Source organism: Lissotriton vulgaris, chromosome 11 (genome assembly GCF_964263255.1).
Source record: "Lissotriton vulgaris chromosome 11, aLisVul1.2, whole genome shotgun sequence".
In the NCBI taxonomy this organism is placed as follows: Eukaryota; Metazoa; Chordata; class Amphibia; order Caudata; family Salamandridae; genus Lissotriton; species Lissotriton vulgaris.
The window spans coordinates 220,312,783-220,456,961 of NC_141699.1; positions in this window are offsets into that span (position 1 = coordinate 220,312,783).

Sequence of the window (144,179 nt, forward strand, 5' to 3'; positions counted from 1 at the left end):
AATGGATTAGATCTGCACTTGCAACCCTCAGGCTCTCTAAGATGTTCGCGATAGAAAGAGACCACCGCACCCTCAGTCCCCCACCTAAACCAGGAGCCCCATTGAGAGTGATGATTGTATGTATGTATAGGCATTTATATAGCGCACTACTTACCCGGAGGGTCCCAAGGCGCTTCGACCGCTGCGAAACCCTTCCTGGCTTCCCTGAGAGATGGTCCCTTAATGGGTATCTCCAGGGTGAGATCAGGCATCCCCGGTGGTCTGGTGGGGCCGTTAGTGAAGATGAGGCAAGCTAATGCCCAGAGTTGCCGAGTGTGATCGCTGATCAGAGTGGGCACCGAGGCGAGAGAATTATCGAGTCCGCTGACCCTGGTCCAGAAACCTGCCGCGCCGGGAATCGAACCCTGGTCCCGGGCCGTCCTCTGCTCTCGGGTCTGCCGCCTCTAACCAGTGAGCCACACTACCTCACTGATTGCATGTTTGTTTAACTTCAGAGACCGGGACACGATCTTCCAATTTATGCGCACTAATGTTCCACCCAAGCTTTTGAGAATCAGGCCATCCACATCTACCCTGACTATACCAAAAAGGTACAAGACCTCAGAAATGACTTTCTAGGTGCCAAGTGACGACTGCGGGAGCCCCATATTAAATACAGCCTAATGTTTCCGGCCCGGCTTTGCGTACAATATGAGACTGGGTCCACTTCTTTGGTACTCCCCAAGAGGTGGCAGAATGGATGGACTCATTGGGCCTGGCTGGGCAGGACCGCAACCATGGCTGGCAGGAACAGAGGCGGAGGAGTGAACAGCAACGGAACCAGCAGTGTGTTATACTGGGGCACCGCGACTCAGACAACGGGACCTACTGGACAGAGGTGGCATCATGGTAGGGCCGGATGGCACCCTCTTAATGGAGAGGGAGGCAACCCTGACACAGAATCAGTTCTCTCCACTATGTCTACTGCAGGAGACACAGTAGGAGCAAGGGGCGGCACCGGCCCAGCTGACGAGGAGTCCGGAGACCTTTGCAGGCCAGCCAACAAACTGAATTATGGAGGAATCTGGTCACTGAAACTGTAAGTAGAAGACTAGGCCCGGATGGGTCGGAACTTCACCAAGGTGCTCCTACTTGAGGGGTCCCAAGCCCCAGAGACACTGGATTGATGCGGGGGAGTTTTGGGATGGATGGGAACCATTCTGCCACTCTACAGTTTTAGACATTCCAATTGTGGTGCGCTGGTGCGGCCTTGCTAGACCAGTGGTCGGGTGGGGACGCACGGTGCCTGGCAGTTTGGCTATATATCTGTGAGTGGGAGGGTTACTTTTCTTGTGCAAGTTTTCTTTTCCTTTACTGGAACGTGATAGTTAATCTGGGCTGTGGGGCGTGAGGTAAGGAGAGGGTGGCAGCGATGGGGCAGAGTCCTGAGTCCTCAGACCACGGTTGGGTTGTGAGAATGCAGTGCTACTGCCTGAGGGAGGGGGATGGGTTGGTTGGGAGTTTACACGTTTATGTTTCACAGTTTATTGTCGGGACTATGCTCTGTTGAAACATTGCTTGGTTTATGGGGTTCCAATGCACAGGGTCACACTTTATCACTGGTGGGATCCTCCCCACAAAAGACGTGGGCCATCGTAACATCAGATACCACACTCATGGTAGGTGATAATCAAAAATATAAATTCATAACGTGGAATGTTAGGGGCCTGGCTTAATAACATGGTCAAGCAGGTGAGGGTAGCGAGCTATCTCAGAAGATTCGGGATAAGTATAGCCTTTCTGCAAGAGACACACCTGTGGGGAGACTGCCTTAAGTATGTCCAGCGCAGATAGAGGGCCAGTTTATTGCAACTTCCTATTCAGGGTTTGGTAGAGGAGCACTTCTATGGATAGCACCTGGAGTCCCTTTCAAGGTGGCAAACACTAGACTAGATCCCGATGGGAGCTTTGTGGTGCTGACGGGGACACTAGATGGACGACACATAAGCCTGGTAAAATTATATGCCCCAACTAGTGATGATGGGGAGTTTCTGGGACGGGTCCTGGGTCAGTTAGATCTAGATCCTGAGGTAGAGCTGATTATAGCAGGAAACTTTAATTGTGCCCTGGAAGGAGAGCTGGACAGACACCCCCCCAGACCAGATGCCAAGCCAAAAGCGAGGGAGGCCATTCACCAGATGCTTCACAGCTACCGCCTATTAGACTTTTGGCACCACCGCAATCCCCGAGGGCGCGTGTACACATGATACACACCTGCTGCCAACACGTACAGTAGACTTGATTATGTTTTTTTCCAGGTGACATTGGCTCCCCATGTGGAGAACACACAATATCTGGCCCGCTATTTGTCCGATCATTCTCCCCTGATGATATTGTACAATTTAGGCCAGCCACGATCTAAAGTAATGCTGTGGAGACTGAATATCGAAGCCCTGACAGACCCAACATACAAAGATGTGATAACGAAGGGGTTAGACGACTATTTCGATCTGAATTGGGGTACGACTGCCACTAGGGCGCTTGAATGGGATGCGATAAAGGTGTAGTTGCGGAGGTGTGTATGTCCAAGGAGGAGGGGGTATGGAGAGTGCTGGAACAGGACCTGCGCCAGCAAGAGGAGAGCTTGGAGGTTCTAGAAAGAGAGCTTCCCACTGAGGATGAGGGGCCGGCCAGGTGGTCAGATCAGCGCCGAGGATTGGGGAAATCTGGGACTCTGGGCAAATACAACAGAACCGCGAGTAGGCATCGCTGGTACACAGAGGGGGATAAAGCAGGTCGCCTTTTGGCACCATTAGAATGGAGATGCAGCCTCTCCCGATTCTATTGATCAAAACGGAACAGGGGAAATTAGTCTATACACAGCATGAGAGTATTTGCCACTCATTTACAAAAGATATACTCAGAGCCCAGGCCCCCCACACCGCTCTGGGTGGTGGAGACCTATCCTGCGGAGCTGGAGCTACCGTGCCTGGACTCAGGGAGTCAGGAATCTCTGGGGGCCCCCTTTAGAGGTGAGGAGATCAGGGTGGCAATCATCCACTTCAAAACCGCGAAGTCCCCTGGGATGGATGGTCTGGCGGCTGAGCTCTATAAGGAGTATTGGATGGTTCTTTTGCCCTAAGCTCCTGGAAATCTTGGTGGAAGCAGGCGAGATTGGCTTGCCCCCAGACTCCATGCGCGAGGCGCCGATCTTTATGATCACCAAACCAGGGAAGGATCCCATGCTCCCCAGTTCGTATCGGCCAATCTCGATGTTGAACGTGGATCTTAAAATTATTAGTCATGTGCTGGCGGGCAGGCTCCTTCTGTATCTTAGGCAGCTGGTTCATGATGAGCAGTCCGGTTTTATACCTGGCTGGAATGTGTTGAGGAATATCCGTCGACTAGCTCACGTTATGCAATCGATGGAGGGTGCGGCCCATCAGAATATCCTAGTATTCCTTGATATCGAACAAGCGTTCGACTCGATCCATGGGAATACTTGTGGCAGGTGCTTCTAAAGATGGGGTTGGGGGAGGGCTTTGTGAATTGGGTGAAATTACTATATGCTCATCCGTTGGCAAGGGTCTGTACGGGTAGATAAGTGTCATATGTAATCACAATAGAAAGGAGTGCCTGCTCTCCCCTTGTTGTTTGCCCTGGCAATGGAGCCACTGGCTTGTCATCTCCGTGGGGTACTTCAGGGGCATGGCATCCGAGTGGGGGAACGGAACATATTGTATCATTGTACGTCGATGATGCACTAGTGTACCTGCGTCGACCGACCCGATCTAAGTGGATGCTATTTGTAGCATTGGATCAATTTGTGGGGGCCTCCGGACTTCACATTAATAAATTGAAATCACAACTATACGCGATAGGGGCCGCCAGACGACCGGGAGAGTGCCCAACCCACTGAGTTGGGGCTCCCCTGGATCCCGGATACACTCCGATGCCTCAGGATATGGATAGCCTGGGACAGAGACGTCTATTATCACCATAACATGGATTATTAGAGGTCTTCAGGGCTGTATAACCTTCCGGAACACACTCAAGCTTTCGCTGATGGGGAAGATTGCCTTGATAAAAATGGTGGTTATGCCTAGATGCCGCTTTACGATGCAGGGATCCTTCATTGAAATCCCCCACCGGGTATTCAAGGAAATAGACGCACTGCTTATACGGCTGCTATGGAACGGGAAACGGTGCCGGGTCAGTCTGGAGGTCATGAAACGCAAGTGGGGCAAAGGAGGGTTACAAATTCCGGACTTAGAACTTTACTATTTTGCCTCGCAATTGCAGCACGCTATAATGTGGCTGGACACCGACCCTTCATGGTAGAGGGCCCTACTAGCGGGCACGTATGGAGGATGACGATCTGGAACCGTGTGATCAAGAGGCTTGTCCGAGAATGGCCGTTCGCCCTGGAGGCTGATATCTGGCTGAAGCCGCCCTTCGCTCGAATTGATCGGGTTATGTTGAATGACAAATGGAAAGACGGGGGCTGCCTAATGTTGTCCGATCTATACTAGGAAAATAGGTTCATTACGTATCAGGAATAGGTGGCTACCTTTGACTTGGGACACGGGCAATTTCTGCAGTTTGGCAAGATTGCGGCCACAGCACAGCAGCTATGGCCCTCATTCCCTGATACCCCGACCCCACCCATGTTCTGGTTACGATGATAACAATGGCGGGTTATGATGTAACCTTATTTATAATTGTAATCTGTTTATCTGATTATCTTTATTGATCATTTATTTGGGCTTTCTTTTCTGCACATAGCTATAATCCCCTTTTTTTACCTTTTCCTTCCCCCCCTCGCTCTTTTTCAAAACTCCAATATGGCGGATTATTTTTCAATGATGATTTAGTCCCCTTTCCATGTCCATGACTCTTGTTTTGAACACCAGCGTAAACTTTATCAACAGAGTGTCTACACTCGTCCTCTCACCAGCACTGAATGCCGGCACATAATTTGGGAAGATTCGTCCTTCGGCACTTCCATTTAGTAAGTACCTCTTTCACGGGGACATGTTAAGTAGTACACACGCTACTCACGTATTCTTTATGCTGATCTTATATCATTTTTTCACAGATACTTTGACCAACGGCAACGGGAGAAATTTACACAGACTTCTTCCGTACGTTTTTTGAACCAGCATGCTCTCACCCTATTAACGGCTACTACATGCTCTTACTAACTATTGCTAGCGTTTTGTTTTACCCGCAGTAACCCCACAAATCTCGTGCACACCTTATCACATACCGCCAGCACTTGTTTTTTTTTCTCGTAGTTATTTCACGGCATTTGCTTTCAATTTCACCTGGATACTTAGTAACATTTCACTCAATAACTTTAATGTTTCTTCTTTGCTGTTTCACGGCAACCATTCACACACATTCACTTATCACCTTTCATTTCTACCTTCATCATATTCTCTACTTAAAGCTGTCATGCATGTTGACCTTGATCATTGTAAATATAGCTAGGTGTATTATTGTTAGAAGACTATAAGGGATACTTCCTTCTCAGACCGTACATCCTTTTCATTATTTGTTACAGAATGTACCCCTGACGAAGGGCAGAAGTCATGCCCGAAATTCATTGGGACTGATTTAAGAATCATGTATATACTGCTTGGGATTCCTGGATCATCACAATCATGATGTTTCAAAACAAAGAGAATCTTAAAGAATGACAGATCAGTCATTAAAACGTTCAACGAAGTTGACCTTGGTTTGAAGACTTTTGTTTTGGAAACAACTTTATTATACCAGTTCCTTTTGGTATTCCTTACGCTGTGCGCATGGGGACAACCCCTAACAGGAGTTGCATGTGGAGTATTTAGTAAACACTTTTTGGTACAGAAAGCGAAGCCCCAGCAGCACGCAACACTCTCTCACGGATTCATCTTACAACCACAAGTAGTGCGTGTCTCTCTCTATTTCTTCAATTCTTGTCTGTCCTGGGACACAGCACACCTACCTACCTAAACATGAATTACGACGCCATCACAAACCTCACCGATTCAAAAGCTGAAACCTTTGCTTTTTCAAATGAGGACGTCACTAAAATATACTGTTTGATTCAAGAAGATATCTCGCCTTTGTCCAACACTAAAAGCAAGGAAAGCAACATCAAACAATTATTATACCTACTCAAAAAAGAATCTAATCAAAGATTACACGCCAGCATGCTCGTTAGATATCATCGTGCCCAACGTATCCCCAGGGGCCTGCGAGTCCCTTTGAAACCTTTACTTTGCAAAAACAATGCCCGCTTTGTTGAGAAATGGTATGCCATTCTCAACAAATGCTCACTAGATCTTATTTTGTTAATTATAGAGGAGCTCTCTAAAGCCCTGGAAGAACTCGCAACTGAAATTAATCTCATAAAAATTGAATTAACCAGTACCATGGAATCGACTGACTTCACCAAAACTCTTGAGGAAATCCCCATACAACTAACCAAATACACCCAAGAAATTCAAGAATGCAAGATTCACAAGTTTTAAAGAGATACTATTGACTATAAACTTGGGGAGGTATACACTTGGGCAGAAGTGTATGCCCGCCGTCGTCAATTGAAACCATATAACCCATACTCTGCAACAGAAACCTCCTCGTCTGATAGTGAAACACGTCCGCAAGCACCACAGGCACAAAAACAAGGACCTGTGGAGAAACCTACAACATCAGGCACTGCAGTTAATTTTTAAGAAGAAGGCCCAGACGGGCAGGACGACCCAGGAGGGGCAAAAACAGTAGAAAAAGCTAAAGAACCAACAGAAACCAAGAACAAGAGAGGCAAGAAGAGATAATGAATTTCAATAACTTTGTTATTAACATTTCCTCGCAAATGTTTTCAAATCATGAATTACACACATTACAGGAAGGACACCCAATCAATCGCATTGTATGCCATTTTAAAAGTGTTGCATCATACATGTTGTGTATTGTTCCTTTTTTTCGCAGGTTTTTTCTTGCAGTTGTCTAGTGTCTGTGAGTATACAGACACTCATTTTACTTTTCACCTTTTTCAACACACCTTAGCGCGTGTGCGGGACAAAAATCACCCGTGGTACCTAATTTTGCCACTCACTTCACCTTCCTTTTGGTCCTGAAGAAAGTCCCGCCTATTTTTTCCAGAAGGGACTGAAACATGTAGACCACATAAGCCAACTCTTAGTAACAATTTTTCTAATTGTAGTTGCATCACATATTTTTAAACAATATCCTGGGCCGCCAAGAATAAAAAGGTAAGTAAGGATTCCCAGAGGTATCTTTTAAAATTCACCTTCATCCACATCACACGTTTGCACGACACCTGCTCCGCTGTAGTCAGGCATGGAAGCACAACCAGGTGGCATTCGGCTGCCTGGTTGGACCCCGATGATAAAACATGACACCAACCAGGTTGGTGTGTGAGGAGTTTATTACCAAGACCCATCGGGTCCAGTCAGAAGGCCATCGTTACAAGCGACCTAGAATATCAGTGAATATTCCTACACATAGTGGGTTGGTCCACATTGATTGAACATAAGATTACGCCACTATTTTGAAAACATAATACCCACATCCACTGAACAAGAAGATACATTGTTGGGATTACGTCCACGTTGTACCTTTCTTGCTCCCGTGAGCCACAAGATCATAGACACCTTTGAAAATCTTGTCAAACAAGACATCTTATCCTTGAAATTTCAACAAGATTCGAAACATTCCAACTTGACAATCAAAGACAGAAGCATCATCAAGAAATTTGCTGACAATCAGTCTATCGTTTGTCAAAACGCTGACAAAGGTGGAGCACTAGTAATTATGGACAGCTCATTTTATCAAGAACAAGTTTCTATTCATGTCTCCGACACAAGTATGTATGCCAAATTGGATCACAACCCTACTAACGAATACCAGGCACTACTGTTGACCATACTACAGAAAGCATTGGACCAGTTTTAAATCACAGAGAAAGTCAAAAAATATTTGACACAAGAATACCCTCGGTCACCATCATTGTGTATGCTACCAAAAATTCATAAGAACTTACTAAAACCTCCTTTCAGACCAATAGTCGTGACGAAGCGTAGCATCATGAACCCATAGGGGAAATTTATTGGCAAACATTTATAACCTCTTGTAGTTAGAACTCCTACTTACATTCGAGACACAACTGATTTTTTGACCAAAATTGATATCATTCAGACCACTCCGGATGAAGAATTATGGCTCTGTACAGTAGATGTCAAATTGTTATATACTTCAATTCCCCACAACCTAGGCATAGAAGCTATCGAACATGCACTGTTGAATTTTGACATCAAACCCAATCTACAAATATTCCTTATGGAACTACTCATGTTCACACTCTGCCAGAGTTATTTCAAATGGAAAGACACATGGTACCTACAGTTAAGCGGGACCTCTATGGGCAACTGTGCTGCTCCTGTATATGCTAATGTTTTCATGCACCATTTTGAGCAACAATACATCTTGAACCAACAACTATGGCTGCAGCAAGGTAAATCTTTTCTTCGTTACATAGACGACATTTTTATATTATGGTCAGGAACAGTGGATACTCTCCTCCAATTTATAGAACAACTCAACGGAACTGATGACCGTATACAATTCACATGGGCATACATTCAAGGTTCAATTAACTTTCTGGATGTGAAAGTTTTGTTGGAACATGGAAAATTTGCCACAACCCTCTATCGCAAAGAAACAGATCGAAACAGTATCACACTATACAAGTTTTCACAGATCAAGCCTCAAAAATAATTTGCTACTCTCCCAATTACTGAGAGTTAAACGGATGGTTTCAGAGCCCTCAGAGTGTGCTGAACAAATGCAAGATATGTGTAACAGGTTCACAAACCGCAGATACCCTATAAAAATGTTTGAAGCCGCCAAGAATAAATGTGATACAATCAATAGACAAGAGCTCTTGTCCACCAAACCTAAACAAGACATGAAATGCATGGTAATAGTCTCTAAACATTATACCAGCAGTAACAGATATCGCAATATCATTTCTGAAACACTGGCCTCTACTAAGCAGGGAACCAGATTTTAGAGGACTTTTTGAACAAAACCCCATGTTTTCATATACCAGAGGACCCAACCTTAAAGATCTGCTAACACGACCAATTACAGACTCCAACACCATTCAATACAAGGGCTTTATACCATGCTACAACTGTAGTAACAGCAACAACTCAATACAAGGCAACAGCATTCATCATCCTATGAAAGGCACCACCATCAAATTGAAAGTAAATGCCACGTGCAATACATCCAATGTCATATATTTACTTAACTGTCCCTGTGGCCGTTGTTATGTTGGCCATACAGAACGGAAAATACGAACCGGTATTCTTGAACACAAGAGTAACATCAGAATTCACAATATCAAATCCACTGTAGCTGCACATTTTTTGGAGAAAAGACACAACGTCTCCCAATTTCAATTTTTAGTGCTTGAAAATGTGCTACATGTTGAAGGCACCAATAACAAGAACAGACTGCTCCAAAGAGAGAATTTTTGGATACAGTACCTGTGCATGATGCAACCTACAGGGCTGAATGACAGAATGGAGTTTCTTTGTTATCTATGATGTAACCTTATTTATAATTGTCATCTGTTTATCTGATTATCTTTATTAATCATCTATTTGGGCTTTCTTTTCTGCACATAGCTATAATGCCCTTTTTTTAACCTTTTCCTTTCCCCCCTCGCTCTTTTTCACCACTCCAATATGGCGGATTATTTTTCGATGATCTAGTCCCCTTTCCATGTCCATGTCTCTCGTGTTGAAAGCCATCGTAAACTTTATCAACAGAGTGTCTACACTTGTCCTCTCACCAGCACTGAATGTCAGCACATACTTTGGGAAGATTCGTCCTTCGGCACTTCCGTTTAGTAAATACCTCTTTCACGGGGAGATGTTAAGTTGTACACACGCTACTCGCCTATTCTTTATGCTGATCTTATATCATTTTTTCACAGATACTTTGACTAACAGCAACAGGAGAAATTTACACAGACTTCTTCCGTACGTTTTGTGAACCAGCATGCTCTTACCCTATTAACGGCTACTACCTGCTCTTACTAACTATTGCTAGCGTTTTGTTTTACCCGCAGTAACCCCACGGATCTCGTGCACACCTTATCACATACCGCCAGCATTTGTTTTTTTTTCTCGTAGTTATTTCACGGCATTTGCTTTCAATTTCACCCGGATACTTAGTAACATTTCACTCCATGACTTTAATGTTTCTTCTTTCCTCTTTCACGGCAACCATTCACACACATTCACTATCACCTTTCATTTCTACCTTCAGCATATTCTCTACTTAAAGCTGTCATGCATGTTGACCTTGATTATTGTAAATACAGCTAGGTGTATTATTGTTAGAAGACTATGAGGGATACTTCCTTCTCAGACCGTACATCTTTTTCATTATTTGTTACAGAATGTTTCCCTGACGAAGGGCAGAAGTCATGCCCGAAATGCATTGGGACTGATTTAAGAATCATGTATATACTGTTTGGGATTCCTGGATCATCATAATAATGATGTTTTGAAACAAAGAACATCTTAAAGCAAGACAGCTCAGTCATTAAAACGTTCAACGAAGTTGACCTTGGTTTGAATACTTTTGTTTTGGAAAAAAACGTTATTATACCAATTCCTTTTGGTATTCCTTACGCTGTGCACAGGGTGACAACCCCTATCAGGAGTTGCATGTGGAGTATTTAGTAAACGCTTTTTGGTACAGAAAGCGAAGCCCCAGCATCATGCAACACTCTCTCACGGGTTCATCTTACAACCACAAGTAGTGCGGGTCTCTCTCTTTTTCAACAATGGGGGGAGGGCAGAAATTCATCACCCATCTATAGAGGAAAAATGGTAGCAGGTGTGTCCGCAGGAACTTACACCCCGGGACTGGGAGAGAATTCATGAGAGCATACGTAAGGTATTGGTCTCTGACAGATTCAAACAAATACAGTATAATATAGTACATATGGCCTACCTCTCACCCAGGTGGCTTCATGACACCGATAGCCTAGGGATCTGGGGTGCCCCAGGTGTCGACATGTTCGGGCTGACTTTCCACATATGGTATGGACCTGCCCAATAATTCAGATGTACTGGGTGGAGGTCCTAGAGGACCTAGGTAGGATAACTGGATGGGCGATCACCATGGAGGCGAGTTCATGTCTCCTCAGATTAATTCCCCGGAACCCTAAACGGAAGAGAAGTAAAAGGTTCATGATGCTGGGGCTTATAATAGCTAGGCGGTGGATAGCACTACACTGGCTGGTGCAGCAGCGGCCACAGATAACAAGCTGGAGATCGGATCTGCGAGAATGGGCACAGGCGGAGGAGGGGCATATACTTGCCACCAGACAAGATGCCAAACTGCCGAAGGTACTGATGGCGTTGGGAATGATGGTACAAGAGATAGAGGGGCAGGCCCCACAGTCCACACAGGTATCGCATGATGAGACACACCCCACTGGAACGGAGACCCACTGTCAGGAGGGGAGCTAGATGGAGACCCCAGACAGCGCTTCCAATAACCTGACCTAAGGTGCATAGAATCAGCAGGAGGGAGGGGGGATTGGGGTGGAAAGGGGGGCGGGGTTCAGGGGGGGTTGGTTAAAGTTTGTTTACTGTGCACCAAATCCTTGTCTAGAGGGGTACACAACTCTTGAGGAGCGTACGAGGAGCGTACACGGATATAATCCTGGGTTCACTATCAGAATGTTCATGGTATCAGTTGTCATGTGGGAAAAATGTATTGTATATGAACATGGTCTGTACCTTCCATAGAATAAAATCAATAAAGAAATTTAAAAAAAAGTATGTTTCTTGTTTTGTCTTATGTTTTTGGCTTTGTCTTACAGTTCTTCCTTTATTGTTATTATGGGGACCTTTGTTTTCTTACCCATTGTAATTTTCCTCTTTTACGGGCTTCTTCTTTGCTTTGTTTTTTGCTCTGTATATTGCTTTACATTCTTATGCTAATTTCTTATTTTAGTTCTTCTTTTGTAATTGTTTTCCCGTTTTAGTCATGTTTTTGTTTAAACTTTGTCTGTGCTTCCACTGTCATTGATATGGTAGTCATTCTACTCTTTGTTCTATGTCTTGTTTTTTGTATTCATATTTTTTCTCATGATAGTATCACCAATTTTTTCAATCCCCTCTATTTGTTCATATTTAGAGGTATGTCGTTACAACCATAAACAGTCTCAATGCATTTCTTGTTCTGTCTAAACTTTTATATTCTGTTCTTTTACCATCTATTCTTTTCACGCATTTTTCTTCATTTGATCACTCTCTTTTTTATCTTTACACTTACTTCTCTATTGTCTCTCTTTCTCTACGTTATGAACTTGTTTAACTTTTTTCTCTCTTTAGCATCTCTCATAATATTAACCGATATCTTAGCAACTAACTGGATTTTGGTGTTTTAAGCCTGTATTTTTACGTATTTGCTTATTTCAATCTTTCTTATCTCTGTTTACTCACTTTCTCAGTTTTTTACTGGCCTAACGTTCTTTTACTTTTTCTCCTTTTTTCCATTTTTTTCATAACTATACAAATTTTTCTGTAATGGATTGGGCATTTGTGCTGTACGTTTGGATACTTTTTTTGCTGTATTTTTTTATCTTATTGAATTGGACTGTTACATTTTAATGTCTTTATCATACCACTTTTATGCCTCATGTCACTTAAGTTAGTCTCATGGAACATTAGGGGTCTAAATCCTCCTATCAAGAGACAAAGAGTTTTAACACACTTGGCTAAATTGAATGCTGACATTGTTTTTTACAGGATACCCACCTTACAGATATTGAATCTCTAAAATTGAAAAGGGGCTGGGTAGGTGAGACTTATTTCTCTCCAGGTGATGGCAAACGAAATGGAATGGTGATACTATGTCATAAATCTTTACCAATCACATTTCTATCGCAAGAATTAGATGATGAGGGGAGATGGCTCATTGTTAAATTATCACTAAAAGGCATTATAATTTCTCTCCTTAATGTTTATGCACCCACAGGAGGAGATGCTTTCTTTTGGTCTGCTTTGGCAAAACGTATTTCTCATTGTATTGAAGATAATTTTATTTTAGCTGGAGATTGTAACCAGGTGTTTGATCCCTTTTTAGATAGAAATTGCAAAGTGTCCTTTGTCCCCAACAAATCACACAAATCCTTTACTCACACTATACAGTAGCATAAATTGCTTGACGCTTGATGCCTATTTAACCCAACTACTAGAGAATATTCCTTTTATTCCTCCGCCCACCAAACCCAATCAAGAATTGTCTACGTTTTTTTATCTCATAACATCTCACAGTCCCTTACTCACGCAGAAATTGGCCCTATTCTTTTGTCAGATCATGCACCAGTTTCCATTGGATTTGATATTCTCCCCAAGAATATTGCTCCTAAAAGATGGCGCTTCAATAATGCACTCCTCTTAGACCACAAATTCACCACAGCTTTTGCTTCATTCTCCATGGAATATTTTGAAAAGAATAATTCAGACTCCTTCTCACCTGCAATCATTTGGGATGCCTTTAATGCATCAGCAAGGGGTCTTATTTTAGATTATGTAGCAAAGAAACTAAAGGCTGCACGCAAGATAACTAAAGATCTACTTCAAGTTATTAAGGCATTAGAACATTCATATTACACATCACACTCAGAAGGTTATTTAAAGGCCCTCATTAATGCTAAGTTGGAGTTTAACAATCGACAGAAGATGCTTCACTTTATATATTAAAATCTAGCACGAAATTTTATGGCGGTAAAAACAAAGCAGGTAAAATTGTAGCCAATTACTTAAAAAGTTGCCAAAACAGACTGAACATTGAATCGATCTTTGATGAGCCCTCTGTTTAAAAATTCAAGAATGCCAACATTTTACATGAATTTTCTCTCTGTTACAAATCTTTATACTCTTCAGAAACCCAACCCACTGATCATCTACTTTTACAATTCTTTTCCAACATACCAAAACCTTCACAAACTCTTTTAGATCTTTCCCCCTTAGAATCGGACCTTTCCCAATATGAACTCTTAAAAGCCCTTCAGATTCTCAAAAAAGACAAAGCTCCTGGCCCAGATAGCTTTACTGTTGAATTTTACGCCCACTTTTCTTCGCTTCTAATACCCAAACTACATTCACTCATAACTTTCTTTTGTACCTCAAAAAACTCTTCTGGATCATTTTCTGAAGCCCACATTTGTCTTATCCCTAAAGAAGGTAAATACTACAAATACTGCAAAAATTATAGGCCGATTTCGCTGGTCAATATTGATTATAAGGTTTTTTCCAAAGACTTAGTCATACATCTTGACTCATACCTCCGCGGGTTATTCGGTAAGGAACAATCTGGATTTGTCAAGGGGCGAGTCATTACCGACAACACACGGCTCTTTTTTGATGTCCTATCAAATCTTCTCGTCTTAATCATCCTTTGGCGGCAATTGCACTAGATGCTGAAAAGGCCTTTGACAGCGTTGAGTGGAAATATCTGTTTTATACCCTTAAATGGTATGGATTTGGGCCCAACTTCATAAATCTATTGTCTCTTGTCTATTCTAATTCCCGTGCAGAAATTTGTGCTAATGGCTTGATCTCCTCATTCTTTGACTTAAGCAGAGGGGTACGCCAAGGTTGCCCTCTTTCTCCTTTTCTTTTTAACCTGGCTTTAGAACCATTCTTATCCAAATTATGTAAAAATCCGAACATTTATGGTTGCCAAGCATCAAATGTCCACGTAAAATTTGCAGCATATGCTGACAATTTTCTCCTATTTTTATCCAAACCAGAAGAATCAATATCAGCTTTTTTAGCAGAAGTGAAATCTTATTCACTTATTTCCAGATACAAATAAACCAATGATAAGTGCGAAATATTACCATTAACAAAACATACTTTAAGTTTGCAATTTCACGCTTCTCAATTTAAATGGAGTCCAAATCATATTAAATATTTAGTTTTACATTTTACTCCCTCAATCTCAGAAACGGTTACTTTATGTATGAATAAATGCCTTCAAAAGATTTCAGATCTGACCTCTAAGTGTGATCCCCTTTATTTGTCTTGATGGGGCCGCTTGGATACCATAAAGATGATGTCACCCATAGTATTATATACTATTTCAAATATCCCAATTCCCATCTTTTCCAAATGTATTAAAAAAATTAACTCCATTTTATCTTCTTTCTCATGGAATAATAAGAAATCCTGTATTTCTTTATTAAAAGTGATACATCCTAAAACAGAGGGTGGAGTTAATTTCCCAAATTTCCAGGCTTATCATAGGGCTTTCTTATTGCGTCAGGCCTCTTTGTGGTTGCTTGATTCCTCAGATGAATGTCCTCTCCAGACTTCAATTTAGCCTCTATTTATGTCCCATTACTCATTTTGTGAATACCTTTCTTTCTCACGTAAGCCACAATCCATTTTCACTCCTGTTTTGAAACATACTTCCAAACTACTCGACCTACCTACCTGTTCTCCTCTTGCTTCTAAAGATTCCTTTTTTGAACTCCACAATTTGGCATAGTAAAGATTTATTGATTCATAATAAACCCTTTTACTGGAGGACTTGGAGGGACAGAGGTTTGACGTGGATTCATCAATTATTCTTAAATTCAGAATGTATGCCTTCTCCATGCTTATGCAGGCATTCAACTTACCGGCTTCCTTTATCCATAAATACAATGCACTTAAACAAGCTGTATCAGAAGCCTATTCCCATCTCCCTGTCACACCAACTATCTCTAACAACTCAGAATCCTCTTCACGGCTCCATACCTTGTTAATGACCAAACCTACAGCTTCTACTATTTACAAACACTTACTAAGCATTGCCACTGATAGACAGAAAACAAAAATTGAAGAGTCATGGGAAAAAGATTTAGCTGTATGTTGGCCAATCTTACCATGGAAAGGCATATGGTCCAAAATATGCAAGACTTCTAGAGCAGCAAACACCACAAAAACATTATTTTCTGTCTATAATAGACTTTTATTTACGCCAACCATTTTATGTAAACGTTTTTCAACCACTCCGAACACTTGTTGGACCCGCTCTTCCCCCAATGCTGACTTTGTTCATATGTTGTTCTTATGCCCACTAGTACATACTTTTTGGAAGCAAGTATGGTCACAAGTTAATTTGATATACAATACTACATTCCCTTTTTCTGTTACTCACATGTTTATGGGTAGTCTTTCATCTATCTGGAACAGGGTATCTTTAAATGTTAAAATTATCGATTTGTTATTAGCGATTGCATTTCAACAAATTACCGCCAACTGGAAAGACTTTTCAAAGATTTCATACAGAGCTTGGTGGTACACTGTTTGCCACAATCATAGGTTAGACACTGCCTTTTTATGCCTACCTCAAATGGCTAAAGAATGTGTTGACTTGTGGTCCCCAGTTGCAACATTTATTGATGGTAGTGCCAAGAAATATTCTTTACCAAAACCGTCTCAACAGGAGGTTCCCAAACCACCCTGACCTCCCGAGTAGTTCCATTATTTCTTTATTTTCTTTCATATTTCCTATATTGCATATATGTTTCATTCAATGTACACTGTTCCCTTCCATGATTTGCCTATGTATTATTAGTCCAATTCCTTTCCTTCTCAAAAACAAGATTGGAATGTGATGCTACATTAATTTTCATCATATGCTCTGTATGGTCACCTTGTTTTCTTTTCAATAAAAATTATTTGAACATTAAAATGATTGTTTGTTGGGGGGGTCCGGGCGGGACTAAATATCTGATGCCATCTGCTCACCTTATGCCTCTCTGATGTTGTTTTTGAGGCTGCAAGGATGAGGGAGGTAAATGAGAAATGTCTGTGATTGTTCCTGTTGTTTACATATCTCTGGCACCTGAAATCTGAACAAAAGTGGGGTTTTCGCTATTGTCATTTTCTTCACTTCAATGAACCCTGTGTTCTGAAGCTTTTGCTCAGAAGCTGCACAGTATCAAGATTCCAACAAGCATGAACGTTTTTTCACAATTTTCTTGCGGCAAGGATGGCTTGAATGCCTTCAGTATATTGTTGTGAAAGGCAAATCCAGGCTCCAGTCCCTTTAAAACAGTCTATCAGTGGAAGCTTGTAGTGTCATACAACATAAAAGAGATTACTACAATGCCACCTTCGCTGTGCTTTGCTGGAAGATGTACAGGAGTGACAATACGTTCGTGTCAGGCATTTGAGCAAGAGCATAGCTGCGACTGATGCAGTAGGTGCAGTGGTACCGGGCCCCGGAGCCCTTAGGTGCCCATTGAACCCTGATAATTGCAGTATTATGCTAACCCAAAAGTATTCAAAGGGACCGTTTTCTTTGCTTGCACCAAGGCCCATAGCATCCTTGGTAGACTTCTGAGTTTGTGTACATGTTGTTGTTCAGTCATATATATTTGCATAGGATGAGCGAATCCGCATATGTCAGTTTAGATGGCGAAGGCTGGTGTTTACAAACTATGCTGACCATTTTTCTTCCTTGCAGGTGAGGGTTCTAATTGCTTGCCAAATTGCTATTCTTTTATTTCAACGTGTTAAAGCAAAGCATTTGATATACATTTTTCAGTCTTTTTTTCTATTTCCTTGTGTAAGGTATAGCGGCAGCCGGAGCTCACTTGTCTAATTTATCAATCTGCATAGTCTCTGTCTGTTTTCACCGAGCCAGAACTGTTTTCAGGGACAAGGGGCAAAAGTTGTTACTAGGATTCAGAAGAGAAACTTTGCCATTAACTAAAAAATTATTGAGGAAAATATAGATCTATGATCCAAAGTACAAACAGATATGTTGCTCGCAAATCCTCAAGGGGCATATTATCAAGAACGGCATTAAAATTATCGCCGCTTTAGCATCAGAAACCTTCAGTTAAAGCGGCGAAAATGGGCTTGATAATATGCTGTAGAGAATTCCAATAGAAGCCTGGTTCTAATGTGAACATGGTTTCTATGGGAATTCACAAGGTCATATTATCAAGCCCATTATGGATGCTTTAGCGGCAGTTACCTGCCGCTAAAGCAGCGATTATTTTAACGCCGTTCTTGATAATATGCCCCGAGTTTCGCTAAATAATAGGCTCTGAGAATGCAAAATCAGGAGTAACAAGATGGAAAATGTACTTTGGCGATATGGAACAGCCTTAATTACCTATGTCGTACAAAAGAGGGTGGTGATGGACGGAGCATCTGAATCAATCAAACACTCACACCCAGTCAAGAGTTCTGGGTTTAATCTATCACCGTTCTTTAACCCACTCTGCCACCCCAGTTCAGACACGGCTATATGCAAATCAGTCTGTCCTGTGCCTCATGGGAACAGCCCAGCCCGAACTGCCAAGTCATGTCTTCCCTGGACCGGAAACAAGCTTCCGAGGACCGGTTTCTGGCATTCCAGCCGTCTTCAGCCCGGCTTGCTTGAATCCAGTGGCAAAGTGAGCAAGGGACTCACGTCTGAGCATACCCTGCCACACTTATGGCAGCCAAAAGCTGTACAAAAGAGGGTGGTGATGGACGGAGCATCTGAATCAATCAAACACTCACACCCAGTCAAGAGATCTGGGTTTAATCTATCACCGTTCTTTAGCCCACCCTGCCAACCCAGTTCAGACATGGCTATATGCAAATCAGTCTGACCCTGTGCCTCATGGGAACAGCCCAGCCCGAACTGCCAAGTCATGTCTTCCCTGGACCGGAAACAAGCTTCCGAGGACCGGTTTCTGGCATTCCAGCCATCTTCAGCCCGGCTTGCTTGAATCCAGTGGCAAAGCGAGCAAGGGACTCACGTCTGAGCATACCCTGACACACTTATAGTGGCCTAAAGCGGTACAAAAGAGGGTGGTGATGGACGGAGCATCTGAATCAATCAAACACTTACACCCAGTCAAGAGATCTGGGTTTAATCTATCACCGTTCTTTAGCCCACTCTGCCACCCCAGTTCAGACATGGCTATATGCAAATCAGTCTGACCCTGTGCCTCATGGGAACAGCCCAGCCCGAACTGCCAAGTCATGTCTTCCCTGGACCGGAAACAAGCTTCCGAGGACCGGTTTCTGGCATTCCAGCCGTCTTCAGCCCGGCTTGCTTGAATCCAGTGGCAAAGTGAGCAAGGGACTCACGTCTGAGCATACCCTGCCACACTTATGGCGGCCAAAAGCGGTACAAAAGGGTATGCTCAGACGTGAGTCCCTTGCTCACTTTGCCACAAAGATTAATGAAGTGTTCAGAGCACACATGAGGCAGAGGTGGATTCAATATACTTGAAGTCAAATCTTGTAAAACTAGCGCGTGCCTCGCTCCTCACTTAATGAAAATTGTGACTTGTAGAAACGGTTCACAACAACTCTCCTTCTATCATTTAGTTGCTTCCCTGTGAAATGGTTAAAAAAAAACAATGCGCTCTTCGCGCTGAAAGTTAAATAAAACCAAAAAATCTAAATGGGAGATGAGGAGGCAGCAGGGGGAGGGGAGAGAGGAGGGGGCCTGCAGCTGTTTCCCTTGCGCGAGCGAGCAGGAACCATAGGTTAAAGCTCTCTCCCGCAAGGGAATCGCCAAACATGCACTCGTTGCATTCAAAGCAATGCAATTCGTGCACGTTTTGGACAGAAAAACAGAATCCATTGCTAAAGGTCTTTTTCCTATGCAGCGCATGCGCACTGCGTAGGCAAGACCTAAAAAGAACCAAATGTTTTCCAAAAACATTTGGGAGGCTAAGTACTGGGACGATTTGCAAGAAGCTTTCATGTCAAATGATGAAAAGACTTTCTGGCATGTCATTGCTCAAGGGGAACAGGGTCCCTCTACGAAACACAACATTTATATTCAATCTTATGAATGAGATTCCCATTTCTCCAACTCATATAATGATTTCCCTATTGAAAATTTAGCAGTTTCTTACCTTTCTTTATCTAAACTCGACTTGGATGCATCTGCACAAGAGCATTCTGGGAAGTCAAATCACTTGAAGAATACTTTGAATGCTGTAAAAGACCAAACAATTGGCAAGGCTTCGGTCAAGATAAATTTCCCAGTCATTTATGTTGCTCAAAGCTCTTCGTTTGTAACTTTTTTTAAATATACTTTTAAATGCAATAGCATCCGAAGATGGAATACCAGATTCACAGTGATGGGCAGAGAACACACCTGTTCATAAAAAATGCTTCTATACTAGTCCAGAGAACGACTGGCCAATAACTTTATTTGATAATCTGCAGAAGATATTCTGCAAGCAGGTATTGGCCAAATGAAACCTTTGGATGGACGAAAATCAAATACTTTCCCATTTGCAAGTGATTTTAGGTCGAAGGTTAGCACTTTTGATCAGGTACTGTTTTCTCATGGTCAAATGGAAGACTGTTGACCTGACTCTCCGAAATCTTTACATGATCGTCATTGATCTGAAGTACAAAATCAACACTGTGCCACAGAAAAAAACTTTGGGAGGTATTTGAGAAAAAGGGAATCTCTCCTGGCTTGCTTTCTGTATTAATGCGACTAAACACACAAAATGGTGCACAGGCTCACTGGGATATGTATGGCAAAGTAACCAAGAAAATATCCATCATAAGAGTAACTAGACAAGGGTGCATTATCACACCTACATTTTTCCTGCTGTATATAAATGATTGCATTCCCTTTCTGTTGGACTGTATTAATCAATCAATCAATCAGGTTTCTCGTAAAGTGCAACTACTCACCCCTTAGGGTCTCAAGGTGCTGAACAAGGGGGTGGATCTGCAGTTCAATAGAAGAGCCAGGTCTTGAATTGAGGTAGTGACAGTGATTGCCTGAGTTGAAGAGGCAGTTCCATGCCTTCGCAGTGAGGTAGGAGAAGGATCATCCTCCAACCATGGTTTTGGGGATCTGTGGATGGTGGCCAGGGCCAGTTGGGCGGAGCAGGGATGTCTGGTGGGAGTGTAGAAGTAGAGGGGGTGGTTAAGGTCTGCAAGTCCGGCGCTGTGGAGGGCTTTGTAGGTAAGTGTCAGGAGCTTGAAGATGATTCTTATTTTGGTAGGTAGCCAGTGAAGGTCTCTCAGGTGGCTGGTTATGTGACTGCGGTGGGGGATGTCCAGGATCAGTCTAGCCGAGGCATTCTGGATGTTTTATAGTTTCTTTAGGAGTTTTTGAGTGGTGCTGGCATAGAATGCATTGCCGTAGTTGAGCTGCTGACAAGCTCATGGGTGACGTTTTTCCTGGACTTTGTGAAGATCCAATTGAAGAACTTCCGAAGCAGGTGGAGCGTGAGGAAGCATGAGGGCAATACAGTTTTGATTTGGTGGTTCATTGAGAGTGAGGAGTCCAGGATTGTGCTGAGGTTTCCTGTGTGGTCCGTGGGTGTCGGGAGGTTTCGAGTGCTGAGAGCACCATGAGTCATCCCTGGCAGAGGGGGCAGAGCCCTAGATGAAGACTTCGGTCTCGTCTGAGTTGAGCTTGAGGCAGCTGTCCTTCACCCAGGTGGCGACGGCCTTCAACCCGTTGTGAAAGTTGCTCTTTGCGGTTGTGGGTTTGTCTGTGAGGGAGAGAATTAGCTGAGTGGCGTTGGAATAGGAGATGATGTTGAGTCTGCGGCATCTGACAATGACTGTATGTGGGGCCATGTAGATGTTGAAGAGGGTGGGGCTCAGGGATTATCCTTTGAGGCGCTCCACAGCTGATCTCTGTGGGTTCTGAGTACAACAGTGGAAGTCTGACTCTGTGTTCGACCGGTGAAGAAGGAGCAGATCAATTCTAGGATTTTGTCACAGATGCCTGATGTTGTTTGTAGCAGCAAGGAGAGCAATCACAGTGCAGTGGTTGCTTCTACAGCCTGACTAGGAGAAGTCCAGGATATGGTTTGTTTCGATGAACTCAGAGAGTTGGGCGTTGATGGCCCTCTCTATGAATTTGGCTGGGAAGTGAAGCGGAGAGATAGGTCTGTAGTTCTTGAGGACGGTCAGCAGAGGGTTTCTTCAGCAGGGGGTTGTTGATCTCGGTGTCTTCCTAGTCTTCAGGGAATGTGGCGGACTTTATGGAGCAGTTGATGGTGCAGCAGAGTTCGGGTGCAATGGAGGTGCCCGCTCTGTTGAAGATGTGAGGGCAGGGATCCGAGGGGGCTCCGGAGTGGATGCTCTTCATGATCCTTAGGGTGTGGTCAGAGGAGAGGGTGGTCCAGTTGTGCAGGGTCTGTTGGGGTCTGGAGCCATTGGGGGCAGTGGTTATGGGTGGGGTGGGTGGGTCTTGAGTTGTGAAGATGTCTTAGATCTCCTTGATCCTGCAGTGGAAGAAAGTTGTCACAGTGGTTTTGAGAGAAGGGAATGCCTGCTGTCTCTGTACCCAGTTTGGCAAATTCTTTGACCATGGTGAAGAGTTTTTTGCTGTTGTGTGCATTGGCATTCATGTATTCCTGTATGGTTGCTATTTAGTTGTTCTGATGAGGTGGTGGTGTGCGGTGATGACAATTTTGAAGGCTGCGTGGTCTGCCACGATCTTGCTGCTCCTAGACATTTTTTTGACCCGTCTGTAGAGGGCAGGAGAGATGGCTTTCTCAGAGGGCTGCTTGCCCCTGCCCCGGCTTGCTTGTATACATGATTCTGCAAGTATCTCTGTTGAAAAAGGACCTACCTTTCTAATTGCAGATGATACCTCGCTGCTGTCTAAAACTCTCATGGGTTTGTGAACATTATTGCAAAGATTCAGCTTATTCTCTTCTGACTATGGGCTTGAAATTAAGTCAGTTAAGTTAACATTTATGTTATTCATTCCTCACAATTCATTCAAATGAACTATGATTTGAAATGATACTGTACTAAAGAGAGTGCATGAATTCAACTATCTAGTCATCCACTTGTTGGATTCCGATAATTGTTCTCTACAAATCTTCTAAATCCAACATATTATTGAATAAAGAACTGTTACCCTTCTGAAGAATTTTACCCACTATCCTATTTCGCTAGAAATGTATAGGACTAAAGTAGTGAGTGCGGCACTTTATGAGACTGAACTAAGTGGCCATTGCTGAGAGTTCAAGTTCAAGTTCAAGTTCAGAAATTTGTATAGCGCACTACTCACCCAGAGGGTCTCAAGGCGCTTGGGAGAGGGGGTGCATTATTTATCGAATAGCCAGGTTTTAGAGAAGGTAGATATAGGAGAAAACAAGTTCATAAACTCCTTATTAAAGGTTCCCCACAGCTCCCCAACATCCCTGTATGGTTTTTCTGAAACATAAAGCCATTCGTCTACTAAACGCCCATCTGGATTAGAGAGGAATTACTTCCATATACAGAGGCGCTGCAAGATATAATCCATAGACAAAGTGTCTCGGAATTGTCCTGTATTTCTTATGCCTGATCTTGGTTTTCACTTTTCGAACTTAGGGGTTTTTGGGATAATCACACAACGTTACCCATACAATCTAGCATTGTCTCATGCTAGTGATCACTTCTAATACATGGGCTAATATTGGTGTAAATTGTATACCAATTGATTGGTTCGAGTGGTGCCACCAAGGGATCTCTTCATTTTTTACTGTTTACTAGTACTCTAATCCCCTGGTGTGCTAAGGGGTCTCTCTCAAACTATTACTCATTATCCGATATGTAGCCTAATGGGGTAGCTGGTAGCCTACAAAACACTTTTTTGAATACAAAATGTGATCTGCAATTGAGGATTTCTTGGACACCATCGATGCCTATTGCACAAAAGCAACTTTCGTTTGTTTTTTGTTTTACGGAGGATTGTTAAAACCAAGGTGCAAGTGAATTATACCACTATATACAGGCTCTTGGAAAGTAGACAATGCGGGGCAAGGTAGGATATCTAAATTAGACATGAGCCACCGGATAGAATTTGTGGTTTTTACGTTTTTGGAATCAGCTTGGTGCATTAGAGGTAAATTATTAAATTAACCTTAATTTATGTTCTGTACTATTGGAATAATGTTGTCGTGTGAATATGTGTTTTGGAAATGTATTAAAAATATTGCATTTTATGATAGTTTTTATTGTTGATGAGTTTGTGATCCGATCGAACAAAGAAATAAATACATTTGGTCTCACTGTATATAGATTGGATGACATGTTCTTTCACTGCTGACAAAAGACCTGCATTGCAGAGCATGTGGGACTACTCACCAGGAAGACATTTTCCATTAGCATTCGACAAATTCCACCAAGCCATACTGTTTCTATTGCTACGCCTAGCAGATTCACACTCTGGCCATGCAGGGTCCTAGTCCCCGGGTCCCCCCAACCCCCAAAGAATGAGAGTTTAATGATCAGGGAATACAGACTCCTGAGAAAAGTACACTCTGAAACATCGAGAAGCCAAGGGAATGTACAATAAAGTCTGACACTGATGTAGTATCATAGCATTGCAACAATTATGATTCAAATGTAATCAATAAAGGTCATTGATGGAATAAAGGATGACCACGTTTAGTGAACTAGCATTATGTGTAATAGCAAATATTGAGAATCCATCATTTGCAAGATGTCCAGGCAAGAGCTATCACTTGTTCTACTGCGAGAATCATTTGAAAGGGCCGCTGCGAATGAGCATTTACAATTAGCCATTTAACTATAAGGACATATCCTTAAGGTAATGGCTTCTACTGTTTAACACCTTGGCTGCTAGGCGTTTTCCCCCCCTGTGCTGGAAATTGCTCTTACTATGTATTCATGACGAGCTCAGCTCGTCATCAGCACAGCTCAACTGTGCATCATGACGAGCTGAGCTCGTCATCAGCATCGAAAGGGTTAATGAAAAAGCTTGATACATTTTGTTTATATCCACTGGGAATATTCAGGTTTCACTCTTCTTGTTTCAAGGCTCATACCCTAGGTTACACCCACATCCTTCCTCCTGAACCTTTATAATCCTATGTGTGGAGGTAGTGCTTCTGGAAGATGGACTTCTGGAGGAATGCTGTTTTTGAGGATCACAGGTCTGACATTGCCCCCGGCACTCTCAAGCTACACCAGTTACCTATGCTTCCTGTGGTAATGGGCACATTTCTTTAGTTTTGAAGCCATTCCAACATGCACCCCCCCAACCCCATGAATTTATACATTCATGCACAGCTGCCAAAAAGTTTTCTTATGCTAAGCAAACACAATTCAAAATAGCTCTTGACCTCTTGCACACATGCACAAAGGTCGTTTTGAAAGGTTTTTATTAAAGTAAAAGCAAAAACCTACCAAGGTGGCCATTGCACATTTAAAAACATGCATAATGGGCTTTTGGGAATCAATTTTCTCTTGCATTAAGAAGAAGAATTCTAAAAATGGCTTTAGTTGTGAAAGGATTTTTCTGAAAGCAAATGAAAAGTAATTTCAAGATGGCTGCCAATAGTGCACATGCTTGAACAGAGGCCGTCTTTGAATTATTTTTTATAAAAGAAAAAGCAGTCCAAGATCAAATCCTAGTATGTTTGCACACACATGGTAGCCATGTTGGTAACAGTTTCTTTTGCCTTCAGAAAAATAACTCCATAATCGTCTCGGAGGCCATGGAGCAAGACATTTCTCACAGATTTGTGAACTGTCTACCTAATAAAGAGAGATCCTACTTTAAAATGCATTTGTACAGAAATCTGTGCATTGCCTTTCTGACAAATTTAGATCCACCTTTAAAATGCAGTGTGTTGTATATACATCTGCTCAGAGACATGTTCCAGGGTACCTGTCTAAACTTTTTCAGCTCTATCAACTTCTTTGATGCTCTAGGTGGCTCATCATTGTAACCTAAACCTATTTGAGGACCGGTCTAGGGGACCTCCCTCTGGAGCTCCCTTTCTTATTTACAGAGATCAGAAAAAAGCTACCTTAAGTTTGGAAGATGCCTAAAGATTGACCTATTCCACTCTTCACATCGGTCTGGCTTTAGCATTGGTGGCGCCCGGTGCGACACGGTTTGTTGGCTTCCCCAGAACCTCCTCCAGAGATTCTCTCACTCCAACCCAACAACAGTGGCCCTCATCTTACACTAGCCCAACTTTCACATTTATTTCATATATTTTATAGCACGGCTCTCGCCGCAATTTAGCAGGTCAGAGTGCTTAACATTACACAAATATTATGCAGAGACAGTGAAAATTAATGTGTAGGAAATGTTACATTAGACAGTGAGGGCTACAAGGTGTAGAACCTATGTCCCATCCCTACTGGTAGGCAGTTGATTTTAAGCGTGCATGTCTGCTGGAGTTACACAATGTAAATCAGTTGCTGGGTCTATCTTTACTAATATGAATGTATCACTACCCAAAGGTATTCTTTTTAGCAACCTTGAATTCTAAACCTATGCCTTGTAGTTTGCTCGCAGCTCTTAGAAGAATTGTGTTCAAATCGTTTTTATTGAGAACAAGCCAGGACAGACAATACAAAAACCAAAAGAATACAAGGTGATGCATATTATGTTTCTGACTCCTTATATCCGTGATATACCTTGCGTCTGCTAAACTTGCTTGTCAGCAGTCTCTGACCTACTGACATTATTAAACTCTCGTTTGATGCAGCTACGTTTTCTGTCACAGGTGCAATATTTCCCATAAGGCTATAATAATTGTTGTCATCATTTATTTATTGTCCTCTTATTCTTTCTTCCTTTCTTTAATTTGTTACTGTCGCTGTCGTTATTATTGTGACTATAGTGCTAACTGGGTTTAATCTCAATTCTCACCGATCCTGAATAGTTTGTGCTCTCTTGACGCAGAATCTGGGGCTCTACCTGTTGTTTGCTGTGCCCGCTGTTCCTCCCCTCACGGCCGGGCTTGGCTCCGCCCCCCCTGCACTGTGAACTACTGGCCGGGCTTTGCTCCACCGGTCCACCACTCACCTCCTGCCTACATCCCCCAGGATCCCTTGGGGCACCGCTGACCTGACGAGTGACCGCGCCAGGAGGCGCATAAAGCCGCGTCAGGGGCCGAGTCCCCTGGTGCTCTCTTGACGCAGAATCTGGGGCTCTACCTGTTGTTGGCTGTGCCGGCTGTTCCTCTCCTCACGGCCGGGCTTGGCTCCGCCCCCCCCTGCACTGTGAACGACCGGCCAGGCTTCGCTCCGCCGGTCCACCACTCATCTCCTGCCTACAACCCCCAGGATCCCTTGGTGCAATGCTGACCTGACGAGTGACCGCGCCAGGAGGCGCATAAAGCCGCGTCAGGTCCCTTGTCCCGCGAGGACGCACGCGGGACGCGCCGGGAGAAGCCCGGGCAAAGGGCGGGCCGTCTGTGGCCGTCGTTGCCGGGCTGGGCCACCCCTCCTGGCCTTGGACTAAGAAATAATGAAGTAAGTACTTGATACATGGATATAGTACTGTACTCTATAGACTTGGCTAAAGGGCTCTCTAATTTCCTGTTGGTGTTTCTCTGTACCTGTTGCTAACCTGTTAAACGTATTCATACTGTATATAAGATGATTGCAAAACCGGTCCCTAAAACGATTATTTCGCAAGGAGGATCCCTTAAGGGGACTTTGGATCATTTCTTAATGCGGGCAACAACAGCCATAGAACGCGAAATTGTGAGGGCTGAGCGACGCTTAACCTTAGAAACAATATATAATAAACGCTCTTCCCTGGGACTAACTGATTCATCTCAAACCCCACCAACATCAAAGGTTGTAAATGACCAAAGCAACATTACTGGTACCCCGGTAGAGTTGGACTGCGGGTCTATTAGGGCCGCAAGCTGCGACTCGATCATGGGAAATATAAGTATTGAGCCCTGTATGCAAATTATATCGGATGACAGTCCTTTAGGCTCTCCACCTATTCCAATAGTTAAAGATAATTTGCAATCTATTGCACTTGGACAGGGCCCATCCTCTAAAAGGAAGCGGGAGGAGTTAAGCATAGGGGGAGATTAGCGAAATCAGCAAAACTGCATATAATTCCCCCGAAGGCTAGTAGCTGTGCCCCCAGAAATATGAAGGATTACTTAGGACCACAAATGCCCGCACAAACCCTACCCTCAGATCTACTGGTACAATTCGAACTATTAGTGAAATCCCTGATCTTACCGCTAGTCGAAAGAGTCAAGAGAATAGAGGAGAAGGTGGGGACTATAGGTAAGGAGGTAATAAAGTCAAATGCTGTACTTATCAAGAAATTGGTGGATAACCCGCAAACCCAGAACAACACTCAAACTAACCTGGGTAAAACAAACGGGGCGGTGAAAACTATTATTCCAAGTCAACCGGCCCCGCTGACAGCACCATTTCCTAATGCGCAGGATTTAACACTGACCCCTAGACCTACCCTACCAAATACTGCTGCAATTAAAGCAGATAACCATTAAAGTAATGGGGTAACCCGTAAGGTACTGGACCTGGGTATCAGTCAATATTAAACAACAATGGTCCGAGACCTCTATATTTCCAAGTAAATTGAATTAATCAATCACAAGTCCCACAAGTTAGGAGCATATACATATTGATCAGCTCCACCCAATTTATGCATGTATTTATGAAAAACACATAAAAAAGGCAACAGCATCCATTTCCAGAAACAGTACAATATTTTAATCTATTGTCTCAATCTCAAACCAAGAGTATAAAATTCAAAATTCAATTTGCAAGTCAGTACAAAATATAAATTGCCCCGAATAGAGCGTACAGCATAGCAAAGGGTGCCAAGAAAATGTGAAGTTATTGAAGAAGAAAAAGGGGGAGAAAAAAATCAAAGAGGTGACATAAAATTCAAATACTTTTTAAAGAGCTGTATCGGACCCACAAGTAACCGATCTGCATAACCTAGCCACTTAATTAATGAAAAACACTCTCTCCTTCTTAACTTAAGACAAAATTATATGTCATTAATATCTGCACACAATTGTAGAGAGATAAATAGGTGGTCCAGGTATTTTAATAAGGTGTCGACGTTTCGACTCGCCTTACGGCCTTGCGGTTAGTTATGCCCGGGCCAATGCGAGTCTTCTTCAGGACATTAGATACGGGGCAAACAGGGATCTTTATGATGACCCCTTCTAGGAGTCAAGGTAGTGATAATTCCCACATTGGATGGATCAATCAATTAAATCCTTAAAAAATTCTCTGCTGAGTGTGCTGGTACGATAGTTAACCAGGACTCTATTCAGTAGTCCAATCTGTGTGGATTCCTCTCCCTCTATTTTTCAATGGTCCAACAGACGGTGGTGCACACCGCACCAATTATTAGTGCAACCAGGAGGCGTGTAATCAGTCGGCACATTGACTCTCTAAGAAAAGCGACTTCCTGAGTAAAAATAAAGATCCCTGTTTGCCCCGTATCTAATATTCTGAAGAAGACTCGCATGGCCCAGGCATAACTAACAAAGGGCCTAAGGCGAGTCGAAACGTCGACACCTTATTAAAAAACCTGGACCACCTATTTATCTCTCTACAATTGTGTGCAGATATTAATGACATATAATTTTGTCTTAAGTTAAGAAGGAGAGAGTGTTTTTCATTAATTAAGTGGCTAGGTTATGCAGATCGGTTACTTGTGGGTCCGGTACTGCTCTTTAAAAAGTATTTGAATTGTATGTCACCTCTTTGATTTTTTTCTCCCCCTTTTTCTTCTTCAATCACTTCACATTTTCTTGGCACCCTTTGCTATGCTGCACGCTCTATTCGGGGCAATTTATATTTTGTACTGACTTGCAAATTGAATTTTGAATTTTATACTCTTGGTTTGAGATTGAGACAATAGATTAAAATATTGTACTGTTTCTGGAAATGGATGATGTTGCCTTTTTTATGTGTATTTCATAAATATATGCATAAATTGGGTGGAGCTGATCAATGTGTATATGTTGCTAACTTGTGGGACTTGTGATTGATTAATTCAATTTACTTGGAAATATAGAGGTCTCGGACCATTGTTGTTTAATATTGCAATTAAAGAAGGGCAGATTAATAAACAGATAATCTTAGACAGGCAAGGCACCAACCTGGGCAGATTAAATAGAACTACCACTCGTATTGATTAACCACCAGAGGCGGCACCCTTCGTGAGCGTCCTGTCAGGGGTGCCTGAGCTTGCAATTGGGAAAACTGAAGGGTTTCAGGAAATAAAAAACAAAGTAGCCTTTTGGCTAAGTAAAAATAGACTGCTTCCATTTAATATTGACGGGAAAATTCTACACGTTAGAAGGGTGGGGTGGTTAGGACATATGACTAAGGATATAGAGGGAGATCTGGTTATATTGAATTTCAGGGACAAACGTGTGATTCCCTACCTCCAAAGTTGGCAACCTCAAAAAGGAGATGGAGGAATAGTCATGTGGGAACTAGGCCATTTCTATCCCAGACCATCACACATGACCTTTGAAAGACGCCAAATGGGAAATACCTATTTTGGGAGTACTGTAGGTCCTGGTTTAAATGGTTATAATATTCCAACATTTAACCGGTTTGATCTACTTTCAAGCCTAGAAGCGGTCGATTGACTTACTAGCGATACCCCCAGCCTCAATGTAAAACCCATTCCACAAGATAGTGGGATAGACAAGGTGAATATGGAAGTATTTATGCCCTGCAAGGGGATGGCTGTTCCAAACTACTTAGACCTTGTCTCCCCAGAGAGAGGAACCTCCCAAGAGGGGGAACTAACCAAGTACATCTTTGAAACCGAAATAGCTAAGTTAGGAGACTGTGGAACATCTAGAGGTCTAGTTGTAATGGGCGATATGGCGAGGGTTGGGTCCCCAGTTGTGGGTACTGTGTCCAGGAATTCTATTAGTACCATTGCAAAGAAGGAAACATGTTGCCTCATTTTCTGGAACGTGGCAGGACTAAAATCCAAAATCAATAATACTATATGGGGAAGCATTGTAAATAGGTATGATATCATGGGTCTACAGGAAACATGGTCAATAGAGCCCATACATATTTGTGGATATAAACCTTGTTTACACCAGCAGTGGGGGATCACATGGCAGGGCTAAGGGTGGTCTGTCTATGAGCCTGTCCAACTAGCTCAAATATGAGAAAGTACAATTAATATCCCATAATAGCTACTATCAGCTGGTGAAGATAGATATTAACAAGGCTGCCAGTGTTATTATCATCAATTTTTACAACAACATCCCGATTATTGATATTGTTTCAATTATAAAAATGTTGGGTGTTGATTTAAAACATGAAATGGACACAAACATAAAAGAAGTAACGGTTATTTGTGGGGGGAATTTTAATTGTGCTCTTTGTAAACGGGGCCGACAAGGCATTTTTGGTCTTATGCTGGACCAGGACACTAGCCTTACTCATTTTGAGCATACCACATGTGGGGACTTGCTAAATGAAATATTGTTCTCTTGTGATCTGGGGTATGTGAATGAAATTGGTCAAACAGGAACCCCCTTTGTCCCGACCTATATTGGTAGGGGAGCGTCCACCACAATTGATTTTATTTTATTCCCCACTAGGTATGGACACCAGATTACAATATCTAAGACCCTTGATGTTGTGCTGAGCGATCACCGACCGTTAACTATGGAGATCGAAAACCCATTTCGGGACTTGGATAGGGAACATTCAATTAGGCAGTTAGTTCCAGACGTGATACTCGGAAGGCAAAACGGTTACTCACTTAAATGGCGTAAACTGGCCCCAGAGAAATGTTTGCATAAATTAGTGACTAAATGTTCAGAAAGTTTTATGATTTGTCTGGATGAGCACGCAGACAGTCAGTGTATAATTAAACATTTTAATTCTATTGCATCCTCTATCAAGGATAGTTTGTGGGTTGAATCAAAGAATCGGGGGAAAACTAATAGGAGATGGTTTGATTCAACATGCACAAAGGCACTTTCTGATCTTAAAAATGCCCTACATGGGAATCCTCGCGACCTTTAATTGGTTAGAGGGTTGAGGAAAACCTATAATGAGGCATTCAAAAAACGGAAAGTTGCAAAAAAAAGGGATGCCTGGGAATCCCTTTGTGAGGCTTCGCTTTCTAGAGACCCAACCGCCTTCTGGAAAGCGGTAAATACCCCCTTTCTCTATGATGATACAAAAGCATGCATAGATATAGCAATCCCTGAGGACGAATGGGTAACTCATTTCACCAAGTTGTATAGCCCCATACAAGGGGCATATCAATTGTTACCTGCCATATCTGGGGAAGAAAGGGTTAAGGACACGAAATTGGTTGTAACCCTGAAAGAAGTTATGGCGACCCTTAAAACAACCAAGGGCGGAAAAGCTGCAGGCCCGGATGGCATCCCAGCGGATTTGTTTAAACACAATATTGAGCTTTGGGGGCCTATGTTAGTACAACATTTAAATGCTGCCTTTGCGAGGGGTCTAAATGCCTCATGGTTCACTTCGGTAATTGTGCCAATATTTAAGAAGGGAGATAGGCAAAATTGCGCATGCTACCGACCCATTTCCCTTTTAGATTCATCGATAAAGATCCTTGGGAGAGTCATTTTAGGGAGACTTCAAAGCTGGGCAGAGGATAATGGGATAATCAGTGACCTGCAATACTGCTTCCAGAAGGTAGTTGGAACAGTAGAGCAGGGCCTAAACCTATTTATTATGCACCAAAAATACAACAGGGCAAAGGGGGAATGTATATATTTGACATTTGTTGACCTAACGTCAGCATTCGATTGCGTCTCCCACAGCAAACTTTGGGCAATATTAGAAAGTTTAGGGGTAGAAGAAACTATCATTTGTTTCCTAAGGGAACTTTATTCAGGTGCCACAGCAGTTGTCCGTTACCGGAAGGATGGAGAATGCACTAGATCCTTTGGGATAGGCCGCGGGGTACGCCAGGGGTGCGTTCTGGCCCCCATTTTATTTTTAGTCTACATTAATGGGCTTGAAAGAATTTTGCTTCAAGAGTGGAGGGATATGCCGATTGGTAGGTAAAAGATCAATCCCTGCACTCTTGTACGCAGACGACGCGGTCATAATGGCAGGGACGCCCCTTGCCCTACAGGGCATGATAACATCCTTTAATAACTTTATGCTAAATTTGGATCTAAAAATTAACTGTACAAAAACGTTCTCCATGAACTGTGGCAAAGGTAGTAGTAGACAGAGAAAAATCATGTATATAAATGATAGTCCTTTGGATTCCACCCCCACATTCCCTTATTTAGGTATCCTGTTCCACGAGTCTGGTACATGGGCAAGTGCTGTAAAAGTAAGAAGCCTTTTGTTTTCCAAATAAATAATGGCCTTAAAAAACTTTATTAAAAAAATGGGGGAAAAAACGATCAGGAAAATGTTAACCATTTTTTATGCGACCTGTATATCAGTTGCTCTTTACGGCTCAGGACTCTGGGGATATGCCAACACAAAATCCATCCAAATAGTGGAAAATATGTTTCTAAGGCACATCTTAGCTGTATCTGAGAGTGTCTCGACTTATATTTGCCACACGGAACTTGGCCAGCCACACATTAAAGATGCAATTAAAACCCAGCCTATACTTCTCTGGCATATGGTTTGGACAACCAATGAGTGTGTATTGAATCGCGCTATTTTGAAGGACGTTCTAAACCTAGAACATGTGAGTACGGTCAAATGGCTTGTCTATGTTAAACGTTTCCTTGTTGAAATTGACTGCCGAAATTTTTATGATGATCCTCTCACAATGGCTAATATCCCGAGGAAGATATTGAAAAAACAATGTTATGTTATGTTATGTTATGTTATGTTATTTATTCTTTTATATAGCGCTCGGCTACTCAAAAAGAGTGTCCTGGCGCTTTATTGGAGAAAGAAAAAAACTGCGACAGACTAACATAACACCAGATAAAAGAATAAAAGAAGTGTCAGACAAAAACTCACAATAGACAGGCTACTGAGTGAACAGCCAAGTTTTAAGGCCTTTTCTAAAAGCCAGCAGGCTAGTGGCTCCCCGTAGAGCAAGCGGCAAAGAGTTCCACAGCTGTGGTGCCAGCAATCCAAAAGAGCGGCCTCCGAGGCACGCTTTCTTTACCCGTGGGACAACTGCCAGGTACAGGGATTCCGACCTCAGAGACCTGGTCGGTTGATAAAAGACCAGTCTCTTTTGGAGGTACTTAGCTCCCCCCTTGTGAAGAGCTTTATAGGCCAGAGCCAGAGCCTTAAAGGCGATCCGCTTGCGGATGGGAAGCCAGTGCAAAGTTATCAACAGGCCCGAGGCACTGGAACGCCTATTTAGACCGAAAATTGCCCTAGCAGCGGCGTTCTGCACCACTTGAAGCCGCTGCAGCAAGTACTCTGGAAGGCCCAGGAAAAGAATGTTGGAATAATCCAACCTGGACCCAATCAGAGCCTGGACTGTCAGCGTCCTGTGTTCCTCGGAAAGCAGGGGAAGAAACCTCCGCAGCATCCTAAGGATGCCGAAGCAAGTGCCCGACACCCCCAGGATCAGGGATTTCAAGGTTAGCCTATTATCCATCTTGACCCCCAGATTCTTGGCAACCTGAGAGGAACAGGACGGAGGGAACATATTTATTGGCCACCAGGTCTGCCAGTCTGGCTCTGTGTCACACCCAAAGAAAAGTACCTCGGACTTGTCGGAATTGCACTTGAGGCTGTTCAGATGGAACCATTGAAAAACAGCCCCAAGGCAATCCCGAATACTCTCCCCATCAAAGTCACCTCCTCTCTTACAAGAGAAGAGGAGCTGGGTGTCATCCGCGTAGGATACGATCTGGGCGCCATGCGACTCCACCAACGCCGCCAACGGGGTCATAATGATGTTGAAGAGGGTCGGGCTCAAGATAGAGCCCTGTGGTACCCCGACTCCCAGAGGCGGCATCACGGCGGAATCAGGCGGAGCCCAGATCGTTTGCCGGCGGCCGGCTAGAAAGGAGGAAAACCAGTCGAACACCGTCCCCCGTAGACCTATCTCAGAGAGTCTAGCGAGAAGACCATCATGGGGAACGGTGTCGAACGCCGCCGACAAGTCTAACATCACCAGCATGACTTTGCCCCCAGAGTCCAGAACCCCTTTAATGGTTTCTGAGACCTCAAGGAGCGCAGTCTCTGTGCTGAGATGGGGACGAAAGCCCGATTGGGTGGCATGCAGGAACTCATTGGTTTCAAGAAAATTGGAAAGCACACCTTGAACGTGTTTTTCCAAAATCTTCGTGAGAGCCGGCAACAGAGAGATGGGCCTATAATTAACTGGGGCCTTCGGACCTAGGCCTGGCTTTTTGAGCAAGGGAATCACCATCGCCTGTTTCCAGGCTTGTGGGACCACACCATGCCTCAGCGAAAGATTTAACAGCGGGTTAGCCAGCGGGTTAATCACCTCCGCAACTTTCGCTAAAAATTTAGCAGGGCATGGGTCAAGGGGTGAACCCGATTTTAAATTGCCCATTAGAGCCAAGGAGTCAGGAGCAGAAATCGGTGGAAACACACTCAGCGTCGCCCCTGGCCCGGCCTGTGGCGATATGATGATGTCAGGTTCAGTCTGGCCCGCAGACACTGGTACCGGGAATAACTCCTGAATGCGTTGGATCTTGCTCGTAAAGAAATCAGCAAGGTCCGTAGCCCAGGTACCTAATGGCTTTTCGTCCGAGGTGTTAGACCATGGGGAAGTGAATTCTCTCACAATGGAGAAAATCTCCTTGCAGGAGTTGGAAGCAGCATCTATTCTCCTGGCTAGATATGCTTTTTTTTCCAGGCGAATGTCCCGGTGATAAGCCTTAACCACCGTTTTGTAGGTCAGCTTGGCAACAGTATCATATTGTGCCCGCCAGGCTCTTTCGGCTACCTTGCACTGCTGCTGCGTAGCCGACAGTGCAGCGGTAAACCAAGGCGCAGAGACCCGTTTCGGTGTCGGGCGAGATGTCAATTCCGGGGCAAGATCATTTAGCCTATCAAAAAGCCAGTCCTGCATGGTCTGCAGATCCCTGTCGAGATCGCCGGAAAGGAGGCAAGGGTGGACCACTGCTGCCTGAGCCAGCATCTCTGGGGTTACTCGGTGGTATGCCCTATGGACACGACCCTGTTGATGTGCCAGGATAGGCACTGGTTTGACTATGCCCTTGATCACAAATTTGGCAAGAAAGTGGTCTGACCATAAGACAGGAGTAATCTCTATGTCCTCGAGAAAGGAGGACGAGAGTACCTGGTCAAGAGTGTGCCCCTTCTTGTGCGTAGGCTCCTGAAGGTAAGGGATCAGCCCCAGCGGGGTCAGCGCCTCAGAGAGTTTAATGTAAACAGAACAGAATGGCTGGATAGGAGAAGTTTGTATCATGAATATAGGTCACGCAGTCGATATGTACCACGTAGCCAGGTCTTACGTACCAAAATGAATTTATTTAATTTTTATCTTTTTTCAGATTGTTCAAAAACACATGGGCAAACCAAAGACTGTCACGTCAGTGAATACAAGAATACAATATTTACATTTATACACAAGGACCAATATACATTATTTACAAAGTGAGAGAAACACAATTGAATAGAGACAGTTGTAGATGACACACCAAAAAAGCAATAACGTGATTCAATATTGGGACATTAGTTACATTTATGTACAATTAGAAAGTTTCTACGAAAAACAGGGGTACAACCAGTCCATGGAGATGTGAAACCAAGGGACAGGCGGGGACAAATGGATTAGTATTAGTCCATTAGTCCATTCGTCCCCGCCTGTCCCTTGGTTTCACATCTCCATGGACTGGTTGTACCCCTGTTTTTCGTAGAAACTTTCTAATTGTACATAAATGTAACTAATGTCCCAATATTGAATCACGTTATTGCTTTTTTGGTGTGTCATCTACAACTGTCTCTATTCAATTGTGTTTCTCTCACTTTGTAAATAATGTATATTGGTCCTTGTGTATAAATGTAAATATTGTATTCTTGTATTCACTGACGTGACAGTCTTTGGTTTGCCCATGTGTTTTTGAACAATCTGAAAAAAGATAAAAATTAAATAAATTCATTTTGGTACGTAAGACCTGGCTACGTGGTACATATCGACTGCGTGACCTATATTCATGATACAAACTTCTCCTATCCAGCCATTCTGTTCTGTTTACTTTGTTGTTGAGATCCGGGCTGGGTAGACGTAGGATCCAAAACCTTTCTTGTTTCACAGTCAGAGAGTTTAATGGCAGCAGGGTCGGACGGATCATCCATCCGAAAGTTGAAGTCCCCTGCCACGATACAATGTTCAGCTTTCAGGACCAACCCCACCAGCACCGAATCCAGATCTTCAAAGAAAGTGCTGGGTGCACCAGGTGGCCTATACACGAGCAGTCCCTTGAAGGATTGGTGTGGCGATAGAGTAATAGAAAAGGCTAGGGTCTCCGAGCCTCGGATGTCCATTGCTGGCAGGATCGCACACGGGGTACCTTTCCTGACCACCAGCGCCACTCCACCGCCCCTTCCCTTGGCTCTATCCTTCCTGAAGATGTTGTAGTCAGGCGGGATTGCCATAGCGACATCAGGGTTAGAAGAATCACCCCACCACGTCTCAGTAAGCATGAGACATAGTGGCTTCTCTATATCTAGAAGCTCAAAGATGTCTTGCGCATGTTTACATGCTGACCTGGTGTTTAATAGCATGCAACCGAAGCCCACACTAAGGGTGTTATTGCTCGGCCGTGAAAAGAGCGAGCGGATCGGGCGCCAGCCACAACCCGGGCAACAGGATTTCCCATGATGACGTCCGGGAAAAACAGTGCGACAGCCAGAGCCCTGAAGATTGAAAGAGCGAAGTTCAAGAGGGGAATAATGCAGAACAGGGGTCCCGGGGGGACACATCCCTGGTGGTAGAGTCCCACCCGCCGCTCCGCCCGCCTCCGGGACGCTGACGGGCGCAGACGGGCAGGACTCTGGCTTGACTCCGGCGAGAGTCCGGCGCTACCGCTGCGCGTCACCGCTGCGCGCAGGAGGCGAGCATTAAGTAGGGCTCACCTGTGTTCCAAGTGAGCGCTAGAGCGCTCAAACAAGTGGCACACTCGCTCCACACCACCCCCAAGATGGCGCCCGGCGCCAAACACGAAGGCAGAAGAGAAAATGAGATAGATCCGCGAAAAGCGCGGTGGGGGGCCCAATTTAAGGTGCAAGTGAGAGGGCACACAAAGATTGCTTTAAAAACGGGGGAAATGCAAATTATAACAACAAAAATACAAAAGCGGTATTTTTAAAATGACAGCAGCGCTGAGGATTACAATTCAGCAGCATAGCGCGCGTGCGTGCTACTACCTTCTCCAAGGCCGAGCTACTGCCTAGCTCGCCTTAAGTACAATGCATGGAGTATCTTGTAGAGAAAAGAGCTAATGAGGAAGTAAAGAAAAAGACTGTATGTTCACACCAATTGATATTAACTCAGGACAAACTACAGCTATATTTAACCTTATACATGACCAACTATGAGAGGTTTGTCCTGACACGTTTCGGGTTAAATATTCCTTTTAGACTTTTGAGTTTCCCTGTTATGAAAATCTGGTCCCATGATTTAGTTGAGTGCCCATGTGATGACTCTTCAGCCCAATCGGACATTCATATTTTATTTTTCTGTACATTTTATATACTGCCTCGTAGGAAATTGATTATCCCAATTTTAAAGGAAATTAATTTAAATCGATGCCGCCCAGCATTCTTAGAATTGCAGAGAATGGACACAATATTAACTGTTGCATCTATTTCTGAATTAAAAAAAAAGTTTTTATACTACGAAAATCAATCTGTATGGATGAATTTTAATAGCTTTTTAAGTCCAAAATTGTACTTTTATGGTTATTGCTGATTAACCGAATAAAGTAATACATTGAATTGAATAGTTTGTATTATTACTATCATGTACTGTTTACTCAGGATATAACTATGCCTATGATTGTCATCACCTTGTATTCTCTTTGAAGAATTGTAACGTAAGAACTGCAAGTAGCAAAAGATATCCATGTCAAAAGCAGTAACCTACTGAACTTTCTACATTCAATGCACATTGATGATCTGCATGTTACATGTTGTGTTTCATGTTCCTTAAATTTGCCTCTTAGTCCTCCTCAAAAATTCAGAAATTCCTGCTCATCACTCATCCTCATAAATTCTGAGCCAGTAGCCATTGAGAAGTACTTTGGATGCTGTCACATTTTTCATCTTTCTTTTAACACCTGCAAATGTAGTTTTAGTTCACTTCCAATGACCAAACTGGACTAAGGCACCAGAAGACTGTGGTTTGTTGGCACATCGAGTGCGTTCCTGGAAAACATGTTGAGGCTCCCTACCAGCTAATAGGTGGGTGCTACGGTATTTTGCTCACAAGCAGACAATAACAATGTCGCAATATAGACAAAAAATAATAATTTGTAACAAAGTTTGGAGAAAAACCCCACAAGAGCCTGGGGTGAGATACCGGTTGGGGAAGTCTGCAAAAAGTACATACTTGTGCAACAAATGAATTCTCATAGGATGGAATGATAGGTGTAAGAAATAAGATGCTGACCAATTAGGACAAAACGTCATTCAAGTGCACAGTGATGTCTAATTAACCCCTTTGCCCTCTTTCTTCCTCAGTTATGGTTGCTGATCAAAAATACTGCCATCCATGCAGGGGAGTTCATCCATAGGGGCAAAGGGGCATTGACCCCCTCATTATTTTTCCATACCTCCATTCACTTTACTTCCTTATGGGGCGGGCTACTGAGCTCTCTCTCCTGGCAAGCAGTGGGTGGGTAGGACGACTAGCTGTATCTGTCTTTCACTGAACTGTGAATGTCATTTTGGCCGGTGTTTTGCTGTTGCCAGCCTGACAAGCGCAGTTCAATTTAAACATTAAAGGCTACCATCGAGAATTTGACCTCGGGAGCATAACTGTTTGCATCTGAATGTGAATTCAAGGTAAGAAATATTTACGACTTACAAGCAAATTGAGTACACTCAATATGCTTCCGAAAAAAATCATATTGCAGAGGTGGATTCTGTTTGTAGGTATGTAAGTATTTAACTTTCTGCCGCACCACTTCAAAAGTTTTCAGCCACCACTGCATCCATGGCATGACAATTTGAGGATCACTTCAATGCCATCTATACCAAGCAGGATCATGTGCTTACCTGGGAGCTTTGAGGCTCCAGCAGCAGTTTTAAACATAAGTTCAATGTACGCAGGCAGTTTGGGGATCGACCCACTCCTGAGGAATAACTTCCGAATGTCCTCAGGTAGTAAAGTGGAAGGCAGCTGGTCGGCTCTACATGCTCCAAAATTTCCTAGAACACAGAAAGAATATTAACTTAGGAAACCATAGAATTTTGGGCACCAGGTGGACGCTGGCCAGGAATCATGGGTAAACAAGGCATCCCACCATTCCCTTTCTGGCTGCTGGGAATGCCCTTGCACCTCGCAGGACTAGCGGTTCACCTCACCTGCAGCATTAGGCTAACATTCACTGAATGTACAGTTGGCAGTGCCCCACATAAAAATATCATGCACCTGGGTAACGGCATATATCAGGCCAAATTTTGCAAATCCACCAGATGACCCGTTTTAGTGCACAAATGCTGAAATGTGGCACATTTGTGTGGGAAGATGCCCAATCAGGCAACAATGTGCATGCGCTCTGAACTCCCAGAGGAGTGTGCCTTTATAGTAAATGCACAAAATGGCGTCCCCGGATCCTGATGTCCAGTGCGGTGGCACAGCCCGCACCGCCCTAGAGCTGGACCTGCCTCATATTTCCTGTCCATTGGAAACATTGACCAGCTTCCTGCTTGATCCTCCATGGAACTTCTATATGTACTGCCTAACAATCTGGTGTTACGATTATGCACTCACCTACCATTTTAAAGCCTGCTAAACCGACGGAGCAAGATTTACTCCTGCCCATATTGTTTCGGCCTCTTCTGCGTGTTACCTTTCTCTCCTCTCCCCCACCCTCAACCCTGCAGTGCACATTAGAAATCTGCAATCCTATCCTCTACTCTGGTGGGGGGGGGGGGTGTCACAATATACTTATTCACTTGAGATACTTATGTCTTCTTCTTGAGAGGAACGCTGATTGCTGAATATATTATCTAAACAATAGAAAACAGCAAGTAGATTGAACATTGATTATATGCTAGACACTTTAAGTGGATGCGCAGCTGTGGAACGCCAAGGTGAAGTGGCAAACTGGTAAAATGTTTGTGCTGTTTTAGACCAATGCTTTCAGGCTACTTTGTTTTGATTTGTTCAAGACCATTTTTAGGAATCTTCTTTCCCTTTGTTGAATGCGCATATTGTTGGATGGGTGTTTCATTCTATGCTTTTGTTCTTCTTTTCCGTGACGCATGAAAGATTACTATTCTCATCTATTCTCTCTCTCTCTGTCTCACTATTCAAATCGCCTCGTATCTCCTTATTTATCACTCACTGCAGATAAACTCTTCCCTGTACCCTGCTGCTACGCATCTCCATATCACTCCTTCTTTCTCCTTTCACTGCCCTGTTTTATTACTGTCCATCCGTCCTGTGACTACCTTTTCTCTGGAGCATTGCCCTCAATCATCTCATCATCAATGTCCCAACATCTGTTATCTCTGGGGCAGAACTGGCCTGATATGTTAGGGACTTCATTAATAATGGCGTACCTGAGGCCTAATGGGGAACAATGCTTCCCCCGCCGCCCAAAAAACCTTTTTGCAGTTTCATGTAGCGGAACCGTAGCTTTACATGAGCACCAGCACATTGCAGAAGGTCAGATTCACTTTTTGTGTGTTTCTAGGCACGTGGATTAAGTAATTTGCCCAGAACCCAGGATTTTGAGCCAATGCCAGATCCTAAACCTGGCTCCCCAGTTCCAAAGTCGGCAGCTCTATTAGGCACATATTTTCCCCCAGCAAGTCCTCTTCCTAACATTTTTTTTACATTTACTTACCTAACCTGATAGTAAATGCCATAGTTCTATATTCTGCCCCTCATCTCCTCGACAATTGTAATTTAAATCCACTCTGAGAGCACAAGGAACATTCGCACTGAGCAAGCAGTCTACAAAACGAGCTTAATATGAACAATGATGGTGATAATAATGTGTGATTTATGCATAGTTTGGGTTACTTACATCCCTCCTCCTCTCTTTCCTGGATTTTCATTGGTTTCTGAGCATGCCACTTACGTTTCCTCCATTTTTATTGGGTGCAGCATATGTTCATGCATTTACCAATGCTTGTTCCTCGTCTGCTTCTCATCAGTTTCCATGGAATTACTGTTAACATCCTTTGGTGGAACTATATTTTCATAAAGTTTTGCCTTTTACTCTTGCAGCATATTTATATATCAATTTATCACCCGGAGAGATTAAGTGATTTGCAAAGAATCACTGGATTTTGCAGTGCAGCACCGAGACTCAAACTGGGATCCCCAACTCTCGAGTCAGCAGTTCTGGCCACTGCACCACATCCTCTCCACTCCTGTGCAATCTGTCAAGGAGCTCTTTCCTTCTTCCGGACATGATTGATAAAAACAGCTCTTTATTCATTACATATGCGAAACTGATGCATTACCAGTACTTGTTCTTGGCAGCTGTGCTTTCGTTTATGAGTGATAAAAGGAGCCAGCAAAATTCTTTGTTGTGGGGCTTTGCGACTCTGGCCCATGCTGCCACACTACTTCAGGGGTAGTGTCTGAAAGTCTCAAGACGTGCTATGCAAATGAATGTGTCCTTGTGTAAAGTAACTGGTGCCTTTACCTTCTGGTCGAGTTAGTGCTATGTAAAACTTTTTTTTTTGATATCTTGGAAGCCTCTGGGGCAACTAACGTCTTTAATATGCAGCTGAAACTGTTGGATGCAGTGACTGAAGTATCTGTGAAGGGGGATTTGATTATGCCTTTCTGAATGTGGTTTAAAAGGTTTTAAGTAGGTGTTGATCAGAAGTTTAGTTATTTTCTTTGCTTGCTATGGTTTTGTTAATTTTGTGATGCATTGGTTCGGGCATTGATTAAGTTAGTCTAAGAGAATGATACAGATATCTGGCCTATTGCTAACGTGAGACTTCTTGGTGTGGGACTAGTTGCCAGTTAGTGGTGAAGACCAAATGCGTGCTGATTCTTAGATTTGGTCAGAAAGTGATTTCTCCAGTTAAGGGTTACTTGTTTTTAATTTGAATGAAGTACCGTTCCTACTGGAATACAGATCTGTTGGGTGACCAGTCATTTTGTGTTGCAGACGTGTGGCACTGCTGCGTTTGGTTTTTGGCATTGCAACACACATGCCAATCTACCAACAGAGTATGTAAGTAAACACCACCATTGAGAGAATGATCATGTACATGATATAGCTATTTCTTATGTTTTCCTTCATTTATGTTTTGTTTATGAACTAGAGATAAAGATGTTAAGGGTGAGTCCTAATATGAATTTATCAGGGAATTATCAGTGAATTTCTCTCTAGAGGAGTTTCTATCAGTGATAAGATCATAAAGAAGCTGTTTTTTTTAACTATCACTGGTATTAGAATATATTTTCTGGAACAATTTTAAAAAATAGAAACTGCGTTGACCTGCCTAGAGTTTTCACCATATGATATCTATGAAACCAGTTCAAAATAGTAATTTGAAATATTTTGGTCTGAATATTTTTTGACCATGTTGTTTCTGAGATCCAAGCCTGGTAATGTACTTGCCAGGAGTGAGCATACGCAACAATGTATTGCCTAGAGAGAGCAGGCGTCTTTGAAAAAAAGGGATTGAGTGACCAGGTGGTTTGTAGACATTAGTTACTATTAAGAACTGACATTTCAAAGGTAATCATGAGGTAGATAAATGCAGTGGTGCGGGTTTAGATTTTATGTAAGCACAAGCCTTTATTTTAGGAGATGGGTTCAGTGTCTTTGGTCTAGTAGTATTGGAAGTCTTTGCAGAGCAGGTAGACGTTTGAGGAGAATTGGGATCCTGATTCACAAAACATTTTTCCAGCACACAGATAACTACAAACTTAAACTTGCATTCCATGGAATCTCCACCCTAGTGTGTGATCAGGGTTAAGGCAGACTCTAAACAAGGTGTTCATATCCTTTTTCAAAGGATGCACATTTTTCTGCACTTTTCCAGACCTTCGTTCCCGTGCACCAGTTAGGAAATGGTGATTTCTCGATGCAAGACAAGATGCAACAGTGCAAAGGAATCAATATGCCCCTTTCTAACATTGAGGAGCTCCCTACATCAATTACCATGAAATAATTCTTGGGAACCAGTTCATTTTGAAGCAATGGGCACATTCCCACTGCGTTGGCAAGCCTTGTGAAGGTTTCACAATTGTTAAATCCATCATTGATTCTGCATAATTGTGTATTACAAATTTGCCTACCTCTTCTACAAAAAGATACTGTATATATATATATATATATATATATATATATATATATATATATATATATATATATATATATTCACAGAAAAAACCATAGGTTATAGACCATATATAGTTAGGAATTTGCATTTACAAAACCTTGAAAATTCACTGAAAAAACCATAGGTTATAGACCATATATAGTTAGGGATTAGCATTTAAAAAACCTTATTTTATTTGCACAAAACCATTGAAATTCCATATATAGTTAGTTGCACTAACTATATATCGCGGACCCGCAATCCACTGCTAATGATGTCACATATTACATCATTCATGACATGGTCAGTGACATCACTGATGACATCACTGATGACATCTCAAATGACATCACTGATGACATCACTGATGACATCTCAAATGACATCACTGATGACATCACTGACATCTCATTTGACATTACTGATTACATCACTGATGATATCATTTATGTGATAATACATCTTCAGACTCTAATATAACCTTTGATACACTCAGTGTAAACAGGCACTCACAGACTGTCACACATCCATGGAGTTACTCACACACCTATTCAGTCATGCAAAGAATCAATCACATCTCCATTTCCTTAACTATACAGTTATACACACCTTACTTATTCAAACATATACTAACACATATTTACTCTCTTATACAATCCTTGATACAAGTTCACAATGATTCATACAGCCACTCTCACATTCACTGACTCTTATGTTCAGTTATTTATATATGTCAACTCTCACATGGAGTGTGTTTTACATATGTACTTACTTTGACATGTAGAACTGAGATATCCATTCACTCACCAATATACTCATGCACACAGTCAACTGTCCATACAGCTGTTTCTACATGCACTTTTGAACCCATACACCTAGGGAATCAACCGCTCACACATCTATGCACAGAGTTATACACCTCCCAGCCACCCACACACACACTCAGTCTCCCATACAAATACTTGGGCAACCATTCAATAACCCATATAGTTACTGATATAGCTACTGATTTAAACATGCAGCAGTTTACAGAAGAACATAAATATTGATTGCCAAATTAAGACACTTTAATCACTAACCCATGCACTCAGTGAGACACATTTAATCATTCTCTCATACAGTCAGTCATGCACCTACTAAATCCTTCATCCAGACACTTATACATCCACTCATTCTTCAATATGTAAGACATATTTTAACTTTACAGAAACATACAGTCACTGGGTGTTGTCATCAGTGATGTCATCAGTGATGTCATTTGAGATGTCATCAGTGATGTCATCAGTGATGTCACTGACCAGGTCATGAATGATGTAATATGTGACATCATTAGCAGTGGATTGCGGGTCCGCGATATATAGTTAGTGCAACTAACTATATATGGAATTTCAATGGTTTTGTGCAAATAAAATAAGGTTTTTTAAATGCTAATCCCTAACTATATATGGTCTATAACCTATGGTTTTTTCAGTGAATTTTCAAGGTTTTGTAAATGCAAATTCCTAACTATATATGGTCTATAACCTATGGTTTTTTCTGTGAATTTCATTGGTTTTTTAAAAGCTAATATCTGTAGCTGTAAAATATATTCTTTATTAAGTGACGTATCACGTAGCCCGTGAGACGCCTCATGATGCATCGCATAACCGTGACGTATCGTCTCTGCAGCGCAAACCAAACCCAAAACGTAAGCGCGCCAGAACACGCTTAAAGATATATATATATTTTTTTAACCTTAATTAGACAAAATCCACACGTGCACATATCACAAACGTTCAAAAAACACAATATGTCGGACTCCCGTTACGCTGCCGGTTAGCTGCCCGGTTAACGTACCAGGAAGCACCTTTACCGCGAAAAATCGCAAATTTTTTTTTTTCACCCCCAGGGAACTTTAATAGCCCCCTCATCAATCCTAGGGGTTCAGGAGGGGTCTGCCTTACCCCTTTCATTCATTTACACCTTTTTTTTTCCACCTCTTGTCTCTCGATCCCACAGAGAGACAAGATGGCGGCCGCTCCAGACTGTTTACAATGATAACAGCCAATCAGCTTCTCCTCAGACTCCCGTTACACTGCCGATTAGCTTCCCGGTAGCTGCCCGGTTAGCTGCCCAGTTCGCGTACCAAGACGCGTCTCTACGGCGAAAAAATAGGATTTTTTTGTTTGGTTTTTTTTTTGGCCCCACGTGGCTTTATAATATCCCCCTCATCAATCCTAGGGGGTCAGAAGGGGTCTACCTTGCCCTCTTTCCTTCATTTCCCCCTTTGTTTTGGCCTCCTCTTGTCTCTCGATCCTACCGAGAGACAAGATGGCGGCCGCTCCGGACTGTTTACAATATTGACAGCCAATCAGCTACTCCTCAGACTCCCGTTACACTGCCGGTTAGCTTCCCGGTTAGCTGCCCGGTTAGCTGCCCGGTTCGCGTACCAAGACGCGTCTCTACGGCGAAAAAATCTGATATATTTTTTTTTTTTTGGGTTACACTGCCGGTTAGCTTCCCGGTTAGCTGCCCGGTTAGCTGCCCGGTTCGCGAACCAAGACGCGTCTCTACGGCGAAAAAATCGGATTTTTTTTTTTTTTTTTTTGGGCCCGGCGTGGCTCTATAATATCCCCCTCATCAATCCTAGGGGGTCAGAAGGGGTCTACCTTGCCCCCTTTCCTTCATTTCCCCCTTTGTTTTGGCCTCCTCTTGTCTCTCGATCCTACCGAGAGACAAGATGGCGGCCGCTCCGGACTGTTTAGAATGTTGACAGACACCGGAGAGCCAATCAGCTTCGCTTCGCAAAGTTCCGATACGCGAAAAGTTCGCGAACCGGAGCGCTGCCCGGAGCGCTGTTACAGATATATATCTTGTTTTAAACGTTAATTTCTCAAAATCCACTGAAGCACATATATTGAGACCTAGCAAAGGCACATCGGGCTAACAGTCCCTACAATTTTGCCAAGTTTCGTGCAAATCCATTCAGCCGTTCGAGCTAAAAGTGAGTCCAACCGCCCTATGGAAAACTCAATGCAAAAAACGCGTTTTGGGACCCCCCTTTTTTCTCAGCCCCCCCTTGACGAAACCCCACCAAATTTTCAGGGGCTGCTCAGAAACAAAATGTGCCATTTTCCTGAAAACTTCAGCCGATTCCGTCCACAAACGCCAAAGTTATTAGGCATAGAATTTTCAAAAGTTCCATGGAGAAAAAATCCTAACTATATATACCTACTGGCTATCGCCAGTAGGTAATATATATATATATATATAGCCTCCACAGTGGTTCCTTCGCGGGAGTTTGCGCAGCGCTCACGTATGTGCGGTGTCCTGCGGCAGAACCAAGCCGCTATTTATTACCAAACTTCTCCAACCAGGGAAAACAACGGGTCGCACAGCCAACCTGGATTCAAACAGTGATCCTTTTTATTTCAGTTATTTCAAAAGGGCAACAGGCGCAGAGATCTACGCGTTTCGGTGTCACTCCACCTTGCTCACGATCACTGGGTATTCCACACCCACAAACATTTAAACACATTTTTTTCAAACTCAAAAGCATTTCCTGTCACATGATGTGCTAAGGATTCTGTTCCTTGTAGTTTTAACCAAAAGTTTGAAACAAAGTAAAAATAAAACAGAATGCACCCTTTTCTAAAATTAGATTACATTAAGTGTTACTCAAAATTTGCATTGATTCATGCATCTTATATTATGGTATGTGTTCTTAACTTTGTACTGCCTTCCAATAGGCTGACTTATAATTATGATATTCAAAGATCAAATATGCATACAGTTCTGATTCAAAAGTCAAGTTATAGGTGCACATAAAGTTCCTCCGACTGGTTCAACCCATTCGGGTGCAGGGTCCTCAGATTAATTATAAATTTAGATTCTGCTTGTCTCAGTTTCTTTGCACGATCACCTCCCCGCTCACCCTTTGCTATGGTTTGAATGCCATAAAATCTCATTTTTTGCCAATCACCCTGATGTGAAGACTCCATGTGCTTGGCTATGGCATTGGAGCGGTCCTTATGGATTGTAGCCCTCATGTGTTGTAAAATGCGGTTCTTAAGTTCCACAGTCGTGCTGCCCACATATTGCATGGGACAGGGGCACTCCACTACATATACAGTGAAAGGTGTCTTGCACGTTATGCATTGTCTTATTTGCCATTTCTTTTTGTTAGCCAGAGTTATTTCCTTTGTTTGTTTGGCTATCTGGCACATTTTGCATCCATGGCATTTCATGAATCCTTTGGTTTTCAGCCAGTCATCCTGTCTTTTCCTCTGGAAGTGGTAATATATATATATATATATATATATATATATATATATATATATATATATATATATATATATATATATATATATATATATATTACCTAATGGCGGTCGCCAGTAGGTATATATAGTTAGGATTTTTTTCCTATGGGATTTTTGAAAATTCTATGTCGAATAACTTTGGCGTTTGTGGACGGAATTGGCTGAAATCTTCAGGAAAATGGCACATTTTGTTTCTGAGCAGCCCCTGAAAAGTTGGGGGGGTTTCGTCATGGGGGGGCTGAGAAAAAAGGGGGGTCCCAAAACGCGTTCTTAACATTGAGTTTTCCATAGGGCGGTTGGACTCACTTTTAGCTCGAACGGCTGAATGGATTTACACGAAACCTGGACAAATTGTAGATATAGTTTGCCCGACGTGCCTTTGCTACGTCTCAATATATGTGCTCCAGTGGATTTTGAGAAATTAACGTTTTAAAAAGCAGATATATCTGTGACAGCGCTCCGGTTAGCGCTCCGGTTCGCGTACCTAACGCGTAACGGAACTTCGCGAAGCGAAGCTGATTGGCTCTCCGGTGTCTGTCAACATTCTAAACAGTCCGGAGCGGCCACCATCTTGTCTCTCGGTAGGATCGAGAGACAAGAGGAGGATAAAAACGAAGGGGGAATTTAATGAAAGGGGGCAAGGTAGACCCCTCTTGACCCCCTAGGAATGATGTTGGGGTTATTAAAGGGTCCCGTGGGGCAAATAAAAAAAAATAGATTTTTCGCGGTAGAAGCGCTTCCCGGTACGCGAACCGGGTCGCTCACCGGTAGCGTAACGGGAGTTCGCCATTTTGTGTTTCGTTTTAATTAAATCACAAGATGGAGGAAAAACAATGTGGGAAATGGGTATAAGGGGGCACGGGAGACGTATCCTGACCCCCTAGGTTTTCTCAGGGTGGCTGAGGAGGCTCATATATGTTGATACATGTCTTCCAGTGGCTGCGCGTGAGCGGAATTTTTTTTGCTGCGTGACGTCTGTTAACGTTCGATTCGAAGGAAATCAGGAAGTGTTGACCGCCATTTTGTCACTGCGAGTAAATATATTGTTCATTTCAAAGCGTTGGAACATGGAAAAGGGAGAAGGTAGAGATTGTCTCGCTGCGTAGTTTTTCTCAGGGTGTGCAGTAAGGCCCCGGTTGTGCTTATACTCACGGTGGGGTCTTCAAACACTTTAGCAAATGATGATCCAAGCTGAGGCAAAGGAGGGTGTCAGTCGGGGGGGGGATTAATGGTGCAGTTTTCACTTCCATGTCTAAGTGTTAAAATCTGGTTTGCGATGTCAACATAATCGGTGCCACCTTGTCCCCACTCAGGCACGTACGCTCTAGCAAGCAGCAGCCATTTTGAAAGCGCTATGGCCCCTCTGCCCCTCGCCGGTCCCCAGCCCGTCTCCCTGGCGCTACGAACACCCCCCCTCTCTGACCACCCCCGTTCTCTCTATGGAAAATTTATCCGTATTGATAAACATTGTCTGCGCCATCTTGCCTTTTTTCCAATGCCACACTTTTGTCGTGCACGGCAGCCATTTAAGATGCCTTGACCAGACCCACTCTCTGCACGCCGCCGATCCTCAGCACGGCTGCCCTACCACCCACCCCGCCCAATAACCGACAAACCCTATACAAATGAAAGTCTGCTGATACCCACTATCGGCGTCACCAGATTGGACTAGATCACGCACAATTGGACTATGTCTTTTTCTGGTTATACAGTTACATCTTTGTGCTCGTTGCCACATTACAAATATATAGCACTCCAACAAAGTAGTAGGATTATAACACTTTAATAACTTATAAATATATACAACGCTCCAACAAAGTAAACACGTTAAAAAAAAAACATTTTAAACAACTATTTACATGGCAGCCTGCTGCAACATCCATCTCAAAGCATTCACCGTCCGCTTGGCACTGTCCCTGCCCCTCCCTCCCCGGAGTAGCAACAATGGGCTGCTTTGGCCTGTCTTTTAGTCGGCTTTGGGCTATAGAAAACCTACAAAATCCGTCGGCCTGTGAGGCGGCGTCAGTAGCGGACCGTTGTGCGAATAGGCTGAAGGCAGCACAACGCGCCGAGATCCGGACGGCACCGAGGTGGTGTCCAGCAGGTTGCCGTACTGGTCTGGCCATCCTACAATGCTGCACCGAAAAACGTCGTGGGGCACCCCGGGGGGAAGGCGGCGCGAACGGGCCTCCCCCGCCTCCCCAGGTGGAGGCTCCTCAGCTGCAGTGGGGCGCACCTTGGCGTTTTATTCGCCATCCAGCTGAGTTGCGCCCGCTCTTGCGGCACAGTTCCTCACCCGCCATCCAGCTGAGTTGCGCCTGCTCTTGCGGCTACAGCGTCTCGCCCACCATCCAGCTGAATTGTGCCCACTCTTGCAGTGCAGCGATAGGCGGCTGCCACAGGACTCAAAATGGCGGCCGGGTCTTCGGATTTGGGCCTGGTCCACTAAAATGGCCCTGGGACACCTTGGAACTCGGACGCCTGCCTGCTAGGGCATGGGCCCCTTTCCCGAAAGCGTCCCCTCAGCCTTGAAGATTCTACAAAAGTCACCGGGGCCCCCGACTCCCGCAGGCTTCCGGTGGGGAGCGGCTGCCATGATTGCTTGCGGAATGGCCACGACGGAGCCACAAGATGGTGGTGCTCTCATGCTGACGCCAGCTTCAGTCTGAAACATCCAGAAACACTGTAGACTACCAATTCGATCAGTTCCGGTGGAGCCCCATCGTGACCCGGTAGGGAAGAACTTGCCCTCCCCTCTTTTGACTGATGGTTCTTGTTGCCTATCTCTTCTGTTCTCATTTAACGGAACCTTTTTTGACTGCCAAAAGGGGTTCTGGTGCGACCGCTGGTTGGTGGAGACATTTTGACTATATCCTGGACCTGCCCGGCCTCGCCCAAAATGGCGCCGGTATAAATGGGACTCGCAACTCCTTGTTGTGTACTGGTTGCCCAGCCTTGATATCACGAGATACGTATGCAGTTTTGAAGCACATGGCGGACGGGGACGAGTACTGATTGAACATTTGGACATCCCTATTGATATTAAGTTCTGATGTGTTATTGATTACTGTACTATTGAAAGTTCGAATCACCCATGGTACTTGCCCGCAAATGTATATCTAGATAATTTTATTGTAACTGGCCCTGTCGTACTTTAATTATAAAATTTACGTCCACCGATTCCGCAACTGTTAGACACCTTAGTTCTTGCAACCTAATGGCCCGCCCGTTACGTTCTTCTACAGTGTAAATGTCCCCTCATCATATACGATTCCAGTTTGCTCCGTGGCCGGGCCACGTGGTTATAGGCCCGTATTTGTATACTGACATTTTCACAATAAAGGTTTTTAAAACAAAACATGGTAGTAGTACCTAGATTGGTAAAGTTTTGAATAATAGCCACTGTTTTCGAATCAGTAAAAGGCAAGTGATATAAAGCAGCCCGATTACATGACGGTTAAAAGGTATAATACGCAGGAATGCTGTAAAGATAAATGGTCAAGGGCTGTTGTGTTTTCCAATCCTACAACATAAAGTGATCGATAAGAATCCGATATTCAGGCCTATCAGCGACTAAGACAGCAGGCAGAGCCTCTTTTGCTCAACGGCTCCCTCATGGGACGAAGAAACGCCCTTTTTCTCGAAATAGGAATATTTTACTTGCAGGACAGTTGTAAATTTCCTGGGAAAATACATTAGCCTGGAACATTGTTAGTGATAAACTGTAAATGCATCTGGGTCCTTTGCTTTACAAGTCAGAGTGAGAAAAAAAAGGTGGGGCTTTCATCATTTGGGAAAAAAAAATGTTCTAAACCAAAGAAAAGTGTTATTTTTAGGTCATATGACCAAGCCTTCGATCATTAGGAAACCAAAAGTAAAATGAACCAATGAAAAGTTTTATAAACAAGTCACATGACCTGTTATCCGGCTTTGGGCTATAAAAAGCCTACAAAATCTGTCGGCCTGTGAGGCGGCGTCAGTAGCGGACCGTTGTGCGAATAGGCTGAAGGCAGCACAACGCGGCGAGATCCGGACGGCACCGAGGTGGTGTCCAGCAAGTTGCTGCACTGGTCTGGCCATCCTACAATGCTGCGCCGAAAGACGGCGTGGGGCGCCCCGGGGGGGGAGGCGGCACGAACGGGCCTCCCCCGCCTCCCCAGGTGGAGGCTCCTCAGCTGCAGTGGGGCGCCCCTTGGCGTTTCACTCGCCATCCAGCTGTGTTGCACCCGCTCTTGCGGCACAGGGCCTCACCCGCCATCCAGCTGAGTTGCGCCCGCTCTTGCGGCACAGTGCCTCACCCGCCATCCAGCTGAGTTGCGCCCGCTCTTGTGGCACAGTGCCTCACCCGCCATCCAGCTGAGTTGCGTCCGCTCTTGCGTCTACAGCGTCTCGCCCACCATCCAGTTGAATTGCGCCCACTCTTGCGGTGCAGCGATAGGCGGCTGCCACAGGACTCTCAAAATCTCGGCCGGCTCTTCGGATTTGGGCCTGGTCCACTAAAATGGCCCTGGGACACCTTGGAACTCGGACGCTTGCCTGCTAGGGCATGGGCCCCATTCCCGAAAGCGTCCCCTCAGCCTTGAAGATTCTACAAAAGTCACCGGGGCCCCCGACTCCCGCAGGCTTCCGGTGGGGAGCGGCTGCCATGATTGCTTGCGGAATGGCCACGACGGAGCCTCGAGATGGTGGTGCTCTCATGCTGACGCCAGCTTCAGTCTGAAACATCCAGAAACACTGTAGACTACCAATTCGATCAGTTCCGATGGAGCCCCAACGTGACCCAGTAGGGAATAACTTGCCCTCCCCTCTTTTGACTGATGGTTCTTGTTGCCTATCTCTTCTGTTGTCATTTAACGGAACCTTTTTTGACTTCCGAAAGGGGTTCTGGTCCGACCGCTGGTTGGTGGAGACATTTTGACTATATCTTGGACCTGCCCGGCCTCGCCCAAAATGGCGACTGTATAAATGGGACTCGCAACTCCTTGTTGTGTACTGGTTGCCCAGCCTTGATATCACGAGATACGTATGCAGTTTTGAAGCACATGGCGGGCGGGGACGAGTACTGATTGAACATTTGGACATCCCTATTTATATTAAGTTCTGATGTGTTATTGATTACTGTACTATTGAAAGTTCGAATTAACGTCACCCATGGTACTTGCCCGCAAATGTATATCTAGATAATTTTATTGTAACTGGCCTTGTCGTACTTTAATTATAAAATTTACGTCCACCGATTCAGCAACTGTTAGACACCTTAGTTCTTGCAACCTAATGGCCTGCCCGTTACGTTCTTCTACAGTGTAAATGTCCCCTCATCATATACGATTACAGTTTGCTCCGTGGCCGGGCCACGTGGTTATAGGCCCGTATTTGTATACTGACATTTTCACAATAAAGGTTTTTAAAACAAAACATGGTAGTAGTACCTAGATTGGTAAAGTTTTGAATAATAGCCACTGTTTTCGAATCAGTAAAAGGCAAGTGAAATAAAGCAGCCCGATTACATGACGGTTAAAAGGTATAATACGCAGGAATGCTGTAAAGATAAATGGTCAAGGGCTGTTGTATTTTCCACTCCTGCAACATAAAGTGATCGATAAGAATCAGATATTCAGGCCTATCAGCGACTAAGACAGCAGGCCGAGCCTCTTTTGCTCAACGGCTCCCTCATGGGACGAAGAAACGCCCTTTTTCTCGAAATAGGAATATTTTACTTGCAGGACAGTTGTAAATTTCCCGGGAAAATACATTAGCCTGGAACATTGTTAGTGATAAACTGTAAATGCATCTGGGTCCTTTGCTTTACAAGTCAGAGTGAGAAAAAAAAGGTGGGGCTTTCATCATTTGGGAAAAAAAAATGTTCTAAACCAATGAAAAGTGTTATTTTTAGGTCATATGACCAAGCCTTCCATCATTAGGAAACCAAAAGTAAAATGGACCAATGAAATGTTTTATAAACAAGTCACATGACCTGTTATGCTTATGTTACGCGCTCCGCGGCGCGCCCCGGATCGCTTCCGGGGCGCTGCTCTTCGCGCCTCGGTTCGCGTTCCGGAGCGCTTCCGAGTGCGCTAACGCGGCGCGTCATAAGACGCATTACGCGGTAACGTGATACGTCGCGCTTACGCGACGCGTCACAATGTTGATTTCTAACGCGGTAGTTGCGCTAACGGAACGTTTACCGGTTCGCGGACCAGATCGCGGAACAAAATGAAGCTAACGGGAAGCTGCCCGGTTCGCGGACCGGCAGCGAAACAAAAAAAATAATTAAAAAAAATATATATATTACAAAAATATAAAAAATATTTTTCAATTAGAATAAGAATACATTTTACAGCTTTTGATATTTGCTATTAAAAAACCATTGTAATTCACTGGAAAAAACCATAGGTTATAGACCATATATAGTTAGGGATTAGCATTTACAAAACCTTGAAAATTCACTGAAAAAACTATAAATTATAGACCATATATAGTTAGGGATTAGCATTTACAAAACCTTCTTTTACTCGCACAAAACCATTGAAATTCGCATATATAGTTAGTTGCACTAAATATATATTGCGCACCCGCAATCCACTGCTGATCATGTCACATATTACATCATTCATGACATGGTCAGTGACATCACTGATGACATCACTGATGACATCTCAAATGACATCACTGATGACATCACTGATGACAACATCCAGTGACTGTATGTTTCTGTAAAGTTAAAATATGTCTTACATATTGAAGAATGAGTGGATGTATAGGTGTCTGGATGAAGGATTTAGTAGATGCATGACTGACTGTATGAGTGAGTGATTAAATGTGTCTCACTGAGTGCATGGGTTAGTGACTAAACTGTCTTAATTTGTGCATCATTATGTCGGTTGTTCTGTAAACTGCTGCATGTGTTGATCAGTAGCTATATGAGTAACTATATGGGTTATTGATTGGTTTCCCAAGTATTTGTATGGGAGACTGAGTGTGTGTGTGGGTGGCTAGGAGGTGTATGACTCTGTGCATAGATGTGTGAGCGGTTGATTCACTAGATGTATGGGTTCAAAAGTGCATGTGGAAACAGCTGTATGGGCGGTTGACTGTGTGCATGAGTGTATTGGTGAGTGAATGGATATCTCAGTGCTACATGTCAAAGTAAGTACATATGTAAAACACAGTACATGTGAGAGTTGACATATATAAAAATCTGTGCATAAGAGCCAGTGAATGTGTGAGTGGTTGTATGGATCATTGTGAACTTGTATCAGGGATTGTATAAGAGAGTAAATATGTGTTAGTATATGTTTGAATAAGTAAGGTGTGTATAACTGTATAGTTGAGGAAATGGAGGTGTGATTGATTCCTTGCATGACTGACTAGGTGTGTGAGTAACTCCATGGATGAGTGACAGTCTGTGAGTGTCTGTTTACACTGAGTGTATCTAAGGTTATATTAGAGTCTGAAGAGGTTCATCGTATTATCACATGAATGATGTCATCAATGATGTGATCAGTAATGTCAAATGACATGTCATCAGTGATGTCATCAGTGATGTCATTTGAGATGTCATCAGTGATGTCATCAGTGATGTCATTAGAGATGTCATCAGTGATGTTCATCAGTGATGTCATTTGAGATGTCATCAGTGATGTCATCAGTGATGTCACTGACCATGTCATGAATGATGTAATATGTGACATGATCAGCAGTGGATTGCGGGCGCGCGATATATAGTTAGTGCAACTAACTATATATACGAATTTCAATGGTTTTGTGCGAGTAAAATAAGGTTTTGTAAATGCTAATCCCTAACTATATATGGTCTATAACCTATGGTTTTTTCAGTGAATATATATATATATATATATATATATATATATATATATATATATACTCATACTGATACTCAAAAACCAACTAATAACCCAAATAGTCACTCATGTAGCTACTCACCAACCCATGCAGCCACTTATACACAAAGTGAGACACTGATACAGATATTTACATAATTAAACATTACTCGCTAATACATGTTTTCACTAAGATACACTTAATAAGTCAGTTATACAATCAATTTTACCCAAAAAACATCCATTTAGGCACTTATTTACCCATTTATTCTTCCATCGACCTTTATTCATACATATACAAAAATATGTATTTTTCAGAAAGACACACATTCACTGGATGATGTCATCAGTTATGTCATTTGAGATGTTATCAGTGATGTCATGAGTGATGTCACTGACCATGTCATGAGTGATGTAATATGTGACGTCATCAGCAGTGCATTGCGGGCGCGTGAGTTATAGTTAGCGGAACTAACTATAACCTGGGAATTTCAATGGTTTTGTATGAGTGAAATGTACAGCTAACTATAACATCTGTGAAACCTATGTTTTTTTCAGTGAATTTCAAAGGTTTTGTAAATGATAATTTTTGAATGTATTAATTGTTATATTTTTTTATACTGATTTACTACATTGTTTTAAAGTATTTGTTTTTAGATATTTTATTTTTTAAATTACATTACATATTTTTAATATAAATTGAAAAAAAATGTTTTTAAAAACATTGAAATTGTAATATTTTTTATTTTTATTTTATATTTTTTTTAATTTATATAGATTTTATATAGCAGGCAATGATATCCTATGGAAGGAAACTCAAGTTACTGGTAGGTAAAGTTAAAACGACTTTTCAGGGACAGTAGTGAGCTGAAAGATTCAGCACTGAGGTCTCTCCTGATAACAGGTGAGTAAATCGGAATGCGTAGTTCGACTGATTTTAAAGGAATTTTTTAAGTTCCAAAACTCCACACTTAAAAGAATTTCCAAGTGATACCAGTGAATGTTAGCCTATGGAAGGAAATTCAAGTTACTGTAAGTATGGTTAGAATTAATTTTCAGGATCAGTAGTGAGCTGAAAGATGCAGCACCGAGGTATCTCCTGATAACAGGTGAGTAAATCAGAATTCGTAGTCTGGCTGATTTTAGAGGAATTTTATTAAAGTTCCAAAACTCCACACTTAGAAGAATTTCCAAGTGAAACCAGTCAATGTTAGCCTATGGAAGGAAATTCAAGTTACTGTAACTACGATTAGATTTTTCAGGATCAGTAGTGGGCTCAAAGATGCAGCACTGAGGTCTCTCCTGATAACAGGTGAGTACATCGAAATTCGTATTTCGACTGATTTTAGAGGAATTTTTTAAAGTTCCAAAACTCCACACTTAGAAGAATTTCCAAGGAAAACCAGTCAATGTTAGGCAGTGGAAGGAAATTCAAGTTACTTTAAGTATGGTTAGAATTACTTTTCAGGATTAGTAGTGAGCTGAAAGATGCAGCACTGAGGTCTCTCCTGATAACAGGTGAGTAAATCGGAATTCGTAGTTTGGCTGATTTTAGAGGAATATTTGTACGTTTCAAAAATAGACACTATGACACTTTTCTGTTGAAAACAACACAATAGATTCCTATGGAAGGATATATAAGTTACTGGTAAGTACGCTTAAATTTACTTTTCAGGGTCCGTACTGGGCTCAAAAATGCAGCACTGACGTCTCTCGCGATAACAGGTGAGTAAATCCGGAATTCGTAGTTCCGCTGATTTTAGAGGGATATTGTGCTCAATAGTGAAGGAACGGAGCGGGCCTGAGGTGACATGTTTGAAAACACACCATGTGGCGTGTTTTAGGTTGGGGATTTAATATCTCTTCAATCCTGAGGTCCCCTGTGAGCCAACTAGCCCACCAGGTACCTCAAGTATGCACCAGGTAGCTGCATTGCAGAGAGGTGTTCAGAGAGCACTCCCCCTTTTTACAACACTCTGCAACGCAGCTCTGTGGTGCTTACTGGAGGTACCTGTTGGACTAGTTGGCCCCTAGGGGACCCCTGGATTGAAGAGGAATTAATTCCCCAACTTAAAATGCGCCACATGGCGTGTTTGCACTCATATCACCTCAAGCCCTGCACCCTACCTTCATCACTGTGCAAACGCGCCCCGTAGCGCATTCTAAGTTGGGGAATTAAGTCCCCTTGCATACTGGGGGTCCCTGGGGGCCAATTTGCCCACCAGGAACCTCCAGTATGCGCCAGGGGGCTGCGTTGCAGAGAGGTGTAAAAAGGGGCTCGACCTCATTACACCTCTCTGCAACGCAGCCCCCTGGCACATTTGCAGAGGAGGAACTAATACCCCTTGCATACTGGGGGTCCCTGGGGCCAACAAGCCCACCAGGAACCTCCAGTATGCGCTAGGGGGCTGTGTTGCAGAGAGGTGTAATGAGGCCCTGTCCCTTTTTACACCTCTCTGCAACGCAGCCCCCTGGTGCATTTGCAGAGGGGGAACTAATTACCCTTGCATATTGGTGGTCTCTGGGGGCCAACTAGCCCACCAGGAACCTCCAGTATGCACCAGGGGGCTGCCTTGCAGAGAGGTGTAATGAGGCTACGCCCCTTTTTACACCTCTCTGCAAGGCAGCCCCCTGGGGTGTTTGCAGAGGGGGAACTAATTCCCCTTGCATATTGGGGGTCCCTGGGGGCCAACTAGTCCACCAGGAACCTCCAATATGCCCCAGGGGGCTGCATTGCAGAGAGGTGTAATGAGGCCACGCCCTTTTTTAAAACACTCTGCAACGCAGCTCTGTGGCACTTACTGGAGGTATCTGGTGGGCTAGTTGGCCCCCAGGGACCCCCAGTATTCAAGGGGAATTACTTTCCCCTCTGCAAACGTACCAGGGGGTGCGTTTGAAGAGTGGTGCAGGGAGGGGGCGGGGCTTGAGGTGATGGATTGTAGCACCCTGCAAACGTACCCTCTGGTGCGTTTGCGAATGGGGAACTGATTACCCCTGAATAGTGGGGATCCCGGGGGGCCAACTAGCCCACCAGGAACTTCCAGTATGCGCCAGGGGGTTAGTTGCAGAGAGGTGTAAAAAGGGGCATGGCCTCTTTACACGTCTCTGCAAGGCAGCCCCCTGGCGCATACTGGAGGTTCCTGGTGGGCTACTTGGCCACCAGGGACCCCCAGTATTCAAGGGGAATTTTTTTCCCCTCTGCAAACGCACCAGGGGGCGCGTTTGCAGAGTGATGCCTTAATTTTTTGGGGGGGATCGGCAGGGTACGCATACCCTACGCGTATCCCACAAATTAAAAAAAATAAAATAAATTTGGGTGGTCCTTGTGGGACCCCCTAAGCAGGCCTAGGGGGTCAGGGGGTCTCTACCCTGCCCCCTTTTTGCGTTTTTCCCGTTTCTTTTTCTGTTTTCTTGTGTCTCGGTTCTACTGAGGCACAAGATGGCTGCCAACACTTCCTGGTTTGGAGTGTTGACAGATAGTTTTTAGCCAATTAGCATGCAGCTCGTGCTCCTAATGGTACACGTACTGTCCTATGATTTTACTTTTGATTTTCTCAGGAACTACTGAACGGATTTACACCATTTAACAAAAAGCATAATCTGCAAACCAAACTCTACCTTTTTGCCAAATTTGGCGTAATTCCGTATGACTAAATAAGGTGAAGCATTACAATTGAAGGTAACACTACGATTTTACGTGTGCAGTGTGTGTAGTACATCTCACTTCTGTTATAATCCCGCATTCAAGCGGTGTCTATATGGAAGTGCCTACTGCATTACTGACACAAAAGTGGTACAACGGGATTGTAAATACGCATTGCAATGGAGGCATTGTATATCTAGGCCGCTGTGCTTACCTTGTATATTCACTGCGGCCAAAGACTGCGGCCACCGGAGTTCACAACTTCAATACACCTCTGCTTCTACACGTCAAAGTAGACAGCAGTGTCTATAACTTTAAAAGAGAAAGAGAAATGATGTCACAGAGAGTGAGAAAGAGAAGGAGAGAGAAAACAACATTAAAACTGTCTCGCAGAGTCTGGAGTTGAGATTTTTTCTGGAAAAGTCAGACACAGATTTACAAGCTCCTTGCGCCACTTTTCCCATGTTAAAAGTGGCACAAAAGATGCGCTATAAGCTTGTAGATCTGTTTTGCAGACTGTTGTGACCTATCTGTTGTCACTGCTCGGAGGTAATTATATATTTCTACATAGTGAAGCTGCTGCACAGTACTCAGTCTCTCTTTTCACAAATTATTTGTTGTTGTTTCGGAAACAAAATTCTTTCCTACTGCCAGAGGGTGCTCTACGTGTCGAAGAAGCCTTCACAGTAACCAAGAGAGTTCACCACTTGAACTCAGATAATGTTGTATATAGTAGACTGGAGATAGTAGAGTCCAAAACTTAAAAAAGAAAGACAAACAATGTGAGAGAGTAAGAAAGAGAAAGAGAGAAAAAAGGACATTAAAACGTGGGAGACACACACGATATGGGGAGGTGCCTGAAGCCAGAGGTGCAAATATCAAAGGTCAAAAATATTGTGGGGGGAGCTACAAAAAAAATCGGGGGGGCTTAACTTCTAGCAAAATGGAGAGTGGAGCTGCAGGGGCTGTAAGTGGGCGGGGAGGGGGGACATCAAAGTTTCATTAACAAGCAAAATGTATTTAAAAGAGCTTTGAAGTACTCGGTGTGACTGTGTGTGGGCCCAGGAAGCTATCTCATCGTAGCTGAAGCCCTGTTAGCCTAATGTGTGTTTTGCGCGCCTGCTGCATACTACTTATTCTCTCGTTTCATAGACAACTTGTTGTTCTTTCGGAAACAAGCTGGTTTGCTCAACTTGTGCCATTGCCGTCGTCCTTGTTACATAATGCATGGTGAACTACTACATCTAAAAGATATTAAAAGAAAGATGTTATGATTGGTAATTGTTAATATATTAATTTGGACTTAGATACCATCACGCTTTTATACACGTTCCTTTTCACATTTTTACGAACTGTGTCTATTGGTAATATTCCGGACATTTCAGCGATTATAAAAACGTTTCTTCTATTGGGAAAAAAATGTATACATGTAAATTAATACACTATTTGGGAGTGTGTTCGTCTAAAATGGTAAGTCGCATTTTTGTATCTAGTCTGCTACAACTGTAACTCTCTCCGATGCATACTCAAGCCTTACTGCTCACCTTTTCGTGGAAAAGACACCTTAAGCATGATGTAGTCCTGATCTCCAACAAAGAAGTTTTATATATGGTGCAGAGTCTTGATATCTCTGTGGCTAACTACATACTCCTGCTCACATCAACATCATCGCAGGTTCTTCATCCGCTCAGTGCTTTGGGCACCACTAACTCAGTGACCAAAGAGGCCACGCATGTAGCAGTGGACCCCTTGTTTAATACTTTGGGAACAACTCTTAAATGGCGTACAACACATGCGCTCTTTTTTATACATAGGGTCACGTGTGTAGTGATGAATTTGCTGGATGGGTGTGGTGTGGGTGTGTACCAGGCATGAGGGATTGTGTGTGCCGATTTGACAACTAGACCTGCAACTAAGAAATTAGTACAATGGAAATCTGGGCCTTATACTGTTGTTGTGTTTTCCTGGTAGCGTAAAAGTGGCCTGTACTAACGTATTCAGTCTCGATTAATTTACCATCTGCCCCCGGGGTTTTCAAATGTTAGGAGAGGGGCCGCGCGGCTCCGGGACACTGCAGGAGCTGATCCTGAGGCGTGGCAGTCTCCAGAACCTTCGACGGCTCTGGGCATAGGGTGTCGCACTCTACCTCATACAATACAGTAAAAAAGAAGACAAAGTGATGAGAGATGATTTGTGACATGTTTAGGTTGAGAACCTGGATAATCTTTAAATGGGTGAGAGCAGCATGTAAATTAGTGATAAAGGCTTCTTTTTTTTACGGTCGATTTAGAGTACGCGTACTATGCACGTACGTACGACGTACAGTGCGAAGTCTGTAAGTCGTCCCATAAGCGTACGTAATCTAGAAAACCATAAATATTTTTTAGAGATTCATCAAGTGTATGTGTTTACATGTTGGGTGGCTCTAAAAAGAGCCCTTGTGTTTATTGGGAGATTTTAGTACCTACACAAGTAAGTACTGATGCAGAGTCTTAAGTTTATGAGGAAGACTCTGTTCCCTTCATCTGTAAAATGTACACCGTCTCTCCTATAGATGTCATGCATATTGAGACGCAGATTATTGTGGTAGATGGACCCCATTCTAAAGTCTTGGAGAAAGGCAGAAACAGATTTATTCACATGTTTCCTAGCTTTCTCAATCTGTGGACAAAATTGATTGGACCGGATCCATTTCTGCCTTTGGCATATATTAGAATAAACAAAGGCAGTTTTGGGGAAAAGTGTCATCAGTTGTTGAAAGGTTTCCTTCATGAGCATTTCCAGACCTACCCCTTTCAGAGTGCCTAGGTCATTGCACAGTGCACAATTACGAGGTCAGGGTGTTGGATATGCAAAAAGGATTTCACCAATGGCATCGATTGGTGCCACTTTAACCCTCTCTGTTCATTCCATTTAATGTCTACATTTGGTAAACCATCTTTGTGATGTCCTTTCTGCGTACCTTTGGCTCCAGAAAATATAGCTGTGTCCCACAATCCACACTCTAAGCATTTGAAGAGTGGTTTGGATGCACTCAGATGGTCTCTGTGAATGAAATGGTAGTTTGAAAAATAAAAAGTTTCTAAAATGGTGGATAAGATGTAGTTTTGGAAAAAAGTAAAGAAATGATTGGATGTTTGAAAAAAATGTACACACAAACTAGGGTGCAATTATCTGGTTTTTGAAAGCCTGAAATGTATTGGTTAAGAAAAAGTGATAGAAAAGAATGTTACTTTAGATAAGCTGCAGTATTGACAACTCAAGAACACTTGCTGTTTTTATTTGCAACATTGTTTGATGAATTTTTCACCTGTGTTCTCAGTTAGGTGTTCCCTAAAGTGTTTCTATGGTAACTGGCAGAATGTGGAATGGGGGAAGGGTTGCAAGTCTTGTCAGTTGGAAAAAGGTTAAAAAGTTCAAGCAATATAAAAGTGTGTTTCATTTTGATTTAATGTGGGAATAAATGTGATTTGTTATTTCTTTGTATTTGTGTGTAGATTGAGTGTGTAGATTGAGAGGAAAAGTTTGCTATAGGACTTCTTGATCCCCTAGGGCTCTTCTGTCTTTCAAGTATGAAAGCAGATTGCTTTTCGTGAGAGAGAGCAGCATGTAAGCTGCTCTCTCTGACGAAAAGCAATGCCGACTCCTGAAGGACGCACAGAGGTGGCTGGGATCGTGGGGGCTTTGGGGCTCCCCCCACGGTACAAAACGTTATGTTTGAGCCCCGGGGGATGGGGTTCCTGGGATTATAAAAAATTTGTGATAGAGGCTTTTTTTTTTGACAGTAGATTTATCGTACGCGTACCATGTATGTACGAACGACGTACAGTGGGAATTTTCCAAGTCATTCCATAACCGTACGTAAGGAAGAAAAAATCTATTTAAAAATATATATTTTACAGATAGTTATCAAGTTTATGTGATAATATGTTGGTTGGTTGGAATGAGACCTTTTCTCTTTATTGGTACTTATAAGTAAATGCTTATGCATAGTGTAAATTTGTTGAGGAGCTGTGTTTTATAGAGTGCTGAACTTTTGACCTTTGTTGACAGTTGACGTTTGCATTATCTGTTGGGGGTAGGGTGGAAAGTTATGTCAGTTGGAAATGTTTGAAATGTTGAACCAACAGAAATTTGTGTTTGGTTTTGAATTAATGTGTGAAGGATTTTGATTTGGTATTTACAGGTATAGAACTGTAAATTGAGAGGGAAAATGTACCATTTCTTGGTTCTGCTGCAGAGACCAAACTAGAGAGATTCTTTATAAGAATATCTAAGGTGAGATTATAAATTGTAAGTGAATATATGTGGTACATTTTGGGGCTCATTAGGATGACGGGCTGACTTTGTCGCCCGCCATCCTGTCATGTGTAGGGACCGCCCGCCATAAGGGGGGGGGGTCCCATTGGGGGTATTAGGATGCGCCCGCCACAGTGGCGGGCGCATCCTGTATCTTTAGCATTGCGCTGCCGCAATGCTAAAGATACATATTGTGCATTACAAAGCACAACGTGACAGGCACCGCAAGGTGCCTGCCACGTTGTACTTTGAAATGCTGGGGGGTACTATAGGTACCCCTCATGTGCACTCCCCACCCTCCGGAGTCCCTGGGGGCCCGCAACAGGCCCCTGCAGGGTGTCTCCGCATGCCTTTCTGCCACCATATTAAACCTTTTCCGCCCCGGTCGCAAGGCCACCGGGGCGTAAAAGCGGCAGGCGCTCTTTCCGTCCGCCCCGGACCTCTCAGCTATCTTAATATGGCGGGGGGTCATTCTGGAGTGGATGGCGGGCTGATTGCCCCGCCAGACCTGCGGTGCCTACTGTCAGCCTGGCGGGGGCAATCCGCCCACCATCCTAATGAGTGCCTTTATTTTTAGTAAGAGTAATGTATTCTCTGCATTTGGATAACTATTATGATAAAATTATTTGCTAAGTTAATTTGTTTTGTGAGTCACCTATGTACAATAAAGTGCAGTACTAAAATATGTAGAATGTGTGCAGTCAATTTTTTAGTTGTTGAGTAGTTAATAGTGTTGGTTATTTAGAATTAGGTTTGTGTTCTAAATCTACAATTTTGCAGTCAGTATACACACATGATAAAATGCATGGTGTCATATTTTTTCTGTAATATCACACTGTGCATGTGTGTACATCAAGGAATTATATTTGCCCCTTTTGAAATGTTTTACAGTAGTAAATGTGTTTTGATAAAATGTATGGTCTCATATTTTTTCTGTAATATCACACTGTGCATCTGTGTACATTAAGGAATTGTATTTGCCCCTTTTAAAACGTTTTACAGTAGTAAATGTGTTTTGGTATAGTACATGGTGTTATATTTTTTTGTTTAATTTGTTTAATGTCACACTGTGCGTCTGTGTATATTAAGGATTTATATTTGCCCCTTTTTCTATATTTTCTACCCTCTCTTGTGATACTCCCCCTTCTCTCCTCTTACTCCTTCCTTTCTCATGGTACTACCCTCTTTTTGTTATGTTCTCCTTTGTCTTCATACTGCCCTTCTTTGTGTTTATAATTTGTGTGTCTCCTCATATTCTTTCTGTCTCCTTATTTTCTTCCCTGTCTCTTCATATTTCTCCCCCCTGTCCTTATACTCCCCCTGTTTTCATATTCTCTTCTCTTACTTCTCCATGTCTCCTCATACTACTGCCTTTTTGTTTCATTCCCTTTTGTCCTATACTTCTTCTCTTTGTGTTCATATTTTCCTGTTTCTTTTTATATTCTTTTTATATTTTCATTTTCTGTTCTCTCGTTTATACTTCTTCTTTCTGTTGATAGTGCTTGCTCTCTTGTCTTACTACTCCCTGACTCCCTGCATTCGCTCTGCAGCACTTTCCTCATATTCTCCGTCTTTTCATACTGACCTCTCTCATTATATTTGTTTCTCTTGTAATACTCCTGCCTCTTTCTTTATACATTTTTTACTCTTCATATTACTTCTTTTTTCTTTATCGTACTTCTCTCTCTTTTTATACTGCCCCCTCATTGCTCACACTCTCTTTCTTTCTTCTTATACTCTTACTAGCAGCCCGTCCCGACGTTGCCCGGGTATGAATTGCTGCCCGCCAGTAGTATATTGTATTGTAGGATTTCGTTTTGATAGCATTTCTTATCTGTGACAGGCCGGTGAAACGCTCCGATTCACAGTGCACTGCTGATGCACTTAAGAGTGCACGTTCAGTAGTGTGTGAACTCGAGTTTCCCTACTTTATTTTTCCTTGCAATATTATATAGCGCGAACATGGCATGAGCACAATTTACATTACAGAAGAACACATTCATTTGTGGTAGGCCCGGGGAGACAAAGCAATTTGCCTGGAATCACAGGATGTTGAGCTGATGCCGAGATTTGAACGTAGCTCCCCAGCTCTAAAGTTCGCAATTCTAGAACTTGTGGCGGGAGGTGTGTCTAAAAGTCTATGTTGGTGGTGCTAGCCATCAATGAGACCTGTGCATTTTTCAAATGGTTGGTGCAAAAATATGAGTATGTTGCTGGAGATGTGGGCCGCCGTGCCACCAATGTACTTACCGGGGGAGGGGAAAAACACCCATTATTCCGCAACTTTCTTTCCGCATACTATCACTCCGCATACTTTCATTACGAAAGTAAGTGGCATTACAATGCCATTATAACGCATGGCATTACATTTTATATGCTTTTACCATGCATACATTTACAACAAAATTCGTCTTAAATGCATGAATGGTAAAAGCATGTTTTTTAAAAAATGTTTGGATAAGGTAATTATGGGTATAGGTGGTTTATGTTTTGGGGTACTGAGGTATATGTTTTGGGGTGTTTGGGTATTTTAAGGGTTCAGATATAGTTTTGGGTTATGGGGTACAGGGGTAGTTTTAGAGTTTAGGGAAAGGTATGGGTTTTGGGGTACAGGGGTATTTTTAGGGTTGAGGGCTAGGTTTGTGTTTTGGCGTACAGGGTTTTTTAGGGTTCAGGGGTAGGTTTGGGTTTTGGGGTACAGGGGTATTTTAAGGGTTCAGTGCTATGTTTGGGTTTTGGGGTACAGTAGTATTTTAGGGTTCAGGGGTAAGTTTGGGTTTTGAGGTACAGTGGTATTTTTTGGGTTCAGGGCTAGGTTTGGGTTTTGGGGTACAGTGGTATTTTTCGGGTTCAGGGCTAGGTTTGGGTTTTGGGGTACAGGGAAATTTTAGGTTTCAGGGGTAGGTTTGGGTTTTGAGGTACAGGGGTATTTATAGGGTTCAGGGCTAGGTTTGGGTTTTGGGGTACAGGAGTATTTTTAGGGTTTAGGGATAGGTTTGGGTTTTGGGGTACAGGGTATATTTATAGGGTTAAGATGGGTTAGTGTTTAATGGTGTTGGGGTTTTTTAAGGAGTAAGGGTGGGGTATGATTATGGGGTGCAGGGGTATTTAAAGGGAGCAGGGTGGGATTAGCAAACGATATGAGACATGGCATGAAGGGCGGAATGTACCACACGCCCCCTGCGTTTGTCACGCCCCCAGCACACGCCCACAGCACAACGCAGACACACCCACAAGGGACTTCTTTGCTGGCATGGTTTTTTTACCTTTTAAATGTATATGGTGGGCGTCTGCATAGCCTATGTCTTTCTGCTGCAACTGCCCTTTCCAGCGCTGTATTGGGTGTTGTGATTGGTGCTGTGGTTCCTGAGATTACCCGCCTCAAAGATTTAGGCTCTCTCTTTATTATATTTGTATGGACTTCTCTCCTAATACTTCCACTTTTCTCATCATACTCCCTCTTACATCTTCATACTTTCCAGTCTGTTCATATTCCCTTTATCTCTTTATATTGCAGTGTCTGCTTATACTTCCCTTTCTCCTCATATTTTCCCTTGTGTCATACTCCTTCTTCTTTTGTTGTAAGTCCTTCTATTTTCATAGTCCCACCTTTGTTCTTATAATCCTCCTTCTCTTCTTATAAGTAATGTAGTAGTATATTTCATATATTTATTTTTGTAATGGTATATATATTTTTTATAATAGATTCTATTTATCAACACTGTAAAAAGTCATTATGCCTACAAAAGCTCAAAAGAGGAAACGACAAAAGAAAGGTGTTTACTTAAAGAGAAGTCATCCACAAAATTTACATGAAGAACAATGTGTTAAGAATAAGAAAAAAGTCCTGGTAAGAGAACGAAGACTTTTCACAGGAATTTATCAAACACTAAGAGTTGTGTGAACAATGTGAAACATTTTAAATGTGTATCTACAAATAAAAAGAAAAGCAGGAAGAAAGGGAACAGCCATGGAAATTCATCTTGTAGAAAAGAAGTGTACAGTAAAAGGAGGAAGAATTAATTTCAGGAAATTAGAAAAAGAATGTTTCTTAATAGAGTTTTGTCGAACTTGTTGAAAGAAGTCAAGAAATGTAAAAAACACTGCTTTTTATAAGAAAAGAAAACATATAGAAAATGTAGTTGAGAAAGCTTTCAAATTGAAATTTTTATTTTTTATTTTAGTAAGCAATAGAATTCGATCACTAGATTAGCCAATCCATTTAATGAAGGCCAAAAGTAAGTGGAGAAGCGTCATTACCAGAAGTAATTTTTCAGAGTTTATTTTGGGCGAATGGAAACATAGTTCAAGTTCTGAGCCTTTTTATAATGAAGAGAGTTATCTTCAAAATAATTATATCTTGCATGCAGTTGACACTAGTGGTCGTGCTTATGAGGTTAGAAATGGTTGTGCTATTGAGAAAGAGATTTTTTTTCCCTAGAATGCAGAAGAGGTGTTAGCTGATGAAGTTTTAGGGAGACGTCCTAAAGCTCCAGTGTACACTTGGAATTGTAGTAGTATTTGTAGTGTACGGAAGAATGTACTGATTTTTACGCAATTTCTCTGTATAGTAAGAAAAGTGTTAAACAAAAGATTAAGATGTTGCAAGGACTAGACCCTTGCAGAGTGAGAGAAAATACTTGTTTGCAAGGTCATTCTCTAGCTTGTCTTTCTAAAAAGTATGTCAAAGTGTTTTTCACCATTTCAGGATGTTAGCAGTTCATCATACTCAAACGAGGAAATTAGTCAGAACATTGTATTACGCAAAAAGTCCAGTTAAAAAAGTTGAACAGTGCTCTTTTGCGTGGACCTGTATCAGATGTAACTAATGTTTCTGATGAAATTCAGCTTAGTTACTTTGGCCCTCAGGAAGACAGTGCAGAAACTGAGATATTAATAGAAGAAAATGTGGAAAAGAATGTGCAATGTTGTACTGTAGAAAATTTTGAGCAAGAAATTACAAAGTTTAAGGTGATTTCAGGTGAAAGGATGAATTATTCTTGTGTTTGTTGTCGACGAACTCATTATAAAAATCAGACCAGGACTGTGATCTGTATTTAAAAAGTGAAAAGGAAAATAATAATGAATGGAAGGATTTTTCAACTTATTTGTTGGTAGAGAATTATTTAGATTTGGGTTCTGATCAGCGTATTTGTAAATATTGTCATAACAAATTAGATGAAAACAAAATGCCTGCTAGAGCTGTGCATAATAATATTGAGTTGGTAAGTATTCCTTCTGAACTGATGGATTTAAATACCTATGAGTCTATTCTTATTCAATGTGTGCATCCATTTCAGGCTATAGTTCGTATGGAGCCTAAGACAGGGAAATTGCCTCCTTCAGATTTACAGAGAGGATTAAAGGGAAGAGTTGTATATTTGCATTTAGATTTAAAGAAAAATATTGAAACAATTGGTGTAGAAAATGTAGAAGACGAACCTCTAGTTATTCTTGTTAATGGCGTTCCTACAAAGAATAAAAAAAATCTGGCAAGATTTAGTGGATGTTAGGAAAGCGAAAAAGGCAACGTTGTATCAGGTAAAAAATAATCAATATTATAAAAATGTGTATGTGAGAGAAGAAGAAATAACTGTAGAAGAAGATAGTGAGTCGCCATCTGTATAAATAAAAAAGTGGATGTGTCCAGAACTGAATAAATTTATGAACACTACAGTGTTCATCCACTTCACTCTAAAGAAGTGATGGGGAATACTATTCCAAATGAAAGAAGCAAAATGAAGTCCCATTAGTGTATGGGAAAAAAGCTTGGAAGCTTATTTCCCTGAGTTGTTTCCCACAGGAAAAGGAGGACGATATGATGACCGACTTGTGCAGATTCCTGCATCTGAATACCAGACATCAAGATTATATGCAGAAGATCCAAGATTTAGACAATGTATTCCATATTTGTTTCATCTTTTGTTTGAGAGTGATTTGTCTGGACTTTCTTATGCAGTAAACCATATATTGAAAACGGGTTTATATCTGCAAAATTGTTTCGGCAAAAGAATTTATGGATAAAGTACTGCAGAAAGATAATGTTTTGGAATCTCATCTGATTAATCTCATGGCATAGCAGCGTGGTACTAATGAGTACTGGTACCGTCGTCATGGAGAACTGAAATGTATGCTAAGGAACTTAGGAACTCCTACATGGTTCCTTACTCTAAGCTGTGTTGAGTACGCTTGGGATGATTTACTTCAATTTCTTCGAGAGGCTGTCGTAAATATTTAATTTACCGTCTTAATTTCTATGCAGGTAAGTACTTAATCAATAATAACTCAATCGGAAAGAAAGAAACAGAGTCCGTGGTGTTAGAGTTCTTAGGGGTTTTGTTACTGTATTAATGATCTCTATGCAATCATGCGGGGTTGGATCTGTCATAATTGTAGGTAACAATGTTGCGGGGTTCAGAATGCTACAGCGTCTGATTTCTATGTGTGGCTGGAATAGTGTCAATTCATAACCTGTCAGTCGTGCTATAGTCAAGTGTTGAGTCTGGGTTCTGTTTAAAAGAACCTCTACAGAATGTGGAACTTGAACTGTTAATGGATGTCCTAAAACAATTGAGTCACTCTGTCTGATTGCTAGTGCTGTTGCTGCTACTGACTTCAAGCACGCAGGGAGTGCCTGAGCTACTGAATCCAATGTACTTGAAAAATAAGCGCAAGGCTTATGTGAACCTGCTTGATCTTGAGTGAGGACAGACAATGCTGTACCCTCACGTTCTGTAACAAAAAGTGTAAAAGGTTTGCTGTAACATGGTGTCGCTAGAACTGGTGCTTGGCATAAAGCTTTCTTTAATTCTTCAAAAGCCTGTGTATGTTCCTGAGTCCAAGGGAGGACAGTCGAAGTCGCTGCCTCCTGTGTTGTTAACTGAATGAGTGGTTTGGCTAGAAATGCATACTGAGGAATCCATTGTCTACAGTACGAGGTGAGGCCTATGAAGGCCCGCACTTCCTTTTGTGTCTGGGGTTGTGGCATATTTGCAATTAACTGAATGCGATCGGGAGTGAGCTGTCTCCCCACTTTGGACAGCAAGTGACCCAAGTACACAACTTGCTGAACACAGAATTGTAGCTTCGAAGGAGACACCTTGTGTCCCTTGTCGGCCAAAAAATGTAAAACTGTCAGTGATGCTTTTTCACATTCGGGCTCACTTCGTGCGGTGATCAGCAGATCATCGACGTATTGCAGTAAAGCGGTGTTAACTGGCATTGTGATACAATCAAGTTGTCTTTTCAGTGCTTGGCTATAGATGCTGGGGCTTTCTGTGAATCCTTGAGGTGCGCGTGAAAATTTGAAACTTCGTCCATTTAAACTGAATCCGAAGAGATATTGGCTCTCTGGATCAATAGGTACACTGAAGAAGGCGTTCTTGAGGTCAATTACAGTAAAGAACGTTGCTTCTGAATCAATAGCAGTCAATAAGGATGATATGTCGGGAACCACAGGGTACTGTGGGATAATGCATTTATTCAGTTCTCTTAAATCAATCACCAGCCGATATACTGGCGGTGCATTGGGATCAGTACGTTTAAGGATCGGAATGATGGGTGAATTACAGATATTGGAGTCGGTTTCTACAACCACTCCTTGGGCAATGAGCTCTTCAATGATTTCCAGTAAAGCCACTACAGCATCGGGTGGTAACTTGTATTGTCTGATTCTGGGTAAAACTACACCTTGTTTGAGTGTAACACAGTATGGTGTAATGTGCATACAACCTACATCAGTTGGGCCTTTTGCCCACAAGTGATCTGGTACATTTTTCAATCTGACATCAAACTCACGTAACACATAATGACCCTTGAAATCCCGCAAAAAGAGTCTAACTCCCTCCGGGGAACAGCAGATCACGGCTCCTAGAGCCTTCAATGTTTTTATTCCTAACAGATTTTATGGACATGATTTCGTGAGTAACAGGTCTGTAACACGTGATAATGGACCCACAGCCAGGGGAACTGGTTTCGATACCTCATTTACAATAGGCTGTCCTGAAAAACCAAGGGAAACATTCTGTGAGCCTGAGAGGGGTGCCCCTGGAACTTCATCATGACTGATTGTGGTACGACTTGCCCCTGTGTCAATTAAAAACTTTCTGTCTTTTCCCAATACTTGACTATGTACATAAGGACCCTCTTGATCTACAGGAATCTCAATAAGAGGCAAGCCACCCTCCCTCTCTAGGCTGTTTCATGTATATCGTGGATAATCGGGGTAAGCGGACTGGGCATACTGGTACATCTGTTGTGAAACTTGCTGAGTTGCGGCAATGGGCTGTGGCGGTGATACCGCTACTGTCTGTGCTGTATGTGATGAAGCATGCATAGGCTGTGTATTCTGCATGGGCTGTATATTCTGTGAAGACTGATGCTGGTTATGGTCTTGTCTAGGCGGATGCGGTCTTTCTTTAGTTTTACCTGTCGCTATGTTATGTTTCAGAACTGGGCATTCGTGTACGTAGTGACCTGGCTGCTTGCAATAGTTGCATGTCCCTTTAACGGGAGCTGTGGCGTGACCTGTCTGGGTCGTACCCTTTCTCTGGCCGTCGGCTGGAACCGATTGGGCCACTAACATCTTCATTTTCGTGTCTTTCATGCGTTTCTGTTCCTGATCTTGTTCTTCTCTAATTCTGTTCTGATGGTATTGTAACATCTGTAACATCTGGGATGGCGTATTTGCCTGCCAAGTACTTTCAACTTTATACACGCGGTTCTTAACTAATGGCAGGGAATTCTCGACTAATTTTGATACAAAAAGATGCGGATATGACTCGCTACTTGGTTTAAGGCCACTATTAATAATGAAACATTTCTCGAATCTTGAATAGAAGTCACTAGTATCTTCATCGTGTTTCTGTTTACAGGACGAGATGGCGTCCCAATCTTCCTTTCTAGTTGTCAATAATCTTGGCAGAACCTGTACTATCAAACCTGGTAATGCTTTAGTTTTCTCCCCAAGGCCTACCCCTGGGACACGTTTGTTCTCTTCGTCTTCTATTTCTGCCCATAAAATCTTTTTCTCTCCCACCTCCCATTCTTTTTCCTTGAGTTTCTCGTAGATGCCCGTGGGCAGCAGTACCTTTAACATTTTCATGATATCTTCATATGTGTAATCCCCCATCAGTAACATGTCTTTAAGTTCTCTATGAAAACCTGCAGGGTCTTTATCATGACACGGTACTAGTTTCTTCATTTCTAACAGTTCTAACTTAGTCAGAGGCGTGTGTACATACACACGTTTCAAGTTATGATCCTCACCCATAACTGGATGCACTTCTCGTAAGGGGTTCTGACTTTCAATGCCTTGCAGACGTTCCATATGGTACATTTTTCTTTCTGGGGGTGGAGCGGGAACATATTCGGAGCTTATGAAAGTGTTATATCTGTGGCGTTGTTCTAGAATTATTTGAATTAATTTGGTGCTTAAACCTCTCCATCTATCCATGAGTAGTTCTTCTAATGTATCGTGTAAGGGACCTGGATCAGAATGTTGCTTTCTATATAACGTGAGGAGGTGCTGAATCATGTAAACACCTGCTAATTTCTGTTCGTCTGGGGAAAGGTTCAGGAATGTCTGCGCTACTGTGTCATCATTATATATATCCGGGTTATTAGCCCATAATACTGCTGACCGAGCTAGTTCTTGTTCATCCATAGAATTGAGTACATGGTACCCCATTCGGTCTCGAAGCCTTTTATCGGTATCCTGGAACTGATGTTCAGTGGAATTCGGATTGGTTAAGCCAGAGAGAAAAACTCTCTTGCTTTCTGGACGGATGCCTTTCCTAAGGTAAGCTCCCTTACCTACATACGCTATCGTATCTGTAGTCTTTTCTGGTTCTTCAGGTTCTTCCTGCTCCCCGGAGGAGGCATTCTCTTTTTCTTTTTCTTTTTTGTGAATCTCTATTACTTCTTTTCTTATTTTCTTGTACATACTGGCTATGCAACCCCCTTTATCATGTTTTCCTTCAGATATATTTTGACCCCACTTGTTGAGTCCATCTAATTCATCCTGATCTGTCTCAGGCCTGTCTCGTTCTCTTATTAAGCAATTTATGAAAAAACGTAGTAGAGACGCTTGGGTGTCGACTTTCTGATATGCCATGGCTTCCTTAATACTGTCAGGGTCTTCCCCAGTCCGGACAAAATTGTATATTCTATCTAGGTACTCTTTCATTCCTGGGAAGTACAGTAGGTAATCGGTAGCTTGTCGTAAGCGTAGTGATGCTAAAAACATCCTATTATCTTTACCGGGTACTGGGTCGTATCTGCAAACTTGGAGCGGTTCTTTGAGTAAGTCGAGACGGGGTGATTGGAGTATAAAAGGATTCTTTATATCCTTAAGGTGTAATCTATGTGTTGGCGGCGGGGTCTGGGGACCCCCGGACGCGCCTCCTGCGGCTGAAGCTTGAGCGTTATCTCTTTGCGGAGTCTGTATCGGTACTTGAATTTGTCTTTTAGTAGGATCAGGTAGAAGCTGTTTCGGCGTATTAATTTTAGGTACGGGAAGTGGCGGAGGTGGTGGAACAGGGGGAATCTGTCGGGCGGGGGAACCTTGTTGTGGTACTGGCGGAATATGATCTTGGGGCGGGTTACCACCCCCGTCCCCGTCGTTAGGCAGGGCGCGGACAGGCAGATTGGTGTAAGCGGGAGCTACATCCTCTAGATAGGAATTCAGGAATATGTCTTTAGTGGTCCTGTGAGTTACTTTAGTTGGAACTAATGGTGGCGGCAGATTTTTGGGTATTTCTGAAGTGGCTTCAGGCGAACCTTCGGCCACAAGATACATACCATTTACAAGATTGTTTCGTGCGCGGTCTATTTGCTCTGATTTTACTCGGATCCCTTCAGTAACTAATTCGTTTTCTTGAGCTTTATCTGATTCTTTAAGTCTGTCTTCTCTACGGAGTGCTTTTTCTGTACGCTTATGTGATTCCTTACGCCAAAATTCTATGGCGTCTTTCTGAGATTGTCTGGCTTTCTTTTTCCATAATGCTTCTTCTACCTTCATGATGCACTCGGCATCCCATGTTCCGGTAATGGGCCATCTGTGTCTTTCGTCTAGATGCTTAGTATAATCGGCCCATAATTCTAGATACAATATGGCATCTATGCCATGTTTCTGATACATGAAATTTCCAGGCGTGTCCCTAGGGGGGATAGGAATTTCTTCCTCTAGCATCCCTTTCCTAGTTCCTATTTGCTTTAACTTGTTAAAAAACGGCATTTTGCTTACTTAGTACTGAATGCTCAATCCTTGCTGCTTAAATCTAGACACAGCTAGTTACACAAGAACACAATAATGCACATTAAAAACAGTCACTCATACCACGACATTGATCACATGAAGAAAAGACATTTAAAAACACTTATTACTACCCCCTATACCGGATGTACTGCTAAACAGCACAGATACACTGCTGAGAACAGTGCAAGAACTTGAATCATCGGATATACTGCTAAACAGTACAGATACACTGTCTAAAACAGTGCAGACCGGACTTGTGTACCCAAACCCGTCTAGATACGTCCCAGCAATGGTACTCACCGGGAAGCACGGAAACAGAAGACCTCGGAAAACTCGACTGGACAGGACCGGACTCGACTCGACTCGACACGTGGATACTTCGGAAAACTGGTGGGCCTCTTGACACCTCGGACCTTGCTTCTTTCGGCTAGGCTCTGGTCGGGATCCTCCGCGCTCCTCACCGCCTCGTCTGGGTGCTAATTGCAGTCTTCGTCACCTCCGTGGGCCAGAGGGAGATACAGGAAATCCTGCCGGTACGCGTAGGTTCCGTCTAACTGATGGCAGGGGACAGAGTTTGCAACGCACCAACCGGCGCGTGAGGTCGGGGAGGGGTCCCTATTCGGACGCCAAAATGTCGTAAATATTTAATTTACCGTCTTAATTTCTATGCAGGTAAGTACTTAATCAATAATAACTCAATCGGAAAGAAAGAAACAGAGTCCGTGGTGTTAGAGTTCTTAGGGGTTTTGTTACTGTATTAATGATCTCTATGCAATCATGCGGGGTTGGATCTGTCATAATTGTAGGTAACAATGTTGCGGGGTTCAGAATGCTACAGCGTCTGATTTCTATGTGTGGCTGGAATAGTGTCAATTCATAACCTGTCAGTCGTGCTATAGTCAAGTGTTGAGTCTGGGTTCTGTTTAAAAGAACCTCTACAGAATGTGGAACTTGAACTGTTAATGGATGTCCTAAAACAATTGAGTCACTCTGTCTGATTGCTAGTGCTGTTGCTGCTACTGACTTCAAGCACGCAGGGAGTGCCTGAGCTACTGAATCCAAAGTACTTGAAAAATAAGCGCAAGGCTTATGTGAACCTGCTTGATCTTGAGTGAGGACAGACAATGCTGTACCCTCACGTTCTGTAACAAAAAGTGTAAAAGGTTTGCTGTAACATGGTGTCGCTAGAACTGGTGCTTGGCATAAAGCTTTCTTTAATTCTTCAAAAGCCTGTGTATGTTCCTGAGTCCAAGGGAGGACAGTCGAAGTCGCTGCCTCCTGTGTTGTTAACTGAATGAGTAGTTTGGCTAGAAATGCATACTGGGGAATCCATTGTCTGCAGTACGAGGTGAGGCCTATAAAGGCCCGCACTTCCTTTTGTGTCTGGGGTTGTGGCATATTTACAATTAACTGAATGCGATTGGGAGTGAGCTGTCTCCCCACTTCCAACTTCGAAGTTATGATGTCTTTTATCACCAATAAAAAAATTCTCCTCTTGGAGAGGTTCTGGATTTCTTTTGGAGAAAGGAGTACCAAGCGAGAGGTGTTCCTCACATACATATGCTAATATGGATCAAAGATGCTCCCAAATTTGGAATAGACTCAGATGATACTGTGTTGTCTTTTATTGAACAATATGCTACATGTGATATACCCAAAAGTACACAAGATAAGGACTTAAGACAACAAGTCTTACGATTCCAAAGCCATCGTTGTAGGAAATACTGTCATCAAAAGTACAAATCGAAGGACAAGTTCTACACCAAATGTCGTTTTGGATTTCCACGTCCTATGATATTAAAAGGAAGAGTGAACAGTTATATGTCATCTTTGCGACATACTATCACAAGAAAGTCTCCCAAAAATACCTACAACTTAAGAAGAAATGAAGAGTCAAAATACATAAATGACTACAACCCAGTCATTTTGTCCATGTGGAATGCTAACATGGATATTCAATATGTTGCATAAAATTCAATTGCTGTTGCTCGATATGTAACGTCCTACATAACAAAATCAGAAAAGACAGAATTGAAGGAGATGTGGGAAGAGATTTCCAACAAGAAGAGTCTAAGGAAGAAATTATAAAAGTTACAGTTTGAAGATGTTATCATCGTAAAAATTGGAGCGTATGAATGTTCAGATCGCTTATCATCTGCAAGTCTTTACTCCAAATATAGAAGAATCATTTAGGTGAGTCTAGGTCTTGCTGCAACACGAAATCGAATACCTAAATCTGTACAAGAAATTGAATATTTAGCTGCAACATAACCAGAAATTACAGATATTGTAAAAACAAATATGTTGGATACATATTATCCAAATAGAAGTCATCATCTTGAGAACATGTGTCTCTATGAAGTGCTTCAAAACTATGGGCCTCATTAGGATGGCGGAGGGACCTGCGTCTGTCTGCCACCCCCGAGGTGGAGGGAACGTCCGCAGGGGCAGCGGAGGTCCCTCCATGTGAATTAGGATGTGACCGCCACTATTATATAGCGCGAACTCGACAACTTGGCATGAGCACAATTTACATTAAAGAAGAACACATTCATTTGTGGTAGGTACGGGGAGACAAAGCGATTTGCCTGGAATCACAGGATGTTGAGCTGATGCCGAGATTCGAACATAGCTCCCCAGCTCTAAAGTTCGCAATTCTAGAACTTGTGGTGGGAGGTGTGTCTAAAAGTGTATGCTGGTGCTAGCCATCAATGAGAGAGACCTGTGCATTTTTCAAATGGTTGGTGAAAAAATATGAGTATGTTGCTAGAGATGTGGGCCGCCGTGCCACCAATGTTCTTACCGGGGGAGGGTAAACACCCATTATTCCGCAACTTTCTTTCCGCATACCATCACTCCGCATACTTTCATTACGAAAGTACCATGATTCCGCAATGCCATTATAACGCATGGCATTACATTTTATATGCTTTTACCACACATACATTTACAACAAAATTCATTGTAAATGCATGAATGGTGGGTCACTCACTGTCGGACGGAGGGTCCAGGCTCTGTGAAGGAGGCATCCTACAGCACCGGCGCACCGTGGAAGGAGGCATCCTACAGCACCGGCGCACCGTGGAACTAGCACACTAGGCTCCCAGCCAACTCCTCGCCGCACCCGCTCCGCGGGTGCCGCTTCGCTGGTGAGCCCCGGTGTGAGCAGCTTCGTGGGAGTGCACGCGAGGTCCTTGGCGGCAGGGCGGTAAGGGGCGCGAGGCACCAGCGGGGCTGCGAGCGTGCAGGGACTTCATTTCCCAGAAGTCCCTGCGAGACCAAGGAAGAGCTTCCGGTCCGCTCTCCCTGCTGGCCCACCCCCCACCCAAATCGTCACCTACAAAACGCCATTTCACTCCCGCAGCGCGGGACGCAGCCCGGGCTAAGACTGGGCAAAGACAGGGCCGTTTTAGGCCGTTAGAGGCAGTTAGAGACTGGACTGGGCCACACTATTTGATGTTCAAGTCTTCCTCTCAACTAGAACCCAGCATGGCAACCCGTGAGTTTAGAGACAGAGCTGCCAAATCAAAATTAAAAAATGGCACCCTGGACGATTTCATCACCAGGACCCACACAGCCATTGATAACGAAATAACCAAGATGCAACACAGGGTTTCACTAGAACTCGAAGCTGCTAGAAGATTGTCAGTCGAGTTAACTGCCGCCAAAAAATCCTCTCTTGGCCCTATCGCCTGGGCTAAAACTCCTGAACGGGCGATAGGCTCCACACCAACCCTGATTGTTACTAACGCCGATATTCACGTTACACAAGTAGTAAGTTCACCCTCCCCACAGGGGAAACTTGCACAAAACTCTATCCCCCTCCCAAATTCCCATCTGGGTGCGAATGTAGACCAAAAGAAGGGTTGTGACGAGGGCTCATTCTCGACAGTTGAACCCACCCCTGCTTCACAAGAAAAAGGTGGTAGCCTACCCATAGCACAAAAGCATCCACACAACAAAAGGAAGCGTAATCCTACCTCGGCATACACAAGAAAAAAGGCTAAAGTCGCGAAGGCGCAGCTTCCAATCAAGGCACCCCCCCTTGATAATTTCCCAACACCGAAATCTTCTACCCTAGTAACATGCACAGATAACATCCCCCCTCACACTGTAGTCATTCAAGAAAACAATGATCTTACTATAGAAAGCGACACTGCAGGAACCCCTCTATGCTCCATCAAAGGGAAGGATGTTGAATTCCTCACTATTGTTTGGGAAACATAAAAAAAAACTACTTTCCCCAATAGAAAAGAGATTCACACATATAGAGACTCAGCTACTAGAAATAGAAAAAAGTATATTAAACCTGGCAACCATTACTATGCAGAACTTCAAACCTACATGTACAAATGGACCCTTGCTTTCAGCTGCACTCTCGGATCCTACCACCCAGGCAGCAGTGAATTCGCGGCCTCCTCCCATGGCCAGGAAACCAGGACCTATTAACACACTTCCACCTGCTGCATCCTCTTCCCTCACCACTTCCAATGCTACACCCAAGGTCAAACCAACACCCAAACCCCGAACCAAGGTAGACGTCCATAATCCTCCCAGTGGGGTAATGCCAAACGTTATGCAACCGGGGGTTGCATCCCTTCTGCCACCCCCCCTAGCTGTACCCTCCCAAAGAACACCTGTCCCGACCGAACTCCCCAACGTGAGGCATAATGGCCAGAACACAAATCCTCCAACATCGCAGAGAGCCAGCACCAGTTTTATACGATCAAGGGGATTTGTAGATCTTCCACCTGAGGTTAGCCCCTATGTCGTGGTGCTGACGGGGTAACCGAACTGATATACAATCAGCATGAAAACTTTGCCTCTCTCAAGAACAAGGTGATCCACTGGTTGGAAACCAATAAACCAATCCCCAACCACTTAAGGAGCAAAATCCTTATGGTACGGAGGGTACCCTGGGTAGGGTCCACACAAAAGTCCACCTCTGGAGACTGTGTGATAATCTCCTTTGAGGATTCTAACACTGCTCACGCCGTTTACTCATGGATTAACCACAGCTCAACTGCATCAATAATAGCAAGACCACTCACCTTCTTCTACCCACCACATGCCCCTCTAGTTCAGGGGGGGAACTGGAGTAGGATGCAGGCGAGGAAACACACTTGGGGAGCACAAAGTAACTGGTGGGCAGACACACCCGGAGGATGGAACGGGGTCCCGACTTCCAATAGATATGGTTGTCTCGAGGAAGTGGACTGACTTCCACACCCAATAAGCACTGTATCCCCCCCACCCATCCCAATTTATGACCGCACCCAGTCTTTGGGCATTGCACCAACAACCAGTATCTCAAACACACATACGGTTGGTACATCTCTCCCAGCAACACCAGCACACATAGTGCCAAATGATGCTAGAGCAGGGGCAGATCGACAAATCACATGCTCTCCCAAGGGTGCAACTGCTGATTCCAATCAGAGGCTGAAACATAAACTCCTCATTCCACAGAGCCCCACACCAAACAGTGCTTCATTGGACACCCCCCCACCTAACCAGCGTGGGAAATCTGTAGCTCCAGGGCGCCTCGGAACATTATACAGAAGCAATACGGAGGCACATGGAACCCTCTCCATTTTATCCTGGAATGTGGCTGGGTTAGCTAACAAAGTAGATACCCCTGACTGGACAGACTTAGTAGAGGGCTACGACATTTGTCTCTTACAAGAGACTTGGGCTAGAGAACAACTTAGCTCCCAGGGATTCGCGACCTTTAGTACTGAAGCGAAATGGGGAGGAAAGGGCCGCCCTTCCGGAGGCCTTTCGACCTGGGTTGGGTCCCACCTGGCCTGCAGGGCCACACCTATGGAAACCAATTCTTGTGACTTCCAATGTGTCTCCCTAGAATGGCCATGTGGAGGGAAGCTTGTAGTGATTAACTTTTATTCAAGGCCAGTTGGGGTTGCTGCAACATCGGGCCCAGTGGAAGATCTAGCACACTTTCTTGATACACACAATTTTTCTTCCCCTTTAATTATAGGTGGTGACTTTAACCAACAATATGAACCACTCCCTGCCTACATGGAAGGTATATCGGCAGAGGAGGATGACCTATGGGATATTCCTTCCTTGACAGATGCAGTCACCAAGGCATGTTCCCCCCTCGCCATTCAGATAATGTCCCTCACACTCAGTCACTCTTTGAGGGCGTGCAACGGCCGGATGGAGGGGGATATCCCGCCTAAAAACACCTTTAATAGGCCGGGTCACGAGTCAAGGATCGACTATATAATGGTATCAACCAGGGATTGGAAGAGGGCGAAAGACTTTAAAGTCATCACCAGATACGATAGTGACCACAATCTCCTTTCACTAAAGTTTGAGATCCCTTACCGTCAACCAGAGAAGGTAGATCCCAATGCACCATCTCAGTCTGACTTAGTGTTAACCAGCAATAGGCGTAGAATAAAATGGACCAAATTGCTGGAAAATCACACTAATATTGAAAGACTATATGCACTAATCGCCCCTGCCCTGGAAAAAGTAGAGTGCTGCGTGAACTATCTAGCTAGCGAATCAGAGACTAACACCACGGGTAGCCTGGACTCTCAGGCACAACCGGCTGCCCTTGTTAACATCCACTCGGAGCTATGCACCAATCTAGCAGAAATACTGAACCCAGTTGCCAAGCTTCGTAAGCCCAAAAAGAGAAGAGTGACCCGGTTCAACGCCTCTTGCAGGGAAGCAAAAACTCTTTTGGTGGAATCACTGAAAGCCCGAGAGTCCCCAATCATAATCAGGGAGAGACGAGTAGCCTATAAATCTGCCCTCCACACTGCAAAAATAGAATGGGACGAGGAGAATTGGACAAAAATAACAGCCGCCCTCGCTTGCCAAGATTCACGGACCTTTTGGCAAATTGTCAGGCACGGCTCGTCTGAACCACTTGCAGCAGTCGAGGCCTGTATAGCACCATCTGTTTGGGAGGAACACTTTAAAAACTTATACCTTCCACATAGCAGTGATAATGGAAGCAGTGAACATGGTGGAGAGTCCCCCAACACCAAAAATAGGCTAACTGACATCGAGGGCTTCACCTTAGAAGAAATCACCTTGGCAATTTCCTCCCTGTCTGCTGGTAAGGCGCCGGGCCTAGACAGGCTCCCAGGCGATCTTTATAAGCATGAACCAAATGTCTGGGCTCCCTATCTAGGGGTACTATTTAATTCTATTCTGAAGGGTTTGCCAATCCCTTCCACCTGGCCAGGGGCAGAAATTGTGCCAATTTTCAAAAAGGGGTCGCCCCTCCTTCCTGCAAATTATAGGCCTATAAGCCTAATCGACGTTTCCCAGAAACTCTTTTCCAAGCTCTTGCTAAACCGCCTACATGAGTGGATTAGGGACTACAACATCTTGAGCCCTTTTCAAGCAGGCTTTAGGGAGAAGGTCTCCACAGTAGACCAGGTCTTTCGTCTCGCCATGATACACTGGAAAACAGTACAACTAGAGGGTGGCAGCCTCTACACCGTATTTGTGGACCTGAGGGCAGCGTTCGACTTGGTACCGAGGAATAAGCTGTGGGAGGTCCTTGATAATCTGGGGGTCCCTGAAGGTCTCTTGAAAATGATAATACGCCTCCACACTAGTAACTACGCCCAGGTTAGATGTGGTAGGATGGGAGAACTGTCTGAGAAGTTCCCCGTTGGCAGGGGGGTAAGGCAGGGTTGTGTGCTTGCACCAACCCTGTTTTGCCTCTATGTCAACGGGGTAATCACCCACTTAGCGGGCGTAACCAACTCTGACGCACCGAAACTGGCCTCCGAGAGGGTATCAGCCATCATGTTCGCCGACGACACATTGCTTTTATCCAAGTCGGCAAAAGGTATCCAGTGCACCCTTGATGGCTTTGTGGACTTCTGTGAGACCCATGGATTAGAAATCAACGCTACCAAGACTAAATTCATGGTCCTCAACCCTCCACAGAAATTCCATTTCCGTCCAAGCATCTCACACATCAAGCTGGAAAGGGTAAATACCTTCGAATACCTGGGAATTGTTTTGAACGATAAATTTACCTGGAGCTCCCACCTGGACAAAGCTGCACTGAAACTGACCCAGCAGTCGGGAGGCATAATGAAGCTCGTGGCAAACAACAAATCCTCGGTTAGGCCGATCGGCCCCCCACTACAGATCTACAAATCCCAGGCCAAGGGGGCTGTCATCTACGGATCAGAACTCTGGGGCCACGAAAATACATCTAAATTGTTGAAGGTGGAAAACAGATTTATTCGTAACCTTGTAGGGCTACCACCGAGCACCCCCCTTGTCCCCTTGAGGATGGACCTTGGCTTATGCCCGCTTGATGAAGACCTGGCTCTACGCCCACTGGCCTTCTGGCGTAGAATATGGACAACCCCTGAATTGGCCAGTTACAGGGAAGGACTACGGGAGATCCTAGCCACTCCTGGTGCCGGAAAAATCAAATGGCTCTACTACATTAAGCTTGAACTGGTGGCTGTAGGCCTCTCAAGTATGTGGTCTGACCCCCAGAACGTGTGCCACACCATCTCTAAAAAGGATCTAGCCAGGTCATACCGAGAATCTAAACTTTCCCTGATTCTCAACCACCAACATCCCGGGTCCCTGACAGCGTCCTTTCTCTCTCATAAGGTGAACTACAACATGGAACCTACTCTAGACAAAATTTATCCCAATGTACTGAGAAAATTATATCTCCAGTGGAGACATGGCTCTCTCCCTATCAAAACTTTCACAACCAAATGGAGCCATGATCCTAGCAGTACTTGTCCTGCTTGTAGAAACTCGGATGAAAGTGAGCTCCACATCCTTTTTTTCTGCCCAGCTTACCATGGGATACGTAGGCACTGGATTCTCCCTCTATGCAGAAACCTGGGATTTAAGAAGTGTTTGCACGCTTACAGAGTCCTAAAAACTGACTTGTCAGACCATATTGTTTTCACTATGGCTAAGTACTTGGGCGCCCTTTGGTCCATCAGAAGGAAATGCCTCAAAACATAGACTGAGTAAGGATCTGTTTTTACTATATGAGGATTCCTCTCCAGTATTGTTTTTATGCATTTTACATTTCATTGTACAAATCATCTAAATGTATTGTTTTATATGATTGTCTTTTATGGTAAATTTTTACCGAAATAAAGGTTTTTCAAGTCAAGAATGGTAAAAGCATGTTTTTTTTAAATGTTTGGATAAGGTAAGTATGGGTATAGGGGTATATGTTTTAGGGTACTGAGGAATATGTTTTGGGGTGTTTGGGTATTTTAAGGGTTCAGATATAGTTTTGGGTTATGGGGTACAGGGGTAGTTTTAGGGCTCAAGCAGCTGGTGTCCACCCCCCCCCACCTCGCCGGACACACACTCGACGCCATCTTCTCATCCAGCAGAGACATCGCCTTCAGCCATGCCACAGAACTCCACTGGACAGATCACAGATGCATCCACTTCACCTTCAGAAGAACGACGACCCACCACCACCAGCAACAGATTGCCCGAAGAAGCTGGAACAAGATCACTGCCGACCAGCTCGCCACCTCCCTGAGTCAGCACCCCCCCCCCCCCGCCAGCTCAGCGAACCCCAGCCAGGCCGCCGACAACCTCACGAAGTGGATCAGCAACTGCGCGGACGAACTCGCCCCACTGAGGACCCCGCCCAGCAGACCCGGCAGTAAGAGAGCCCCATGGTTCACCGACGAACTCAAGAGCTCCAAGAAGAACTGCCGAGCCCTTGAGAAAGCCTGGAGAAGGGAACCCACGCCGGACAACAGGACCACCCTCAAGCAGGCCACCCGGAAACACCACCAACTGATCCGCATCGCAAAGAAAACGGCTTTCAAGAACCGACTGGACAACAACGCACACAACTGCAAGGAACTCTTCAACATCGTGAAAGAGCTCTCCAACCCCAACGCCGGAAACAACGACATCACCCCTTCGCAAGACCTCTGCAACTCCCCCGCTTCCTACTTCCACAACAAGATCGCGGACATACACGACAGCTTCAGCGCTCAACCAACGCACGCCACGACCGCAGGACCTCCACCCACCACCACCCTCCGCGCCTGGACCCCGGTCAACACCGAAGACACCGTCCACACGATGAACTCCGTCCACTCCGGATCTCCAACCGACCCCTGCCCCCACCACGTCTTCAACAAAGCCGACACTGTCATCGCACCCCACCTGCGGGACATCATCAACACCTCATTCGACACCGCCACCTTCCCCGAGAGCTGGAAGCACGCCGAATTCAGCGCTCTACTGAAGAAACCTACAGCAGACCCCACCGAACTCAAGAATTACCGCCCCATCTCGCTACTCCCGTTTCCAGCCAAAGTCATCGAGAAGACAGTCAACAAACAGCTGGCCACCTTCCTCGAGACGAATGGAGCCCTCGACCCATCACAGTCCGGATTCCGTGCCAACCACAGCACCGAGACCGCCCTCATTGCCGCCACCGACGACATCCGAGCCCTGATGGACAACGGGGAAACAGCAGCCCTCATCCTCCTAGACCTCTCCGCGGCCTTTGACACGGTCTGCCACCGCACCCTAGTGCAGCGCCTCAGCAACGTCGGAATCCAGGGGAAGGCGCTGGAATGGATCGTCTCCTTTCTCGACGGAAGAACACAAAGAGTCCGCCTACCACCGTACAAGTCAGAGGCCACCAAAGTCATCTGCGGCGTCCCTCAAGGATCCTCACTGAGCCCGACTCTCTTCAACGTCTACATGAGCCCCCTCGCGGCCATCGCACGCCAACACAACCTCAACATAATCTCCTACGCCGACGACACCCAGCTGATCCTCTCCCTGACCAACGACCCCGCCACCGCCAGAGCCAACCTGCACGAAGGGATGAGAGAGGTAGCCGAGTGGATGACGACGAGCCGCCTGAAGCTGAACACAGATAAGACGGAGGTCCTCATCCTGGGCTCCTCGCCCTCTGCCTGGGACGACTCCTGGTGGCCCCCCGCCCTGGGCACCGCACCCAAACCGACGGACCACGCACGCAACCTGGGTTTCATCTTGGACTCCTCTCTCTCCATGACCAGGCAAGTCAACGCCGTCTCCTCGTCGTGCTTCAACATCCTGCGCATGCTTCATAAGATCTTCTGGTGGATCCCCACAGAGACCAGGAAGACCGTCACCCAGGCCCTCGTCACCAGCCAACTGGACTACGGCAACGCACTCTACGCCGGAACCACCGCCAAGATCCAGAAGAGACTCCAGCGCATCCAGAACGCCTCAGCCAGACTCATCCTCGACATCCCACGACACTGCCACATCTCCGGACATCTAAGAGACCTGCACTGGCTCCCGGTCAACAAGAGAATCACCTTCCGCCTCCTTACCCACGCACACAAAGCTCTCCACGACCAAGGCCCGAGCTACCTCAACAACCGAATCAACTTCTACGCTCCCAAACGCCACCTGCGATCCGCCAGACACGCCCTCGCCGCCGTCCCACGCATCCGCAGAGCCACCACAGGAGGAAGGTCCTTCTCCTACCTGGCCGCCAAGACCTGGAACTCCCTCCCTGCCGACCTGCGCCTGACCCAAGACCACCTCTCCTTCAGGAAGAAGCTCAAGACCTGGCTGTTCGAGCAGTAGCGGCTCCCCCCCCCCCCATAGCGCCTCGAGACCCTACGGGTAGGTAGTGCGCTCTATAAATGCCCATGATTGAGGGATAGGTATGGGTTTTGGGGTACAGGGGTATTTTTAGGGTTCAGGGCTAGGGTAGGGTTTTGGGGTATAGGGGCATTTTTAGGGTTCAGGGGTAGGTTTGGGTTTGGGGGTACAGGGGTATTTTAAGGGTTCAGGGCTAGGTTTGGGTTTTGGGGTACAGGGGTATTTTTAGGGTTCAGGGCTAGGTTTGAGTTTTGGGTGTACAGGGCTATTTTAGGGTTCAGGGGTAGGATTGGGTTTTGGGGTACAGGGTTATTTTTAGGGTTCAGGGCTAGGTTTGGGTTTTGGGGTACAGGGGTATTTTTAGGGTTCAGGGGTAGGTTTGGGTTTTGGGGTACAGGGGTATTTTAAGGGTTCAGGGCTAGGTTTGGGTTTTGGGGTACAGGGGTATTTTAGGGTTCAGGGGTAAGTTTGGGTTATGGGGTACAGTGGTATTTTTTAGGTTCAGGGCATGGTTTGGGTTTTGGGGTACAGTTGTATTTTTCAGGTTCAGGGCTAGGTTCGGGTTTTGGGTAACAGGGGTATTTTTAGGGTTCAGGGGTAGGTTTGGGTTTTGAGGTACAGGGATATTTATAGGGTTCAGGGCTAGGTTTGGGTTTTGGGGTACAGGGGTATTTTTAGGGTATAGGGATAGGTTTGGGCTTTGGGGTACAGGGTATATTTATAGGGTTAATATTGGTTCGTTTTTAAGGGTGTTGGGATATTTTACGGAGTAAGGCTGTGTTATGATTATGGGGTGCAAAGGTATTTAAAGGGAGCAGGGTGAGATTAGCAAATAATATGAGACATGGCATGAAGGGCGGAACGTACCACACGCCCCCAGCATTTGTCACGCCCCCAGCACACGCCCACAGCACAACGCAGACATGCCCACAAGGGACTATTTTGCTGGCACGGTTCTTTTACCTTTTAAATGTATATGGTGGGCGTCTGCATAGCCTATGTCATTCTGCTGCAACTGCCCTTTCCAACATGTATTGGGTGTTGTGATTGGTGCTGTGGTTCCTGGGATTACCTGCCTCAAAGGTTTGGGCTCTCTCTTTATTATATTAGTATGGACTTCTCTCCTAATACTTCCACCTTTCTCGTCATATCTCATCGCAAAAATTGGAGCATATGAATGTTCAGATCTCTTATCATCTGCAAGTCTTTACTCCAAATCAAGAAGAATCATTTGGGGGAGTCTAGGTCTTGCTGCAACACGAAATCGAGTACCTAAATCTGTACACGAAATTGAATGTTTAGCTGAAAAAGAACCAGAAAGTACAGATATTGTGAAAACAAATATGTTGGATACATATTATCCAAATAGAAGTCATCATCTTGAGAACATGTGTCTCTATGAAGTGCTTCAAAGCTATGGGCCTCATTAGGATGGCGGACGAAGCTGCGTCCGTCCGCCACCCCAGAGGTGGAGGGACCGTCCGCAGGGGCAGCGGCGGTCCCTCCGTGCGAATTAGGATGTCACCGCCACCCTGGCGGTCACATCCTGTATATTTAACATTGCGGCGGGTGCTGCTTCAAGCAGCAACCGCCGCAAGGTTAAATATGCATGCTTTCCATTTGCATGCACAAAACGACAGGCACCCCGCAGTGCCTGCCGCCTTGTACATGCAAATGCTGGGGGGTACCATAGGTACCCCCATGTGCACCCCCACCCCCCGACATCCTCCCCAGAAGCTAATTTCCACATGCTTTTCCACAGCGGTCAATCTGCAGCAGAAAAGCATGTGTATACACACATTGTAATTTGGTTGGCCGTGTCTTGCAGACACCGCCACCAAATTGCGGCCAACACCCCGCGGATCAGCGGCGGACAGATCTGCCATCTGCCGCTGATCCCACCGACATTCTAATCTAGCGATGGGTGTATTGAAGGGCTGCAGCGGTGATTCTGCATACTCCGGGCCAGCGGTGGCTTCCGCCGGCCCGGAAGATGTGGAATCACCGCAATCCTAATCGACCCCTAAATTTTTAAACGGCATGTTACAGAAAACATCAATAATGGTATATATGCTGTGGTTGGTTCTGAAGGAAGTTTGGTGAAACAAAGAAAAGGACATTTGATTAATCACCGTAAACTGAGTTGTGCAACTCCTGACAAAGGGGAATTTTACTACTTAGCTCTTTTGCAACTTTTCAAACCATGGCGTTCAGAATTGGAATTACTTGGAGATTTTGAGAGCTATGAAGATTCCTTCAACGCAAGTAAAGATATTATAGAATGTCCTGTTTATGCTAATTATGTGAAAATGTTGAACAACAAAATTAGCAAGAAGCTACAATTGCAGCTGAGATGGCTAGAGACAGTTCTCAAGACAGTCAAACTTCTGCTCCATTGAGTCAGGACCCACTAGGAGAACCAATTGTTCAAAATGAAGCAGCAACTGCTATGGAAGAGGTGGAAACAGCAATGTATCAACATCAAGAAGATGTAACAATCTTAGGAAACTTAGAAGAACAACTAAATGTTGAGCAGAAACAAATATATGAGCAAGTGAGAGAACAGCTTCACCATGGATTAGTTCATGAGAAGAAAGAGTGCTCTTGCTCATCATTTGAACCTATCCGAATGTACGTGAGTGGACAAGCTGGAGCAGGGAAACGTTTTTTAATTAAAGTAATCACAACTTTTCTTCAGAAAACAACTGAGTCGTATTTGTCTTGTGTTAACATTGCTCCAACTGGATCAGCAGCCCACAATATTAAAGGAATTACTTTACATTGTTTATTAATGCTACCAGTAGAGCATGAAAACAAGTTAGAATACCACAAGCTATTTGGAGAAGCTTGTTGTGAAGTTTCAAGAGTCTCGAGGAAAATGAAACTTCTCATTGTTGATGAGGTTAGCATGGAATCAAACTTAATGCTTGCCTTTGTGCATTTAAGAATGCAGCAAATTCCTAAAACATAGTATGACATATTATTTGGAGGAAAACACGTCATAGTATTTGGAGATCTACTACAACTTACTCCTGTAAAAGGACAAACAGTGTTTAAAACACTGACGCATGAAGATACCAGAAAGTCTTTGAGGAGAATTGGAAATATAAACATTTGGTTATATTTTTATTATAAGGAACTTATTACAAATATGCGACAGGCAAATGATGTTGATTGTGGAACTATTCTTCAAGATATAAGAATTGGGAAAGTGACTACACATGGCAAAGAAGCTTTACAGAGAAGATTACTTTCTAATTTGTTTGCAAATGAAAATATTGTCCCAGAGAAAATATATATGAGAATTGCAGAAAAGAAATCTGTAATCTGCTTAATACCAACACTGCATGAATTTTCTCTATTCAATGAAGAAATGTTAAAGTTGGAAAATGAAGAGATTATAACATTGGAAGCTATTGATAAAATAGAACATGAAGGAATCACTATTATTTTGACTGAAAAGTTGAAGAGGAAATTGGATTCTTTAAAGAAATCGATAAGTAAAACTGCTGGTTTAGAAAATAATTTATATGCATGTGTAAACTGTAGGGTAATTTTACAACGTAATTTGCATGTGGAAAAAGGTTTAGTAAATGGAGCAATGGGTAAAATTGCTGATTTTGTTAATTAAGTAAATAGAGATGGTATAGCATTTCTGAAAATCAAATTTGATGAAACTGAAGAAATACAACAATTTAGTCATTGTTCAGCTGGGTTTTTGCTTGTAAAAGATTTGTATCTTCACAGAAAACAGTTTCCTATTACTTTGGCGTATTCAGTGACCATTCATAAATCTCAAGGTTTAAGTGAAGATAGTGCTTTAGTGAATATTGGAAGTACTGTGTTCAAAGAGGGTATGGCATATGTTGCTTTGTCTCGAGTGAGACCTTTATATGGATTGTACTTGATTGATTTTGATGAGACAAAGATTAGTGCAGATGCAAGTTGTGTGAAAGAGTATAATAGGTTAAGAAGAAAATATGCAACCAATCTAGGTCAATATCCAATATTTGAAAAGCATGTGGTAGGTAGAAAAAGAAGATTTGAGAATATCTGTAGTGAAGCTGTAGAGAAAGAAAAAAAACAAGATGAAGTTGTGATTGGAGGCAAAAAGAAAAAGGACAGCGTTGAATAGAATGTTGGTTATCTGTTTTGAAAATAGTTCTGGTCTCAACTGCTATGCTAATGTAGTTGTTAATGTTGGTTTTTTTCTTGAAAGTTTGCAACAACAAAGTTTTGAAATTCGGAAAGAAAGATTCTGTTCGTTGTTGTATTCTGTTTATGAGAAATGTAGTAGTGATAAAAGTAAAATAGAAAGTGTTTCTGATATTCGAAATGTTTTGGACAAATGTTCTGGTTCTACTCAATTTATGCAGAATATTCAGCAAAATTGTCAGGAATTTCTAATGTATATGCTTGTTGTGTTGTAAAAAGAAGGTATAGATATTGAAAATCTTTTTAGCCTTTCTTATAAATGGGAACATAACTGTGAAAATTGTTTGTTTACATGTAGCAGTAACATTGACAGTGAAAGGTTCATATATTTGACTTTACCTGGCTGTGAATCAGTGTCTTTTAACAATCTAATTAGAGGAGCAAGTCAAAACATGGAGTGTAGACAATGTAAATCAGAAATGACATCAACATTATGTATATAAAGATATGGACAGTATGTTATTTTATTGCTGCAACGTTGTAGAGCTGATGGAAGAAAATTGGAAACTTTCATTAAAATTTTTGTAGCTGGTCAAGTATCAATATCAGGAAGAACTTTTGTAGCTGTTGCAATTATTTTTCATGATGGACCTTCTACAACAAGTGGATATTACACTGCTTATTTAAAATGTCCGAAAGGTTGGATACATTGTAATGATAGTCAATTGGTTCTTAAACCACGATTGCCTAAAGAGATACCAAATTCTTACCTAATATTTTTAAAGCTCTCAGCATAACAAATTTACAATGGAAAATCAAGAAAACAATATGGAACACGATTTTGAAAATACTAACACTGTCGCAGAAGAGATGAACATATCTTTTACAAGCAACGTTAATGAAGTGGAAGAAATGGATCCTGGAGATATCAGCTGGGATTTTCTTGATGAAACCTTGGATGATGCTTTTATGGAAGCAATAGATGAGATTGAGATTCATCAGAAGACTTTTGAAATTGATAACCAGGAAAATGAAATACCTGATGAAATTATTTTAGAAGCTGTATTAAATTATGAAATGTTACAAGAAGAAAGTTATTATTTATTATTATTATATAATAATAATGTTTTGAGACACTGTTTTTTTGTCTTTTTAGTTTTCTATTTTTTTTTGTATTTTTTCAACAAGTTGTTTTTAAAAAAAATGGATAAAATGGAACTGGAAACAAAAAAATTATGGAATAGGAGCAAAAAAGTAAAAAAAAAAAAAATAATGTTTTGGACAACTGTACTCTTCTTTCTTCTTCACAATTAAATCAATTGACTGCTCACTGTAACAAAGTAATTTTAAAGTGCACTTTTAAATGGAGGCAATCCTTTCGTATGATATATATATATGTATATATATATATATTCACTGAAAAAACCATAGGTTTCACACACATTATAGTTAGGAATTAGCATTGAAAAAACCTTAGAAATGTACTGAAAAAAACATAGGTTTCACACACGTTTTAGTTAGGAATTAGCATTTAAAAAACCTTGCAAATTCATTGAAGAAAACATAGGTTTCACACATGTTATAGTTAGCTGAACATTTCACTTATACAAAACCTTTGAAATTACCTTGTTATAGTTAGTTCCGCTAACTATAACTTGCGCGCCCGCAATGCACTGCTTATGACGTCACATATTACATCACTCATGACATGGTCAGTGACATCACTGATGACATCACTGATGACATCTCAAATGTCATCACTGATGACATCACTGATGACATCATCCTTGTTAAAGAGTGGCAGACCTCCTCTCAGCGTAATATAAACCTTGATACACACATTCAAAGATAGAAACTAAAATTTACAAAAAAATGGAGATACCAATACCAGTTACAACAACCTATTCAGTAATCCCACCATCTACATACACATCCACTCATTCACCAACAGTTCTATATAGTAACTCACTCGTCATATGTACTCATACACCTATACATCCTGTTACACATTGACACTCATCCATAGAGTTACTCACACACATACTCACACATCCAAATAAACTATCTAACATTCATTTACTTGCATCTACAGCTATAAACACACTACTACACTTACTTCTACAGAAACATACACATACTTACCCTGTTAAACAATCAATTATAGAAACACATACTTATTTATTCATGAACTCGTCCAATCTCTCACTCTCACATATAATCACTTATATACATCAATACTCACATATACTAGATTAAAACATATATAGTTACTCATAAAGATACTATTGAGACAGTCATTCACTCACTAACACACCCATACACACACTCATCCACCCATACAGTCCTGCACACATGCTGTCTCCAAAACACATACAAACAGTGAGTCAGTCATTCATGCATCTGTGCACTAAGTAATACCCCCACCAAACCATACAGACACTCATTCTGATACTCAAAAAAACAACTAATAACCCATATCGACACTCATGTAGCTACTCACCAACCCATGCAGCCACTTATACACAAAGTGAGACACTAATAGAGATATTTCAATATTTAAACATTACTCACTAATATATGTATTCACTAAGATACAATTAATAAGTCAGTTAAACATTCAATTTAATAAAAAAACGATCCATTTAGACACTTATTTACCCATTTATTCTTCCGTCCACCTTTAAATATACATATATAAAATATATTTATTTTTCAGAAAGACACACATTCACTGGGTGATGTCATGAGTGATGTCATCGGCGATGTCATTTGAGATGTCATCAGTGATGTCACTTACCATGTCATGAGTGATGTAATATGTTACGTCATCAGCAGTGCATTGCGGGCGTGCGAGTTATAGTTTGCTGAACTAACTATAACAAGGGAATTTCAAAGGTTTTGTATGAGTGAAATGTCCAGCTAACTATAACATGTGTGAAACCTATGGTTTTTTCAATGAATATATATATATATATATATATATATATATATATATATATATATATATATATATATGTATATATATATATATATATATATATATATATATATATATATATATATATATATATATATATATATATATCCACTCCCAGGTTCTAAAAACAGTAAAGAACCACTCGGACACCTCGGGTGCTGCAGCTTGGATTTATTTAGCAAAGGGAAAAACGACGCATTTCGGGGATTAGCCCTTGATCACGCTCGTAAACAGTAAGTGCCACCATGTTTAAATACATAAAAGACTTTACACCTCACGTGACTTACACAAACAACTGTGGCGGCCATCTTTAAACATGCATTTCAGTCTTAGAAACATGTGTCATATGTATTCTTTCGTGACATATTTGAATGATTTCATCTTTGATTGCGATGTCTTAGCCACATTTAGTAATTGTAATTCCCATTCATTAACGCAAATACGGCGATTAAATTCATGCAGTATTTGGTTACGACATCCGCGTAATTTCAGCAAATCATCCAGAGTTGGTGTTCCTCTTTGTTTTAACAAGGAGGGTTTGTAGCAATTATGTCTGGAAGCCTCGCAGCAGTAACACTGGCCGCCCTTCAAGGTTCCTTTTCAAGTGCGAGGCAACTGTGTGTGCAATATATATATATATATTTTTTCCGAATCAAGTGGCAGATTTTTCCTTGCCTGAAAGCACCATCTGTGTCAAGCTCCGAGAAGTATGATATCCATGTTTTCCCCCACAGAAGGAGTTAACCGTGGTTTGCTTTCATTCTACAAGACTGCAGGTTTCAAGTCTTTCATACGCCTTTTTATTTGGATGCCCTCCTCTGATGTGTGGAGTCCCTCAGAGATCTTCCCTGAGCCCCACCCTGTTCAACAATATGTTTGACCACTACCAGACTACCAGACATTATACAGGTCTTTGGTTTTACCCTTGTTTCCTATGCTAATGACACTCATTTGGTCATATCTCTATCCCCTGACCATGAATCAGGTATTGATCATCTAAAGAACTGCCTTACAGTGGTAGCCAATTGGATAGGTGCCATCTGCTAAAAACTGACTGGCAGTAAAGCAGAGGTCATGCACTTGGGGAACAATTTGCAAAGTTGGACACCTAATTGCTGGCCAAAAAGTTAAATATTTAAAGACCTGTGGCGTAGCCAAAAACTGGTATTAAAACTATGGAATCTGATTTAATGACAAACTTTCATTTTAAGTCCATGTGAAGACACTTGCAGCATGCTAGTTTGTTCTTCTGCCATTAATAAGGAGCATTGGGTAGACCGTAGTACATTATGACATCCACTGCACCAATTCCTCCATCTTATGGGGATTAAATATATTTCTTCGTGGGCCCCATCTTGTATGTCTATAGTCTTAAAAACCACTCTGGAGACATCCGAAATGGATAGTTCTGTAGTACATAAAGTATGTGTGGGTGTACCACCATTTTAAACAGCTTGCCCCTACCTAATATATTTACAGGTAAACTACTCCACTGTGTTATATGGTCCTTGATATTCCATGTAAGGAGTACTGTCTTTACCTCCTAGTAGATATTTGTGTCCAGGGATATAATCATACCGGAGTACTTAAAGGGCCCTGTTTTGCATCTTATAGCAGTGGCCATAGGCCTCAAGTTTGGGAGGCTTCTCACCAAAGGAATTGATGTGTTTTGTCTAGGAACCCGATCAATATTGTGACCTCATGCCCCACTACGGCTATAATCAATACATATCCCTATAATGGCATAATAATCAGAGCCATATTTCAGTAACTCGCCTCTGCAGTCCATGACACAGCAGAAGCCACTTCCTTAGATTTCTAGAGAGCACACCGAGTTCTTTCGACATACCAAACCCCCAGCAACCTGAGAAAGCCCCGCTTGCTTTGTTTTGATTAGTAATAGAACTCCTGCGAGCACTGTAAGAACGACCAGTTCTTAGTGACATCTTTATTGACGTCTTATGTCCAAAAACTTACGTCAAACTCGGCACCTTTCAGGTATAAATATACCAACGTTGCCTTAAGCAAACACACGGTGGTGGTGAATACTGGAGCAGACCAGCTGACCCCTTGCACAGAGCCCAGCAGATGCGAGAAGCCCACGGACGCTGCCCCTCCTCTTTGACGCGCTGAGAAAGACGCTGTCTTTTCTCCTGCCGAGAAAATCCAGCTCTGGTGTTTCCAGCCTACCCTTGCGGGTGACTGGGATATCGGGTCCTGAGAGGGAGATGCCAGACCTCCTACATTCTATTCCAGAGGTACGGTGCTGACTAAACCCTTAGAGAGAATTCTTGAATCAAACTCTTGGCAAAACCAACTTAACTTAAACTGCTACTTACTTACTCCCTCCCACGTATTAGGCTTAGGTCAGGTACACCGGGGTAGCCGTAGTTAGAAGCACCAGTTGAGGTCGTTAGCCAATGTATATATGAATGTATATATTTTATTCATTTTAACTATCTTATGGCTAAGAAACCATATCAATGCTTTTACAGTATTATTTCGTAATACTCCTTTTACTGTACGCACATTTCATTATAACAAGTCTTTCAATTGTGGCAATTCATTTCTCTTGCATGAGAAAGAAGACTGCTCAATAAATAATATCTTTTATTGAAAACGCCCGTCTCTCTATTCTCTGCACCCTGGTGAAACTAAGAACGCACGTCTGACTGAGTGAAATAGCTGTCTATTGTTTCACACGACTCTAGAGATTGACTCTTATTCTGGGGAGCAAAGTTGTCATGTTTATGCGGTTGTCGGAAGATGAATCCCTTCCTATCTGAGCCAGGGAAGCTGATCACTTCCTATTTCAGTTAAGAAAGTTTCCAGTGACCTCTGAGCTAGCTGGCGCAAACCTAAAGTAAGGGTAACATAGTGGAGAAGCGTGGCTCAGTGGTTAGAGGCGGCAAACCCGGAAGCTGAGATCGACCGTGGACCAGGGTTCGATTCCCCGCCTCGGCGGGTCTCGGGCTCAAAATTCCACGGACTCGAAAATTCTCGCTCTGGTGCCTACTCAACTCACGGGGTCACACTCTGCGACTCTGGGCAATAGCTTGCTTAATCTCCACTACCGCCCCTCGCGGCGGGATGCCTGGCTTTCACCTTGTGGACACCCTGCCGTGGTTTCTCACAGGGGAATACCAGGACGGGTTCCCTAAGCAAGCGCCAGGACGCTTACGGGCAGCTGTGCGCTTTACAAGTCCAGCACATTTACATTTACATTTACATAGTCAGTAGAGACCTAGAAGAACTCAGTCCTACGTCTACACTGCTGTTTATGTTATTCCAATGCGCAGGGCCTATAGGGAAAATAGGAACTACACTACATGGCGCCCAATGTTTGGTAAGGCGATAAAACTAACGCAAGACGTTAGAGTAACTCAGTAGTGCTTTTTCACATAGACCCTTCCTCCCGTAAATACTCCAATAGACGTCTGGAGTGGGTGAAAGGTTAAAATCCGCCGGAACTTAGTAGGAAGAGATTCCTATGTAGAGTTTCTGGTTTAGTCAACGTTGAAGGATACAGTGTTCCAAAATATTGTGCACCTAATCTTTTGTTTCCTGGAAACCTGCTCTGCAAACTTTCATTAAAACAATGTCAAATAATGGAGAAAACAACGGAACCAATGAAGTCGCAGTAGATGCGAATCAACCGGGTTTCAATCTTACAGGGATTAATGAACCGGATAAAATTATCATCCCATCGAACATAAGAAAAACTATAACTTTAAAACTTATAGAAAACGGACTGACATCACGAGGTGGTACAGTCATTTTCGTGATAGAGGCACACGAATATCGGCAGACAGAGGTATTCTATTCTTGGATAAACTTTCCAGCAGCAAACGCTACAACACACAAGTTCCACTATTACAAAATAGAGGAACCACCGGAAGAATACGCTCCTTTCGAGGAGATTGAAATCCCATTAAAATACCAAGAGCAACTGCTCTGGTTTAAAGGCGCCCTAAAACATAATGATCACATCACCAGGTTCGGTCCACTAGGTAGACCAGGAGCAACGTGGCCGGTTCTAGCCAGCTACACACCACATCCAGACATTGAAAAAATGTCAAGAGAAGAACTTTTAGCACAGCTAAAATTATTAAATAAAATACACAGACAGTTAGTCCAATATGTAATGCGGACTGCAACAGTCCAAACAGCTGTTAATATTCCACAGCTAACCCCTCATCAGGGGAACACAAATAAAATCACACCACAGAACATACAATTATGTCTTGGAAAAACTCACGCAAAACGGGAACAGATTCCTTTCTGGTTAGCACAGAAAATTACTCAAATAGAGGCATTATTCCCGAATACTACCCCTATTGAGAAACACAGAATTCTGACTATCTGCCTTCCAATGGGGGTCGCACCACATGTGGAGGACTGTGACACTTGGGGTACAGTCTTGGCTTCCATTTACACAAAAACACATGGTGTTCCGTCCATGGCGGTAATACCAGATGTGCTAAAACAAATTCAGAATGAATACGGTCCAGAACCTGCTTTAACTCTTGGTATGAAATTACTGAAAGACTTCAAGCAGGTCTCTGCTATATTACTAGCCAACATAAAGGGAGAAGCAGCATTTGTGGCGATCCACCAAAAACTGAAAGAAACAAATATAACAGATCAACCAATTGAGCTTGTCAGAATAATAAAAAAATGCAATGAAGAATTAGGTAGAGATAGTTTGGGTGGGAAACCAGTAAAACCCCAACTACTTGAAAATCCTGAAAAATTATTTATTAAAAATAATCTAAACACTCCTAAAAAGATCTGGGATGGAAATAAACAATCCACTCCCAAAGAAAAAGTTTTCCAGTCCAGAGGAAGGTCTCCTCGACGGAGAGAAAGAACTCCGAATCGAGAACACCAGTCTCCCCAGAAGGAGCCCTCTGAGAAAAGATATAACCTTAGAAATAGGGATAACTTGAAAAAGCCTGATAGATATCAAAGTATTGATACACGTCCCTCTCGATCTTTTTCGCAGACATCGGAAAGAAGAGGACGGTTAGATCCAAGGGAAGAGCACACCAAGTCCAAAGACAAGGAACCTGCTCAAAGTAAAAAATTACAATTTCCAAGAAAGAAGGTAGCCAGTATTAGAGTAATCGAACATGCCGAGAATACTGAGGACACAGCTGAAAAACGGAGAGTGGGCACAGACAATGCTAGACAGTGCAGCAGAAATCAGCATAGCTCGCAAGATCCTGATGAGTCATCTGGAGACAGTGGACACGAATGAATACATTCAAGTAGAAACTACAGATACCAGACTTAGCGAACCTCATAAGATATACCAAATAACACTGCGTATAGAGGGAGATAAGACTAGGAAAATAAGGGGTCTATTTTGGGATAACCTCTCAAAAGGCTATGACATCCTGCTAGCCGAGAAAGATTGGCCCCCAGAGTTTGTCAGGGAGTGCCCTCATGGCGAAGAAATGATTATGCCTGCCTTCTCAAATCACATTCCAATACACACTAAATATATATATATATGCAAGGAAATGGGCAGTAGCCCAGGCACCGGCATTATATAAGAATCATGTAGGATGGGATGAGGACTCTCCTCCTCACAAAATCCAGTTAAAATGTCAACCAACTGCACAAAGGTAGTACCCAATTAAGCAAGAAGCTAAAAAACAGGTCAGGGAGATTTTAGATCAACTTGAATACCAAGGGGTAATAGAAACATGCACCTCTCAAATGAACATTCCTTTGTTTCCTGTCTCCAAACCAGACGATTCGTATCGTCTAGTCTTGGACTACAGACACCTTAACTCATGTTGCAAAACATTTGCGGTACAAAATTCGCACAGTGCGGCACTAATGAATAACATAGTTCGCAAAAAATACAAAACAACATTAGACATATCTAATGGCTTCTTTTGTCAAAATATTGCACCAGAAAGCAGGTACTTGACCGCTTTCTCAATAATGGGGTCACAGAAAAATTTCTGTAAGCACTCACAAGGATTCAAGAATAGCCCAGGACTATTCTCAGCCAGAGTTACTACAAATGTATGATGATGAGGCATTATCTTATGTCGATGATATCTATCTCACAGACGACGACTTGGATACTCACTGGAAAAGAGTGAACACCATAATACTTGGGTTCGCAGCAGAGGGTTACAGAAAATACTGTAAAGGCAGTTCAAACTGCTATAGCAAGAGAACGAGCCCTAGCCCAAGGCAAAAGAATAACTGTTTTCACAGCAGAATCAGCCTTCGAGGCACTATTCAGCCCAGTAAATCTAAAAACAGTGGCACTAGATCCGAAATGGATACAGTGGGAAAATTCTCTTGCTGCAGAAGACGTGACATACTATTTTGTCCCGGACATGAAAAAACGGAATGATTTAAAATATGAAAAAGAATATCCTCTGCCAATCGAAATTCTTCCTCTAGAACAGTACTCTTGTATAATCTATACAGATAGATTTGTACAGCATTACAATGTAGATGATAAATCCTACAATGCAGCCTGCGCGATTGTTAAAGGTCGCTGGCTCTGCGGTAAATTCAGACCGAAAATAACAAAAACTGAATCACTGAGAAAATGTTCGGCTCAGCGAGCTGAAATCAGATCTTTAAAGATGGCGCTTGAAAATGCCGAACATGAATTCCTGACACTAATCGTGTGCGATTCGCATTTTTGCGTCAATTCTTACAATAATGATTTGCAGAACTGGGTTCAAAATGATTACAAAGATGACACAGGCACCACAATCAAGCATAAAATGCTTTGGAAACAAGTAGTTCTTTTACAGAAAGAACTACAAAAGACTCACGTGATACACACTCTGAGTCATCAACGTGATGGCGTTCTCGTTGCAAGGAATTCATTGGCTGATACAGCCAGAGCGGAAGCAACTAAACCGGCTTCCGTAGCCACAAAAAAGCGTTCAGAAAAATACATAGACGGGGAAACCATGCTGGCGGTAAAAACGTCTTCGAAAGACAACTGTGCAGCACTACCTGTGAACTATCCACTCAATTATACATACGTAATTGATGCAAACTCCGTTCCTTTTGCTCTAATCCCTGGAGTGGGGGATAGGGTAATTCCAAACACGAATCGGAGAATCTTTTTAATAGCAGACGCACACATGGGATTGGGTCCCAGGCACAAACAGATGAAGGAATCTCTGACAGAATTACAATCAGAATACTGGTGGCCAGGGATGAGCCTGAAATATTATAAATTTGCAAAGAGCTGTCCAAACTGCAACAGAGACCGCAGTAACGAGTCAACCGGAGTAATGCCATGGCCATGAAATCCAGCCTCCTATTAATTTCTTTTTTAAGACTATATTCACTTAAAAATGTGGCCCCAGCGCTCGGCTGACGCCAGAACTGTTATAAAAGATTTGCGAGTCTTTATCGGCACATACGCAATTGCCATGCTTCATTCTGACCAGGGTCCTGCTTTTAGCTCTAGAGCTTATAAGGAGGCCATGACCAGCATGGGCATTGGATTGCGGTTCTCTTGTCCCTACCATCCTGAGGGAAACGGGGTAGTGGAAAGAAAAAACCGAGACATAAATCAATCTATAAGGGCAAAGTTTTAGGTTCGGGTGATGGGTGGGTCCAGCATTTAACAAGTGTCCAACGTAGTCTTAACAACTTGGCAAGAAATTCTCTAAAAGGTTTCAGCCCGTACGAACTATTGTTCGGAACTAGAAGGTATGTTCAGGACTTAGATAGTCATTCTTCAGTGGTAGAAGATAAGAAAAAAGGCTTTGAAATCAAAGATCGTTTGGCTGTTTTACAGGACTTAAATGAAACAAGAAAAGCCCTGAGCAACATAAAGTTAAAGCAACAGCCAACAACCACTGAAGACACACCACCTGTCCCAGCAAGACCTGTCTGGATTCCAAAGATTGGGGATCTGGTCAGAGAGAAAATAGCGGTGAAGAAGGAATTTGGGCCTTCTTATAGAAAAGCAGTACCTGTCTTAGCAATCAACGGAACAAGATCAGTCGTACTACCGCCCCTTGCTGGTAAAAAGGAGAACAGAGTTGTATCCATCGACCTGGTGAAACCACAATCATGTGGCCTATAATAAATAGTAGGCCCAGTGGACTCCCAAGAAGTAACAGAATACCCAAATTTGCTAGTATCCAAGAGGTTCAAACTGAAAGACCAATCACATTTGATAAACCTACGGTGAATAAAAAAGGACTATGCAGAAATGCCATGGAACTTGTGCCTCTTGAAACCCAAATTGAAACAGTTCGTCGTGAAACACCAGTCTACAATGATGTAGCATCAGAATGTGCTAATGAAAGCCAAATGGAGAAAACAATTCCAACAATCGTCAGAACTGCATCTGGCTGCTTCATCAATTTCGATAACTTTTCTGAAAATCAAAGCGACCCTGAAGTGACGCCAGCAACAAAGACTTTTAAAGAAAAAGCAACAGAACTTTTTCATCAAGTCAAAGAAGCATATCTAAATGTACCATTGATTGAGCATTGGATTGTATCAGGGGTACTTATACTCCTACTATGCCCAATTTTAGTTTTAATTTTAGGAAAATGTATTACAGTACAATGGACACAGCAAGTCAGAACATCAACTTAGTTCTGAAGCCTCACAAATCATCTCACATCGAGAAAAGAGAACTATCATCAGTAAATGTCACAGCCATTCCAATACCCGGCGGGGTAGTTTGGGACAAGACAGACTACGAAATATATGGCCCGGTCGAACTCTTGAAATATCCTCATCAATTTAAGGTTTCATTAAGTGACTTCATAAAACCAAGTACATTCTCTGACGATTGGGACTTTGAAAGTATAAATAATATGATGTCGGATTTAGTTTTGTCAGCAAAATTTACAGAACATGATTATTTGCAAGGTTCATCGAATTATGAACAGATGTACTGTTTTACTCATTATGCAGACCACTATTTACATAAATCTGCTCAACCTAGAAATGTTTTTAAATATAACCAATGGGAACATTGTGCTACTCCACCTAAAAGCAGTTCAAAAACATTCTATGAGAAATTCCAATACTTCTCAGGGTTTAACACAAGTGATGCAGAAACATTTTATTAAAAACTGTTAGATAAAACAGGGACAAAAACCATGTTGACTATGGTTTTGAAAAAAAAAAAAACATGTTGACAAATACTAAATTGATATATTCAGAAGCATTTTATGAAAAAATGATTACATTTGGTTTTGATTTCTGGAAGAATAACATTGAAACAAAAACCATCTGGGGTACAAAAGATCGGAAGGTACAAGGCCTAGAAGCATTATTTCGAGCCTGCGTGATCCCAGAACAAATAATGTTCTTGAATGACACAATTCAACAAACAACCTGTCTTGGCCTAGCCAAGATTAAAGACCTTAACAAACCGTCTATTCCAAAGCCAATACCTGATAATGCAACCACAGATATTGAGGTAGACGTATCCCACATTTTAAATGAAAACAGAACACATTCTGATTGGAAAAAGTGGTTAATCTGGCCTACAGACACGAATAACTGTCAAGACAGATTCCTGAACAAAATACAGGGGTTAAAAATGACCAGACCAGACCCTAGATACTCCCAGAGACAACATCCAGGGATAGTAACAACATACAGTGTAGGGAAGCTATGCCTTGAATGGCTACAAACATCCACACTGGCACAAATTAAGCAACACTTGTCTTTACTTAAAGATGGTGCTGACTTGCGAGATTTCATAATGGGACCACGCAAACAGCGTCAAAAACATTTCATAGCGGCCAGTATGTATGCTGCTTACAACGAGGCATGGAAAGTGACTCAAATTGAGACAGCAGAGAAAATACGAGAAATTGATCGTATCAATTTGGAAAAATCACTTTCTGGTGTGGACAATGGGTTAATTACTCTGTCCTCCAGAATATATTCACTGGACAGTATTGTATCATCTGATATAGATATAATAGATCAGGACTTGCTAATGTTACAACATGGTCAGTCCCAATTACGTTCTAGTGTACAGCTAGGTTGGACGTTGCAAAATCTGCATTCAGGCTATGTGCCATGGCGTTTAATCAACACAACGTCATTGTTCTCTATCTTTAACCTTACTGATACGGCACTAGATACGCACAAACAGCTAGTTGAGGTACTAGGGGATGTGTTCTACCCCATAAGTAGAATCAAGAAGTATGTTCCTAAAACACACCCCTGGTTTAATGATGCATGCAGGAACTCAAAAAAGGAGCTCCTTGCGGCAATCAAGGTAAAAGATAGAGAGAACATCAGGGCAGCTAGACTGACTTACAAAAAGGAACTGACTAGGGGTAAAAGAGAGTGGGAAGAAGATAGGTGGGAAGAACTTAGAAGTGCCCTTGTGACAAAAGATGCCAAACTATTCTGGGCACTAGTAAATTCTGGTGCAAAAGATGGCGAGGGGATTTCTCTACCAAATATCCCCCCCCCCAGTGTGTGAGGCGCATTTCTCTGCACTTTACACTAGCCCTGTGACCAGCTATAGTGACCATTTAGATGGGTCTGTGATGCTAGAGTCGGAAGGCCCCTTCTGGATCTCTCCTGCCCGAGACCCCCACACGAGTGTCGACTGCGGGGGGCCTCGGGCGTGGGACACCAGAAAGATCTTGGGGGCATTGAGACGAGGATGGCACTCAGAAGTGGTGAGAGTATTTCAGCCAAGGAGGTGGAGACTGCAATTATTAAACAACTCCCTAACAAAGCACCAGGTCTTGATAGGGTACCAGGTGATCTTTTCCGTTCTCAGCCAAAGATCTGGGCTCCGTACTTAACCGTATTATTTAATGCAGTCCTGTTGGGGGCAAAGATACCTGACACTTGGGCGGGGGCCGAGATCGTCCCCATTTTTGAGAAGGGGTGTCCTTTGGAGCCGTCAAATTATAGACCGATCAGTCTCTTGGATACTTCCCAGAAACTGATGGGCCGGATACTCCTGGATAGAATACTTGGACGGGTGGAGGAGAATGATGTATTGACTACCCTTCAGGCCGGCTTTAGAACAGGGATCTCGACCACGGACCAACTCTTCAGGCTGCAGGTTCTTTTCTGGAAGACCGTAAGCGTTGAGGGTGGCAGCCTCTACCTGGTCTTCGTGGACCTGCGGGCCGCTTTCGATCTTGTGCAGAGGGAGAGTCTAAGGAGGGTCTTAAAAGATCTTGGCCTTCCTCCCTATCTATTGGAGGCCTTGAAGCGGTTTCATGCAGGGAACTATGCCCGGATGAGGTGCGGGAAGAACGGGGAATTATCTGCACGTTTCCCTGTAAGTAGAGGCGTACGCCAGGGCTGTGCCCTGGCTCCTACGCTCTTTAGTTTCTATATAAATGGCCTGGTGGGGGAACTAGATAGAGTCAGGGACAGCGATGCCCCTAGGTTGGTGTCAGGTCGGGTGCCTGCTCTGATGTTCGCAGATGACACCTTACTGTTGTCGCGCCCATCAACAGGCATCCAGCGGGTTTTGGACGGCTTTGTTTTAATTCTGCGCCTCGCGGGGACTTGAGATCAATTTAGAGAAAACAAAATTTATGATCTTCGGTCCCCCGAAACGCACCCGCCCTAGCCCTACATTAAACGGTACCCCGCTCGAAAGGGTGAGAACTTTTGGATACCTGGGGGTCACTTTGACTGAGGACTTTGGTTGGGGCCCCCAGGTAGCCAAATCTACCCTAAAGCTCTCGCAGATATTAGGGGGCATAGGTAAGTTCCAGAGGACAACGCAATTTAAGCCAGTCTCCCCTGCACTTGAAATTTACAGTGTCCAAGTTAGACCTGCTGTAACTTATGGTGCGGAACTTTGGGGACATTCGAATATAGCAAGTCTTCTCAGGGTTGAACGGGCCTTTATGAGGAATTTGTTTGGTCTACCCCAAAACACCCCCCTCATACCCTTGAGATTCGACCTAGGTGTGGAACCCATCTCTGAACTACTAGCAGCCCGACCACTCCTGTACTGGAGAAGGCTCTGGACAGTACCTGAGCTCGCGGATTACAGAGCTGAGTTCACTGCTGTCTGGGGGTCGTTGAAGAGCAAGAAAATACCTTGGTTGCTCCACATAAAAACTATTGCCTATCAAATCGGAATGCCCCAAATATGGGAGACTCCGGCGGAGAGTTGGCCAGTGGTGCGGAGAACTGAGCTGCTGGCCTCTTTGAGGCACTATAACACAAGTTTGCTGCACCGCTCGCCAAGTATGGGTAGGTTATCACCAGAATTTCTACAAGTAAAATTTGTGCCCAGGAGGGAGGAATTTCTGGGCTTTATAGAACCCCCCATGCAAGAAAACTATATATACAATTAAGGCACGGTTGCCTGCCAATTGGGACAGTGACCTGCAAATGGACAGGCCAAGAGGAGGGAATCTGCCCTGTCTGCAACAATAGCAAAGAAGACATTGCTCATGTTCTGTTCTTTTGCCCTGTTTATAGCTCAATTCGGAGAGCTTGGCTGATACCACTCTGTAGAAATCTGGGACTAAAACATTGTGCTTAAGCCGTTAGAATTTTAAAATATGATACATCCCCCCTCATTGTGTTTTCAGTTTCCCGTTTTTTGTATGGCATGTGGCGCAGAAGGTCCACTTTGATTAATTGCGACTAATTATAATAATGGCCATTCTTCGTTTGACAACTGATTGTTTAATAATCTTTTAACTTTTCGTTCTTAATTATTTATGTATTTTATTGTATGTACATATTTTATCTGTGCTTTTATAGTCGTTGACCGAAATAAAGTTATCAAAGTGAAGTTACTGATAAACAAATCAGTTTGGCACAAAAAGGAGCAGACTATACAATCCTGAGCATCGAAAAACTTGAGAGATTACCATTGACAATGTCAGAAAGACCTATCATTGAATGGATAATGCACGGGATTATCACAATTCCGATAACAACTTTCCAGTTTAAAAATTGCCTTGAGTATATACCGGCAGGCCAGTATGAAAGGTTGGGTAAAGGATACATAAAGTCATCATGGAAATTACCTTATACACATACATGTTATAGTGACAACAACAAAAATGTATTTCTTAGTGGTAATGAATGTAAACAATCACTACACGGTATACTTTTGTGCTAAGGTATTAACTTGCATGGGGCCTGTGAGGGTACTTCAAATAACCTTTCATGCCACCAGCACGGCACGCCTGCAGCACAAATAGAGCCATTCTTTAGACAACTTTCTAACGGAAGTTACGTTCTAATAACGGATCACAGCTGTTGTGGCTTGGTGCCAGGGAAAGCATATCTCTTAAGCGTCAGCTCCATGGTCACTTGCTGTATGCAAGCATTGTATTAAAATGGCCCTGGAGACTCAGTGGCTCCGATTTGGCCTCCTTTGAATATATCTTCTATACGAATTGATACTGTAAGCAGAATGAAGTCTGTGCTTTTGCAGACAACAGTGCCCATCACGTCATCAAAAGAGACGTATGATCTCCAAGTTGCAAGGACAACTGCAGAGATACATACACTTTTATCAACAAATTGCCCCGTTGATTTCACAGAAATGGTCAGCCAAATCCTAAATATGTCAAATGCCAGTGGTATCTCGAATGTATTTAAGACAATTTTTTCGGGACTGTTAACACCCTTCGAAGCAGTCCTGGGCATCTTTCCCAATTTTGTCCATTCGGTCTTTGACGGCCTACCACTACTTTTGGGACTCGTAGCAGGTATTTTATTTTTGACCCTCCTGCTCCGATATGGCAAGCCAAAACGCAGACATGACTCCGACAAGGATGGAAGAAACGATCCTAGTAATACGCTACCGGGACTGCATAACTAAAGTCCTTGGACTAGCCCGGCTAAGAGAACTGAATATGACCTGGTTTCTTTCATTCAGACCTATATGGCAGACCTGCATCTTACCTGTGCTTCGATGTATGCTATGCGGAGAGGAATGCGTGTTAGACACCTGTCTTGCACTACAATCAGCAGTACTAATGGATGTCGATACTTTGCTAAGTCCAGTAACGGCTCACGCATCGTGTTGTCCCCAGCGGTTACCAATCCTGATGACGGCATTCGTTGAGACTCCTGCGCTACGACTAGGTGGTGGCAGTGAAGCAAGACATGAAAGCAACATCACCCAGGTACGACCTTCTGTGAGATTTGCTGATCCTGAAATCGATGATAGCAATCATTCGCACAACTGCCAAGTTACAGCATTATCGAACTTGGTCGAACTGTCACCTGAATATGTAGACCAATTCTTTGCGAGCCTGTCTGAAATGATGTTCTCCCCTGAACAGAAACAATAACTTTTTGGAAAACAATCCGGCTTACAGCGTTCCCATGAACTCTGAATTCGGCCTTCAGCTTTGATAAACAAAAGCTACTGAAAAGCGTTTGGAACAATTTTTGCCCCGCTCATCATGAAATTATTTTTTTCCAAAAATCCAAAATATTTACCTTTTTCTGGCACAAGTACTTTGCTTAAAGTAGAACTATTCATAAAGAACAGAGCTTCTATTTTTAGTAGATCTAGAGACAAAATTTTACCTCAGCCTCTAGCACATTTTCAGCAACTGCATTTATGTGTGATGAAATAGTCTTGCCCTTCTTTTCTGTATTAAGAGACATTTCATGTGTAATTTTTCGCAAAATCGTTCAACTGAATATATATGCAAATTTTTTTGAATGATTACTCTGCTTAAAACCTACAGTACCTATTATCATTTTCATGTATTTCATATACACCATTTCAAATTCAAAATGTATTTTGGGGTGGGTAGGAATACACGTGCATCTTATTGCTTAAGTTTTTAGTAATTGCTGGACATAAATTCGTGGAGTGGGTGATGTGTTTTATCTAGGAACCCGATCAATATTGTGACCTCATGCCCCTATATGGCTATAATCAATACATATCCCTATAATGGCATAATAATCAGAGCCATATTTCAGTAACTCGCCTCTGCAGTCCATGACACAGCAGAAGCCACTTCCTTAGATTCCTAGAGAGCACACTGAGTTCTTTCGACATACCAAACCCCCAGCAACCTGGGAAAGCCCCGCTTGCTTTGTTTTGATTAGTAATAGAACTCCTGCGAGCACAGTAAGAACGACCAGTTCTTAGTGACATCTTTATTGACGTCTTATGTCCCAAAACTTACGTCAAACTCGGCACCTTTCAGGTATAAATATACCAACGTTGCCTTAAGCAAACACACGGTGGTGGTGAATACTGGAGCAGAACAGCTGTCCCCTTGCAGAGAGCCCAGCAGATGCGAGAAGCCCACGGACGCTGCCCCTCCTCTTTGACGTGCTGAGAAAGACGCTGTCATTTCTCCTGCCGAGAAAATCCAGCTCCGGCGTTTCCAGCCTACCCTTGCGGGTGACTGGGATATCGGGTCCTGAGAGGGAGATACCAGACCTCCTATTCCAGAGGTACGGTGCTGACTAAACCCTTAAAGAGAATTCTTGAATCAAACTCTTGGCAAAACCAACTTAACTTAAACTGCTACTTACTTACTCCCTCCCACGTATTAGGCTTAGGTCAGGTACACCGGGGTAGGCGTAGGTAGAAGCACCAGTTGAGGTCGTTAGCCAATGTATATATGAATGTATATATTTTATTCATTTTAACTATCTTATGGCTAAGAAACCATATCAATGCTTTTACAGTATTATTTCGCAATACTCCTTTTACTGTACGCACTTTTCATTATAACAAGTCTTGCAATTGTGGCAATTCATTTCTCTTGCATGAGAAAGAAGACTGCTCAATAAATAATATCTTTTATTGAAAACGCCCGTCTCTCTATTCTCTGCACCCTGGTGAAACTAAGAACGCATGTCTGACTGAGTGAAATAGCTGTTGATTGTTTCACACGAATCTAGAGATTGACTCTTATTCTGGGGAGCAAAGTTGTAATGTTTATGTGGTTGTCGGAAGCTGAATCCCTTCTTATCTGAGCCAGGGAAGCTGATCACTTCCTATTTTGGTTAAGAAAGTTTCCAGTGACCTCTGAGCTAGCTGGCGCAAACCTAAATTAAGTCTAACATAGTCAGTAGAGACCTAGAAGACCTCAGTTCTACGTCTACACTGCTGTTTATGTTATTCCAATGCACAGGGCCTATAGGGAAAATGGGAACTACACTACAATTTGCTCCAGTTCTTGCTGAGGCAATAAACGTCTCTGTATATTCCCAAGATGCGCCTCAATCTGGGAATGGTGAGCTCAGGTCTCAGTTATAGAAGGGAATATCATTGTTGTACAAGGAAATGAGATTTCCCACTCCACCCTCCTATGGCATACCTCCTAATCCATTCTGCAAAGGGCTCTATAATAAAAAGGAAGGACTCTATAATAAAAACAAAAGGAGGGGTGAAACCGGTCAGCCCAGATGGGTACCTTACATTAGGGGAAGGGATCAGATATTGTCCCGTTAACCTTCACTGTTGCCCAGGGGGAATTATATAATATACACACACATTTCCAGAAGTAAGGACCAAAGTTCATCCTCATCAGAACCCCTTAGAGCAGAGGTCTTCAAACTTTTTGATGCCGAGACCCCCTTGTAAAACCTTTTTAGGCGTAAGGACCCCCTTCCGACAAAAGTTTCTAGAAACTGGTACTCCTCATCATCAACTTTTGACAACCATAAATGCGCCTGTTAGACCTCATCACATCCCTCCATCATTCATCCACCCACACTTTCACACATCCATCCATCCACCCTTTCATCCTTCCATCCATACATCCATCCACGCTTCCATCCTTTATTCATCCACCCTTCCTTCCATCCACCCATCATTCATCCACCCACCTTTTCACACATCCATCCATCATTCATCCATGCAACCTTTTATCCATTCATACACCCCTCCACCCTTTCATCTTCCCATCCATACATCCATCCTTCATCCATCCACTCTTTCATCCTTCCATCCATCATCCATCCACCCTTTCATCCATACATCCATCCACCCGCCCTTTCATCCATCCATCTACCCATCATTCATCCCCCCACCTTTTCACACATCCATCCATACATCCTTCATCCGTCCACCCTTTCATCCTTCCATCCATACATCTATCCTTCACCAATCTATCCCTCATCCATCCACCCTTTCATTCTTCCATCCATACATCCATCATTCATCCATCCACCCTTTCATCCATCCATTCACCTATCATTCATCCACCAATCTTTTTACACATCCATCCATCATTCATCCATCCACCCTTTCATCCATCCATCCTTCATCCGTCCACCCATTTATTCTTCCATCCATACATCTATCCTTCACCAATCTATCCTTCATCCATCCACCCTTTCATCCTTCCATCCACCATTCATCCATCCACCCTTCATTTATCCATTCACTCATCATTCATCCACCCACATTTTTTCACTCATCATTCATCCACCCACCTTTTCACACATCCATCCATCCATACATCCATCATTCATCAATCTACCCTTTCATCCATCCATTCACCCATCCTTTACCCATCCACCCTTCCTTCCATCCACCCATCATTCATCCACCCACCTTTTCACACATCCATCCATCATTCATCCATGCAACCTTTTATCCATTCATACATCCATCCACCCTTCCATCCTCCGATCCATACATCCATCATTCATCCATCCACCCTTTCATCCATCCATCCATCCACCCTTTCATTCATCCATCCACTCATCATTCATCCACCCACCTTTTCACACATCCATCCATCCTTCAGCCTTACATCCATCCATCCACCCAGCATTCATCCACCCACCTTTTCACACATCCATCCATCCTTCAGCCTTTCATCCATCCACATCCATCCATCCCTCAGCCTTACATCCATCCACATCCATCCATCCTTCAGCCTTACATCCATCCATCCACCCATCATTCATCCACCCACCTTTTCTGGGCCTCTCTCATGGGGGGGGTGGTGATCAGTATCTCTCTGCGTCGTCGTCCTTCTTCTTTCCTGCTCATGGATGGGCATCTCTGTGCCTCCCCGCTGGGGACGGGGGACGTGTTTCACGGAATCCACAGCTCCGGGCACGCAACATCCATTGAACTCAAAGGGCTAAACTACAGCCATTCCCCCAGCCTCCCCCCCCTCCCCAGCTCCCTCCAGCTCGTGTATGTGAGCCCAGCTTAAACAGCTTCAGGGACACACACACAGTCACACCCAAGTACCTGAAAGATCTTTAAAAGACCTTTTACTTGTTAATGAGGCGTTGATGTTTTTCACACCTCGATGTGAATTAGGCCTCCGCCGTGAGCACCCTCGATCAGCCCAATGGCAGGAACTGCACTCTGCAGAATCTGCGACCCCCTTCCCAGGACTCCACGACCCCCCTGGGGGTCGGGCCCCACAGATTGAAGACCGCTGCCTTAGAGGAATAGCCGTTCATTGGAATCAAATGTTTTTCCAAAATTCAGTTGCATCATGGCAGTCATGTCTGTTTTTTTGCTCAAGGTTTGCCAATACGGCATTAAGCCTTCGGATACAGTGTTTCATGCCCCTTGCTTACATGAAACCGTTTTGATCGGTTTTAACCAAGGCTCGTATCACTAGTCTGTTTGCCAGGGCTTTTGCCATTCAATTTGCCTCAATATTTTTCAAAGAGATTGGTCTATATGAGACACAGCTCTCCAGTGGGCTTGTGGATTACAATCACTGTGGCTCCGCAGATATTGGGCGAAAGATTCAGTTTCTGCGTCACCACCTAGAACATCATCAGTTAGGGTAGGACAAACCTCAGGAATACTTTTTAACAAATTTGACACAAAACCAGATGGGTCTGGGGTTTTACCCAAGGACATGCCCTGTACGTACTGCAACAATTCCACAACCGTCAGTGGGTCATATAGTTCTCAACAGCAAAATTTCTTTCCGAGCAAATAGAGTATTGAAATGTCAAAATTGATCTTAAGAACACAAATACAGTCTTAGTCCACTTTTAATTCATAAGCACCATTTCAGGATCAGTGTTCAATCCAAACTCTTTTTACAACCAGAAATGCATATGATACAGTCCATATAACAAGTGTTGATTTCTTCAACAGTACATCTTGATATAGCGGATACAGCCAACACGTGTTTCATCGTAAGGTAATATATACCTGAACTTCTTCAGGACTGTCAGAATATCGGTAATGTGGATGTATAGGTGAGGTCCCTCCGTGCCGTCAAACGGGTTCATCATAAACTGAAATGCCAACCTATGATCTGTAATCAATCGTAAATAACCCACGGCGTGATTCCATCCCGTATTAATTATCAAAGGACTATATCCGTGCCGACAATGTGTAGTGAAAAGCAGTATTGTGAACTACCCAGAGAGTATTCCGTGGTGTGGACTCCACGGAGTACTCTCCGGTGTAGTTCACCAAACTACTTTGGGTTAATTACGATTGATTACAGATCATAGGTCGGCACTTTGGTTTAGAAGTCCAGGTATATAATACCTTACGATGAAACACGTGTTGGCTGTATCGGCTATATCAAGATGTACTGTTGAAGAAATCAACACTTGTTATATGGCCTGTATCAAATGGATTACTGGCGAACTGTACCTGTGTATATATCTATCTATTTATATATTAGCTGTTTCTCTGGCAATCCTCTCAACTTTCTTAAGAATCACAGAGAAATATTTTCTTGCCCTCTGACATAAATACACTCTGTTTCAAGACGACAAGGCAGCGCTAAATACAGCATGTATAAAATTTCTTTTCACTCTCCACTATTGATTATTTTCTGCTTAAACAGTAGGGTTTTGTTCTGTTATATACATTCATCTGGGCTATCTTTCGATAGGTTGTCCGTATTTTCCAGTTGACGATATCGGGCGTTGCTATTTAATTACATGTTTTGCACAATAATAATTTTTGCATTAACAAGACATTTTTTTCGATACGAGGGGACTTTAGCCCGCGTTCATCATCGCCCGCTATTGGCTGTGTCCTAGCCCAATGAGCGGTGTTTTGATACTGATGACGGGTTATCAGCCTCATTGTGGTCCATGATGGCATTCGGTTCGCGTTCTCTGGTCCGCATCAACACGTGATTATTTTTCCAGGCCATGATTGGCTTATATGTCACAGGAAATACACCGCTTCGTCCAATGAGCGGTTTTTAATACTTATGACGGGTTGTTGGCCCGATGCGGTCGCGGCGATAATTGCATTGCCCTTTCTGGTCCGTACTAACATGTGATTATTTCGAAGGTCACGATTGGCTTTTACATCGTAGAAAAATACACCGCCTCATCCAGTCGGTACCTCCCCCCGTGTCTCAGGACGAAGCCAGAAGTACCGACGGAGAGGTGAGTAATAGTAGGCTGACGGGTGTTCCGACATATACTCCTTATACATCGAGTGACTCACGCTGCTTTCACAGAGGCTTTGCACTGAAGAACGCTTATGTTGGGTCAGCAGGATTTTATCTATTGCTGCATTCAAATACACTAATATCGCTATCTTTTGGTTCATGATTGACGCAATGAGGTGTTTTTGTTAAACTTCGATTTAACTATTACATCATTACACACTGTCGTCGTCAGGTGTGGGCTTTAGTGGATACCGCTATCTGTATTCTTTCAGAACTAAATACCAAGGTTCAAATTAGATTTTGTAAATATAGTGAAATAATGGGTTTTGGCATCACTTTGTGAAAGAACCAATACTACCATTTAATTACTATTATTATTATGATTTTTTTCACTGATTTAGAGCGGGCCTCCATTTCCTGACCAGTGGCCAGGAGAGGTGAGGTGTGCTCCCAAGAATCATTGGGTGAGTGATGTAAAATTACTAACATGCTTACTATCTCTTAGAAGGTTGACTTATGAGCAACACTTTATATTAGGTTAGCAATTTATGTTCTATGTGTCTGCTATATGTATGTTTCTTTGCTTTGAATTTTTCAGGAAAGGATCATATAGAACTTTTTGAACCGGATAAAGAGACGCAGGAGGTTCTCCGCGCATAACAATACATCCGGTATCATTCGGTGTAAATAAGTTTGTTTTGCACTTTTTCCTATTTGCAGTAGTGTATTTCTAGGTCATGATGAAAGCCAATAGGGAATGTCCCTGTGTAATGGCAGAAACATGTTGACCACTATACCATCTAACTCTGACAGTTATTATGTCAAACTGTCATACACTTTCATTTTAATATTGACACCATGATTGTTCCCTATTAAAATTTTCCTTGTTGTCATGGTAGTCAATTTTAATATTATACACTTATTTGTTTTTCACTTTTTTCACTGCAATTAGTATCTCACACCATTTCACCCATTTCTTTGGTATTGTATGGTTGGATCCATCGCTGGTGGTCTTAGAGAAGTGGAGAATAACACACTATTTCAACAGGTGTATCTCCCTATCTAGACAACTGTATACAGAAGTCCCAGATGATGATGTTCCACCATATGGGTGGGCTGATGGTATTCATTTCCTATACATGGTGACACATGCATATTTTCAGACAATTAGTTTCTGTATTCTACCTTTATTGTAGCATAGACCGCTGACAGTCATATATGTTTGTTTCTACATGGTATATGGGGGTGTAGACTGTCTGTTGTGTCTATAAATATTGACTCCCCTTTTGACCCTTCTCCACTTATTTGTTACATATCCCTGGTATGACATTTAAAGTCATGTATTTTTCAATTTCCTCCCCGATATAATCATGGAACTTGGCATGTAACAGCAGCCCCTGCTAGAGGCGCCATTATCTCACATGTCCACCTCCTGGGTTTCCCAGAACAAGCTTAATGGGGGAATGATATGATAGTGATCAAGGGAGTATGTTGGTCCCTACCACACATGCTAGATACATAATCCAAGCATTTGTTGGATTTATGTGAGAAGGAGTAGTGCATGTTACATGTCTCTGGGTTTCTGACTTTCCACACATCTCTAGGCCACGAAGGATAGACCCAATGTTTTAAGTGTTGCTTCCCTGTGAGGATTACCAATCTCCTTGGTGTCAGTTTGTCTATTCTGTAAATTATTAACATCTCCCCCTATGATAACTCTTACCTGAGGGGCAACCACAATAAGCTGTGTCAACACTGTTAAAGTGGACTCAACCAAGGTGGGGAAACGTACATGCTAATAATCAACCAAATATGGGCTTCTATTGCTCCATATATATCTACCCAATTGATCTGCAGTAATATCCGCAACACTAGTGATTTGTGTAGCAGGTTAGCCACCCCCGGGACCCATAGGTAAATCTTGGATTGTAAACCCTTTTAAAACCAACGTGTCCCAGGAAGTCAAATTTGTTCCCTAGAAGGAAGGTCTCCTGCAGTAGCAGTATTTTCGAGGCCAGTTTGCATGGCAGATGCAATAATGCCACCCTTTTATCTTCATCAATCAGTCCATTTAAATCCCATGATACCCTTTTATGAGAGTGATTGCTACCAGCTTGCATCACAGTGGTTCAGGGAAAATCTTGTGAGATCCTGTGTAGTAAGAGAACCATGTGTGGTGGGCTGTATGAAACATAAACTCAACCCCAATACCCAATTCCTCCCATGCCACACTTCTGAACATCAAGTGTCTGTCATCCGCATAATAAATCGAACTCTGAAATAATTCTTATGTATGTTGTTGAAGTCTAATATAGTGGGGGACTGTTCCATTCCATCCTTACCAGTCATGCAAATAATATAGTTACCCACTACTTCTTTGCGAACACTTTCAAAAGTCAAGCCCTGCCAGGGTAGCAGCATCATAAAATGACATACAGTCAATCTCTCCACAACGTGCCTCAACTGTAGACAGGCCATATAATTTCAATTTGCCTGCAGTGTGGATCTGCGTCACTAGAACCTGCAGTGAAGGAAACTTTGCTCACTTTGGCCCCTAGTTTCTTCGAGCTCTGTCAATTCCTCTTCCTTCACTTGGAGGAGAGATGCCACTGTGGGAGGCATCCCTCCTCTCTTCCATCCGTGGCTGTAGGCTTCAGCTCCACTGTGGGGCTGAAGTGCAAATCACCCTTTTCTTCTACACCCGTTCACACGCTGCTTCTGGGTTCTTAAAGAAAATAGACTGCCCTTATGTAGAGAGTTTAAGTTAGGTGAGGTGAAGTGATACACTGAATTTGCATTGCTTCAAGATTTTGTTTCAGGACTGAAAAGTATTTCCATTGATTTGAACTTTGTTAGTATAATCTGAAAAGATGAGAATCTTAGCTGAGTTGTAGCTCACCTCAGAGCATAGGCATGCGTTCCGGAGAACTGTGTCCCCTGCCAGCATAGGTAACTACTCTTACAATGATGGGCATATGAGGAGCACGTGCCTGAGGCTTCAGTATGAGGCCCTGTGGGCTTTCTCCAAACGAAGCCAAGTTTTGAACCAGTCCATAAGTAACTTTTCAGAGCTTGAGGACCCTCCCCTCAGGCAGCATCACCATTTTCAGATTGTTCCTGTGGGACCTACCTTCCACATCTACTGCCTTTCTATCTAGGACAGTTCTTAGATCTCACAACATTTGTAGCTCTTTTGCCAGAGACAGTGACCTTGTCCTCCAGCTCACAAATGCACTGCTCAGCTTCCTTTGTGTGGTGTGATGAATTTCTAAGGTCCTGGCACATCAAGGAGACCTTAACTCCTTCCTCCATCTTTCCAGATTTTCTTCAAGGTCTTTGTGAGACTCTTTAATAGCTTGTTGGATCATGGCGTACAACAAAGCTTCACCCTCTTCTGAGGATGGTCATTGAGGAGTTACCCCCTCCAGTCCCTTCCATTAAGGAGGTTGGTCTTGAATATTTAACAATATTTCCTTGGCCTGACGGCACTGAGGTCTTACCCTTCACTCAGTTATTTGCACAGTCAGGTGCCTTGACTACTTTGGGATGCAAGGTCTGGTCTCTGCTGGCTTGTGCTACCCCTGATAATCCACAGTTGCTCTATCCAAGATTCCAAGCTGCCAGCTCCACTGTTAAGATGGATCTGTAGGCTTTGCTGCTCAGGGCATCCTCTGCCATGTCCCAGCCTTCTCCCCAGAAGTTCAGCTCAGAAATTGTTGCTTTCAAGGACAGAGCATTGGCTTTGTCACCACAGTGCTCCAGGAAACAAACCTGTTGGGCCCCCTAGACAGCTCCTCCAATTGAGGGTCCTTCTCAAAAACTCTCAGGACATCCCTATCGAGAGGCCACCCCCCAGGGTTAAGTGGCGTAGCAAGGTGACAGGAGGGGGTGGTACTCCCCGGGCGTTATGAGTTTTTTGGGGTGGCGGCCTCCCCAGCTCTTACCTGTGGCCATCACAGGGCAGCAAACATAGGAATGGCCAGCAGCTCCCCCCACTTACATGTGCCCACCGCAGTGCAGAAAAAGCAGGGACGGCCTCAGGCGGCAAAAGCTCTAGCTAAGCCGCTGCCAGGGTTCCGTGAGTCATCCTCTATACCACCTCACGGGTAATGGCGGCAAGGTAGCGAAGGGCAGAACTCATAGAGTTTCACTCTGAGGAATTCGGCAGAGTTATATAATAACTCTGTGAATTTCCACAGTGTTCTGCCAGTGAGTAGAAATATGCATGGAATGCTGCTCATGCTGCAATTTAGCACCAGTAGCACATGCAGCTCTGAAACTATGACTGGTGCCATGTGGTGTGTAGGAGCCCACAGCTGTTTAAATTGAAATAGAAAATCTACTTGAGCTACACCAAATCTACTCGAGATGCAGCCCTCTGACTGTAACCACGCACAACCACCCTTATTAAAAAATGGCGCTACAGGATACCAAAATCGCACTCATGCTCGCATTTGTGGAGCCTTGTTGGAATACATTCAGTCACAGGGTGATTGGCGGAATTTGCCAGGAACTCCACACTAGAAAAGTAACTTGGAGTCACCAAATTCTGCCAAATCCCACCAATTCTGTGGGCAGAACGAAACAGTCTGCCCACCCCTACCTTGAGACCAATCCCCCCACCACTTCTCATCACCTTCCAGACATGTTGTGCTGCCATCACTTCACTTCCCAGGCACTCCAGGGGCTTCCTGCCCATCAGATTCACCTAACTCAGCAGGTCACAGCTTTATCTCCCTTTCAGCCGACCATCGCCCTTTCGGAGCCGGTCCCTGAAGGGCACAAGGGCTCGCACCCAACATGGCATGCTCAGGGCTCTTCTCGGCCACATTCAAATGGAGCCGCCACCTCAATCTGCTCCCTCAGCATTCCCAGCCATCAAATCCAGACCTGCCTCCTGGGGCAGGTAGCAGGATCAGACCTCGAGCCGGACTTGAACTGGTCCCTTCTTTACCCCCTTGGAACAGCAACATTACTTTATATCACTCCTCGAGGCCATCTGGACCGGTGGGCTCAGATTTCTTAAGTGGTCATCTGCTTGCAGCTCACATTCTCACTTCTGCCAGTCTATCAACACCATAAGGGCCAGATTCCACTCACGGGGTCAAATGCCAAAAGATACAGCTGATCAGGTATCAGGATGAGGAGTAAGAAAAGATTTTTATTCAGCTAACGCTGAGCTATTTAAAACGCAAAAACAATAATTGATGGACAGAATGTTGAGCAATGTCAAACATTAACCTCGGTACAGAGATCTGGGCATAAATCCATCGTTTTTTTGCATCCCATGCCATTTCAGTTTAAACCCTGCCATATGCAAATCAGTCTAGACCCTGTTAGCGACAGGGTAATTTTGGTCTATTTTCAGACTGGTGGTGACTATAATTTACTACCATTTCAGTCCTAGTTACATTTGCGTTTATTTGTAGGGCTTAACTATGTACTTTGACAGGGTTTAGTGCCTTTTTCCATTTTCTCGGGCCTACAGGCCCGAAAGCTAGAGAGAAGCCATTTTGTATCTCTGCCTCGGCTGTCCGAGGCACTTGCAGGGTAAAGGTAAATTTTAGAATTCATCCTGTTGTTCGCTAGAGAGGAACCGGTCAAGACTGGCCCTTATCGAAGGAATGTCTTTGTCTCCCCGGCTCTAGACGCAATACGCAGGTGGCCACTGCGGAAGGCGAAGGGAGCCGGGGACTGGTACAGGAATTCTGTGGGAGTCGGCCTAATGCCGGAATTTTCCATAGAGAAAGTGAGCTCTATATTATCAAGGAGCGAGTAGAGTAGAGAGAGAGAGCAACGTGTGGAGGAGACCGAAGAAGTTGGTCTAAAGGCTGGTGCATAGAGATTGATACCATCAGCTAATCGAAATCCTGAGGTAAGGAAGGAGAGTGATTGAAAGTCCTGCAATGACATCATACAGGAGTGGCAGAGACCGAGACCAGAAGAGGGTTCGAGTATTCTGGAACCATGGCAACGTAGACGAGGTGTAGCGGTACAGACGTGTATTCGTGAGCCATAGAGGAAGAGCAGAGTCCCAAGTGCATAGAAGAACACGCGAGAGAGGGATCAGCTCCGCTGCTGAGATGGAAAGACACACGTCTAAGGTGAGGCGTTCTGAGCTTAGTGTAGAATACATTTAACTACTTATCTTTATTCCCTTTTTAGGTTATAAATATTTCTTTTGCTTACTCTGTCATGTTTGATTGTAGAATAAAGATTTAATGACCAATATTTTTGAATGTTATTTTTATGAATGGGATTGACCTTTCCTTTTAACCAGGTGCTAATATACAGAAGGATGGGATATGCCCTTCTGTAGAGGTAACTGATGATTGGGGGAGAGTGTGAACTTCATTTGGGAAGTAACTCTTAAAGGTGAACCCCTATTAGCTATCTCCATTAGTGTAGATCATCGGGTGACGCTAAACACATCGTCGGGTGACGTTAAACACATCGTCGGGTTACGGTAAACACATCGTCGGGTGACGGTAAAAAGACAGTCTTACAGGACTATAAAGATAGATGCAAAATGAGGTAAATATAGGATAAGATATGGAATCCGTTAGATGTTAGTGGTATGTTTGACTATACAGGCATGTAAGTAGCTTCTTTTCACTTTCTCATCTGAGTATTCTAGGTGTCTTGTAAATAGTGGCCTGAGAAGAGTGTCGTTACGTGACGATTGGGTTAGCCACGGATGGTGAGCTGCCTGTTCTGAGAATCCGGTCGTTACACGTGGATAGGTGGGGGGTGAGCGGGGCGCTTCCATGCTCGTGACAGAACTGCGCCATCATGAGACACAGGTGGCGTGTGCTTATGATGACGTGGTTCCGTAATGACCACGCCCGCTCATCAATTCGCCCGCACAGGAGGGGAATCAGTGCCGCATGGGCGGAGTGGCCACAGCATGATGGAACCACGCTCTTATGAGCACATGCTCCCTGTGTCTCATGACGGTGTGGTTCCGTCACGAGCACGGAAGAGACTAGACCCAGTTCCCAATGGGAACAGTCTAGCCTAATCTGCCGGGCCAGGTCCTCCCCCGACTAGAAACAAGCATCCTAGCCCCGGCTTTGGGGTTTCAATCCTCATCAGCCAGTCTAGCTTGACTCCAATTGCATGGAGAGCATGGGACCGACGTCTGGGCATAACTGTTCCACTCGGGGTGACTAATGCAAAAAGAACAATTGATGGACAGAATGTTGAACAATGTCAAACATTCCCCCAGTACAGTGATCTGGGCCTACATCCATCGTTGGTTTGCTCCTCTTGCCATTCCAGTTTAAACCCTGCCATATGCAAATAAGTCTAGCCCCTTCACCGCAGTATGAATTCCGCCATGACGTGGATTGGTGGGGGGGTGAGCGCGGCGCTTCCATGCTCGTGACAGAACTGCGCCATCATGAGACACAGGTGGCGTGTGCTTATGATGACGTGGTTCCGTAATGACCACGCCCGCTCATCGATTCGCCCGCACAGGTGGGGAATCAGTGCCGCATGGGCGGAGTGGCCACAGCATGATGGAACCACGCTCTCATGAGCACATGCTCCCTATATCTCAAGACGGTGTGGTTCCATCACGAGCACGGAAGAGGCTAGACCCTGTTCCCAATGGGAACAGTCTAGCCCAAACTGCCAGGCCAGGTCCTCCCCAGACTAGAAACAAGCATCCTAGCACCGGCTTTGGGGTTTCAACCCTCATCAGCCAGTCTAGCTTGACTCCAATGGCATGGAGAGCACGGGACTGAAGTCTGGGCAAAACTGTTCCACTCGGGGTGACAAATGCAAAAAGAAAAATTGATGGACAGAATGTTGAACAATGTCAAACATTCCCCCCAGTACAGTGATCTGGACCTACATCCATCGTTGATTTGCTCCCCTTGCCATTCCAGTTTAAACCCAGCCATATGCAAATCAGTCTTGACACTGTTCCCAATGGGAACAGTCCAACCCGAACAGCCAGGCCATGCCTTCCCTGGACTGGAAACAAGCATCCTAGGACTGGCTTCGGGGTGTCACTCCTCATCAGCCTGGCTAGCTTCACTCCAGTAGGATGGAGATCACAGGACCCATGTCTGGGCATATCCGTCCCACTCGGGTGACAAATGCAAAAATAACAATTGATGGACACAATGTTGAACAATTTCAAACATTAACCCCAGTACAGAGTTCTGAGCCTAAATCCATTGGTTTTTTGCTCTCCATGCCATTCCAGTTTAAACCCTGCCAAATGCAAATCAGTCTTGTCCCTGTTCCCAATGGGAACAGTCCAGCCCGAACTCCCAGGCCAGGTCCTCCCCGGACTGGAAATAACCATCCTAGGACCAGTTTCAGCGTTTCACCCCTCATCAGCCAGGCTAGCTTGACTCCTATGGCAAGGAAAAATGCAGCTGCCATCTTCAACTGCTTGGTTACACCCCTGTACTTACTTCACTGTTACTTTGATAAAAACAATTAGGCAGTTGATGGCCTAGTGCAAAAATCGTGCCTTAAGGATGCACTAAGAGGTTTGGATTTCAGATACATTTCTGCTCTTGAGTGACAGTTTTAAGGGTATGCTGTGAAGACTATGGATGGGTGTCATTTGGGTTAATCTTACATTGGGTAATTGAAGTAGTATGTCTGTCATGGACAGCGGTTGGAGTGATGACAATCAGGGTGTACCTTGATTGTATTGGCGGTTTATGACCTTCCCTTTTAAATTTATGATAGTAATTTGAACATCACTTTATTGTAGTATATTTTACAAAAGTTAAGGTACGTGTTAACATTACGAAGAACTTTATATTTTGTAGCTAGTGGTACCATTGGGATGACTGACAAAACTAGTAAATTATATTTGCTCTCAAGAACATAAAGACACCTCAATCAGCCTTAACAGATATATTCTCACAACAAATAACTATTTCCAAAATACACTTATTTTGTTGAACAGTAGTAGTAGTAGCTACAGCATGTTGAACATCATTTAAAAGTTGTATGTGGACTGACATTTTGACAAACTGTGGTGTATATTCACAATACCTTTATTAATAACTTTAGTTTTACTAACATACAACAAAAGGCTATTTAAAAACTACGCATGGATGTTCCGACTCTCCTATATTTTTCTGTGTGGAGATCTCTGCCCCAACGCAGAGTCTCCGCATGTTTAAGTATACATTTTAATAGTAAATGTAGGAGTGACAGAGAGAAATGGCTGGAAAATGGGTAATAATTATTGCAAAATGGGATGGGTTAAGAGAGGAGTAAGTAGGGGTTTAGGAAGGATTATGCACTCACCCACAAAAGAGTGAGCACATTTCTATTCACAAACTGTACCGAAAAAGTACAGCCAAAAAGGAACCAAACAGACTTAAATGTACTATATTTCAGAGTAGGAGTGGGTCCAGGACAAACATGTGACACTGGTACTGCAATACCATTGCATGGAACAAAATGGAGGTAGGGACTCAAAATAAAAATAAGGACATAGAAAATATTGATAACATTAAATAACATAAGAAAATATATTTGAATTTATATTTTACAAAGTTCAGTAACCCTTTATCACTCTGAAATGCATAATAAAACACATTTTAGTTCAGGGGAGATTTTTCTTCTTATTTAAAATACAGATAAACAATTTCCTTTCATTCAATATACTCAAGATAATTGCATTTCAAATAGAAATTAAGTAATAAATGATGTAACTTTTTAGATGGCTGCACAATTAAAATAATTAAAGGACATTCATTAAAAGTAAAAATTGAAATGTATATATTTTTTTTGATTTTTTAAAGTTTAATAAGCTTTTACACTTCTTATACTTTACAATACAGAGATCACTGCATGGTGGAGACCACTTCCTACATGTGAATAGTTACTAGTAGTAACTTTAAACGATTAAAGTATGTTTTGAAAAGTTATTCAATTAATTTAAATATGGTTAATTTAAAGAAAATGATTTTAAATCTTTTTGAAAAAATTTCCTTCAGCAAAAAGTTTGTGTTTTCTTTTTTGTGTTAAAAATTACAAAATGTTATGCAAAAGAATTAGTTAAATTCATTAATATTTTTCTGAATAAAAATGTTAATTATATTTATTTCATTTTAAAGTAAAATGCTTATTACAATATTTTAATATATTTATATTTTTAACATTCAATTTAATTTATGTATATTTCAGAAAGGTCTAATTTAGGTTTAATTTAACATTATTTCCTATGGGTTCCGATTTTAAGTCCCTACATCCATTGTTCATGTGTGAGACTGGACTTACTCCTGCTTCTTTTCAGTAGTAGTAACTTCACTCTTGTAATGTTCACTCCACCCCCTGTTTCTGGCATGAAGACATGTAAGTCTACACTTTGAGTAACTTTACAGTAAGGGCCCGATTCCAATCTCGGTTGGAAGTGTTCCGAATCAGATTCGGAATTGCATAAACTGATCCGGAGCCCTTGATCCGGACTGAATCAACCCCCAGTCCGAACGACCAAGTACGATGTGAATATTGCTTCTGCATTGACCAAATCATTTCCGTACACTATCCTGTCAGTTCGACTCATGCACAGCCGATTCGTACAGCTCTATGGACTCGGTTTTTGAGTGAGCAAGTACTTTGAACGATTCGGACAGCCTTCATGATTCGGTTTGCCTGGAACGAAAAAGCTGCCGGAATCGGTCTTTGGGGGCCTGTAGTAGACCCATGGGTATCTTCACAGGCCCTCTGATTTGGGCCCATGGAGATACCCATTGGTCCCCTCTTCCCAGCCATGCACAGTGTGGCAGGCACCATGGAGTGTCCGCCACAGGGTGCATGATTATGAGCAACCACCCCTTTTGTCAATGAGAGTCTGTGCACGCGTTTGGTATACAGGCTCCCATTAAAGTCAGTAGGAGTCTGACCCAGTCGTATTCAGATGTATTCAAATGCATTGTTTTTGTTTGGTCGGACTCCCAAGACCCGAGTCATGCGAAAAACATTCCGGACATGATTCGGTCCCAATGTTTTCTAAACAAGTTCAGAATTGGGCCCTTAGATGTTAGACACAAAAACAAATTACCTATTTTGATGAAAAAGGAGTTTCCGTGGTTAAAGATGGTCAAGAAAAGTAGCAGCTGTGATGAAAATGTGATGCATCAACTAATAGCCCTGAGATGAAGCCAAAGGTAGCCTGGGGTAACAACATAACTTTTGTACTGCCCATGCTTCCCATGGTGTCAGAGGTAAAACAGGTAGCAACAGGAGCAGAGAGTGAGTAGGGGAGTAAAAGTAATTTTCACCCTTTGAGTTTCCAGCCTTTCCTCTTTCCAAATTCTCACAGTAACTGGTTTGTAGCCTGTTAAGGGGCTAAGTATATGACATTGAGTGAAATCTGTGATGCCATCAGGGGCCACAGAATGTTTGATGAATCAATGTCCATGTCATTGCCTGAGAGTTGTACTGTTGTTGCAAATGTTGGCGGTATCATGCCATGAGCACCACTGTAGTGCGAAGCCATTATAGCAGAGCAACAAGATACCGTGAGACATTTTCCTTTTCAAGTCCTGCTGGATACTTGGAAATAAATCCAAAGCATGTAAGCAGCAAGCAGATGGCTCTGGGTAATTAATCCAAGTCCCTGTGAAAGTGGTCCAGAATCCAACAGATGAAAGACTTTGGAAAATTTTTCCAAACCAGTGATTCATCGGCTCCTCTGAAAAAGATGTGTTCATGTGTAGACTCAATTATAAATGTAAAGTAAGACTTTCTAAATAATACAGACCTAGTCACAAACTGCATTTTGTGGTATGCTTAGTACTACTTTAATAGTAATACTAAATGTACTACAAAAGGATATTCACTACATGTGAAGTTCAACAACTCTGCTTCTTCTGTTCTGTTGTGCAAAGATCTCCACCCTCACTGCATAAATCTCTGCACTCGTGGATATTCGTTTTTGAAGTAATTGTGGGAGGGACTGATAGTGGCTGAAAATTGGAAGGATTAGGGAGAAGTTTAGGAAATTACATTCTCTTATCCACAAAAGAGGAAGATCATTGCTAATCAAAAACAGTACTTCTATAATTACTACAGCCAACAAGTACCCAAGACAGTAGACAGTAAGGGCCTATTTATATTGTCGGGCAGACTTAAGCCTGCCCGCCACGTCTCTTTCCTTGGACCAACCGACCTCCGGTAGGCAGTCCTGACCTCATAATTAGGATGCTACTGAACACTGTGTGGTCGCATTCCTACATTTCCCTGTGGGAGCATGCATGACGGCTGTAAACAGGCCGTAATACATGCACCCATAGGGAAATGGGAGGTGCTGTTCATCCCTGCACCCCATAGAGGGCATATTGAGGCGTACCATAGGTGTCCCCTCGGCCCACAACTGTAGGCCGCACACACAGTGGGGCCCTGCTGATGGCCCCCAGACATGCTTTCCGACATGGTTTCCAGAAACCGCGCATCGTAATCCCAAAGGCAGAAAGGCCTGCCCTTTTGGGTTATAAGTTGGTTCCAACTGGTCGACAGGCTCCTTGAGCTCATCGGAATCCAGCCGGAATGACTGGCTGGCCGACTGGCTGATACATAATTAGCCATCCGGAGTAGAAACCGACAATGGGGGCTGGAAAGCCTCTATCATAATTGGCCCCTAAAAGTTCCTCCAGCACAGACTTCAAGTAAGTTCAGCTCCCCAAATGGCCAACAACTAGTGCTACAACACCCTTCCATGGACAATAGAAGACATGAACTTAAAATGAAAGCCCAAAGGAACTAATGTGAAATTGAATTAGTCATTATAACATTTAGAAAAAATTAAAAACATTTAACCTAACGGTAAATATATAAATAAAACATAATTATTAGTTAATTATAAAATATGTTAATTACCTTTTCAAATTTAAAACTTAATGTATCTTTATTTTTAATATAAAAAAATAATTTAAATTAATTCTATAGATAACTTTATATGATGTTTACTACAAAAAACAAAATATACCAATGTTATACTTTAGGTGTTAATTTAAATTATTCAAAATAAGTTAATAATGCAGTAGTATTATTTCTATTTTGATCAACATGTAAAGTAAATATGTTAAATCATGTTACATTACCATTTCACGTTATATTATTTTTACTAACGTTTTTAGGTTTAAAGAAACTTTCAGATTTTTCCCTTCACTCTACTATAGGGAGATCTCTGCCCCTGTGGCTGGGATGTCTGCCCACGTGTGAAAAGTTACAAGTAGTAACTTTACACTCATAAATTAGGCTCCATCCTCTAAATTTAGCAGGTGGAGACATGTAAGTCTACATGTTTGAGTAACTTCACACTCATACAAAATGAATTTAATAAAGTTACTAAAAATGCAAGAGTGCATTCACCTGTAGTAAATCAATATGTGTAAATTGAATTTGGACACAACTATAATATATTTTCATAAAATCAAAAACAACTTCCAATAATTTGTGTGTACTCGCAACACCCATGAAAATACTCTAGGCAGAGGCTTGATAATCGAGTAAAGAATAATGTAGTATATTCTTCCATTGTTTGATGTCAAATCTTTTGATTGCCTGTTCATTTTCTATTCAAGGGGAGGGTTAAAATACATATTTCTCAGGGTATCAATGCTGCTTCACAGACACCTTTAAAACCCCATGGCAGTTTTGCGTTCATTCACCCCTAAATTCTGGCCACCCAGCTGCGGAATGCCATCAATCTCTTTGCACAGCTGTGTGCTCTGGAGGAATGGATTGGCTGTCTTCTTGATTTTGAAGTCTTTAAGTGTGTCTGTTACATCCTGTGGAAAAGAAGTCACTGGGAAATTGCAGCATCACACTGTGTCTTATCTCCAGCGGTTGACTGACAAAATAGCCTACTCCCAGAGTTCCTGCGATGATGGGGTTCACTTGTCTCTACCCTCTGGAAAAGGTGTGGGAAGCAACAAGTGTGTATAGCCCTACTGCGCGCTGCCATGTCTAAGCCAATCTGCCATTATGATGTAGAGTTGCAGATCCGATGTCAGATGTTTCCACTACAGAGCACACCAAATCGTATGTATAGTTTTCTAAGCTAAGTGTTGGCCCAGTCTCAGCTCAAATATTTTTGGGTATATAGTTACATAAGAAATCACCAATATGTTCTTCTTCATGGATCTAACAGTACGCCCTTCGCAAGGGACATGCTGATTTGCATTTAAACATATGCATGTATGTATGTATATATGCATGATATATTTCTATAATGTAAACCAAAGACATGCATAGAGTCAACAAGGGATCAGGCCCACTGCCTTCATTTTTTTTATTTTTTTGCTTCTTAGTCTGCAGTCTGATGTTGTCTTGGCTGCAGATGTGCAGCTTGTTTACAAGGTAAACAGGGGTAATGGTTGTGATGGTTTTGTAGATAATGCAAAAAGAACATTTGATGGACAGAATGCAGAACAATGTCATACATTTACCCCAGTACAGAGATCTGGGCCTCAATCCATGTTTTATGTGTTCCCCATGCCATTCCAGTTTGAACAAAGCCATATGCAAATCAGTCTTGACCATGCACCAAATGGGAACAGTTCAGCCGGAACTGCCAGGTCAGGTAATCCCTGGACTGGTTCCAAGCATCCTAGGACTGGTTTAAGGGTTTCATCCCTCTTCAGCCAGGATAGCTGGACTCCAGTGGCATGGAGAGCACGGAACCCACGTCTGGGCATTCTCGTCCCACTCGGGCTGACAAATGCAAAATGAAAAATTGATGGACAGAATGCAGAACAATATCATACATTCACCCCAGTACAGAGATCTGGGCATAAATCCATAGTTTGCTTGCTCCCTATGCCCTTCCAGTTTGAACTCAGCCATATGCAAATCACTCTCGACCCTGCACCCAATGGGAACAGGGTCAAGACTGGTTTGCATATTGGCTGGGTTCAAACTGGAATGGCATGGGGAGCAAACAAATTATGGATTTAAGCCCAGATCTCTGTATTGGTGTGCATGTATGGCATTGTTCTGCATTCTGTCCATCAATTGTTCTTTTTGCATTTGGTTTTGTAAATAAAGCAACTGGTTTTGAAAAAGTATGCAGGCTGGCAAGGGGAGCCATTAGAGTTCTTTCAGGATGGGGGAGTAGTGATCATATTTCTTCAGGCCCCGGATGAGACATGCTGCAGTGTGAAAGATGCCCTTAATGGGATCCAGTGTGGAGTCTGGGGGTCATGGAGAGGGCATTACCAACATCAAGATGTGAGATGGCTCGAACAACAATTTCGAAGTCACTTTCTCAAAAAAATGTTTTCACTTTCTTTAAAAGAGAGAGCTGATATCAGGCCATCTTTTTGGCAATGTGTAAATTAAAATTGAGGTTGGTGTCCAGGGAGAATCCGAGTGACTTGGTGTAGGAAATTAGGTTTTTGATTGATGGGTGCGGAAGACCCTTCTCATGCGACAACTATAATCCCTGTCAGGGTTAACCATAAAAGTCAAAGAATTAACCTGTGTTCAACCCTCTTGTAGCTTGGCACAGTTAGGCTTAACTTAAAGGCAATTTGTAAAGTATTTATGCAGCAGGCAAACAGTTATAAAGTGAATACACAACATAATAAAAGGCTCACATCATTATTTTTTAAATTAGTACAACATAATAATGAAAATGACACCAAACCAAAACATATTAAACTGGAGTTTGGCATTTTTAAAGGTGTTATGGATTTTATAAAGTTTTAAGTGTAAAATAACACCTAAAAGTTTAAAGCTCCAATCAAAGTTTCAAAGTTTTATTGTCAGATCAAAAATATATCTGATCATCAAGACATAAAAAACAGCCATCAAAAATGCGACATAAAAAACAACAATTCCAACATATTCATCAATAAAACACTCGTAAAAAGTGTGATCCTAATGCATATGGAATCTTCAGAGTTGAACAGTTAGTCTATGTCTAATGGAACAGGCCAAAAAAATGGATACAGCCACCACAATTTCCTTCAATGAATCACTTTTGCAAAACCATAGAGTGCACACTCGATATAGGAGCACAATCCTCCTAGCTCTGGGTTTAGCATATTTAGCATATTTATGGCAAAAAATACAACACATTTTTCTCGGTTTCCTAAAAAATCATACACTATTGACAAGGATTATGCCCGGAATTTGCAGGGTCCCATGACGAATTGTACACAGCAATTAGGTGGGTCCGATACCCAAGACGTGAAGGTATAATCACAAATTGCATCCAACTCAGCACCTAGTAGAGAGGTAGGTTTATTGGCCACAGTCTCAACAACCTCCAGTCTCCAACTGACACAAATAGAATTCTCCCATACTTATCCTTCACCCTGCATTCCACATTCTTAAGCAGTGAAACTCAGGCCTTTGACGTAGATGAACATTGCAAATGTTTTACGGAATCTACAAAAGACCAGAGACAGTCTTGCAAAGGAACATTTGCCCTCCACATCGGATGATGCGCTGCAGATCCCAGTAGGTGGCGGGCTACCCCAAGTTGGAGAACTGGTTCGAGAGAAGATCGATAACAAGAAAGAGTTTGGTCCCTCATATCGTGCACCGGTTCGAGTTCTTGGAGTGAAGGGCACAAGAACAGTCATTTTACCACCACTTCCAGGTCGTAAGGAAAACAGATTTATTTCTATTGACAATGTCGAGACACACAAGGTGGCCGATTCTTCATAGCATGACACCGGCTGTATCCTGTCCTTCCATGGTGAGGCACTCTGTGCTGGCTTTTACATCTGGTGCAGAACAGGAGGTGTCCCTCGAGATGCCTGCCATATCCAGTCCTTTATTAAATACTATTCCTGATACTAACATTGATGAGCTAAACTACACTTATCCTGCTGATTTATCGATGCCTGATTTGCATACCCGTTTGGCCGACCGGTCCAGATTCTCTTTTGACTCTGTTTCGGAACCTTCAAAGAAACCAACAAACATTGCAAGATATGCCACGTTGTTTAAAAAACATTTTTTAATTCCCCCTTGGACATACATTTGGTTGATCCTATTTTCATTCTATCTTTTTATGTCAATTGGTTTTGTGTTTTATTTTTTCCGCCTGATTGATGGTCACTACGTTAAAGAAAGAACAGGAATTCGGTACCTTAATGGAACATTGGCCCCTCTTTCCTCTTCACATTCTGCGCACAGACTGAAACGAAACTTAAATACAGTTAACATTACTGCTTGGCCTGTCCTTGATGGGATTGTGTGGGATGCGGTTAGGTTTCAGATACATGGGCCCACTGAAGTGATTAATGTTCCAAATGTGCTTCGAGTAAACATGGGAGATGTAATTAAACAGAATATACGTTCTGATGATTGGGATATTCAGGCCGTAGAAGAATTATTCTCTGATTTGAACTATTATGCTGCCTTCGATGCTGAGGATCTGTACACAGATTCTATTAATTATGGTGATTTGTTTTGTTTTCAACACTATGGTAATCATTTTTTACATAAGACAAATTCCAGGAGGGTTGCTGTAAATTATACACAATGGGAACATTGCCCTGCTCCATTCGGTGGCAGTTCCGATACGTTTCTGAAAAAATACACCTATTTTACAGACTTTAATCAATCTAATCTCGAGTCATTTTATTTTAAAATGACACAAAAGTCCATGTCCAAAGTTAGACTTACCGATACAAAATTGCTGTATTCGAAGTCCTTTCTAGACAGGTTGGCTGTAGATGGCTACGAGTTTTGGAAAGGAACAATTGACCTTAAATCGGTTTGGGGTACCAAAGATTGGCAGGTACAAGGCACTGAGGCTTTGCACCGTGCATGTCTAGTCCCGAATCACATGTTGTTTTTAAATTCATCCATTTTCCAAACAACATGCTTTGGATTGGCTACTTCTAAAAAATTAAATACACCGACCATCCCAGATTTAGAGGAATATACAGGTTGGGGTAATTTTACTGATTTGTCCATTCATGAGTTGCAAACTCTTTTACACAATTCGTCCTTTAACATTTCCAGTTTGGATTCCAAGGGTTGGCTTGTGTGGCATAGGAGTGCTGATTCTTGCCAACGCCGTTTTCTGGGTTTGGCTGAGGGGTTCACAGAAGTCAGACTCGATCCCCGTTTTAAAGAAGACTATACTGTCACGACTTATTCTGTGGGGAAGCTGTGTCAGAATTGGTTACAACATTCCACATTAGCTGCAGTTAAACTACATCTGTCTCTATTAAATGATAATGTGGATTTGAACGATTTTATAAAAGGCCCAGCTAAAGGTAGATCTAAACGATGGCTGTATGCGATTTACAATGAAATTTGGAAAGTTACCCAGGTTGAGGCTGCTAAACGCCTGAGAGCTATTGATCAAGCAAATTTAGAAAAGGTGCTTGCAGTTGTTGATAACAGCATTAATACGCTTTCTTCCCGAATTTACACGTTAAACAATATTGTGTCTTCTGTTGTTGACATTGTACATGATGAAGTGTCCGTGTTATATCATGGTCAGAATCAATTACGTTCTGTGATGCATTTTGCTTGGACACTACAGACTCTTAAGTCTGGTCGAGTGCCTTGGAATTTTATGAACGTCTCATCACTATTTGCCCCATTTAATCTGACTGAGAAACAGCGCATGCTATCAATGAGAGATGCAACATTTTCTATGTTACATATTGAAAAATTAGAATCCCTGCCCTTTTCTGTGGCTGAGGTGACTGCTGCTACATGGCTTATCCATGGTGTTATAACCTTACCTTTTGCTTTGTATAAATTTACAAATTGTATGAAATATATAGCCATTGGGCGATATGAACCATTAGGCAGCGCTTTCCTCAATGAGACATGGTCTTTACCATACACTTACAGATGCCTAAAGGAGGGAAATGAAGTGAATCTGAATGGTGAAGAATGTACACAGTCGCCTGACCGCTCACTAATATGCAGACACATCCAGTTGCATGGTTCTTGTAATCAGGACAAACCTAATTTGGCCTGTGTTTTGAAAGGGACACCAGTTCCGGCAATAGTTCCCACGTTCACTTTGTTGTCCAACGGTAGTTATTTACTTTTGAATAACGAGTTTTGTTGTGGGTTAGAGGCCGGTATCGCTTATGTGGTTACCGTGTCAGAAAGGGTGGTTTGCTGCAAGAATGTGTTATATCCACCCACGCATGGGAATTCAGATGTTTTAATTTGGCCAAGAATACCAACCTTGAGAGCTGAGTTCAATGGTTTAGGCCGTATAAGAGCCCTATTGTCTCAAAAGCAGGTGGCCCTGAGCTCTGCCCGCGAAACTTATGTCCTTCACATAGCAAACACACGCACAGAAGTACAGGCACTTTTAAGTACTGATTTGCTGTTTCATTTCTGCGAGCTGGTTCATCAAATCTTCAATGCCTCCTTCACAACGAGCCTGGCTCATTTTTTTAAAATGGTTAGCAGTGGTCTCGTGACTACATTTGAAAAAGTATTTGGTATTATCCCTGCGTTCTTTCACTCTATATTCGCTAGCCTGTTTGGCGGATTTCCTGTTTTGCTGGCTTTGGCTGCAGGCGTTCTGGTGATATTTTACTTTATAAAACATGGATGCCCATCCTGCGCAAGGAAACGCTCAGCCCCTACTGATGCAGTTTCGCAACCGAATGCTTGATTACTATGGCTCCTTGTCGCTTGCGACTTTAAGCACGGCTTTTGGATTATCGTTCAGATTTTCCTATTTCACATGTGTCCAGCCCGTGTTTCATTGCCTGAGCTGTGATTTCGACTGGGCCATTGACTTGTGTCTCTGTTTACCGACTTCTCCTGACGTCAACTTTGATCAGCTGATGAACCCCGTAGTGGCTCACGAGCTGGTCTGTTCTGGCGAAAGGGTTATGGCTGTGGCAGCGATGCATGGACTAATGGTTCAGTGGGACATATTCGCAGCGGCGCATGACTTTCTGGCACAGAGCGTTCTCGAGAACCCACTGAATGGTCCTCTGATGTTGCTAGAGGAATCGGTGTTGGAGGAGCACGTATGTTCTTTCCCATTGCTTAATTGGATGGCTGAACTGTTTTCGGATGATGGCAGTGATTTCATGTTGGAAGCTGTAGCTACCTAGTTTGCATATTCATTCAAAAATGAGTGACTCTGAAGACTTCCATCATTATGGCACGTGACTTTTTAGTAATTCTGAATGGTGCCTTTTTCAATATGAACATTCGATTTTTTCATATGTTCTAGGCCTATTAACTGAGAGTAGGCCTCAAGTTCGACTTTTTATATTTTGTGTGGCCACTATAGGCATTCATACATATATTTAGTTTTTAAATTTTACATACATTTGCATACATTTAGCTTGGCTCAATATCATTGAACTCTGCTTTCATGTCTTGCCTCTCATAGAGTATTGGCTTATATTTTTTCTTTTTAACGATCCTCGGATCATTGGGGGGGGTGTCATATGGTTACTACGTTTCTATATATTGTGTTAAGTTAGCATGTGCTTATTAAATGTTTAAACGCCATATTTTCTTTTCGCTTCGGTTTTGCACACGACACCTAATTGTTATTGTAGCTTTCAACCTAGACGAAAGATGTGATTTATTTGAGAATAATATGTTATTGCCCTGGTATCAGTCGTGCTTGGTACACTTGGTACAACTGTCTGCACACTGAGAACTGCACACTCTAAGAATAACCTAACACAAGGTTGCTGAAGGCCTGATCCTCGCACCACGTTACTCATAACAAAAATAATGTTGCTGCCAACATTGGGCTCTACGTGGGTTTAAGATACAGTTACAGGGAATGAATCAACACACTTGATGCTGAGCATGCAGAGAGCTGGTAGCTGTTGATGTGATCTCCTCCTACTGAGAATTAGAGGTATGGGTCCGCCCTGCTAAGAACCCAGATGAGACCTTCTTAGATATAATATAATATGCTAATTAGGGTGCGCGAAATATAGGTGATACAGAATTCTATAGATTTTTGCATCATAAAATGCTATCACCTTTTGCTTACTATGGATCAGTGACTATGCTGCTGACTCTGATTTTTATAATATGTATGTTGATATTATACAAGATACTGCGTTTGAGAATGCTGCATTGAAAAATAAACATTTCAAACTTGCACGTGTATTCTTTGCCTCCCAGTTTCGGTTTGGAATGATAATATAACGAAAGAGTGTTCATGTCAAGTCAAGTCAAGTCAAAACATTTATATAGCGCACTACATACCCAGAGGGTTTCAAGGCGCTTAGGAAGGGGAGGAGGATTATTTGTCAAATATCCACGTTTTAAGCTGCTTTCTGAACGCTAGGTGATTCTGGGTGAGGCGAAGGTAAGCGGGGAGTGAGTTCCATGTTTTGGCAGCCAGGTATGAGAAGGATCTGCCTCCCATGGTGGTCTTGTTGATGCGAGGTACAGTGGCGTAGGCTTGGCTGGAAGAGCGAAGTTGGCGGGAGGGGGTGTAGAAGGACAGTCGAGAGTTGAGGCATTCTGGTCCGATGTCGTAGAGTGATTTGTGTGCGTGGGTTAGCAGTCGGAAAGTGATTCTCTTATTGACGGGTAGCCAGTGGAGGTCTTTAAGGTGACCAGAGATGTGTTCGTTGCGTGGGATGTCTAATATGAGCCTGGCTGAGGCGTTTTGGATTCGTTGTAGTTTCTTCTGGAGTTTAGCGGTGGTACCTGCGTAGAGGGTGTTTCCGTAGTCCAGTCGGCTCGTGACTAGAGCGTGGGTGACTGTTTTCCTTGTTTCGGCGGGGATCCAGCGAAATGTTTTTCTGAGCATGCGAAGAATGTTAAAACAGGAGGAGGATACGGCGCTGACTTGTCTGTTCATTGAGAGTGAAGAATCCAGGATGACGCCAAGGTTCCGTGCGTGGTCTGTCGGGATGGGTGCATTTCCGAGGGCTTCCGGCCACCAGGAGTCGTCCCATGCAGAGGGGGATTTACCTAAGATGAGGACTTCTGTCTTGTCTGAGTTCAGTTTCAGACGGCTTTGTTTCATCCATTCGGCGACTTCTTTCATTCCTTCGTGTAGGTTAGTTTTGGCGGTGCTGGGGTCCTTGGTGAGAGATAGGATCAGTTGAGTGTCATCCGCGTAAGAGATGATGTTGAGGTTGTGTTGGCGGGCGATGGCCGCGAGGGGGCTCATGTATACGTTGAAGAGGGTGTTCCACGATACCTGAGGTACTCTAAGTTCATGTTCTGGATTGTCTAAGTCATTGGTAAGTTATTACTACCGATGAGACACTGTAGCTAGCTTGGTAAGGGGATTTCTGAAACAAAGGGGAGTTGTGGGTCACCCTAACTCACCCAGGTTCTAGATCTCTGTGCACAGTTCTGTGGGAGAACGGAAACCCTGCTACAATATTATATGGTCCTCTGTTTGTGGCGTCACATCAGGTGAGGTTGGTGTGTCCGATTCAGAGGTCTGCTCTACTATCAAGTCTACGTCACTGGCTGATTTCTCCCTGTCATTGTCTGAATATGAGGCCTGTTGCTCAGGATGAAGTGCCGCCTCCGTTCGTATGGCATTCTAACGCTTTGCAATCTTTTTCTCCAGATTGGGAACTGCCACCAGCTGTTCCATCTTACTGGTATTCCTCCATCAGCCTCTGTTGCATCTCTGGGGCGTCCCAGTTGTCTTCATAAGGTCCGTAGGGTGCGGGGCTCCTGCAGTATGCCCCATCTGCTCCAGCCATTCCCATGCTTCTGCCAGACTATCAAATAATTTGGTGTTTCCTTTGCCCGCCACCCGCAGGCGTGCAGGGACAAGCAAAGAGTAACACATATCCAGTTCACGGAGCTTGTGCTTAACTGCCAAAAAGGAATGTCTATGCTTCTGGAACCATGATGGTGTAATCTGAGAAGAGCATCAACGTGGCGTTATTTATCTTAAGGTCTTAACTGCGGTGCGCCTCTTGTAGCACACTGTAGCGGTCTCTGTAATTGAGTAACCAGAACCGGAGCGGACTGGGGAACTCTCCCGGTGGCGGTTTCCTCGCCGGCATGAAATGGGCACTTTCTACCAAAAACTCAGTGGATAAGGCGTTGGGGGGCACCCATTCACGGAGCCAGCTCTCTATAAACTTTACAAAGTCTTGGCCTTTGGTGCCTTCAGGATGTCCTGTGACCTGAGCATTGTTGTGGCGCAACCTGCCTTCCGCATCGTCCACTCTCTCACCTAGCATCGTTATGCATTCCAGTAGGGCCTGTATTGTCTTGCTGTTTTCACGGGTGACTGGCTGCAGCTCCTCCCGTTGCATTGCCATAGTACGTTGCTTATCTGGCAGTTTATGCTGGTATGCTCACAGGAGATTGAAGTAGATTGCGATTTTGTTTAGTCTGTGTCTCGTGCTCCGGATGTCTCCCCGAGGATGGCGCCACTCCCGGCGAGGTCATGGGTGGGTTGGTTCGTAGGCGACCCATGACCAATTCTTGTGCAGTGGACATTTGCCAAACTGTGAGATCTCTCCGACGGATGCCCCCTCCCTCCTTTGTGTAGCTGTTTTATATATATATATATATATATATATATATATATATATATATATAAATTTCTTTATTCGGCGTTTCGTGATAGAAATCCATAAAAGCATTTTTGTACACATTATACCAAAAAAGGTAAAGAATACAACAATATTTACAATAAAAGCATTTTTCAGTGCAAATTTGAGAAAGGGTTGCTTGGAAAAAGATCAAATCTTCTTTCATTAAATTCAGTTCATTATGATTAAAACAATTTTTCTCACAGATTATTCCTATGTTTAAACATGCATTTTAAAAAGTTAGCCATGTGATAGCAGGTAATTTCAGAGTCCAGAAGTTGAAGGCGCAGCATAGCAGGGCGACACTGTCTGCAGTCCCATGATTTCAACAATGGTACCAGCCAAATTTTGCGATGAGCATGGTAATATTTACAAAACAGTACTGTATGTATGGTGGTCTGTACAGATGTATTATCGCAAGGACAGTAGTCTAACGTTTGTTCCCAGGTGTTTCTCGTTGGGAAGGCTACTAACTGATGGAAAAGATTTAGTCTAAATCTGGTTAGTAGAAAACGATCAAAAATGCCGATTTCAAGCGTTAGGTACGGCTGAATTGTGGGGACAAGATGGACCATGATTGCGTGGTGGACAGAGGGTTTCCCTATTTCACTTGCGAGTCTTATTCCATCTAGGTGGTTCAAGGCCATTTCTTTTAGCTCCTTCTTGGATATCTCAATGATCTTTTCCGGTGTTGTATAATAATTCTCTAGGCCTAAGTCTATAAGAAAGTTTCTCACGTAGGCGAGCCATTTTATGTCTCCCGAATGATCTAGTGTCAAAGAATCCATCATAATTCCTCTGGTTAACGTGTTTTTTTCCGACGTCCAAATGTGCCTCCATAGTAGGAGAGGTTGGATTTTAGCTAGGTCCTCAATATGGGTATGCCTTGTTCAATATGGGATGCGTATATGGAAATTCGCCTCGTGCAACCAGAAGAAATCTTAAGAAAGAGTTTTCAGCCACCTGTATAGCGCTGAGATTGACGTGCCCCCAGACCCCAGCCCCATACAGAGCTACAGCTCGGCATCTTGCATTATAAATGTTCAGCATTTCTACAGGCGATCGTTTGCCTAGTTTTTGTGAGAAGGAGATCAATGCAGCTATTGCCTGCTTAAGGGAGTGTTTTCTAGCCTCAACTGCCGCTTTCCAATTTAGTTTATCATCTATTGTTTTCCCTAAGTAGGGGTACTGGGCCGTCAGTTCGAGGTTTTGGTTGTTAAGGGATATATTTCTGAACCTTTTTTTTCCCTTTACCTGCCACCAATACGAAGGTCTTCTTGATGTTAATATGGAGGTCAAGGCTGCCCATGAAATCCGCATACCTAGTTAGTGCTCTTTGCAGCTCGAGTGGGGTACGGGCCAAGATGACAGCGTCGTCCGCATAGAGCAGTGCGGGAATAGGGCATGACTTTACTTGGAGAATAGGATGGGGGCCAAGACACAACCCTGCCGTACTCCATGCTCTACTCCAAAAGACGCGGTAAACTCGCCCCTGACACCATAACGTAATCTTGCTGAGGCCTTGGAGTATAGTTCCCTTAAAAAGTCTAAAAGTGGGGGGTCCACACCCATTTGTGATAAGACTAGCCATAGCTTGGTATGGGACACGCAGTCAAAGGCTGCGGAGAGGTCCACATACACCATGTAGAGGTTATCTTTTTTTGCATGGACATATTTTCCTACAATTATTGATAGATTTAAAGCCTGCTCCACTGTACCAAACCCCTCCCGAAAGCCAAATTGTAAGTCTGACAGTACCCCCCCTGTCCTCTGCCCATTGTTGGAGGCGCTCGAGTATGACCCTGCCGGCTACCTTACCCACTGAATCCAACAGTGAGATTGGACGGTAGCAGGCAGGGCCCTTGCGGTCTCCTTTTTTGAAAATCGGGACCATAACAAACTTGGTCCAAGATTCCAGGAGCCCTTTTTTTGCAGCTGCCGTACACACCCTGGTCAATATAGGGGCCCATAGATCTGTATTGTATTTAAAAATGTCCACCGGGACTCAGTCAGGGCCCGGAGTTTTTCCGTTTTTACTTAAATCTATGGCCGTTAGGACTTCGGAAATATCAAGTTCTATTTGGATAGGGTAGTTAGCAGCTGGTTGAGTTGTTTCTTCACTCTCAGAAAGCGTCTGTTTCTTGAAAATTTTTGAGAAGTGAGAAATCCAGGCGCCTTCTTCTATGGCTACTTCTATTTTTGGGAGATTATCATCAGCTAGAAAAGGGGATTTTACTACTCGCCAAAAAGCCTCGGTGTTTTTCTGTAGGGCACTTTTATGTAGTTCATCCCAGAGGGTCTGCTTAAATTTTGCTTTTCTCAGCTTTCGAGCGGAAAGATATTCCTTTCTGAGTCTGGCAATTATCCATGGGTCTCTGTTTTCGTTATTCAGGGCCAGTTTAAGCTTAGTATATGCCGAGGTGCAGCTGTGGTTAAACCAACCTCTTTTATTTAAAGTTTCTTTTTTTTTTTTTTTTTTTATTGACAAATTCATAGTTAATACATAAGATTCAAAAAGAAACAGAAGTAGGTACAGCAGATGATCACATAGCTTAATTAACAGAACAATTTATACAATATCAAGTGGGATAATAACACCAGAGAGGAAAGAGAAAAGAAAAATGAAAAATAAAAATAAAAAATGACAACAGAAAAATATAGGCAGATTAAACGATCAGGAATCTGAGAAACAAAAGAGATGTCCATTAATCATCGGCAGAACCTAATTGGCGAACCTCATTTGTGTACCATCTTGTAATCGGGTCCCAAATCTGTGCTCCTATTGCTTTCATTTTCATCCCCCTAGTAGCATATATTGCGATTTCTTGTTTATAGATTGCGAGAAAGCGACTAAGCCACATATGAAAAGTAGGGGGGTCTACGTCTTTCCAGCGAGCTGCCAAAATGATACGAAGTACAGCATACCCCAGAAAAACTACCGCTTGCTCCTCTTTATTATGACCCAGTGAGTCATCGTGGCCTAGTGTCCCTACGCAAGATTTTCTTAAATATTTTCAAATATTGTCATGTATCCGCAATGCTTTTCCAATAATAATACGAGACAGACTCCCACTTCTTGAAGCTATTGGTAAGAAAACGACAAGAATAGGGACTCTGTATCAGATTCTTATGGGTAATCTCCCTGATGATATCGAAAAAACAGAACAATCTTGGGCTGTAAAACTGGCAAATCCTAATGTTGATATCGATCTTTCACTAGCGCTATCTACAAAATACTTTATAGCCTCAAATTTAAGAGCACAATATTATAAAACAGTATACAACCTATACTATACACCCGCAAAATTATTTGGTTGGGGTCTTCGGGCCGACGACAACTGCCCAAGATGCAAACAGCCACTGGCCAATCTACTTCACATGTTCTCAGAATGTTCGGAGTTGAGGCGGTTAAAGACCATGATGTTGGAGTTCTGGGCTCAGGTCTTTGGACGTCAGATAAGGGACTCACTAACTCTCTTTATTTAAAGTTTCTACCTTTGATGTTTTTGTCAAGATGCCCTTGATGACAGTTAGAATTTTACGGAAGTTAATTATAACTTCCTCCTCTGTCACAGTTATGTCAAGGCATTTTATAATATGAGGGTATGCTGCTTTGATCACTTCCTCAGTGATTTGTCCAGGGTCTATTTTCCCCCATTTTAGGCTATACCCATTTACCTGTGCCAATTGTAAATTATTCTGATTCAAAGCTTGGGCTATCGTCGTCTCAAGAGATTTTTGGTGTAATAAGTTGAGTTCTATTCTTATGGCAAGGTGGTCGCTTAATATATTTGTTAGAGTCTCAACATGTTTAATCTTGTTTGACAGCCCATCTGATGTGAGAACATAATCAACAGTGGACTGGTAACCTCTCCCTACGTATGTCGACTCTGGCTTTCTTGTTTTTGGGTTTAGGTTGTTAATTATTATAAGTCACAAGTCAGACATAAGGTCATTCATGGCTATGCCTGATTTAGTGTGACAGAAATGAATAAGGGGAATGTCCTGGTCCTTAATCGTTTCAATGCAATTTTTGTTAAAGCAGGGGTGCAGATTAAAGTCCCCTCCCCATAAGGAGACAGCACTTTTCCCTCCTTTCGTCTGTCTAAGATTGGAGAGTTTTTCGTTTAGGTTTACTATTAGTCTCATGAATTCTCCTTCCTCCAAATTATTGTAGAAATTAATGAGTACGATAGTCTCATTTTTTGGTAGGGAGAGGGAAAGAAGCTGAAAATTTGTGTCTAATTCAAGAGTAGTTATATTTATTTGGACAGTGTTCGCTATATAAATAGTTAAACCCCCCTTTGCTCTGCCCATGTTCCCAACCAAAGCTGGAGAAAAAAACGTCCTGAAACCCAGAAGATGCAGTTCCGTTGATGACCAAGTCTCCTGGAGACATACAATTTGGTGCCTGTCTAGGAAGCTTATGGCGGTACCGTCCTCAATCTTGGGGCGGAGACCGGCAATGTTCCAAGACACGACACTTAGGGTTTGGGAATCTCTGGTTGAAGTCTTAGTTATTTGTGATCCGCTATTACCCTCTAATTTCCTTTTTTTGGGGCTGAGATATTTTTTATCCTGTGGTGGTCAGTCAACTAGCTCAAGGCCACTATATCTATTCGACATTGGGATACCGTTCCAGCCCTCCCAGGGTAGTGGTTCTCTATAGGGATCCCTGTGGTAAGGTCCTGCCCAGTCGTCCCTTTCTCTACCCCGATGTCGAGGGCCTACTGTATGCCAGGTTTCCTCGTGATGATAACCTTTTCGATTTCTCGAGGGGTAGAAGAAGGAAAGACGCTTTGTTCCTATAGCCCCAGTTGAGCTCTGGTAGTCCCATGAACAGATGTAATCAACTAATCTGGGATCATCAAAGGTGATCAGGATACAATCACCTTGTATCGTTTTTTTGCCATGTCCTACCCAGGGGGCTCTTCTTACCATTAGGATCTTAGGTGAACAGTAAGGAGGAGGTGGGTGATTTGCATTTAACCAATGTTGAACCTTATTCTTTGGCGACCAGGTTGCTTCAATAGTTTGGTCTCCCAGGTCTGGTACGCCAGTCATTACAACTGTGAAAGGACTGGCCTCCGGTGGGAGGTTGACGGAGAATCTTCCATCATGGGGTCCTCTATCCCACCCTTTATTCAACTGTGTAGCTGGTGTTTTTGGATCTATGTTATTATGTTCCGAGTTAGTGTTAGTGACATTGGTCGGAGTATTACTTAAGGTGTTATCTAATGTTTTTTTTTTGGTCACTATCATTTGAACTGGTTTAGCTACTGGTGGAATAGGTTGTTTATTTTGAGCATTTGAAATTGCAGAGGGGTGCTTGACTCCCCCTGTTTTTTGTCCCAGTTGGTTCATTTTGGCTTTTACAGGAGTTGTCAGGTCAGCTAATGCTTTTTCTATTTGTCCCAGTCTCAATTCTAATGGTTTAAGTAAATGTTTGAGAAGGTCTCCAATTTTGTTCAGTAGGTGGTCATTGGGATCGGTGCTAGCGTCTGCTTCCGTATCTAATTGGAGGCCAGTTATAATTTCCCTGGTAATGGGGGCCGGGGTATCAGGTAGTGCCTGATGAACAATCAGATTTGAAATTTCCTGATCCCTTCTCTGTGGTATGGTGGTTCAAGTCTCTCCTGTCTCATTAGGAATCTTGTGCGTTTTTTTAGACTTTTGATTGTTCGGGGCTATAGGTTTTTTCTTGCTTATTGCACCCTCCCTCTTGACTGTCTAGTTTCCTCTGGGGTAGTTTCAATCACTAGATCTGGAGTTTTTTCTAGGTCCAATGATAGTTGTGAGTCGGAGAGCTGTGAAACCGATAGATCCACCTTGGTTGGAAGGCTAAGCCTTTGGCCACAGGCTTCACTCGGTCCAGGGTCACTACGTTGCTCCGGCGTTCGTGCATCCGCAAGATGTCCCATGGAGGACCTTTTTGCGTTAACTAGATCTTGGGACACTCTGCGTTCTATCAAGAAGATACTTTGATCTATAAAGGTGTTTGCTCTAGTGA